This window comes from Xiphophorus hellerii, chromosome 4 (assembly GCF_003331165.1).
Source record: "Xiphophorus hellerii strain 12219 chromosome 4, Xiphophorus_hellerii-4.1, whole genome shotgun sequence".
Taxonomy (NCBI): Eukaryota; Metazoa; Chordata; class Actinopteri; order Cyprinodontiformes; family Poeciliidae; genus Xiphophorus; species Xiphophorus hellerii.
The window spans coordinates 13,969,740-14,113,918 of record NC_045675.1 but is presented as its reverse complement, the minus strand read 5'-3'; the positions used below and the strand labels follow the sequence as shown (position 1 = coordinate 14,113,918).

Genomic DNA, 144,179 nt, shown 5'->3' with positions numbered 1-144,179 from the left:
AAAGTAAAGTGTAAACTTAAATCTAAAACAATATAAAAGTAAAAACTAACATTTTTGCATACACTAATAAATACAGTAAAAACTAAATATGGAGGAAGAAAAAAAGATGTTCACAGGCTACATTAAAATCAAATGCGTGCAAAATTCATGCCATGTTTCATCAATATAAAAAGAAAATCATCAAAGCACTTTAGCTAAACAAAAACCCGTTACTAATTAATACAAGTGTAATTAGACTGCAAACAAACATTTTCAGTAAAAAATCCTATTCCTCCCCAACTTTCATTATCGAAGTCATCTGATAAATATCTAAAAAAAAAACATAGTAAATGCTCTAAGTTGAGGTTTCACATTATCATTTCTATCACAAACTGTTCATACAACTGATGTCTACAAACACTTTTAGAAATCTCAGAGGCAGCACAGCCTGATGCTGCCTGGCTGGAAGGCACTGATCAAAACAAAGAGCAAGACCCCTCTGGTTTCGTTCCTGAATGTCAGGAACAAAACTATCTGCAGGAGGACTAAAACACCGATCACAAAATCTTGGTAGGTCCATCTTCTATCCATCTCCTATGTGAGAGGCATTACTGTAAGGCCCATCCTGATTTCTGTTTTTTTAGGACACATATAATCAGACATCAGAGCTCATCGTGGTTCCTGGTGAGGTCTTCACCATAATTCGTGGCCTGACTTCCAACAAACATGTTCCAGTTGTCAAGAATTTCCTGTTTGGTCAGTTTCTGATCCTGATGACACAGAAAAGAGAAGATTAATAAACTGGATACATTTTAAAGCTTATTGCGGCAGCTGAAGCAGCATACCTTGTCCTGGTCGGACTCGTACACAAGATGTCTGGCCTCGGCCTGGGCATGGTCATAGTCCTGTGGCATGATCCATTGCCGGATTTCATCCAGATCCATCTTTCCGTCTTTGTTCAGGTCTCGGAAGTCGGAGAACTGCTCTCGCTCAGTCCTGACCCAGTCAGGTTCAGGACCCCCGTCCTCGTGAGCAAACATGTCGGCTTCAGACAGAGAAACACTTAAGTTGTTGTTTGGAGATGTTTTTTCCTCTTAAGTCACTTTTTAAAACCAAAAACACAACAATGCTCAAGCTATGAGCATAAATAAATATAGAAGCACAAGCTTTTATTTTGAAATTTGTAGCAAAGGAAGTTATAATCCTGAGCATGAGTTCAGGGTTCAGAAACAAAACTGTTTGCAAAAATGAAAGACAAAAAACAACAACCAAACCTCAAGACTTGTTTCAAATTTGAATTCTGCTTCAAAGAAATTGAAAACTTCAGACATGAATAAGAATTAAAAGACGAAACTCCTCCCCTTGCCTTTACGTTCCTCATATTTTAACAGTTTCCTTTCAGTTCACAGAGTACACTGCCCAGCTGGCAGATGCCTTCAGTGCCGATTTCTCCAAAACTATTTTTTAAACCTAATTTGATTTAATATGATTTTATTTCTCCAAACTCACCAATGTACTCGTCTTCATCCACATGTCCATCGCCGTTGTTGTCGATGTCCTCCAGCGTTTCCTGCATTCAGAACGAGTTAACAGCGTCATTAAAAGGAGACATGAGGGTCAAGTGTAGTGGGACTTCCACTGAGAGTAGTTAAGAGGGAGACATGTTGCCTCTGGCCGTGCAAGTGAATAAGTGTGTGAGGGTCGACTTATAGCCGAGCTGGCAGACTGACATGCCAATTACAGCGCTGCTGATGAGAACTGAAGCCTCTTAATTAAAAGACAAATAACATTTTTCAGCAACAATTAGTAAAACTTAACATTTTAAACTTATTCTGAATAGCTCTCCCAATTTCATCCCAGAATTAATGGATAAAAGTTGAAGATTTAACCTTGAAAGATTTTCTGTAATAAATACATACACTTAGTTATTGATATAGCTGAAGATTTTTGGACCTCTGATAATAAACAGGCTGTTTTGCACCTTTTATAAGCAGGACATAACAGTCATTTTGTGATGGGGTCACCTGCATCATAAAGCACTTTTACTGGAAGATTCAATATAAAAAGTAATTAATATCTCCAATATTATCTAGGTTTATTTTCTAAAATGCTTGCCATAAAATGACGGTTATAATTTCAGACTATAGAATGTCTTAATTAACACTTATATGTTCATTTTACTTGTAGGCAAGACAAAAAAAAAAAAAAAAAAAGCACCACAAAACAGCAAACAAAACACAGACAGCTAAAGCGTATTATGTTCTTACAATATACAATAGCATTGTGTACAATAAAATAAGTGTTTAGTCAGTCTGTTTTGTTTTTGTAAACTTATAGTAGTTAAACAGCAGCAAATGGAAAAATAAAGTGGGGAAAACATCAGCTATTTCAGTGCAACATAACCAATTTAAGTTGATTTAAACAATAAAAGACCCTTCTCCATTACTTCACACTTATCAAAGATAGTTCAGAAGGTTTCAAAATTTTTGCACAGGTATCTTGGAAATCCTCTAAATGCTACTGTTTGGAAAATAGTGTGGGCTTAAAATAAGAAACTAGAAAGACGCAGCTCTGGCCTTTGCTCGTCAACACCCATTTTTCTTGAACCCAAGCTTGATTTTCTGATTTGATTTATTTATTTCAAACAGGTTTGTAAAAACAAGAAAAGCAATCAGTAGGACAGAGAAAAACATGTGCATACATAACCAAGAACAAAATAATTAGCTTACAGCTACTTTTCTGTTTCTGTTCCACTGCTTATGACTTCAATCTATTTTTTTTGTATGGACAATCAAACATAAATGATGCTTTTATAGACCAAAAGCAGGGGAAGTTCTTTGCTTTGTTGCATTCAAGCAACAAGAAAACAAAACTCAACAATCACTGATCAGAACAGACGAAGGGAAAAATTATCCAACTGATAACTTCTAAATTCAACGGATTTGAGAGAGACATAATATCAAAATGTAAATGTATAGTTAAAATATTTTGTATTTTTATTGCCTTTTCTGAATAGATGTCCAACTAACTATGTGTAACTAAGCAGTTTGTATCCAAATATCTGGAGAAGCCACAACACCTAAAAACTTACAGTCAAAACACAGCTTTATACTTTTGTGCAATAAATGTTCTATAAAAGTTATAAAAATGGATTTAATGTCAATAAAAATATATATATATTTTGCATTAATCTGTCTTCATTATTCTGTCCCTAATTTGCAGATTTCCTGTTCACAGCCTGAATTTACATGGAGATTACAATTTTAATGTTTTGAATAATTTTGCTCAATGTGACATATTTAAAAAGAGAAATGCATCATCTTGTGGGACAGACAAATTTACATCATCATACTCAACAATAAAACCTCAAGAATGTGAGGTGGAAATTTCATTACAGTGAAAATAAAATCATCTGCTTTGGATCATTTCAAACAAACAGATCAAGTCCAGTCCTTTTCCGAATAATTACATGATTCTGGTATGCAATTTAAAGCTGTTCCTTGTCTAACTGAGACAACAGGGAGCCGCAGCGCCTCCACCTGTTTACCCCAGGGATCATCTTTGTCCAACTGGCCCGTCTTAGTCAATTCAAGCAAACAGTTATCCATCTATCTATCTACCTGCTTTGCTCCAGATATTAATCCTTACTAAAGAAGAATCTTGAACATTTTGTCCAGTGAATGTTCGGCAGCCACTCCTCTCTACAAATCTGGCCTCTGAGAGCAGAATTACAGGCAACAATGAGATCTCAGCAGGTAGAAATGTGAAGCCGGACCTTTTAACAGAGAGTTCTGTTATGTGAAGGAGAGTGTGTGTGTGCATCGTTGGCTTTCACTGGGAACAGTTTATGCTCTTGCCTGAACCTGCACAACAACCTCCATTAGTTTTCTGTCCCATTACCCTACAGCCATGTTCTTCCTAAGCCACAAAGTGCCTCCTTCTTATGTTTCACCCTGTAACAACGTGCGCCATCAAAGCCTCCTTTCTGCAATTCTGTGTGAAAGACCTGAATAACTTGTTGGGGAAAAAAAACCCACAATACATCTGTGCATCAGTTTTAGGGACTCCAATCTTTGACAATTGTGTTTACTACAGTAAAGAGCCGTAAAAGCACCGCTGCCTGAGCCGTTTCTTGGTTAACATTCAGCGACATCGGAAAAATGAGGGATTAATTATTAACTCTGTCAAATGGGTGGTACAAGTTTTATGAACACGGCAGCACAGTGCATCGCTGCTAACATTTGCCACGCCAATGTTCCACAAACCCAGATTTATATTTAAAGATCGGGGCCTAAATGGGACTGTCTGTTGGTTCCCATCGGGTCTGTTCCAAAAAGAATCTACAGATGCAATGATTTCCAGAACTTGTTCAAATTTCATTAGGGAGTCATACAAAGGTGGCAAAAACAATGTTGCCACAGATTAAACCCAGCTATATTTCCAAAATTAAACAGGGGTTTCTAACTAAAATAATGCGTCATGTAATTAACTTTTTTTTTTAAATTTTGCTTCTTTATCCAACTATAACATTGGCTTCAGGTCACTGTCTTTGAAATCCAGATAAGAAAATTGATGGCGTGGTCTTATGAGTTAATCATATGTAATTACTGTGTGTTTTTAGGGGAGGGAGAGGTGGGGGAGGGGAAGGGCTGGGCTTACCAGAACCACAATATTCTTCATGTGCTCAAACTCCTCAGGATGGAGGAAAGATGTGAACTCTTCCCGGTCTGCTGCCAGGTCGCCGTTCAGATCTGCTGCTTTAAATCTCCTCTCATCTCGAGGGAGCATCTTCTTAAAGCTGAACTTGTCTGTGGCATCCTCAAATTCCTCAGGGTTAGCTGAAAGCATGCATTTAAAGTAGGTTATTATCTGGCATTGAAATAGCTCTTTAACATAGTGTTACCAAAAAGAAAAAAAAATGAAACAATAAAGTGGATCGGAACTGGCCAATCTTCACTTGATTGCCTTTGATCAGTAATCAGCAGGTTAAAGACAGATTTTTCTTTTAAATTACTACTTATAAAGTACACCAAGATTAAAAACTCCCATCATTCTCGGTCTATAAACAAATAGCACGTACTTTCATGCACCTTGTTTTAGGTTAAAAATTATAAGCGCTTGGGGTTATTTGCTTTGACGCTTAATTCAGTTTTTGTTGTTGTTTTCAAATCTGAAATCTCAATTAAGGAAGATTCATCGTAAGTTTTTATTTCTCCATGCGTTACAGTCCTCAGACAAACAAAAAAGGGAACTAATCAAAATTGGTATCAGAAAGCAAAAGCCTAATCGGGACATCTTTGAATAACAGCATGTCTACTACCAGAGGAGCCATACCGAGATAGTATCCGTAAGTGGCCTGCTTGTACTCATCCCATGAGATCTTGTTGTCTTTGTTCAGATCATAATCCGTCCACACCTTTGCTACGTTCTCGTACACGTAGCGCTTTTGGACACGCTTTATCCAGGCGTTCAGCTCGTCTGTCGTGATGTACCCATCTGCGTCCCCATCTATACGGTCCACGATTTTGCTGAGGGGGGGGGAAAATAGATGATATTATTGATACAGGTTCTTTTTTTTTTTAAATGTAGACATTTCAACTCTGATTAATGACATTGTAAAAACATGCACTTGCTTCTAAGAGGTTCAATTAGAAAGGCAGAATACTCGGGATAAAAACAATTCATTTAACTGGATCAAAACTTAAAATGTCACATGTTTTTTGTTCTACAAAAGAAAAAAAATAAATCCACCAACATGATGTTTAATTGGCGTGTTTGTGTGTTACAGGCCTTCAAGAGCAGAATCTGCATTTCAGACCTCAAAGGCAAAAGTCGGTATCAGCTGGGAAAAAGCCTAATTGGTGCATCTCAAAGTATTTTAGTAGAAGGGACACACCTTCAGTGAGAATACTCCAGTGGGTGGAGCGGAGTGAACCCAATTTTAGAAAGAAAAAAAAAACATGCACTGTGGGCTGTAGTATATTCTTAGACATATATGTTGCCACGTTGAGACGTCCCAACAGGGGTCCACCCCCTTTCAGCTCCACACCTCATACGTATGTGGGACATAATGCCAACTTGTCAAAGTGAAGCTGAAAACACCTTCCACAGCACATTCACTCCAACAACTGTCTGCAACAATCCAGTTATAACTTGTAAGGCTGTCCTGTTGGCATAAAGGAAAAATATACAGGCGAGATCATCTTAAAGAACATGTGTTCCTGTTCATTTTTCATGTCACCAATCTGTACTGCTGCAGACTCCAGCCTGAGACTGAGTGGATTATATTAAGAGAAAAATCAGAGCTTATCACTGTCAGGGGGATCCTTCTCACCTCAGTCTGTCTCTACTCTCCTCGGGGGTGAGCTGGTCAAACGTCTTGGCCTCGTCCTTGCCCAGAAAGGCCTCATGGTCGTACTGATAGCTCTTATTGTCTTCGTGGGCTTGTCTGCTGAGCTCTGGGTCACGGAGAACCCTCTCTTTCCTCAGCATGGGCTTCGCGCTCACTAGGAAGGCGCCCAGGAGCACAGCGCACACCAAGCTAAAGCTAAAGCTAAATCCAGCCATCAGTCTCTGGGGCTGATGCTGACTTTAATCAGCAGCCCCCCCTTACACACCACAAACAGGCCTGGAAAAGCTACAATCAGTTGGCAAAGCGTCAGCAGCAAAGCAGCTACTTCCACTTCCCACTGCAAACGGAGCTCTTTCTTCTTCTTTCGTTGGAAGCCGAGCCTGTAAAAACATCAGCGCCAGCCACCAGCTCCACTAAAAACACTTCCAGTTCCTCACTTGCACAGTTTGAAAGCAGTCCCGTCCTCTTTTCTTGTGGTAAGGATGCAACCAAGCCGGGACTTCCTGCCGCTTTACGTACGACCAATCACAGCATCCGTTTTACAGTGCCCCTCCCTCTCCGTCCAATCACACGATCCCTACAATGTACAGATGGGCTTTTCATAACATTACAGGAGTTAAGGCGCCACGTTGCAAGCCGACAAGTGATAAGGAGAAAGTACAATGAGAAGTTGTAAAGGAACGGCCAGCTCAAAGTAGTGTATTACTATGAAGTGACATCAATAGCACGAAATTAAAAAAAATCGGTGGCACGTATTTGTATTCATATTCTTCTCATAGATACTTTGTAGAATCAAATTTTGTTTCCAGGGTGGCCTATGTCAATACCAGCGTCACACATCCAGAGACTAAAGTTTTTTCCATATTCTGTACGGCAAAATACCTCATGCTCAGTCAGCTTCAATAAATAGGGTGATGTTGTTGACAGGTTTGAGATGCATTTAGCTTCATCCATCCTCCCATCAACAATGACCAGCTTCTCTGCTCCTTCTGAAGAACATGATGATGATGCCACCACCATGTAATTATATTGGAAGGTGTGTTCAGGGGGATCTGCAGTCTTAGTTTTCTACCTCTCAGCAGTTCACATGCAAGTCAAAAAAGTTACATTTTGGTCTTATCTAACCAGAACAGAACACTATTTTCCATGTTTGCTGTGTCTCTAGCTTGTTTAAAGCTGCAAATTGGAATTAGTTGTTTTTTTTCTTTTGACACTTCCATGAAGGTATATGGAGCTTATGATGGATGGTTGTCCTGTCTACAGATTCTCTGGCCTGAGATGTGGATCGGCAGAACTCCTGCAGAGTTACCGTTAATTAACGACATTTGCTTAGAAAAATCTGGAAAACACTGAGGTATGTTTTTTTAGATAACTTGATCTTTAATGATAAGAAGAACTGTAGATTTTAATATTTTATGGTCTTATCTCATTTCATCAGAATAATGTTTGTGTTCATGTATTTATTTCTATTGGAAATTAATTGATTTATTTGTTCATGTGTTTTTGAACTTAAGCCTTTTTAGTATTTTTTTTTTTTTAGTTTCCGTGTTAATGAAGCCGGAGGCATTTTCTTTTTTTCTCTCCTGTTTTTTTTTTTACATGCAAATATTGTTCAATGAGTTTTTTTTCTTTTTTCAGAAAAAGAATTGCCTAGTCTTTCAATTGAACTGATTTGCTGCAGAAACTGAACTCTTTTTAATGGATGACATCTACAATAATCCTACAGCGACTTAAAAGTTTTAAGACGCTTCAGACCAGTGTATCAGTAATTAATAGAAGTTTTCAAATGTAAGTTTTTTGTGATATGTAGGACATTTAATCGGTTTTGCCAAAGCTACTAGCACAGTTCCAACTTTAGTTTTTGTCTTATATTTACAAATAAATAATGACTTCTTCCATTTGATCTACTCAAATTATATTTTGTCATTATATTTTAATGACAGTATCATGTTTTGGACAAACTAAAACAATTTAAGCAAAATCCTGAAACCTGGAAAACACATAACAGTTTAATAATTTCTACTCTCTCCCTAAATCTCAGCCTAGTAAGCAATGATTAACATTAAAATTCAACATGGAATTTGTTCCATTATTTTACTATTTCTTAACTGCATTGACTTCAGTAAGAATCATCATTCTTAAAAAATAATTTTATATTCTGTCAAAGTTGAGGGGTTTCTGTGTCAAGCTTTGCTCTAAACAAATATACAGTAGTTGTCTGTAAATCAATGAAACGTAAAACTATTACATAAAACAATGCATCTGCTACTGCTATTGTCTCTGGGAACTTACAACAGCCACTGCAACAAGTTATAATCTTTGTTACAGTTTCATGACATTGTAAAAATTGAATTTATTGAACTCCTGATTGTACAGATTTTGCCCACAGTTTATAAATGATCAACACGTTTTTACTGCTGGACAGGCAGACACTGACATATATAATCATTTTCAAAACTTTTCCTTTTTATTTGTGGCAAGCTACTGGATAGCAACCACAGCTACCCTGTTGCACACTGACAGGCAGGTCTGCCATGCACCCAGGCTCTCTGACTGCCACCTGCAGGCAAAGCAGGTGAAGTGCCTTGCCCGAGGACACAACGACAGAGTGCGAATCAAACCATCAACCCATTGATTTCAGGACAAACTCCTACCACCATCACCATCAATGGGAGGATTTATATTGTGATTTATCCAATGGGGAGGTGGAAGTGAGGAGAAATGCTATCTGGGGTCAATATCTCAAAGACCTAACAAAACGTTATCGTACCCAAGGGTTTAGAAGAGTTCTGTGCGGATTTTCATCTGCCTGTAATTTAGTGGCAAACGATTGCTTTGGTCAAAACTTTAATTCACAACACTAAAAATTGTAGTAATACACCTTTAACTAGAAAATGTCAGTTGTACTTAACAATCCAGGAGTTAGCTTTTGTCGTCTGGGTGTCTTGCTGACAAACAATGGTGTAGTGAACAGTAGATACAGTTGGCAGATACAGTTGGGGTCTCATTTCTCCAACTACAGGCTTTATTTTTGATGACTGTTGGAGTGAAGAAACAAACAGACCAACAAGCAGAGCTCAGTTTATCAATGTATCTACCTACCCTCCAGGCGTGGCCTTATCTATGATTTTAAGTAATAGATTGGGTGTGCATTTTGTGCTACTGTCTTGTTCCTCTGGCTAATGAGACCTAATAAATGGTGCATATTGTCTTCCAAAGAGCAGTTTTTTTATTATATGTTTAAACCAGTGTTAGAAATTAGCCTTGAATTTTCAGTTTTTGTAGGTCCACAGTTTTTCTTTCCCCCCCGCAAATTTTAAATGTTTTCACCAACAGAAAATGGCTCAAACAAAAGAAGGTTATCTGGATGGATGAAATATAGTTGTGTTGAGTTCTAATTTGTAACATAATGTTTGTTTTTTTTAACAGGAAAGGATGAGCAACAGCTGAGGAGGGGGCTGTGATCACATCCAGGCTTCCTGATGAGTACAGGAAGAATCACATTACACAGCTGCATCTCAAGATGCTGCAATATGGAGGAACACACTCTATGCACTGGAAGCAACTTGCTGATGCTGCCATGCCTAATCCTCTTTTGTGAGCAGGAGAAACATGTATTTTGCCATTCACTATTAGCATAATAAGCCAGCACATGGCACTTTGCTGTTTTGCATAAGTAGTACACCCCAGTTTATGATTATAAAGGGGCCTTGGGGCTAACTAGCCTCTTTATTCAATTAATGAATAGTTCATGTATTCAAATTAGTCCCGCCTAGTCAATCTGAATCAATGTTTTGGGATAACAGTATGCAACACAAATATGTATTTTAGAGTCAGATGCAGCTCCAAATTATATAAAGAACATATACTAGAAGCTTCATTGTGCTGTAAAATGCTATAAATAAACTTCAACACACTTCAATTTAACAGTCATGAAGATGTTTAAATTCAGCTCGGCCCCTTACTTCACTAAAATGAAGATTTCAACACTTCTGTTACCCTAATATCAAAGAATAGTGGCATGTTTTGAAGAGGTTACTCCCAAACAACGATGGCATGGTTGAGCAACTACGGGCAAGAACATGTTGGAGGAAGAGAGTCGATGGGAAGAGTGGCTTTCAACATGAATATTTCACTGTGGGACGAGGATGGGAGGTGTGTGTGTATGGGGGGTGGTGGGGGAGGAAAGCTACGGGGGTGTTCAGTTAACCATGAGATTGCACACACAGCAGAGAGCATTTGGTTAATGTAATTAAAAAAACCCTATGGTGGGAGACACGGGGCATTAGTGTCCAGGATGGGCTCCTGTTTTGTTGTGGCCTCTTGCTGCCCCATGAGAACTGTCACTTCCATATTTATGTCTTCCTCAGATAATTCTGTCTTTATGCAGCAAAGTCTTTCCAGTTTGTTGAAGCATGGACAATTTATGGATAACCAGGCATTCTTAAAAAAAACTAACCCTATGCTTGTTTAAGGTTAAATTTGCAGCTAACAAAATCATATTATGTTTTTATTGTGCCTATGTGCTCCAAGGTTTGTTCCCATGCAGTTGTCTTACATGTAATTCAGCATAGGCATAGATTTTTCTCCTTGAAGATTTTTTTTAGCATGTATGTTGCTGCTTTGGATGAAAGTAAAAACCCATCATGTTGTATCTGCAGATTGGATTTTGCTGGTTAATAAAACCCTTCCTGTGCGTATTTCACTTTCAGATTCAAAAGTACTTTATTGATCCCAAAGACAAATTGAATGCTATTTTAACTCATAATTTTCTTTAAAAAGTTGTGGTAGATGCGGATGACTGTGGGCAGGAAGGATCTCCTGTTTCAGTCAGTATTACAGCAACTCTGAAGAAGCCTCCAACTTAAGACACTAAGTTTTCTGATTTTATGAAGAACCCATTATAAAATCAAGATTCTTCACACCATCATTGCAAAAGGTTTCATAGGAGTCTCCAAAACGTAGTCAGCCTTTTTACCAGGATGTTTAGCCTTTATAAGTCTTGGGTTTTGATGGATGATCTATTGGATGCTGCTAATCCAACAGATGATGGCAGAGGTGCAGCACCACAGACTTTCTTGATTTTGTTCTACTGCTAATTTTTATTTTTACTTCAGGGCCACATAAGCAACAGATGAAAGATAGCCTCATTTGAGGAATTAAAATTTTAAGTCAATCATCTATCCAATTTACAGAAGATGTCAAATATAGCAAAATAAAAATATTGGGTACATTGTTTACTGCATGCACAATAGAAAGGAATTTTGGAAAAATTAAATATTAGTTGATTAAATTTTTCTCGTTTTAATAAAGTAGATTGGTATGTAAATATGCTTTTAGGAAAACCTGCCAAACTGTAAGGGGTTGGTAGCACTGTTGTCTTGCAGCAAGAAGGTCCTGGGTTCGATTCCCGGCCCCGGGTCATAATGCACAGAGTTTGCATGTTCTCCCTGTGCATGTGTGGGTTCTCACTGGGTGCTCCGGCTTCCTCCCACAGTCCAAAAACATGACTGTCAGGTTAATTGGTTTCTCTAAATTCTCCTTAGGTGTGAGTGTGTGTGTGCATGGTTGTGTGTCCTGTCTGTCTCTGTGTTGCCCTGCGATGGACTGGCGACCTGGGTGAACCCCGCCTCTCGCCCGAAACGTTCGCTGGAGATAGGCTCGTACACCCCTGCTGACCCCACTAGGGACAAGGGTGTTAGAAAATGGATGGATGGATGGATGGATGGATGGATGGATGGATGGATGGATGATAACTGTATCATAATAAACAGCAAAATTAGAATAAGAACAAGATGAGTCTGAGTTGGCTAACTATCACAAGTTTTTTTCTTCTGACAGTTTTTGTGTGGAGTATTTCATTTTAGCAGACATTTTTGCTTTTAGTTAATTGTTGTATTGGAGATTTAATTAAGACATTTTAAACCTATAATCACTGCTGAATAAATGTGGGTTCACACTTGAACCTGTGATAGTGAACATCGAATATCAAATGAATCCTGAACTATTAGGATGGTTATCCTTCATAATCCCTTCTTTTATCCTACTTAGTGAGCACTCTAGCTTCCAGACAAAGAGAACAATAAAGCAACAATAAGGTCTGCATCAGTAAAATATTCCACAGAAAGAGCTCTTCTCACCTTGTTTTGACCAAAATAAAGTATTTCTGTTCTACTTTGATTTGATTCTAATTTTAGATTTCAATTCCCTATAAGGTGATGCTTCTTACATTTCCCTCAGTTTTCATCATCACTTTCATTTTTCTGTAATTGTTGTGGCTTTCAGAAAGGTTTAAAACTGGAACTCAAGCACGATACGGATCTAACTGAACAACACCTCAGAGTGAAGCATCACATTGCTAAATTACTCCACACAATTTCCCTCCTCTCTTGTGAAATTCTGCTGTTCTAATAACCCACAGTGCGCTCTATTCTGGAGACATTAATAAACTTCTCATCGCTGCCACACAAGAGAAAAGAAACCTTTGCTCTGTTTAATGACAACTGTAAAGTGGAAGCAATCATGGGATGCCTGCCATGACATTTTCCCGTTCCCTGTCCGCTCCACTTATCTCAGACAAATGGCCGTGCCGGGCCACTATCGAGATGAAGCGTTTTCCCCGAGTCATTACGTCTGTCACCGGGGCCATTTCCATATTGAAAAATCTGAAACAATAAACGACGCCCGAGCTTTTAATAACCGCGAAGGAATCATATTTGGAAAATTGCATCGAAGCAATAACCTTTTCTCCCTGTAATTAGATGACAGAGAGGTCCTGGTTTTAATTAAGTCAGCAATTTATAGTCGCCCAGCCATACCTCAGCGCGCTGATTAGTATAGGAGGGATCATAGAACAACGTTGCTTCAGTTTGAACAGATTTGATCTAGTAATTACTGTGTTATATGGCAAAGGCCGCAGCAAGTCTTAGTCTCCAGGCTGGGCTGCTGCGGTGCTCTGTGAAGCATGGCCCCCTTTTCCTTTACCATCGCCAGTGGAGCTGAAAATATGTGGCAAGCAAGTGTCTGTCTGAATGGGTTTTCTGAGGTGGTCATCAACAGAGGGCATAATGTTTGAGGAGACACATTAAGGTGGAGCTGTGAATGCCAGCACTCCTCTGTGAGTGTGTGTGTATGTGTGCGTGTGTCTGTATGGAGTGTGATTTCACACTGCATTGTAATTGATCCTCTTGGTCACTATTAAATGTTAACATTCACACAAGGCAGGGGGGAGCAGGAAAAGGGGAGTTAAAAGATGCTGCTTTGGCTCCGTCTTAATAAACATGGCAATTTACCCTCAATTTATGTCCTGACAGGTCGTAATGAAGACTATGAAAAGAAGATTAGCTGGAGCTGTTATGGTAGCCTGTCTGGGGACCGTCATCATGAGACTGTGGGGACAGGCGCTCGTTGTGTGTGAGCTGGCAGCCTCCGGCCTGCTGCAGCCATCCACATGATTGACAGTAATGGTCTGGTTTCAGGAGAGGAGAAGTGGATCGGTGTTCTCATTCGTCACATTATATACAGACATGCATCTATAGGCGATCAGGACAATAGCACATGGCAGCCCCCCCTTGACATATCATTAGTGACATCAAACAGATGCTTGTGATCTGTGCCACTAAATCCATTAGCTTCTGGGACTAACCACTAAGGTGTCTTATGTTGTTAAGATGCTCCTTCGATAAAAACAGAGAAAGAATTGATCACAGACACAATAATAATGTGATGCACAGAAAAGAGTTATGAGGAAAACTAATAAGCTGTAGCTCAGGGTGCAGCATGCTGTTTGTCAGCAGTAACTTTGTTTAAAATGGACTGAAAAGTTCAGAACACTTAATGAGTGTTGCAGATTTTGTTTGCTTGTTGTCCAACCATAGAAAGCACCCGCAACCCCTTTTATTAGTTTGTTTTTATACAAAGACATTGCAAGTTTAATGCAAAGTTTTAGTATTGCTATTATAAAACGGTGTGAACAGTGGACAAAATAACCCAATGGTTTTCTCAGTTTAAATATTTTCAATGGGACCGTCAACATAAAATTCACATTTGGGGCAACAGTCTAGGTAACCAACACAAGCAAATAAATCAGAGCAAATTAGTCTACTAATGAAGTTATGGGTAAACAATTTGACAAAGGGAATAGCTATTGAAATCTGTCAGTATTTCGAAAACGGCATCAGATGGCTCAGTTAACTGATGCACACAGGCTGGCATTAACTGACAAAATCAAGATCATCGCATAAAACAATCTTAGTGCTGCCAAACACACTAATGGCAATGGTTACAACTACATTTAGAAACATCTGAATGGTCCAGTGGGCTCACTTGGGGTGATAATCTTGTAGTGAAAATGAAAAGAACATAATTTCACCATAAACCAGAGAGTCGATGGGAAAAGTGTTGTATCTTTCAAGATAAAAATGACAAATTGCTTGAACAAATTGAGAATAAAAATATAGCACAAAATTAACGGAAAGCTGATTTAAAAAGATAAGTTTTTAACTGAAATTTAAAATAAACCATGAACCTGCTGACCTCAGAGACAGAGGAAGGGAATATCAGAGTCTTGGGGCCACATGAGAGAAGACTCTGTCTCCCTTTAGTTTCCAGTCTTGTATCAGAGACTGTCAGCAGGTCTTGATCACAGGACCTCATGACTCTGATGGTGGTGTGCAGATGTTGAAAGAAGATGTTGAAGCTTGTTTAAAGCTTGCAACAGAAGATTTGGTTGAGCCAAATCTTGGAGGATATTGTCTAGCAACATGAGAGCAAAGCTGACTTTCAGATGTTCTGTGGCACACCAGGTGTAGATGAAGAATGGATCTGCTTTCTCCACCAAAACATTACACCAAAACTAAATTTTGCAGGGGGAACCTTCATTGCATGGTGTGGGTAGCCATACACTATTTGGTCCTGGTGGATGTCACTAGGAGTGAAGGAGGGTGAATGAAAAATTTACAGATATGTTTCTGGAAAGAAGCTGAAAATGTGGATTTTTGGGTAGATTTTCAAGCAAGAAGAAAGTCCCAATTTAATTAAAGCTTGTGTGAAAGAACAGAACAAAATCCCACTACTTCAATACACATCTTGAATATGAATCTAGATTTTGGGCTTTGTATACTCCCCAGGACATACCTGAAAGATGTCTGTTGAATGCTGAATGGAGATTCCTGCTAAACTAAACTCCCAATCTTATAACAATCCCAGAGGCCTAATGGAAGAATGGGGTTAATTAATCCCAGAGGACTTCTCAGACAGGGTAGAGGGGCTCCTCAACTCCCCCATTCCCTCTTGCACTTCCCGCCATAAAGGTCACACTTCACAATAGAGAAACAATGCTTGTGTTGCCCCTCTGAGGACTCATCTCTTCCCCCCAAAACATCTAATTTGATCTCTTTCCTTCAATCAGCACAACTATATACGGCCTCAGAGCAAACCCTGGAACACATTGGGACATTAAGTGCCAACACTAAATGCTGTCCTCAGGCTCTGAATCATCCACAGATCTGTGACAAAGCACCCTCTGAGGCTATGAAGTCTGGTACTAAACGTCCACCGGCGGCTAAACATCATTTGCACACTGACGTTAGATGCTAAAGAGAGTCTCCAGGCCTTGGCAATGCAATTGCAGCCTCTGATTTTTGGGTCATTATTTGGGTGACATTTTCCTCTGGTCCGGCATTCTAGTCAAATGGCTTTAGAATACTTTTTAGCACCTTATCTATTCTTTTTTTTCAAAGAAACCCATTGATTAAGTGTGTTGACAAATTAAGAAAAATATATTTTTGATTAAGTTTAATTCCTACAACAGTTGGCTTGGATATTACTGCAAAGACATCCTGGTTTGAGTTGGTGTTTCTGTATCTATCATTTGTGATTCCTCTCGATGCATTTCATTAAGAGATCACTGGCACTTTACATAAAACATTAATGAAAAAGATCAATTTTGCACTCTTTAGGTACATTAGTACCAGCTTACTCTATTTGATTTGCCTCAACACCTTCTCATTCAGCAGACAGGGTAGCGGAGGGTTTTGGCTGCAGAAGGAGTGTCTCCCCTGGGCTGCCGAGGAGCCCTGTCCCCCTTCTCTTCCTGCAGCTGGAGCTACCAAAGCCAGATGCTTCGCAGCTCCACCACCCTCTGTCCCCCCTCTCTCTCTTCCAGGAGAATGGTGCCCAGAGAGGAGGATGACAAACGCCTCTGCCTCCGCTTACTGACGGATTTGGACGACCTGACTCCAGCCCCGCACTGTTCCAACCGCCAGCACAAGATGTTGACTTAATGGAAGGGGGTTGGCTGTGGATGGGCCCATATGTGTTTGTATTGAGAAAATATGGCAGAGTGGCGTGTCCGTGTAGCTGTGTGTTCAGTGGGACAGCTTTTGGGTGTGTGTGTGTCGCTTCCACCTAGCCCAGACTGCCTACATCCATCATGCCATGACGCTCTGGCAAAGAGTGGGACTCAGACAGCTTCACTAACACACGGTCAGTTAAATTGCCTGTTAAATTGTCCTAGGCTGCAGCTATCTTAGGTGTATATAAAAACACTGCACTTAAAGTGTGCACTTAAAGGCAGAAATTGTCAAGTAAATGCCAGCCTCCTTCCACACATTGGAAAAGAAAAAGAGTAAAGAAGAGAGAGACAAAGATCCTATGAGGGAAGCAACACCGCAGCATCCTATGTGTGCCTGCAGAAAATGCTGCAACTATGTTTTCAACTGCAATATCACCAATCTTCTTTGTATTTGCATAAAATACACGACAATTTGCTGTAATACCAATATTGTAAAGTTTAAAGGCACTTTAGAATATTAAAGTGCTTTAACATTTTGCTCTTTTGAATATTAACATAAGTGTTAAAGAATCCTCTTCCAACTGGCTGTGTGAGCCTGATGCCCATCTGATCAATAGGCTAAATTATGCATGAGCAGCAAAACCCTAATCCTTCCTTATCAACCTTAACCGTGATCCCTTAATGATTAAAACCGCGGTCTCAATCCAATACGTTTGACATTTCTCTCCATGCAACCAGATGGAAAATTAAGTCTCATTCTTTTTGCATTACTGAGATATTAAGGGTAATTGCATGCTTCTCTCACACAAACTTGGGAGACACAGACGCGCAAAAAAAAAAAAAAGCTTTGCAGAGCTGCTCTATTGTAACAAGGGGTGGCAATGAAAAAAAAAGAGTTAGTTATGGACACTGGTCAGTGTTTATGAGAAGAGATTAAACAAATAATAAAGAAACTCACAAAGGAAGGGTAAAATCTACTCATTTTCACATTAGCTCAGACATAAACTTTCCAACTTGTGTGAATACAAGGTCATTTTTTTAAATTAATTTTTTGACTCATTTTTGTAAAAAATTACAAGATTGAATGGCTTGATATGCTCCTAAAACTAATATCTGATCCCTCTGTGTGCATTGATTACTTTTAAATATTAATGGTCATTCATAATTTACACTGTTTATATAATGGATTATTTTGTATGTATTTTTATTGTGTAAAATTGACAGAAGATGAATGTTATGATATTATTCTAATTTTTATTAGTAGATGCATGCATGCAGCCAGCAACTATAAACAGTGAACCTGTCAAACAGGTATTTTTTTATTGACACAACAGAGGCTTCATACATGCATTAGATGCTTCAGTTGGCAATGTGTGACAGTGACTGCAGAACACATCAATATATGTCAGTAGCTGTTGGTATAAAGCCATGAAAATTGTTAAACTGCTCAAAGGTGTAGCAGGGGGAACAATATTTCCTAAATGTCAAAGAATAAATGTAACCCCAATAAGGTGACTGCGTTTATAAGGACTTGGGTTAAATTGGGTATTTTGTGGTCATTCGTCGGACAATGACAAAAACGTCTGTGGTGTACTGACAAATACAAATGAAGTTAATTTAAAACAAAATACACGATTTTCCATGAATGAGATATTTCTAACTGAAAAAATGGTACTTTAAAAAGGAGAATTTCAATTGTTTTCTTGCTTACTTGCCAGTTCCTGGGGGCATAAAAGTTTCAACTTCTCCTCACTACAACAGCTGCAGATTTCTCACTCGCCACTAGGAGTCAGAAAAGCTCCACAAGAGGCGAGTAAGGAAGGTGCGCTGGGAGCCTGGGAGCTGCTGAAGCGCTCAGGGCAACTTTTCAAACAGTTCGCTGTTGTCTGAAGATGTTTCGGTTAAATTTAGACTCTGGGTCGCTGGACGTTTTCTTTAATGAAGCTGGTTTAGTTTTGAGTAAATAACACTTCATTTGAACAATTACATCGAATTGACCCAGTTTAAATAAAATTTCAGAGATAGATAACCCTAAGAGCAGTGGAGTAAAGATCTACTCCTGTAAATTGTGTGCTTAGTGGAGCAGGACAAGTGCTAGGCTCATCATCGGGGTCTCTAACCTTTGGCCCTCATGTTGGACTTCATTTGTAGAGGAAGGTGTGACCATAAGCCAGAGAGCAGTCTTCTTTTAATCTGCGTTTTTCCTCTTGTTCTGCTCTAGCAGACATGGTACTTTGCGGGGGATTTTGGCCAAACTTCTGCCCATCTGCTTGCCCATCTGAAGAGGGCCAAACCTTAACTTTCGCAGCGCAAAACCATAGAGGAAGGAGCAGTTACTGGGGGATGGGGATGGGGATGGAGGGGGGGCATTAGGGAATCAGTGACAGTTTTATTGCTCTGTGACGTGATGTGATTTGGCACACTTTTACACACAAAGTAGGCTAAATAGACACAGGAAAACCCAAAGCAGTTGCATCCTGAAAGACCGCTCTCTTACATCCCAATATCAAAATGACCCCAGCAAAGATTTTCAATAATAAAAATGAGCTAAACGTCTACTTCTGATGGAGTTCCTGTTCAGGGCGGAACCTGCCTGGTTAATGCGCACACATCACTCTAATGCATGTTGATCGGAGAGTCTTTCCCGCGACAAAACCCTACAGCTGTCTTCAAATCATTACATGTCAAAGCGATATGAAAATAAGCCCATGCAAATCCAAGTCAGGTGAGTCATACTGCATATAGCAACATATAGAGGAAAATAATACCCATCCAAGTTGCGTTATTTAGTCTGACATTCCCACCAAGGTTTGATTTAAACCTGGTACAAGTTCGAAAATTGCTTCTTCTTCTTTTTTTTCTTGGCTGAGTTTATTGAGTTGTCTTGGTGTATTAAAAATGAGCTGCAACCTTTAATCACAGTTCATCCGTCATTATTTACTGAATATTAAGCAGCAGCGACCCTGCAGTGCGCCTAGATTTGTGTGCTCTCTTCTCTCTCTCTTTTTTTTTGCGTCAACGCAGGAGGAGGGTTGCATCTGTTAGGGTCCAATGTTAGTCTTAATTACTGGCCTTCATGTTCTCCATGGCCCTCAACCGTCTTTAATTAAAACCTTGATTAGGGGGGAGGAGGTCTCGGGCAAGACTATTACCAGATGGGTTTCCAGCAATAATAATAAAGACTTTATCCTGCGCCACGGCTGCCGCCTGTGAGCCATAAAGCGCAGAGAGCGCCGGCCGAGCATATCAAAGCACAGCGAGCAGAAAGAGGCTGTTAATTACGCCGGTAATTACTTGTCTAATTACGGTTCGTTTGTGATTACATTTAGAAACGTTTCACGGAGTACACAGAGGCCCTCCGTGGCCAGAATGCGGGCTTAACACTGCATAGACTGAAATGTAGTGTGTATCCACAGCGGGGTGCTGCTGAATAACCGGCCTGCAAGGGATGGACTGAATAAGATCAATAGTGAAGCACTGACCCGAAAATCATCTTTATTTCTCCTCGGAGAAGTCTTCAATAATCTGTACGTTCAAGGAGTAACAAAGTGAATCCAGAATACGTCGCAAACATGTCACCAAAACACAAAATTCTCTGTTTTCCATTTGTCGCTTTACACTTGTCTAAGATTCCTTGTTTTGTTGCCTCTTTCTCCAGATGAATGAAAGGCTTTAGAGTTTTTAGTGAGCTCTACTGAGCTTTGGAGCTTTTTTTGTGAACTTTATGAGTCTCGGTGTAATAATTCACAATTTTTTAGTGAAAATAATCTTTGCGATTTGCAGGAAAAGGATGGAGAGTCCAAATCAGTAATGCATCCTGACATGCTCCGCAGAACTGCGCATTAACGATTCAGGAGTTGCCCCTTTATGAATATATCTTGCCAATGGTCTGAAAGTCATTAGGAGTGCGCACAGGCATGCCGCCGCTTTTATATTCAAGACGGAGAAACTTGCAAATAACAATCAGTTCAATTATCCTCAAAATATTTACTCCGGGACAGGCTTTGTCATCCGGACACGGAGAAGGAGGGAGGGGAGGAAGAAGTGATTTCTTGCCACACTATGTGCGTCCATTTTCCAGACGGTTTGCCGTCGTTATTGCCTGATTTGCTGTGTGTTGTTTTACATAGGCCTGTTATCTGTGTGGATTTGCGAAGCCTGCGATGCGCCGCTGCATCCATTTATACGTATCACAAAGATTTGCGCTGAGTTTGTCACATTCGGTGCTTTAATGTTCTGTCTCCTCTGTTGCTTGGAGCCATGATGGGCATTCCAACGTGTCTAAAGAGCCTTAAATCCACCACCTTGCCAGATATTTAATTAAACACTTTAGATTTTTCTCAAATTTTGGCCTGATGTTAGACTAAAACAATCCCCAAGTGAAAGTATGGTAGTGGAGTGTCTGTCTGTCTGTCTGTCTGTCTGTCTGTCTATCTATCTATCTATCTATCTATCTATCTATCTATCTATCTATCTATCTATCTATCTATCTATCTATCTATCTATCTATCTATCTATCTATCTATCTATCTATCTATCTATCTATCTATCTATCTATCTGTCTATCTGTCTATCTGTCTGTCTGTCTGTCTGTCTGTCTGTCTGTCTGTCTGTCTGTCTGTCTGTCTGCAGGTGCCGGTGGTGTAATTACCTCTCTGCAGCAGGTGCTCTGGCCTCTCTGACCCTGCGCAGTAAAGCGCCACAGGCCAGGTGATGGCATTAGCGAACTAATGTCTATTTTTACATCCCGCCTCCTCCACCAGGAGAGAAAAGAGCGGGGCTGAATTACAAGCTCACAAATGTCATTCCGTCACACGTCACTCATCGTGCCTGCTGAATCTAGCGAGAGGGTCTTCTAATACTCAGCTGATTTGGAACGCTGCGTTTTTGAAGGCAGATTTGATATTTGTCTTGATATATACATATTTAGCCAGGGGTTAAAATGTGCAGCTTCTCCTTTCCATGCAAGATTTTTATTTTATTTTATCTAAATCTAGTTGAGACATTCACACGCCTTATTGGAATAATCGAGTTACAAATTGACAACTAAACCGATAAACAAGTTCAAACTTGCGTTGAGATCTTATGTCATGATCACAAATGCCAAGCGGTGTGTTGGCTAAAACGCACACCCCGTATTTCACAGAAAAATGCATAACCTTGAAGCACAGAATATTTTTGTTCTTGCAGCTCATTCGATATCAGTTAGAGGCCGGATTGTGGGGATGAAAGTGACTGAGTGAAGAGGATAAAGCGCGCTTTCCATTTAAACTCTCCTAAACAAATAAAGGTTCACCTCAACAGATAACTTAAAATCGTTGTCATGGTGGCTCTATAACATACAGTACATTCCAACAGTATTTCACACAACACAAATCACAGAGTTGTCTCTTTTTTTTTCCTCAATTAGCTGTTGAAAGTCGGAGGTCCAATTGCTATATTAGATCACATTTGTTATGAAGGTAGTGTTCCTTGATGGTGCTGAATCCAAGCCAACACCCTTTAGTTGATGCGTAATTTGCTGCACCGTGCGTAATTAACTGAGTCGCCATCAGAGCCCTGTATTTGCAGCACTTTATTTTTGAACGGTGCAATACGTTTCCATTAAATGTTATTAAAGCGCGGGGAGTGACGAGCTCTCATTTGTCTTGTCAGGACATCTGACAACCTCGTTAGCTCCCATTTTCCCCTGTCAGCTCACAGCGCGACACGGACACTGACTTTAGCCACTCCTGGCAAGTGAGTGATAAACGCGCCTGTTCAGCCCTGCGCAAAGCAGGAGCATTATTGTTGCGAGCACAAAGCATCAGAATCAATCAGGGCGAAGCCTGGATGGCAGGTGTCAGTCTTGGGTATGTTTTTTTCCCCTTAATCCACGAAACTGTCAATCTTTAATTTAATTTAAGGGTCATAGATTTGGGGCATACTATCCCTTCATTCTCACTTTTCTACACACTCTGACTCTGACGTGTGCAGTTCCACATATTTCACTGCTCACAAAGGCCTCTCACATGGATCAAATGTTTAGCAAGTAGACCTGTTTTGGATATTTGTCAGCAAAATAAATAAATAAATAAAAATAAAATAAAATAAAATAAAATAAAAGAGAGGGTTGGGGGCAGTGATCATGTTGTTTCCAAAGGAAGAAAAGCCAGAAGAACACTTAATGGCACGGGATCTTTCCGCTCTCTGCGCTTTCAGATGAAATTCTAGATCGAAGTTCGGCTTGTCACGTTGAGCGAAAGTGAACTCCTAACATCCAGGGCGTGCCTGTCTGCTCCGGACAAATTGCATCCAATCACCCCGGGGGAATTCGGCTAATGTCTCGATCCGAAGCCGGAGAGCGCGGAGAGAAAACAAATCAAGCTCTGCGCACACAGAGCGCGCACAACTTCTTAAAACATTCCGCGCAGGAATGAGAGAAACAATAAAGTGCGTCTTTACGCTCGTGTAATGAGAGGTGGGAATTCGGTTTGATTACTTTATCATGATCTATAGCAAACTGACATGATCGGTGGAGCCTCCTGAACACTTCTGACGCTTTGAGGCAGAATCACACTATCATGTCATCCATCAGGTATCCAGGGGCCAAACAACTGTTGCCCCTTTGATTCATCGTTCATTGCGCACACAACAATAGGCATTTTGCAGCTAAACGTTGTGATTTAAGGCATTGAATGAGGTCCTCTGTAAAATAAACTCCAAGTTCAGAAACTCACCTTCTTGTCTTGGATTTCCTCTATTTGAGAGCTGCATCATCTCTGCGTGCACCCAAAGTGCTTGGTTCTCCTGGACATTTTTTTTCTGTCTGCAGTAAACAATAAGCTCATGAAGCGTAGGGCTATGGTAGCATAATGTTCTGCATGGCTAGAGAGGGGAGGTCGATCATTGCATGATTTGTTTGAATTTTTTTCAGGCGCCCAGGAGATTGACATCTCAGTGCAGAAAAAGGGGGGGGAAAAGACGAAAGTGCAGCACCTGTAGTTTGCTCCAAGTTTGTTTTTTTTGTTCACATATAGGCCAGAGTGTGTCTAACTTATATTTACAAGTTAAATCTGATGTTTAACTTAGACTGGAATATCTTGGTTAATATGCAATGGGAATAGATAATAGAATCACATGCAAATACGGGCTGATATCATGAATATTTGAGTTGCAGAGTTTCCATACATCTATAAAACGCAGAAACAACTGTCAGTGTGTTTCAGTGTGCAAATGGCTGCGCGAGCGCGCGCGCGCGCGTGTGCCTGCGTGTGTGTGCGTGGGAGAGAGACACAGAAAAGCGGGCAGGGAGGGAAGGAGAGGGAGGTGGCGTTGTGCAGCAGCAGCGTGGTGACGGCAGAGGGAAAACCGGCTGGACAGATTTGCCTTCACGCCTGATCTGCTTCTGGAGAGCGGGGCTGTGTGGGAAGGGAAAGGGAGCACCTGGCCCGACCGCTGCATCCCATCTCGTTTTATTGACAGCCTGATAAGCAGGGACCAAGCCGTGTGGTTTCCAGCGCCCATGTTGAGCACCCTGCTGCGTTGCACAGTATCGAGGCCTCTTAATGGCAGCGCATCCAAATAATGACCCGAACGCAGCCAGTCCTGGCTGGCCCGTACCTGCCTCCCCCTCTCTCCCCCTCCTCCTCCCCTCACCGTCTCTTCCTGAGAGACGAGCGGCGGCGCGGTTGCCCATTAACTCACCGTCTTGTTCAAATTGACACAAACGTCAGTGGTTGTGGAAAAAAAAAAAAAAAAAAAGGTTTGAAGCTTTCAGCCTGCCTCGGTAAAAGCCAAGCAGAAGCCCAGTTATGAGTCACTGATGACAATTTTATAGGGCCAGAGAAATAAAAGACAAAAACAGTGGAGACGTCTGGTTACCTCTGCTTTATGGCGGAGAAAACGTTTTATTCCTCCCGTATGCGTGAGTTTCTGTGTGAGCGTTGAAAACATACCCACATCCACCCAGAGTGGTAGGGGAGGTCTGAGAGAGTTGCTTCCACGTGGTCTGTCCGCACCTGTTGCACTGAGCATGCTCAGGCAGGAAAACACCCCCAAATAACGCTTTTAATATCCTAACACCTCAGCAACTAATTCAAATATTCTTTGTCACGATTTCAACCAGCACAATTTATCTTAACACAGAACATCACAGAAAAAAAAATTATATATATATATATATATATATATATATATATATATATATATATATATATATATATATATATATATATATATATATATAATTTTTTATATAAAATTTTTTATATGTGTAAAATTTTATATATATATATATATATATTATGAACGCTGCTAGACAAAATAGACTAATAAAATGCACACAATGTAGTTTCAAGACCATTGAAATTACAGTCTTGAAATTTCAATGGGAATCTCAGCTTCGGAGCAGAATTTAATGTAATTTATTGCATATGTTGTTGCTGTGGTAGAATTTATTTATGTGGTAGACATAAGTAAATAAATAAATAAAACTATTTACCTATTAACCAAAAATGATCTGTCTTAACATGTTAAATATTTTTAAGAGTGTAAATTTACATGGGTGCCAGATGCCCCCTGTAGGTCTCCCCTGGGTGGGTCCCTGGCCTGCGGCACGCTCGGCGTGTACTTAGAGAAACTTGAGAGCAGAGCGGACAATTAAATTAAAATACACACCATTAAAATAAAACAATAGCCTTTAAAATGCAGCAGAGTCTCTGCGGAGTCGGTGGCTATAGCTGTTAGCCCCCGCACGCAGGCCGGTGAGCTCCACATGGAGGCCACCTTGCGCACTTCCCAGTCCTGCGCTCCACCGCGTCCTGTCCAAGGTGTGACGTCGAGCCGTCGCTCCAGCCAATCACTGCCAACTTCAGGCTGATGCTGAAGGGGAAAGTTGCTGGCAAGTGCTGCATATTTTCTCAACCCTCTCACTCTCATTGACATTTCAACTCCACGACGGATCCGAAGGTAGACAGATTTTTATATATTTTTTTTTTTGATTCGGGAGCTACACGTTTCTGAGGAGAAATCCGGCGGAGGGACGAGGCGAACTTATATACGCACACGGATAGGATACACGGTTACACACCGCTGCTGCCTTCAATCCGGTGAGTTTCGCTGAATCACATTTAAAAAAAAAAAAAAAAGCTTTCCATACATATATTTTAATCAGTTCTGATGTTGAACCACCTAAACGCTGCTGGAGAATATGCGTATATTTTCCTTTTATAGGACGAGAACGTTTTACAACCTTGACGCAACCTAAAGAAAAATAATTTTAAAAAAAAGAAATTAAAAGTGCTCAGCATGTTGCTCCATAATCAACGACACAAGCTGATCAGAGTGAGCGGATTTCCTTTTTGTTGTCACTAATGCAGCTTTTATTTAATCCTCACTTTAAGCGCTTTTAACGTATTTCCATAAAAACCTCTGGTGAGTTGAAAACCGCTCAGACTCCATTGATCAGTTCGGTGGACATGTCGCTGTCCGGCAGCGGAATCTCTCACCTGCGGGTCTTGGGTCGATGCTTCCTCAGCTTGTTTAAGTTTTTGGATATTTTGGCGGCGCTAAGTAGTGCATGCGAACCTAATGAAGTTAGACCGGTTCAGTGAATGTCGTGTGAGGGCAACACGAGCTGTGATGAAGAAAATGAATGAGTTGTGCGATTTGTAAGTTAAGTTATATTTTTGCCTTTGGAAAATGAAAATGGTCTACACCTTCGTATTAAATGTGCATCTATAATATTTGTACACACCTCGCCTGCTAGCAGCATCAGGTCCAGGCTTTCCTGTGTCTCTTCCTGTCTCGCATGTTGCTCGGTGACTCCATCAGTCCCGGAGTTTCTCCCAGCTTTCAGCCTTGTGCTTTTTCAGACTGCTCACCTCAAGCGCCTTGCAGCAATGAACCGAAACATCCTGTGCAGAAACATGAACATACTGAACTGAATTCAATTTAATATTGAGAGAATATAGTATAAATGTAAGGAGCACAACGCAGTATAAACCATTAAAAAAAAAAAATACTTAGGCTATACGATAATTTCTACAAAAGACGCAATGAAGAGGAGACGAGCAACGTTTAAACAACGGGAAAACATTTTTTATGCTATATTTCCTTATAACTCAGTATGTTAAAATCGCGCGCAGTTAAAGGAGCTTCCTCTGTTTCTGGTCGCGCTCCACGTGCGCCGCCAATCAGGGAGGAAAAAAAAAACCTGGCTGATGTGGACTGATGAAATCTTAGAGCAGAAGTTCAATTTATTCGTATAAAGCCCGAATCCTACTTATCCAACGCGTCAATGACATATGCAAATAAAACAACCGTGGCGTCCTCGTGCGTCTTGTTGAAGTGAGTGAACGTGTCAGTCAGAGGCTGTTTGATGAATCAAAGTGACAGGAAGAACAGCCGAAGTTCTGCAAATATTTATTAAGCATATTTATACATGCATATAAGAGACTTGTTTTACAAGGACTGCAACTGCTATAATAATAATAATAATAATAATAATAATAATAATAATAATAATAATAATAATAATAATAGTAAATGTCCTGAATATTCTGTAATACTCATAACGCTGTGTTGAAAATGGTATTTTGATTCAAAAGTTCTAGATAATACAAAAACATATATATATATATATATATATATATATATATACAGTACAGACCAAAAGTTTGGACACACCTTTTAATTCAATGAGTTTCCTTTATTTTCATGACTATTGACCTTGTAGATTCACACTGAAGGCATCAAAACTATGAATAACACATGTGGAAATATGCACTAAACAAAAAAGTGTAAAACAACTGAAAATACCCCTTATATTCTAGTTTCTTCAAAGTAGCAACCTTTTGCTGTGATTACTGCTTTGCACACACTCTGCATTTTCTTGATGAGCTTCAAGAGGTAGTCACCTGAAATGGTTTTCACTTCATAGGTGTGCCCTGTCAGGTTAATAAGTGGGATTTCTTGCCTTATAAATAGTCATGAAAATAAAGAAAACCCATTGAATTAGAAAGGTGTGTCCAAACTTTTGGTCTGTACTGTATATGCAGTATATATATATATATATATTTACCGTACTTGGATATATATATATACAAATAGATATATATATATATATATATATATATATATATATATATATATATATATATATATATATATATATATATATATATATATATATATATATATATATATATATATATATATATATATATATACTGTATATACTGTATATATACAGTACAGACCAAAAGTTTGGACACACCTTTTAATTCAATGAGTTTCCTTTATTTTCATGACTATTGACATTGTAGATTCACACTGAAGGCATCAAAACTATGAATAACACATGTGGAAATATGCACTAAACAAAAAAATGTAAAACAACTGAAAATACCCCTTATATTCTAGTTTCTTCAAAGGAGCAACCTTTTGCTGTGATTACTGCTTTGCACACACTCTGCATTTTCTTGATGAGCTTCAAGAGGTAGTCACCTGAAATGGTTTTCACTTCATAGGTGTGCGCTGTCAGGTTAATAAGTGGGATTTCTTGCCTTATAAATAGTCATGAAAATAAAGAAAACCCATTGAATTAGAAAGGTGTGTCCAAACTTTTGGTCTGTACTGTATATATATATATATATATAGATATATATATATATATAGTATTTAAAATATGAAGATAATGTGGGTTTTTTTTCTAATTCTGCAATCATTGTTTTTAATTAACTCTTCGTTTTCTCAGCTGATAGACTTCTTTAAATGGCAGACGTAGCAATGTATTAATTTGATTAAAGTCTTAATTGATATATATATATATATATATATATATATGAAAATTGCACTTTTTCTGACAGATTTCCCCTGACAGACTGTGACCTCCAAAAGGAGAGTTTCATAAAAGCCAAACAATTCTAATAAAACAGCAAAGATATTTAAAAAGTTTATCCAGTAATCTGCATTCTCTTAAATTTGAACTAATTTACCTCTGAAACCTTCACCAGTGAGGTTCAGCTGGAAAACTCCCATATTAGTCAGCATGGTTACTTGACTCTCCAACAGATCTGCTTTCCCCTCAGCGAAAATAAATGTTTTCACTTCAGATCTCTCTTTTTTTTTTACATTTATTCTTTCTTTCCACTTTTTTGTATTTAAAAGTTTCTAGAGGAACACAAACACTGCGTTGCCTCAGGGGGAAATAGCGAGCAGCTTAGACTTTCCTTTCAAGGCCTGTGACATTAGTTGCTGCTAATCCGAATTGGGCTAATTGCTTTCCTAACATCACCCCCACCCTCTTCTTCAATTATTTGTTCATTTTATACAGTATTTAATTTACAGCAATTAAATGAACTTTATCAGCTACAAAGCTTGAAATAAAACAAAAAAAGAAGCTGATATGATCTAAAATATATTTTAAAAATGCTTTATTCCCACTAGGCTTGACACAGATTGATGTATCTGGGAAGATTTAGAGAAAAAAAGAGAAGAAAAGATTACAGAAACCTCTTGAGAGTGGAGAGACAACGAATTAGCTCTTAGGGCGGATTTGCAGCTTAACCAAAAAAGAAACCAATAACCTACTGGAGGCATTGTTTCCAAAGAAAACTACTTGACACTCTCACCGGGGAATCTGTCTGTCAGGCGAAGGCAGCCAGGTTAGTGGCGTGCATTTTGTTTTGTTTTGTTTTGTTTTGTTTTGTTTGACAGCTGCAGATTGTGACGAGTGAGTGGCACCAAAGTTAGCACAACAAAAGTGTGCATTTGTCGAGTTTTGCAGAAAAAAAAAAAAACCCATACATTTCTGCGACCCTCTGAGCAGTCAAATTGGAGAATTTAAAACGGTTCCTACATGGGGGAGGGGGGGGGGGGGGGGGGGGGGGGGGGGGGGGGAAAGAAAAAAAAGAAACTTTCCAACCGTCCTCAGTTCTCCTGGAGCTCTCTTTCAAAAACAACACTGCGGATATAGAAAACTTTCTTTGGCCCTTTTTAGCATGTCTTACTTTAATACATCCAAACTCTTGGAAACTGTAAATTATTCAAAGCAATGTAGCTGAGTGAATCTTTGGCTCCTCCTACAGTTTAATTTGGTACCAAGTCGAGGTCCCCCCAATGGCACAAACTCCCGACTAGGAGGAGGAAGAGGTGAGGGAGAAACGGTGGTGTGTATGGGTGTGTGTGTGTGTGTGATACAAAGTGTGTGAGGGGGTGTTTTTGGTCTAATGCATGTCTAATAGGAGGGGTCACTGACGTAAAAATGTTAGGGAACCCCCCCCCCCCCACACACACACACACACTTCCCCTCCACAGCCCCCCCACCTCCTCTTTAGATGATATAAGCTGCGAGCATTCACGGCGGGCCCATCGGCTGAACCACCAGTCTGAGTAAGTAGAAACAAAGCAGCAAGGAGAAACAGATGAATGTGCTCGTTTAGTTTACGGGTTGTTTGATGAGGGAGCACTGGCCAGAGTGTTGTTCCTCACCACGGGACCCTCGATGACAGTTTGAGCCGGTCTTCTCAGCTCATTATCTCGCCGGCCCACTGAGGGCCCCATTCAAGCCGAGCAGACCCTCAACCCCCCCACCCCACCACCCCCCCACCACCCCCGCCCTCTCTCTCTCTCTCTCTCTCTCTGGCAGAGTCGTTTGTCTACTCATTGAACCCGCAGTCCGGAATGCAATGGTTGTTAGGGAGCCCTCTTTCACCTCCAAAGTGTTTTATTGATGAGCTTTGACTTCTCCTACTTTTTCACATGTCAAAGAAAGTCAAGTGTAGGCCCCCATGACTTCATTTCGTGGCCCCCATCCCTACTAAAAAAAAAAAAAACAGTAGAGAAAAATTTCCTCCCCCTCCCCCTGTTTATGCTCTTCCCCTCTCTCGTCATTTGGCCCTCTCTGAGGCACCCTCAGTTTTTTTTTTACTTTAGTTTTGACCTCAGCATGCACACAAACCTCACTTCTCTCTCTCCCCGCCCCCCTCTTTTTTTTTTTTTTCTGGGGTGCCTTCCTTCCTCCCAGAGGCTCAGAGTTTATGCTCGGACACATGGCGCAGAGGGGTTGCTTTTGGGTGCGCTGAGGTGTGCGGTAATGGTCCAGTCATTCAGCCGGTGCAGTTACGGGGAGCGTGTGGCCATGGCTACGCAGTCATTTGCTTTACTTTATTTACGCGCGTGCTCTTCGCTGTCAGGAAGCGGGAGTGACGTCGCAAATGCACCCCTACCCCCAGCCCCTCTCCCTTCAACACCACCACCCCACCTCCCCATAAAATGCAGCCGAGCTTGCCTAAAGGGCCGCGCTCTTTACGCATGGCGCTCCTTGTTGACAGGAGGGGTATGGCTGTTCGGGAGGGGAGACGGTGATGCTCAAAAAGAATAAACAAAAGCACGTGGTGGGGATTTTTTTTTTTTTTTCCCAGAGTGAAGGCTGTGAGTTTTTATTTTACAATAGTTCGATTTAAGATGAGAAACTTTTGCCAATGAGTGACGCTTCTAAAACTTTGGAATAATTAAGTTTTATTTTATTCTAGAAGGAGCAGGTGCAGGATTTTATTACAGAGCACCAGACAGAGGGAAGTGTGAGAAAACTAAACTAGTTGTTGCGGCTTATGAGCAACATCTGCAAAGGCGGAAAAAAAACAATACGTATGTATCTCCGTAACGTAAATCGCATCGACTCTTTTAGGAAAGGCACGCTGCTGCTCTTTGTGGTTTTAATTCGGTGCTACGAGTTCCAACATTCACGTGTGCGCTGCTCCGCTGCCGTGGGTTCCGCCAGTTCCTCCCCCATTTGTCCACTTCTTCCCCTCCCATCTCTTTGCACCACCGTCAAGCCTCAGGTTGGAGCCGAGCATGCCTTAGATTCCCTGGAAGAGGAATAGACGGGTTTTTTTCTTTTCTTTTCTTTTTTTTCCTTTTTTTTTTGTCTTTGCAGCTGCTTATTTGCAGCAAGTGTGCACCGGGTGCATTTGCGACCGTGGGCTGCAGAAATTAGTGGGTTGGGAAAGACTCGAGACTTTCTCTCTGCCCCCTTTTGCTTTTCTTCTTCTTCTCCTCCTTCTTCTTCTTCTTCTACTCCGTCGCTGTGGCTCAGTCCTGTTTCCCGCTTTGGCTGTGGTGCAGGGGGGAAAGTGTTTATATGGGGGATGATGACAGAGGTCGGGTCGCGCTAATGGGCCAGTGAAGAGCGGCGGAGGGAGGCGAGGAGAGGAGAGGCGAAGCGCACACAGCCGACCAGGAACACATAACATTAATACACTTGTTCCATCACCAATCAGCATAGGTGTGTTCACTCTCTTTACCCCCACCTCCTTTCCACCATCGCTCTCTCTCCCTCTCTCTATCCCCCCCTCCACTCCTCCTCCCCTTCCACCCTCCCTGGTCTCTCTCTTCCCCACTCTCCCTCATCCCGACTCTCTCATTCGCTCTCTCACACGCCAGCGCACATCCAGCGCCAAACTCCGTGCGTTCTGACATCTGAGTTCACTGTCAATCTCTGTCTCCTTCGCAGGGATATCCCCTCCGTCTCCGCCGAAGACCACTGGAAACTAATTTTTCCTCTTCAAAAGTTCCGGGGGAGAGCGAGACATTCAAATCCTGGTCGGCTTTTTGGCTTTTTGCTCTTTTCCCCCCCCTCCTATTATTTTGGTGTGGAGAGCGGGGCTCTACAGCCTATAGTTTAAAAAGGACGGAGGATGCCCCAAAAAGGTGAGATAAGATTCTATTATTATTATTATTATTATTATTATTATTATTATTATTATTATTATTATTATTATTATTATTAATAAAGTAGTATATCTTCAGCTTTAGCTTGAGGATTAGTGGTAAACTTGTGGCTGTGGACCGCGCTGTCTTCTGTTTGGACTATTTCAAAAAGTCCAAGTCGCCTTCAGCGCTTCTGTCGTATTTTATACGCTCCGCATTCTTTCCGTCATTCTGTTGTTGTGTTTAAGTCCATGGATAGCTTAGCGCTTATTTATGACAGCACACGAGACGGGAGAAGAAAATAAATAAAATAAAATAAAAATAGTAATTAAATAATAATAATAATAATAATAACAATAATAAAATTTTAAAAAAGCCACGATGAGCCAGGACAGTCAGTGATCATCTTGGGGAATGGAGCGCAATGACCCGTTGAGGAAATGTGTCAGATTGATTCATGCAGGCGAGTGATAGAAGCGCCTTCTTTAAAATGTACAATAAATTAAAGAAAGAAAAGAAAATAAAGTATTAAAAACATCACATACTCAGGAAGATGGTTGGTTTGTTTGTGTTCCACATGAAAAACTTCCAAAAAAACAAAAAAAACAAAAAAAACTTCCCATCCTTACGTGCTCTTCCTGTAAGCAATTGGAACTTTCTATACTTATTTAAAATATTGTTATGTGGTTTTCATTATTTTAGGAGTCAGGATACATAAAGTGTCTCTTATAAAAGCTCACAAAATAATCACCATTAAATAAATCCTTAAAATATAATTTTAGGCATTTAAAATAGAAAATGTGGAACTGCTGCTGCTTTCAAGCGAGTTTCTTAAAACATAAGAATTGATTTAATCTATTAATACATTTGTGATTAGGAAATAAATTAAGCCATGAAATAAAACCTGAAACATATAGTTAAATAATAATAATTAAATATATATATATATGAAACCTAACATTTGACTATTTCTCTAATTAATGCATTAGTTGCAGCAGATATAATTATTTTAACAACAACAAAATGCTACATTTTCTTCTGCATGTTCGGCCTGAGTTTTGGGCCTTACGTGGACCGGTTGTATATGAGAGTGTTGTGAGCGCAGCGTCCAGCCGCCAGAATAACGCATGTTGAATTAAGACATTGTTGTTCCGGATTACGACAGGGAAAGAAATGCAGATTAGGTCCTAGTTAACCCCCAGGAACAACAACGTTTGAGCTTTCGACCCTAAATAAATGATTAACCACTCGGGCCTTTATAGGGAGCCTGAAAGCTACAGACTAACAGCCAGCGCATTTATAGGGCGATAAAAAAAAAATCTCAATGAAAACATTTTATTTATGCTGTCTAGACGCAAAGCACTAAGTTTAAATGAGTACATCTTGAATTGTTAATTGCGTGATGTATATATATATATTTTTAAGATTTAGCTGCTGACTGATGAGTAACGTGGGTCAGTGTGAAGGAATTTGAATTTGATTAATGACCGAGCGGCTTATTTGTTAAAACACGTTATAATCTAAAAGTAATGGTGGCCCCTGCTTGCGTCTTCCCAATCTAGTCTCGGCCTATACACGCATGTCTCTGAGAGACAAGGACCGTGGAGCCTCCTTTTTTCCCCCTTTTCCTCCTTTCTCTTTGCACACAACACAGCTCCACATGGAGGGAGAAAATGAAAACTTCAGACTTCTCCCTGCCCTGGCCCCCTTTTTTTTTATCTGTTTCCCCCCTCTCTCTTTTTCAATAGCTTCTTTACGGCATTTGTCTTTTCCAATTGAGCGCCCCACTGCGCTGTTGTGTCGTTAAAAAACCGCTTTACAACCCGCACCAGCAGCACCGAACAACCACCAAATATTTATAACAAGAAATTACTTATTGAAAAAAAAAAAAACATTTATATCTCCCCACCCTCATCTATGAGAGCAGGGCAAACAAAACCAGCATTGACGCACCAGCGGCAGCGGGGTCACGGCCGTGTGTGTGTGTGTGTGTGTGTGTGTGTGTGATAGAGAGAGAGCGAGAGAGAGAGAGAGACAGACAGACAGAAGAGAGAGAGGGAGAGGAGTGTGTGTGAATGCTCCCGGAGGGGGTGGATTCATGCCTCCGGCTCTTTGTATTAATCTGAACTTGTTGGTGTGTTTTAGTTGCGTGTTTCTAGTCGCGAAGGCCGAGTTTTCACCCCGGAGTTGGAAGTATATGCAGAGAGGAGGGGACGCAGCATTGTTGGGGTAGACCAGCAGGCTTTGTACACCAGCTCTGTACCCCCTCCTGCTCTGTACTTTTGCAAAGCAATGAGGCGAGGTAGACAACGTGTGCCACTGTACAGTTCCTACATCAAGTCTTTTTTTTTTTTTTTCTTTAAGGGAGGTAGGGATGTGGGGGGGGGGGGATGTTTAAAGGCCTCTTGCTGGGACGATGAGAACTGATTTCTTTGTTTAAAGCCCCACAAAATAAAAGCACTGAAAAGAAAAGTGCTGTAAAAAGAGTTATAGGCCCACTGGTGGTTAGTCTGAGTTTATTTTGACAGGTGCTGACATGTATGTTGTCTCACGTCAATTATAAGTCATTTGCTTGGCAACCGGATTTAGATTAATTGTAAATAAAGTTGGGGAGGGGGGAGAGAGGGGGAATGTAGACTGTTAGGTTTGAGCAGATCAGTGTAGCTGCTGCTGTGCTAATGTGTTGTTCTGCTCTGTCCTATAGGGAGACATTAAGTAGTGAAAGCGGCAGATGATTGACTAAATTGTTATAGAGTGGACAGTCAACTCTGTTTCCAGGCAAGTTTAATTAAAATCCACATATATGAATATATAAATATAAACATGCACTCAGGATGTAAAATAAATATACATTACTTTTGCATCTGTATTTGTAAAAAAAGAAAAAAAAAGAAAAACAGATAAAAGAGAACAAGAAAAGGCAGCTGCCAAATTCAAATCGAAAAAAAAAATGGGAACAATTTTTAAAAATCCTTAAAAAAAAAAAAATCTAGAACGTATAAAAGCAAGTGAAATGAACATTTTTATAGGAAATTCCTAAATTTGATGCTAACCAGCTTTGTTGTCTCCTTGTGATGCTTAGAATACCACAACCAAGCCACGTGGGAGTCTGGCGTAGCCTCAATGATGCAGAACAGTAAGTTGTTTTCATACATCTCCATTTTATTGTGAAAGTCCTCATTACAGCCGCAGCTTCTTAACGTGGTTGCATGGAAGCAACAACCGCTGACATGTTTGCACTCTCAAAATAAAAAAAATAAAAAAATAAATAATATGTGTGCTTGCAGAAATTTGCATGAGGGAAGAAATGTTTGCTATGTGATGCTCGTTTCATTGCAGTTAGTTTATTATTTTGTTATTTTGCAATGATATGTATAGGTAAAGTTATTATTGAACAAGTTAATCACACGCCATGCCTCTCTAGAGAGAGAGAGAGAGAGATGAGGAGAGAATAGAAGGGGGTGGGTCGAGAGGGAGATTTTTTTTTTTTTTTTTTTTGTTTCTGCTTGAGTTGGTATTAAATAATTGCACAGCCGTCTGCATTAGCGTTAGAGCTGGCTGCCAGGGCTGCATACGAGATGAGCTTCGTAGGGGAAAAGAGCCCCGCATGAAACACGGGGAATGGCAATAATGTCTTATGTAGATTAGTCCATATATTTCTGCAGCACAGACAGCATGAACTAGAAAAAGAAGAAGAAGAAGAAAAAGTAGAAAGGTTCATATTCTAACCGGTGTAGGCTCAGAGAGGGGATAAATAATAAATAAGAATATTGTCATGGGTAGAGGGGGGGAAGCAAAAGATGAAGCTGTTTAAAGTTTTATTCTTGGTGTGTGTGAGTATGTGTGTGTTGAAACATAAGAAGGATAAACATGAAACATTTTCTCTCTTGCTGCTGGACAAGAGGTGTATGACATCTGTGATGAAGGTGTGTGGAATAATTTTATTACATTATTCTCCATATACCTCGATGTCTGTGCTGTAATCTGTGCGCATTTTAATCCAAACATATTGAATAGCCGAAGTGGTGGGATTTAAAAAAATATATATATATATTATTATTATTATGATTTATTATTTTTCTATTTTTATTTTTATTTTCCTGCTTGTCACTTACAAGAGATGATGGGGGGGCCTTATCAAAGCTGTGTACAAACACCCCTGCGCTCCTGCTTTGCTGCGGATTGATGTTAATGGGATGCTCCCCTGGCTTGGTGTGTGATGTCTGCTGCGAATTGCCGAGGAGATATCACTCGGCCCGGCCCTTTGGGTTGTCTAAAGGTCGCGGCGGCCTCGCCGGCTTTTGTGCTAATAACTCCTGGGTGTATATGGTGGGGAGCGTCCAAATTGACACCATATGTTTTCCTATTAGTCGACTTGCAATAGAATACAAGGGCGCGTAATCAGCGCCAGCGGGCGAGATCGACTGCGGCCACTTGAGGGAATTGCCGCCATGATTAAGACTTAACCTCAGAAGCACACAGAGAGTTTGATTTTTATGCGACGTCCTTATCTGACGGTTTTATTGATCCGGAGGATTTATATGATAGGCATAAATCAGAGGTGATGGAGCGGCGGAGGAGAAGCAGCGCAGCTTAATGTTGGAATGGGCCAATTTCATCGTAAGAAGTCTATTAATTCCACTTAATCCTGGAATTACCAAAAGAGCAAGAGGGATGATAATGGATTTACCATCAATCAGATCCACCCTGGGAGATTATTACACGTTGCGGCCAAAAGGGATATGTTGCTCAGTTAAACAGGTTTGCATCCAGTCAAGTATGAAAGGGATATGTTTTGTTTTTTTTCTCATAGCAAAAATAAAGTCTGCACTCATTGTCGAGTGGATGTTGCACAGCGCAGAGTAAAGACACCCACCGACTGCACACAACAGGACTGCAGAGGCTGTGAGCATTTGTTGTCAAATACAAACAAGGGGGAGGAAAAAAAACTGCATGTCACTTTTAATATGTTAAGAATCCAGGCGCGCCCTCGTTTGTGTGACCGCGCGTAGCCCCTGGCCACCTTAAAACGAAGTCTCCCTCGGAGGGTAAACGAGTAGCGTCCAATTTTGTCTGAGTGATATCCAAATGCAGACAGAAAGGGTCGTTTTATCATGCTACTATTTGTCGTGACGATGCGATTTTCAAAAGCGGAGCGGTGTCATAAAGTGACATGCCTGCCACAAGTGCTCCAACTGATCTTTTCAATTAGCCTCCCATGCATGATCCGAGGCGACTTCCGCCCATTTCCAGAAATTAAGCTCAAACTTGACGTGCAGCTAGCTTTATTTTAAAGACAAATGTCAGGCAGGCTCATCATATTTTCCCCCTCTTCTATATTTGGAGCTTATTTATTGCTAAGGAGCCTCTGCTCCCGGAGTCAATGCACCGGGCGGCAGCGCAGGGGAAGGGAGCGGAGAATCAGAGCGCAGCGCAGGCACTCCGGGGAGTCGGCTTTCCCATTTGGCTTCAGGTTTGCGGGTTTATTCTTTGCTTTACAGCAGTGCAATAAAATAAGTTTAAGGAAAAAAATATTTTTTTCTTTTTGAAAATAAGCTATTCGTTTTTAAGACATTACAACAACAAAAATGTTATTTTGAAGTTTGCATTTAAATGCTTATCACGTTATTTGCGCGTCTTTTCACAGCAAAGCTTTCGGATTTATCGCCTCTCGTTTTAAAATAAGTGCTGCGTTTTTAGCTGAATTCAACCATTCCGACATTTTTAAACGACATTGTGAGGGATGTCGATTATCATTTAGAAGCTTGATAAATACGAAGTGGGTGAAGTGCTGGTCTTTGTGGCAGGATGGAGAAGTTTGCCGGTTTGATAAAAGGTTGGTTACATTTACTGCAGGCAGCTGATCGTGCAAATTTGATTTCTGTCCCCCAATTAAGATGTTTTGGTTTGGTTTGTGTGACGCTGCTGTCCTCTGACTCCTGTTCTGCATGTGTCAGCCGCTGTATAACTGTGCTCTGTTTGCTATCAGAGGAGAGCAGCTCTGGAACACCTCTTGTGGGGAAAGGTTTTCTTTCAGTTTGACCGTATGCTGCCTTTATGTTGCATCTTTACCTCGGTTATCCTGTACGCTTTAAGCCACCCTGCTCACCATTACATGAAAATCACTGTGCTTTATCACACAGTTTTATTTTTTGGTTTTTTTTTTTTTTTTTTTACCTGCTTCTGTTGCCACGCTGCGCTGTGATGTGATGACTCCGACGCTTTTGTCTCCATGTAGGTCACAGTGGCGTAAACCAGCTTGGTGGTGTGTTTGTTAATGGCAGACCGCTGCCGGATTCCACCAGGCAGAAAATAGTTGAACTTGCTCATAGTGGCGCTCGACCCTGCGACATCTCCAGGATACTGCAGGTGAGATTTTAGTTTTTCTTGCTGATTTTTTTATTTTTTTTAATTTTTATTTTTTAAAGTTTGTAAGTAAAAATGTATCAAATCTTTATGCAGACTGTGTCCGCAGTCTGAAAATGATCTCTTGGAGCAGAATGGAAATGACGCGACTCCTTAAAGATCATTTAAAACGCGATTTTCTGTCCCTTTCAAGGCAATAAAATTATATAATTTGCTCACTGCAAATGTAATTAGACCGCGAACAACGACGACAACAACAACAACAACAACAACAAAAAGAAAAGTACTCTGCCTGCTATTATATAGAAAAATGCCTAATGTACAATTGAAGGCATATTTTCTGTGTTTGTAGACCCATGATGAAGTCCAAGTGCTGGACAGTGAAAAGGTGAAAATTATTTGAGCCATCATAGACATTCCATTAATAGTCATAAATAATGTATGTGAATTGTGTCTTTTGTTCCCCGCCCAGGTGTCCAACGGCTGCGTGAGCAAGATCCTGGGCAGATATTATGAAACTGGCTCCATAAGACCGAGAGCGATAGGCGGCAGCAAGCCCCGTGTCGCCACTCCGGAGGTGGTCGCCAAAATCGCGCAGTACAAGCGGGAGTGTCCGTCGATCTTTGCCTGGGAGATCCGCGACCGGCTGCTGTCGGAGGGGATCTGCACCAACGACAACATACCCAGCGTAAGTGCATCGACTGGAAGTTGTGTGCATGATTTAATTTGCCACATGAAGTGACTTTTTTTCCCATGCAGTGGAGGAAAAACAGATGGGCATCCAACCATTCAGTCTTATTAAATACACCGCGTTTCAAAGTGGAGGGGCAGTACAGTATGAAATCCCCCCTGACATGCGCCAACCGAGCAGGAACCATTTGTGCGCATTTTAAAACTCCCCAAATTTTAAGATTATAAATCTTTCACGCTCTCATGTTGTGAACACAGTGAACATCTTTTTATTTTATTTATTTATTTATTTTTTGCAGTTCCTCCTCTGACTCGGATCCTCAGTTTGATCATATGTAATTTGTCATTCAGGTGTCATCAATAAACAGAGTCCTCCGCAACCTGGCGAGTGAAAAGCAACAGATGGGCGCAGATGGCATGTATGACAAGCTGAGAATGCTCAACGGTCAGACAGGAACTTGGGGGACCCGGCCAGGCTGGTACCCCGGAACATCAGTGCCAGGGCAGCCCAACCAAGGTGAGCCTCATTATCACGCAGTGGCGATAGAGACACCTTGACGCACGCGACTTCCAGTCTCCCTCTGATATCTACAATGATAAAGCCGGGCACTCCAGCTCTTATTGATGTGGTCAGTCGCTAATATATTTGATGTGCAGCTTAAATTTTAAAAGAGCTGCCATGCCACTCTGTCTGCAGGCAGGTACTGTAAGCCTGCACCCTCCCTCACAAGTCCATCAATTAAGGGTTTTCTATTGGAGGAAGCTGAAGGCCATACATGCAGACTGAATGCCTCCACTGTCCCAGACATGGATGTGCGTGACAACGGCTTGTCCTTTCAGCAGAGGTGTCCATCCAACAGCCCTGCACTTTCTCCTCTTTTCCACTGATGAAGAGGCGGAGGCAGAGCCGCGGAGCGGTGTGCGCGGATATCAGTACAAAGGAATGTTTTCCTTCACACGCAATGATTGGTTATGGGAACGGCCCGCACTATGTGTAATTGCTCATTAGAGGGGGGCTTTGTGTCTCATTATGGCAACAGGCAGGAGCGTGGAGATGGATGGTGGGGCTGCTGTGGAAACGTTCCACTTCAGAGGGCTTCGGTGCTGTTGGGCCTGCGCATTACAGGCCTAACTTTGTGCAGGAAAGAGCAGACGTAGCAGATTATGTCTGTAAAAAAAAAACCCAAACGAACAAATTAAACCAGGAAGTATTTTATTTGTGTTTGATTTACACGCACCACAAGGCGGAAATGCAAGTGTGGATTTGAGAAAATGCAGAGGAAATGAGAATTTATGTAATGACAATTTCAATATGTGGGGCTGTCACCACGCAGTAAAACAATTTATTAAACATTATTATGATTATGATAATAATCATAATCATAATAATAATAATAATAATTATTATTATTATTATTATTTAGTAGTAGTATAAATAATTGTATTTATTATATTATTATATCATAGTGAAAATGGCTATTTATACCAAATGTACGCATACAAATATATATTATGTAACTTATAAATTGCATATTATCACAGAATTACGAGCATTATATGCCAAGCAATGTAATAATAATAATAATAATAATAATAATAATAATAATAATAATAATAATAATAATAAAAGTCTTATTGTTGTTTTCGATATAAAATATGACAGTATCATAATTAACCTCAATAATAATAATAATAATAATAATAATAATAATAATAATAATAATAATCTATGCTGTTAATATTATCACCGACCCTTCATGTTTTTGTCTCAGGGGATCTAAAATATGTTTTCCATCAGTCAAGCGGACTGAACACATAGAAAGGTTACATTGAGAGTGACAGGGGCCCCAAACAGAAGACAGCTCTATATCCCAAAGACTGACGAATAAAAACCTCGGTGCCGGTCGCCCTCTTTCATCCCTTTCTCCTTCTCCTTCGCTGCCTATATGGCTCCAAATCCCGTCTATAGGATTTAGTCTCTCACTTTCTCTTTCAGTTTTAAGCGGTTTCTCAAGAGTGTTTTGATCCAGCCTCAGCAGCTGAAAGGTGCCGCAATTGGTTCGGTATCTCCCTTTTTTTTTATTCTTCTTCTGCTGCTGCTGCTTTTCCGCCTGACTGGTTGAGACACCGCGATACTAAAGAACGAGTTTATTTCCCAGCGCTTTTATAAAGAAAACAAAATCCCATCCGAGCGTCAGTGGGTCTGGCAGACGGATAATAGCTGCACATTCGCTCTTTTTTGTGGATTATCCGGAGCGAAGAAACAAATAGCGCGGACACAAACTGTTGGTCTATAGATGAATACCTTGTCCATTATGCAGCAGGGGAAATTGTCAAGTAACATCAGATGTCCTCCACTGACTCACATGTTGAAACATTTGCTATATATTTCGGCCCAAGTGAACACGTCAATATTTGCTTACAGATCATTTCAAATTTATCATCAAATAGACACATTTTATTTGATGTGGCTGGTGGCGCGCAGGGATGGATCCACGCTTGTTCCTACGTCAGTGAAAGAAAAAAAAAAAGGAAGAAAAAAAAGACGCGGGTCTTGACGCCAGGGACGCGCATCGTTGAGATATTACATAAACCTCCCTCCAATGGCTCACCCGCTGCTTAATTTCGCATTAACTTCTCGGTGTGATAATGATGTCCAACAACAAGACAGACATTAGTCGATAAGCCTCGCCCTGCATCTGAAGGGGCCTTCGGGCCCACCGCGGACAAGCAGGGGCAGTGAATAGATTGGCCCTATTTCGGGTTGTTCAGGGGGTTGCATGCTCTCTCCTCACTCATTTGTTTCCAATTGAAGACAGAAATCCTGACTGGCGTGTAGCTGGCCGGGGGACGTGATTAATGATGGTAGTGGATAAGGGTTAACACACTGGACTCAAAGCTCTGTTGACTAGGATCCTCGTACGCACAATGCCGGAGCACTATAGCCTGCGCGCCTCCACAGAGAGAGGATCCTTTTGTCATCTCCCCCCCATCCTCCTCCCATATATTACACCCACCGAGGGCTCGCTGGTCGTCCCTGGCTGTGTCCATAGTTTAATGGTTCCCCTTACTCCTGGAGGCATTGTATCATTCTGAAAAGCGTCTTCTCCTATTCAAAAGTTGGTGGTCACCTCAATGGCTCTACCAACGCCCATATGGGAGCGACCATTGAAGCGCTGCTCTGTCCTAGAAAACAGAGGGGATGGGTTGGGGAGGGGGGCCGCAGAGTTTTGGGGTTTTAATACATTTCATAGGCTCTGAAAAGAGGCTCGCCACTTCTTGACACATTTCTCTTAACCTTTTGAGAACACAAACCATTGTTGGGAGACGATAAGTGCGCAGGGCCATCCTGTTTTTCCCACAATATTTTATAAACACATTAAAAACAGTTGTTTTTTTTTTACACTACCCTCTTTCACGTAGGCACTCGTCTGTAATCTGGCAACACTAGGAAGAAATCGCAATAATTCCTCCAATTTTGAATTAAATTAACCATGATGGAGGGAAAGGGGGGCTTAATTAATGATGTAGCACAGCGCTCTGTACAATTAGCTGTAGGCTCATGCAACAAGATAATTAATTATTCAATTAGATTAAATGAATGTATATTTCCATTAACGATTTCCCCCCCCCCGCCCCCCTTCTTCCCTCCTCTGCTCTCAGATGGCTGCCAACAGCAGGACGGCGCAGGAGAAAACACGAACTCCATCAGCTCGAACGGCGAAGACTCGGAGGAGACGCAGATGCGCCTGCAGCTCAAGAGAAAACTGCAGAGGAACCGCACGTCTTTTACGCAGGAGCAAATCGAGGCGCTGGAAAAAGGTCCAAAAATCAGCAAACTATTTAGTCAAACTCCTATCATATGAAATAATAGCAGCCAATATGTTCCTGGTGACCATATGAATTTATTCTGAGGTGAAAGACAAATAACCTAGCCTTTAAAGGCCATAATAGCGTTTTATGAACTAATATCCACGCACCTTTGTAGTTATTTACTCATGATTTTGTTTGATTGATTTGTTCTATTACAGAATTTGAGAGAACGCATTATCCAGATGTTTTCGCACGGGAAAGACTAGCGGCGAAAATCGACCTGCCCGAAGCAAGAATACAAGTACGGCTTACAACAACTTGTTTTTGTTCACTTGTGAAAGCTTGCAGATAAGATTCTTCTTTGGGGTTTCTGTCTTTTGGGAAGAAGAAAAAAATATATAGTAATTTATTTATTTACTTTTTATTTTATTTTATCGAAGGTATGGTTCTCAAACAGAAGAGCAAAGTGGAGGCGAGAGGAGAAGCTGCGGAACCAGCGTCGACAGGCCAATAACTCCTCCAGTCACATTCCCATCAGCAGCAGCTTCAGCACCAGCGTCTACCAAGCCATCCCTCAGCCCACCACACCGGGTAGGCCCACCACACACAACTTCAAACTCTTCAATTTTATAAATATTTTAATATTTCCCAGGTGGAGTCTTTTTTTTTTTTAATTTAATTAATTTTTTTACTTATTCCTTGTATTTTGCGCTGTGGTTAAAATTCTGGGATCAACTTACCACAAAAAATGTTCCTGAAGATCCACTTTTTAAAATTGCAACAAAAAAAGTCTATCGGGCCTGAAGGAAACTATAATTATAATTTACATTTATAATTACATATGGTAGCTGTTTCCGCATGCAAAATTGCACCATGAAGCTAGTTTTTGATTAAAAGTAGACTATAAAAGTTGAGAACAAGGACTGTTGCATACATGTCTAAACTGGCTGACATACAGTAGACTAACTGTCTCTTTAAGCTAAAGTGAAATTATAGTTTTCCAAGAAGTTCATGTAGAACTGACAAGATCACTCCAAAATGTTGGGGCTACTTCCAAAACACATACACACTTATCAAATAAATGTCAAAACGTATACGGTGACACATTCTATCACTTACTAGTACAAACCAGACAAGATCTGCCTGAAATATCACTAAACAGTAAAAGAGTCACAGTCTGAGTGGACTGATAGAGTAAAGGGGGGCTGTACACTTGAAGAAAAGCTGTGCTTCTCTTTTAATGGATGACTGAGTAAAAATTCACAGCTGACTGTCCGTGTAATTGCAGAATCAGGCAGGAGAGCACACCAGCAGAGCTGAAGCTCATGCTCAAAAGTCAGTCACCTGAGAAGTATTGTACAGTGTCTCTCTGGGCCCATCAGCATGTTGAACGAGACACGGATGAGATGAGCTCTGTTGACCAAAGGACTGCATGTGTATAAATGAGCACAGTTTCTGTTGTTTTTGACTTTTTTTTTCTCTCCATCTCCTTACAGTGTCTTTCACCTCGGGGTCAATGCTTGGCAGGCCTGATTCTGCACTAACAAACACCTACAGTGCGCTGCCCCCCATGCCCAGCTTCACCATGGCCAACAATCTACCTATGCAAGTAAGTGCATAGGAACCTTCTGTTCAGGTTTTGGGATGATGCAGGTTTATTGCAAGTTATGAAAACAAACACGCCTGAAGTAAGTCCAAACAGACACCCTAAAAGTCTTCCTAAGAAAAATTTAAAATAAAAACAAGAGCAAGAAAGAATGGCTTTTATGACAGGGGAATATAACAAACTGCAGCATAAAAGCTATTACAGACTGCTGAGCTGAAAATATGGTTGGCTAAGCTAATGAATAATTTTCTCCTCATTTTATAGCCCAGCCAGACCTCCTCTTACTCCTGCATGCTGCCTACCAGTCCGCCTGTGAACGGGCGGAGCTACGAAACATACACGCCCCCTCATATGCAGGCACATATGAACAGCCAATCAATGACCACTTCTGGTACCACCTCAACAGGTAGGCAGAAAGTTTATTGTTTACCAACAACATCCGTATGGGAGCTAATCGCAGCACTGTGAAATATCTGCCACCTCTCCTGTAATTAGGGGGTACTTCATAGCCATCTCTGATTCATGATCTGTCGCTGCAGCTTTACCTTCCCATCCCGTCTGTTTGAGAGACTTCCATCCTTTAAACGTCCCGGGGTCAATATCAAATCATTTTCTCTCCTGCAGCAGTGTGAGCCCTGTTCATTTCATTGCCACTCTAGGCCATCATGTCAGCCCCACGACTCCGGCACATAGTTTAGTTCCACCCCATTAGGGTGCTGTTTCAGAGGGCCATACATACTGGTTATAGTCATGAAGAGTTAATCATGCATAACCACATTTCCTCTGTGCTAAATTGCTAATTAATTTGATTCATTTGCTGTTGTACTCTCTCTGTTTAAATGCCATCGCCACGGCCTCAATTTATCGAGCTTGCGAGCGTTTCAGAGAGCGGCCGTGTGCAGAGCATTGTGACTCACCGCAGCCCCCCCACCCGCCCCAAAGCTTGTCCGCTTATTTTTACAAGCTTTTAAAGTACAACACTGTCCCGGTGTCACCTCTGACTGCACATAGTGCATCCACTCAGCTACTTACGACCTTTAAAGATACTTCACCTCTTTGCTGATGGATTTCTGTATTATGTTTTTTCATTTCTTTTTTTTTTTTTATTATTTTGTCTCTGCAGGACTCATCTCTCCTGGAGTGTCTGTCCCTGTCCAAGTCCCAGGGAGCGAGCCTGACATGTCTCAGTACTGGTCAAGACTACAGTAGAGAGAAGAGCTACTTCACCCTGTAAGCACCCACTCCACCATCGCCCTCCGGCAGTGCTCCTCACAAATACATGGCACAGGAAAGAAAGGGGGGAAAAAAAAGGCGCGAGAGGGTTGAGGAAGAGGCAACAGACAGGAGAGGAAAGAACGAGAGGGACTCTGGGAGAGCCTTGGGACCTCTGGGCTTTGTTTCCCCCCGCTGGGACAGTGTGCTGTTGTGTAGCTCTAGGCACATTCAAACGAGGACTTGGAAGAGAGAGACCAACAGTGGAGAGAGGCAGAAAAAAAATATGGACCTCTGTAAAGTGCCCGGTGTTAAATTTTTATGGAACAAAAACTTATCCGTTCTTTTTCTATTTCCAACTTCAGTCATTGTTTCCCTTTTTTTTTCTCTGATGTGTTTGTAAATGGCCATTTGTATGTTAATATGAAAAAAAGAAAAAACAAGATCAAGTACTGATAGACGGACTGCTAGAAAACCATCTTGGTTTTTCTTTCTTTTTTTTTTTTGCTAAAGGAGAAGCTGAGAGAATCTGCCATGACTATCTTTTAATCTGCTTATATCGAGACTTTCTACCAGCCTTTTGCATGGTCTCTGGACGCATATCATTAAAGACGAAAAAAGCTGGAGGGAAGATTCTTACTGTGACAGAAAAAAAAGAGAAAACTATTTATTGGTCCTATTTGTTGCAAATGGATATTCGGTGGAGGAAAACTCCAAGTCGATCCACCCACTGAGGCCGCGGCGGTCTCGGCCTCTGATACAAGGCCTTGCATTTATTAGATTGGGAATCCTATCAACAGCTCCAAGCGTGCAAAGACGGCACAGCTTGCAACACAAGTTGGACCTCCTGCTTCCGTGGTTGGATTGATTCTTTAGATTACCACCGAGAACATTACGCGTGGAAAACAGGTGCAGCAAGACCCCCCTCTGCCCCCTCCACGCCTCCCTTCCCCCCCAAACACCTGTATTCTGTAAATGGTTGACTGCGTCTTCGATATAATCCAGTTTGTTAATGTCCAAATGTAAAGTATTTGTCTTCCCTTTTTTTCGGAAATCTTCCAGAAAGATTTCTCCAATAAAAGTCAATTTCAGTTTTACATTCCCAAGAATATTCTATAAATGTTCCATGCATCATGAAATACATTTTTTTAGGGTCAGGTACAATTTGTCTCTTAGGTATAGTTGTAATATAGTGTCCTATGGTCATAAAAAAATGTGCAACTAGAAATATTTAATTCCTATAATTATGATTAAACATTGCTTGACAGAGTTTTAAACTTAAGTGTTTGGCAGTTGTTTACAAGTACATATCAGATCTAATCATTGTTGATTGTAAAACAGACCAAAGCCTTTGTATTTCATCTAGAACACAATGTTTCTTTCATTCTGTTTTTTTTTAAGATATTAGTTTTGTGTTGCAAAATTTTGTAAGCACATTTTGTTCAACTACATTGGCTTCGAAGACTGCAGTCGAACAGTCCTTATTTATAATTAAAGACCATGGGATGGGTTTTATTTTTTGTTTTCTTTTCTAGCATCATCTGTCACCATGCTCTTTTTTGAGTTTTGCATTTTTGTTTCAGTGTGTACGTAGAACATGGACACATACCGGGGTTTACGTCTGAGCTTTGCTTTTGAGATAAAACACGCTGTCTCTTAAATATTTCAATTTAATTTTATTTAAAATGGAGCTTTCTAAATGTATTTTGTGAAAACTATAAAACATTTTGTACAGTAAAAAAAAAAGTGTCTTAAAGAAAGCCTTTTTTTTAAAACATTTTCTTGCGTGCATTTTGAAGCATGAATCATTCCTGCATTTATAAATAATTCCTAGCGAGGCAGCTTGTTATACACATCACAACATTTCAAACTCTCACCAAAACAAAGGTGTCCAAAATAACAAGCCTCTCCTGATGTATGGGGCTGAGCCGAGTTGACACAGACCACACAACAAAACACCACCACACAATGAGAAAGGTCAAGCAATTCACCATCGCTGGCTCTTGTTTTAGTGGAGTTACGGTGGTATGGAAAAAATACAGAGAAGGAGGCAGAGAGGAGAGAAAGAGAGAGAGAGAGAGAGAGAGGGGGGAGGGAAAAAAGTTGGGAAATAAAGCAGTCAGAGCCTAGAGCGAGGAAGAGGAGCGATTGTGTGGCAGAGTGAGTTATTTTGCTTCACTTGCTGCCTCAGCAGGGGGGGTTATGTGTGTGTATGCGGGTTTAAACGGGTGTGTGGAGAGTCCATCTCTATAAGGCAAAGATACTCAGGAGAGGAGCGGGGTCAGGTAACACACAGCAATCTGGAGCGCCAAATGTCCCACTAAAGTGATTCACTGAATTTACACGTCTCACCCAGTATTTAATAGTCCAATCAGATGTTGGAGGATTGGAGGTTAATCAGATTTCTTAGATGTTCCCTCCCCCACCCCACCCTCAGAATGCTATTTCTTTATTCATTATATCCACTTTATCTCAAAAATGGAGGAGCAGTTTGTTCAAGGTGAAGAGAGTGAGAGAGAAGAGAAGGGAGAGCAGAATAGCAGGAACATTAATAATTACAGAGAAAGAAATGGAAGATGGATTCAAAATGCAAGGTCTGCAATTAGTGGAAATCTAAATAATACACATCTTTGGGATGAAATGGTTTTAATGTAATTCTCACTCATTGTGAAGTCAGTGAGTTTCTTTAAAAAAAAGTTCTTGGGCTCTTTGTGCTTTCAGATCCATTCTTTATTGAGGTGGGTTCATTTCGAGAGATCTTAACGTGAGTTCAAACCGCAGAGAACAGAAGGCGGCACTTAAATTCTCCGCGGTCTGTGGGAGCGAGCACAACAGACAGAGTCTATGTAATAGCGTGTTCTTGTTAAATAATACAAGTACATAGGTTGTAGCAAAAACCTGGACCAATACATGTGGTGCATCAAAGCAAAGTTTTCAAAAAAATTTTGTTTGGTTTAGAAATGTTGGACTTTCAAACGGAACTGCGGCGTAGTGCGCCTTGACCCAAAGGAAAGTGAGCTCTAACATAAAGCAACTTCTGGAAAACAGATTTGTTAGGAGTCAAAAGGACATGAACAGCTGCTGTAAGGACACATTCATACACTTAGTCCCATATTACCTATTTGAAACTTTTGTTGCAGTTGCATTTCAAAAGGTATCTTCTTATAGAAGTGAACAATTCTACAACTCAAATGTAATTTGTGTAATTACTTTTCTTCACAAAACTTAAAGCACAATTACAGCTGAGCCCAAGATGAATCATACTTCAAGAAGATTTAGTTTCTAAATTGCTTTCACTCACTCAACCAGGAAGTTTGTTGTTGAATAGAAATCAGACAAGATTCAAGTCAAAAGAAAAATGTCTATAAAATGATAAGATTACTTAGTTGTATAACTAGACCTAAAATACTTTGTGGTTATTGATAACAGAAAATATGTGTTACAAACAAAAGGCTACTTGTGGTGATCTTGTTCAACCCACTGCTGAGCCCTGGAAGAACCAATCAGGAAAACCTTGAAGCTTTACCCGAAAAAATTGAAATCAACTTTACCCTTTATCATGAATAGTGTGGCCATAAATCCAACACCGCATAATTGAAACCATGACTTCATTTAAAAACACATTTAGACTGTGAATGTGGAAACAAGCAAACTCAATCTGAGAGGAACGTACACAAACTGAATGCCACATTTATTCATTGCAGGGTGAATTACACTTTGAATAGCTGGTTGAAAATTGAGGCAATGTTGCTGTGAAACTGGAGTGTAAACTGCCATAAACTAATTCATAAAAAGTTCAAATTAGCCAATGGCTCGCTTAAGGTTGGGGGAAGATGCAAAAGAAAAAAATAAACAAGACACATGAAACATTATGACGACTTTGTCAGTGAAGTTGAGTTGCAGCCACTTAAACGTGATGCCAAATCTTCATCATATGAGATGGTTTATATTTTTGTTCTATTCATGGATAAAAACCAAATGATGTTTGTTGATAATCTGAAAATTAAAGAACAGCAAACCAGCACAGAATGTTTACAGGTCAAACAGTGGAGCACAAAGAAGCAAACATAAAAACATTACAAAACTATTAATTAATTAATCTATTCTCCTGCAATTCACTTTTAATGTTAATCCATTATATGTTCATCCATCCATTCATTATCTCACATGCTTATCCCTGGTGGGGTCGCCAGGGTTCAACAGGCGAGAGGTGGGGTACGTTCTGGACAGGTCGCCAGTCCATCCCAGTCCTTCATATGTCATTACCAAAATATTAAACAGAAGTTCCAATAAAAGTGAGCTTTTGTGTGTCTCACAACCTGCTCTGAACACATGTTGCAAACTGTCACCCATCCTACCAAGTTTCAACAGGCAAAAAGATTCAAAGTGGTATCAGCTTCCAACAAAAGAAAGCAAACATAAAACATTTAATTTTTCATGTTAGTTTAATTTTTTTTTAAATTTTGTATGTAACTGTTTGACCTAATTTGATCTTTAAAGCAGCTCATCCATCAAACACAGCACATGAGGTGTGAAGCCTGCACCCCCTCTGCCCACATTCCTATTGTTTCAGCTCTGGCGAGTGGATGTAGATGCCGCTCACCAGCAATGTCTCTGTGGATTAGACTGGAGCATTTCTATATAAACCTGAAACCAGTCAGGCAGACCAGAGCGCTGCCATTCAGGACGCTCCTCAGAGTTGAACCAAGATTCAACAGAGAGACCGTGTTGGGTTTTGCACACTTGTTCTCTTCTTTAATTAATTTCACAAGAGCACATTGCACTGTTCCAGAACATAGATTGTATTTGCAGAATGATTTAAATGGTGGAGCAGCACAGCAGATGCCTCTTGTTTGTAAAGAAAGCCAAGAACAAAGCTAAATTATTCAATGTTTCCCAAGATGGAGAATCTGTAAAGGCTGTAAAATATTTCATGATTACACTGGCGGCAGAGGCAAGCTTTCGTGGTTAACAAAAGTAAAAAGAAACAAACTTTGTCTTGTAATGGAACTTTTTATGACATTCTAGATGATTACCATTTAACGTGCGGACAAAATCATGACAACTTAATATATTTGCATAAAAATATTAAATGCAAACAATAAATGTGTTTGCTATGAGCAGAGGTGTTGTGGATGTTTAGATCTTCACCTCTGGCTGGCCTGGTTGGCAGGTGGTAACGGTTGGCTGCTTCATCGCAGTTGACATCACCTGAACGAGGCAACACCCCGCTTGCCGCAGCAAAGAGGGCAACGGCCACAGTTATTCAGTCTTTGGTTTCCTGTCAGAAATCCAGGTTTTTGGTGCCGGAAGCGCTGGAGCCACAGGCAGACGCCACTACGACAGGCTCCCCCCTGCTGACACGACTCACCGTCTCGGACAAGTCCGGAGGCAAATGCAGTCGCTAGGAGAGAGGCACAGAGAGAAACGGCGCGTTAGAGCAAAAACAGTAGCAGTACAGTAGATCAGCATACAGTAGGTGGTACACTCCAGTGGTGCTTATTCACAGAGAGCCATGTTGGGTTGAAATTGCATTAGATGCTTCAGCACTCCCTTTAACACTGGCAGCATCGAGGAAATCTGCTACCTTGCTGCTAAATGCTTCAGAGAGCTTTAGGTCTGTTACACCTCACAGCCATAAAACTGGATGTGTGCCAGTGTGTCAGATTTTATAGAACAAAAAAAGATAAATAATAAAAAACAGGAGAGAGGGGAGAAAGTGTGTAATCTGGCATTAAAGGGTAATAAGAACCCAGATGACTTTTCTGTGCTGGTAATATTTGCTTTGTCTTTAAAACGGATAATTCTATTGAGTTCATGCCAAAGTTACAATCAGGTGCTTTAGCCATTTTGCAGCAAAGCTTTTCTTTACTGAACGCACAATAACATTAAGAGGTTGAGGAGGCACACTTATTTAAAGCATACAGTGGAAGGGCCACACTTCCAAGCTCTCACCAGAATGAAGTAGAAAGGCCATCAACGGACCACAGCGAACAGAGTCCTGAAGGGCCCTCGAATGCCTGAAAGGAGCTGAAGTATCTTCCAAGTCAAGTGTGCCTCTCTACCAACCCCCCCTCCCCCGACAATGGTGTTGAGTAGCACGTTGCTCGAGTGTCTGTCAAGGAAGTTAAATCAGAACGCTGCCATTCTTTGGGACAAGAGAGGTTAAACCCTGTAATTTGCCCTGAAAGAATCTGCTATGACATCTGAAACCCTCTGGTCAAAGCCTGCGCTCTCTCCCACCCAATCCCAACCAGCTAAAGCTTCCCTGCCCGCCATATCCGCATCCCCTCCAGACATCCAGCTTTACAGGAGAGCCCTTCCACTCCCAAAGATACTTATCTTTATTCTAAATGACTAGGTGTTTGGGTACGGGGTGTAGAAGAGTTTTACTAAGAGATAAATCACAACCATGTAATGTTCTTCACCCCTTTAGGGTATGCAACTTCCACCCACTATTCAGATTTGTTTTTGGAAACACCTGAGTTTGTTGTACTATCACTGATGCTATTGTCTGATATGAAGGCTTGAGTTCCTAGTGATGACATTAAACAATTTAGAGATGCTCATATAATGCTTTTCTTAAACTACAGCATGTTTTGGAAAAAAGGACAAGCTGTCATCTCTGTGTGATTCGGTGTGAACTTAGCTGAGTTGTCCAGAAAGGTAGTTGGACTCCTAAAAGGTAATTTTATATAAAGGGTAACAATCCTTGCAGCTTGAGGATCTGATAAAACTATGACAGACGAATGGAGAAAAACACACTGGGCAATGGGCAGCTTGGATTAAAGTATACAAAGGCCAAACAAATCTTTGGAGCTCAGCCATGTGTAATTCCTTGAGTACCGGGCTCCGACACATCGCTTCCATACTCAAATTTCTAGACATTTTTCTTTAGCTTTTATAACTTTTCTGGAGATTTGATTACAATATAATTATCATGGTTTTGTTTGCATCTTATTATTACCACTAATAATTATAAAATGCTGAAATTAGCCTTACTTATTTTAAGTGTGGGGTTATTTAACTGCTTTTGTGGCATCAGGGACAAATTTGGATCAGGTCTCCATGAAAAACCTCGAACTCTTGAAACTAAAATTGAGTTTCTTAGAATAAATGCGGATTCTTCAAGACACAGTTTGGAAAATTTGGTATGTTTACATTATAAAAAATTCCTAAAAATATTAACTTTTCTGTTTAATAATGAAAGTTCATTTGGACTTGAAATTGAAACTCTCTAGAGATCAGCGCACTGCATTGAAACCCCACTGAAAACCTCCTGGTTATTCCACCAAGTATTGATTTCTGAACTCTTCCTGAGTTGAAACATTAGCATTGTTGTCTGTAAATGAATATGAATTTGTTTTCTTTGCATTATTTGAGGTCTGAAAGCATTGCATTTTTTTGTTATTTTGACAATTTCTCGTTTTCTGCACATAAATAAAAAAATTTTGCTTTGGATTTTGGAGACATGTTGTCATTAGTTCATAAAATAAAAGAACAATGTTCATTTCACTCAAACATATACTTATAAAAAGTAAAATCAGAGAAACTGATCTTATTTTTTTCCCAGAGCTGTATATGCAAAGAGAGGGATATATTTAGGGTTTTGTTTTTTGAGAAACGTTTTGTGTGGTTAGCAGATGGAGTAAGATAATGTATATTTTTGCCAAAGTAGCTTAGAGATTTGGGGAGAACCTGTAATTTATCTCAAGAAAAAGGCAACAAGTGTAAGGCAAAAAATATGAAGATCTTAGAAAGACAAAGTTTGTCTACGATCTTCCCACCAACTTCATTCCAAATGCACACAAACGTCTATGGAGTCATCTGGAAGCCCTGCTTTGCTTCTATCCCTGCCAACCCTCACCTGGGTAACCTTTCGTGTCTTCAGCTCACTCGAGTGTGATTGAAAAAGAAAAACAATGCATTGATCAAGCCTGGACTCAGTCCTGCTTAGTGCACTGCAGCAGAAACATGGCACAGAGAGGAATGGGGGAGAAAAAAAATCAATCACATATACATCACCCTCACTGGGTGAGTTAAAAAATAAATAAAGAAAAAACACTGCTGTCTCTCTGCCACGGGCCTGCCTCTCTTTGGCTCTGGGCTTTGAGAACCCACTGAGCATGTGCAGAGCGAAGGTCAAAGCAATCCAGAAGTGAAGCTCCGCTCCTCTAACCTTTGAGTTCAGGGGCAGAGGGGAACAATCAATGGCAACATCAAAGTTGGAGGGAGGAGCAGACAAAACCAATCGATCGGTTTGGCACACTGAGGGAACAGGGAGCCTTGCAACAGTCAAAAACCATCACATACATCACTGGCAGCCGATGTTGTTATTATCAGAGATATGAAAACTTATTTTACACTACCTTCCAATCCAGGTGCATGAATTTCAACACGACGGAAAATGAGCAAATTAGCATGATTGTGTTAAGATGTTAATACCAAAACCAGGAAGCATTTTTAACAAAACTACACGTTCCCATAGATATAGATCCAATAGATATAGATGAATGGGGTTTAGCAAAAGGCTCAGAAAGACTTTGGTTAGGGGGTCTGAGTCGGCTTTCCTGTGACTTGCACACTCCATGATGTAAACAAGGACATCCGGAAAACCCTCAGAGGCATAGCGGGGTGGATGTTTGTGTGAGATCTTTTCTCTGCTGCCTGGCAACCTTAGTGAGGGTGGAGAAAGAAGGGAGAGAAAAAAATGAGTTGGGGGTGGTGGCGGGGCGATGGTGGGTGTCAGATGGGAGTGGACGGCGGGAAAAAGGACCACTGGTTGTGCTGCATTGATTAAAAGCATGGGTGGGGTGGGGGAAGAGAATGTGAAAATGGATGTGTGCCACAGTCTTAGTGCGATTGTGTATGTAATGTCACTGCTGCCTCACCGGTGGTGGTCAGGGGTATTTCAGCTCTGCTCCCGGCCAGAGGGGTTCGAGCCATGCTGGCAACAGGGCGAGGGGCGACAAAGCTCCAAACGAGCGCTAAGCACTTCATATGAGCCTCGAGGGCCGACCCACAGACTAGCTTAGCCTAAGAGGGTTACTGATATCTACAACAGGCAATACTTTAAGAGCATCAAGAATAATGATTTGTTGCATACAACAAATCATTATGCTACTGGTTTCTAACATAGCTTTGTTTGTAACTATGCATGACTTATGGGGCAGCGAAGGTATAATATTCAGCTATTTTTCCAACATGGACCTACAAAGGAGAATAAAACTCAACACCATCAAAGGCATTCCTCTGATGCTAAGGGGTTGCTAATGAATGGAGTATTAGGTGCTAATTTAACGAGTCATTTCTTCCATAGAGTTTTGGCCACACTTTCAAATGGCCTGTGTCACTGTACAGCTCAGAAGTATGGGAAACCCAACACCTTGTTGGACCACATGACCACCGCCGTGGCTGTTCCAATCAGATTAGCCGTGGGTGGAACATGCACATGGAAGTGACACATTTACCTTCAATGCCACTACAACACAATCCCTGCTGAGATGCAGTCACTATTTTCATAAGCTCCACTGAGTTAGTGACATAAAAGTTGGTAGATTTACACTAGAAATTGTGAGTAAGCAGTTTGGCTCTACAGTGTGATAAATAAAAAGAGAAATGCCTGATGCTGTCCTGATGTAGAGCAACACAAAGTACAGAATCCTAAGCAGCTTGATTTTGCCATTTCTGCTTCCCTGAGCGGCACAGCTGCAGCGCAGCTACTGTAAACTAATATGTCTGACCCTGACATTGGGTCAGCGTCCTCTATTTCAAGCCCCATTTCTACAACCAGCTAAGGGTCAAAACAGCAGCAGAACGTTTCATGGCTAAAAACTGGGTAGATATTTCCCAGACTTGCCTCCCCGTTCATCCGCTAAACCAGCTAAATCACCTCCACAGAACCATAATCTCCTCACACCTCTAAAGTTACACCGCATTGTGTGGGAAATCATTTGCTAAATCTATAGAGACACACATTAGCGTCTCACCCACTATGTCACACAACATAATGAGGTAACGTGATTGTTTATTTAAGACACAAACCATCATTAAATTTACGCTGGCAATTTCAGAAGATACTTCCGCTGCCCTGCCTGAAAAAAAAAACAAAACTTGGGACAAATCCCATCACTTCTCTGTAGTAATTCTAACCCACCTGCACTGAACAAAGACTCAGAAAACCTCTTTGTGGCAACAAAGAGTGAAACACGACCCTCAGCGGCAGCCAGAGAAAAACCTGTTTATAAGAAAGGTCTTTCTAAATCACACTTCAGTTTAAACGTTCTTTCTGCCATTCATCTCTTATCATTTATTAAAGTTTTTTTCATTAAGTTATTTCTAACATTTGCCCAGGAGCAGTTTGTTCCCTACCCCTAATAATACGTTAAATTGCCCGCTTTGTAAAACAACAACCAGAGAATACTTTGAGTCCATACTTTGGATCGATCATGATTTCTATAAAAGAAAAGTGCAAACAGACCCAACATGCCAAGTCTAGTATTATGTTAGACAACAGTATCTATGTCCTGTTGGTGCAGGCAGGTGCGACACACTGAGGAGGTACGTCTCAGCCATCAACTTGCTCCAAAATTGAGCCATGATGGACTAAGGGAAAAATAAGCATCAGCTTTGGCCAACAGAAAAAAACTCAGATATTCTGTTTTATAGAATTCAGTTCCCAAAATCTGGACTGTTAATGCAAAAGATGCAAAGAGTACAGTGACCATACAAATACATGCATTACCAGTGATTTTGACAGAGAAAACTTTGTTTTCTTCAAATTCAGTGAAGTCACAATATTATTAGATTTTTAATTGACTTATTCAAGTTCTGCATGCTCTTTCATTGCTTAGTTTTAGTCAAAATAAAATGGATTTAAATCCATCTACTCCAGTATTTGCACCTACGGAACAACTCCATCTCATCATCAAACTTTGGCAAATGTCATATCTGTCCTACTATGATTTTTATCCTATTCATTGGTTAATTTTTCTTACTTTTTGCAAAATCAATGCACTTACTGTTCCACTAAAATCATAATTGCATTTTACCATACAATGTATAAGGCTCTATATAGTGAAATCAGGGTTTTTAACACCCAATTATCCTCACAAAAATTATGGTTTAAACTTGCATATTACTATATTTTCACCTCCACAATTTGATGTTGACAAGCCTACTGCACACACATACAGTAGAAGCACTTTAAATGTTTTGCTGTTTGAGTTGAAGGAAGAATTGCACAAAACTGCGCTGCAGCTCTTCTAATATTTCTCTTCGGTAATGTGGTGATAGTCACCTGCCCACCAGGTCACCTGCAGCCTGATCCAGGATAATCTGAGAGGCAGGGCACACAGACAGTCAGGCGGACTGACAGATAGACAGATACAGACACAGGCTCCTCATCTCTTCCGCTTCATGGCCTAATGAATCTGACAGAGTAGGCAGCAGGCAGGCAGAGGGATGAGTAAGCATTTTGGGTGTAATTATATTCCCAAACAGAGAACGAAGGGGAAGGGACTAATAAGTGGCTGAATTTCATTAGAAGTGAGCATGTCCAAACAGGAAATTGATTAGCTGACAATATTTCAAAGTTTTTTTTTTAATACCTAATGGAATGTCTGTTCGTGTTGCCTTTATTAGGTAGCTCCTCACTTACCCTTCACGCTCCACAGGCTGATAAAATGCAGCATTTGATATTATCTGTCACGTTACTAAACATGACACGCATGGGAATAGGCAAGCTCTGGGTTGTTTCTGAATAACAAATGGACAAACGAGGGCCAAAGTGTAACTGCACTGTAATACAACAACTTGACTTGTTATCTCAGCCATCAGTGTCTTCAACTAAACACTCCTCTGGGGTCCTCGGCTTGGTCCTGTCAAGCGCCTTGACAGGAAAATGCAGCGTGGGGCCATTTTGTCTCTTTTCAGTTCTGTTTTGTTTCTTTTTGCAGGGCGGTGTTGGTACAGACCGTGGGCGTTGAAGGGTGGGGGGCACGCTGACCCTCATAGCAAAGGATAGTAATAGGAGGGCGGTTAGTTGGCATTTTGGATGTGGGCACAGCCATGGAGTGCTGGTTTGTCCCCCTGGGGTGACATGGCGCCTGGGGAGAAAAGGGAGTGGGGTAGAGGGCGTAGAGTACAAACATATCTAAGTGCTGCCTTCACTAGAGATAGGCCCATAGCAAAGAGCACGGCCGCACGGGTTATGACAGCATGTCTGGGGGACCTTTTGTGCCCTCCACCCCTCAAACACATTTCGCCCCTCAGACCATGACTCTGTTACAAACGTCCTCAGGTTAAGGCACAGCTGACACTTTGTAAAAGGTTTTTTACAGTTTTGCTGATGCTGTGGTACAAAAATCACACTTATAGCTAATCTACAGCTTAAGGGTTATTTGTAAAATAAATAAACTGATTTGCTGCTTTGCAGGGTTAATTGAAATTTTGCTTGGTTTCAATTTAAACCTGGAGTTCCTAGCTTAGGTTTTGGGTGATATCTCACTTTGCCAATTTGTAACGCCATTTTATTGCCAGGCATTGCCATTTGGTTCATCCTTTGGTCCATTCTGTAGCCTTAACAAACTGTCTTGCACCAATGTACCTAACAATTACATGTTTTCGTCTTTTCATATAAAAGCATTTAATAAAAAATCTTAAATTTCATACACATAATCTATTTGGGTTTTTTTTTTTAAAGTTTTCAATATAGCCTATTTCCATTTCTTGTTATTCTTATTCTCATACAGATGAGATTATTCAAGCAAAATATGACAAATTATGACCTCTGATTGTACCACAACTACAGAGTAGCCTGCAGACAGATATGTATCTTTATTTAGTGTATTTCTCTATATAGATTGTAGAAAACATCTTCAAATCATGGGTTGTTAATAAATGTCTCCCAAGTGACTATGAAACTGCTGCCTTCTCAGTGTGAAGGATTACCTGGAAGACAGCCCTCTTTCAAACCTAAAAAGATGGGTACGACATGGCAAAAATAATTATTTTTCTAATAAGTAATGCACATTCTACACAAAAAGCATAGTAATACATGCTGCGGTTTCATAGTGCATTATTTTCAGAACTGTTACCCTAAAAGTTAAAATATTCCTTTGAGATACCTTCTGCTGACGTGTTTTGCCACTACTACAGTCACAAAAAAGCAAGAACATTACCAAGAATACCTTTTTCATGCATTATTCAACTTTTCTTCTGTATTCAGTCTACAGTGCACACACTCTTGTCGAAAAAAAAAAAACAGACGCACACTCATTGCCACTCTCCTATGTGTGTGTCATACAGAGAGGTATTTACAACATGAGTGCACAAAGCCTTCTTGTACATTGAGGATTTCCTAAACCCAGCCTTAGCTCCAGTAGAAAGTCCCATTTTTCACCCATCATTTGTGCTGTGATAGAGTTCACACAGTTTACAGGCATAACATTTGGCAAAGCGAAAGGTCGTCTGGAGGTTATTGTGTCGGGCTGGGTAAGTGGCTGACCGCTTGGGAAGGGTGGGAGGATGGAGCGACTCTCACAGAGGAAGTCTGTTGTGCTAGTAGGAGACCAGCACTGAATGAGATGAGGCAGGAATAAGACGGCAGTACAACGTGCGCCGTGTAAAAGGCGTCCAGTGTCCTCAATGACAATTTTAAAACCGTCACCACTAATACGTTTCAAATAATACCTTTTTTAACTTCCATCTTGCACAGCGTAGTACTGCACTGCAAGTAACAAGAAAAACATGACTGCATTCCAGATTGTTCCCATGCCGAAAATGAAAACCAATGTTCTTTTTTATATGTCTGACAACATGAAATGTAGATTAAGATGAGAAAAGTAATTATTTACATGAGTTAGGACTGCATCGGTATTGGCTCAAATGTAGTCTTGTAAAAGCTTTATACAAAAGAGACGGCATAAAATAAAATAAAAAAATATATATAGAAGAAATTAGGTACATTTCTAAGCAGATATCCAAATTTACATAAAGTGGCAATAAAATATTTCAAGGTAGGTGAGGTTATAAATTCATAATACTTGCATCTTCCTCGCTAAAATTTAACTGATGTCGCAATAGTTTTGCTGTCACAGAAGGTGTGCGTCTACTTTTGTGCATCAGTGTCTCTAAGTCTGCAAGGATGAATAAAGGGGGTTGGGAATAATCCATCACTAGTTGATAGTCCTCACAAAAAAAGAAGCCCTTTTGCTAAAAGGAAGGCCCTTGTGCGGACAAAGACCACCATACTTGGGACTTCATAGGACCCAGCTGAAAAGGTGTTGCCCAGAGTAACCTCATTCACATTAACAGGCATGCTGGCCAAAGCCAGTCATTACTGCTGACTTGGACCAGCCGGGCCACACATAGACCAGCGTAAAGCCTCAAAGGCCATTCACTTCTCATCAGCACACAGGCAAACGGCCTGAACTCTGCCACTGAGGAGCATCAGGAATTGTTACTGACCTATACGGGTGTCTGTCTGAGAGACATGCATCTTAGAGAATTCAATATGTGCAGTCCTCATGGGAATATACATATATATCATGTTTAAATAGTTACATTTTCCACGACAGTATATATGGAAGGACAGATGGGTGGACTTCTCTGCCATCCCTCCACGTCTCTGGTGCACACTGACTCAGCTGACAAAAGTCTCAGAGCAGAGCCCCGTGTTCACCATTTCAAAGAACCAATGACAAGAATATGATACTGGAATGTTGGACTCAAGGTCTGAGACCTGAACTCATTCTTAAAAGTGAACACAAGAATCCATCCATTTTCAAAATCTTAGAGCTTTAACTTTGCAGGAAAATGTCTGAATTCAAACAGCATCTACATTTGATAAATTATAAATCTTTTATTAGATTAAAAACAATGATTTAGATTTAATCTAATCTAACCTAAATGTATTTTCAAGACTAGCTTTTGTTCTTGTCTTCATACCTCCGTATTTTCCTTGGTTCTTGGACACATAAAAACACTCAACTGACTGGATTATGTTTCATAGTTCTGTACAAAATGTTTTCCACCTTTTATTTCATAATTTTCTTCCAGTTTTCAGAAAGTCGTTTCTATTTACTTTTTTTCTATTTTGTTTTCTTTCTATTGAATTCTTGTCTTGCACAACCAAACACTTCAACTATTTTTAATTGAACCTGGTTTTGTTTTTCCATTGCAACTGAAGTCATTTTTGTTGTTTTATCTAAAATTAAGATGCAATATAATGCCTTATGTAGGTTTTTCATAAACTAGATGAAATAGACTTTAATTTTAAAAATACCTTAAATAAGCACATTTAAGCGAAAACATCATGGTGATCCTTAAATTAACCAGACAGTTTTTTACGTTGATTTTTATTTGACCTTCAAAATAAATTCAATAGGTCATTTTTTATGACTTTTTGAACAGAGGTTTAGATTGAATATTGTCAAGATACAAACATAATAACTTTGTGTGTTAAACAAAAAAAATGGCAAATTAATAAAAATAATAACACCAAATAACTAAAAAGCATAGTGGAATTCAAAAAGTATAAAGTTTTAGGTTCCGTGATAAACTTAAGGTGTATTTGGTAATTACATTAGAATACCAGAAAACATGGCAAAAATGATGAGTCTGTGTTTAGTTTCCAAGAACAGACAAGAGTCAGTTACAGAAGAAAAAAAGATATTAAATACTGAAACTTTCAGTCACTAATCTATTTCTATCCTGGTTAAGAACCAGTGTTGTATCTCTGTTACAGCAAATGGTCTGAAAAGGTATTGCCAAAGAAAGCGGAACCAGGTGCAGTGTAGAACAAATTGACAGAGCGATCTTTGAGGCAGGCGCTGAGGGATCACTTCCTAAACTTGAGACTTTTGCAGCATGTGTAAATATTTGCAAATGTTGAATGGAGAGGTACTTTTGACTCAAATATAGTATTAATGCAAGCATGTGTGTGTCTACGTTTGTGTATGCAAGCACAGAAAACATGAGAAACCTTTCAAAATCAGATTCAACATTTTAACATTGCAAAGTAACATTTGAAAAGGTATTTTAAAAATTAGCATTACAAGAAAAATAAATGGCACATTATGATGCAAATGCATGTGATTATGGAGGAAATGTGCAAACAGAAACAAAACAGCATTGTAAAGCAAAAATAAGCCAATACGCGCTAAACTTTTCCTGCAAAAGTCGAGCACTAGTTTTGTATTCTGTACACAAATAGCAAAGAGCATTCAAAGTCACCGTGTAAATATATTTCTCTCTCGCCACCACGTTTACCCTCCCTCCCCTCTCCACCACCTCCACCTCTGTGTTGCTCTCCAGTACAATCCCTGTGGGCAGGTGGTTGTGTAAATTTAACCACAGCTAGGTGAGGTGCTTCCTGGGCAGACTGTTGGCAAAGCCACCTTTAGGGTGTTCAACATGTCAGAGGGAATGAGACATCACCTCGGCTGCCCTGTCAAAAAATTCACCACCTTCCATTTCCTGCATAACCCCTAGGTCCTCGGAGCAATCGGGGGTGATAGGGGAATTCTTGTTTTGTGTTTTCTAATTTAGCCTGAAACACACCAGCCATTACCTAACCCAGAGCGCTGGCTGAGTGTTAATTGTGAAGCATTACGAAAGCTATTAAAACAGTGAGCCAGGCCCTGGGGAGAATGCACGCTAAAGTCAAAAATCAGAGAGCCAGCACTAAATGCATAGTGTACCTTGATTGTGACCCCTTTAAGAGGTAAAACAGTGACGAATGTTTAAATGAACTGGAATCACACAAACATAGTAATAATTCACCTTTAAATAGTACAAGCCTATTGTGAATAGCAAAGAGGTATCCCATAACAATAAGTTTTTATTTTCAAATGTGAAAAAAAAATTAATAAAAAAGTTTAAACATTCAATCTATCTACAAATGTATAAAAATCAAGAATCAGTAAGACGTTTTTTATGATTTTCACAGTCCATGTGTTTTAAACTGGCTTCTACGTATCTCACCAATGTTGGGTGAGACATTGTAAACTGATTTGATCCACACAAAAGTTTTTGTAATTTTAGTATAAAGACTGTAGATTCTGAATTAGAGATATTTTATATTAAAAATCTCCTAGAGGTGGCAAAAGTTTTTTTTGTGAAAACAATGTTAATTGAAGAAATTATAAAAAGTAATCCCTCGTCACTGCTTTATTTTGTTGCAGAGATTTATCAAATATTCATATTTGTAATGCAATTTGCAACATGTTTTCAATGTGTAGAGTTAATTAAAAATGCAATATATTAAATAAACAGATGATTAAATGAATGAGAAAAACTAAAACGTACGACATACAGTAGCTTTTTTTCTATATTTAGTGCTTAACTGTAAAGTGGAGGAGTAAAAGAAAGTGTAAGAACAGAGATGGATACAGAACATTGATGATATGTACAGAATAACAAAACTAGAAAGCAGTTCAAATGTTACCATCAGCTTCTTCCTTCAAGTTGGGCATTTTGCTGGGAAATGGGCGGCCTGCCAGATTGGGGCCAAGTCAGAGTTGTCAGGGGATTACAGTTCTGCCTTGCTCACTGCAGGGGGTTCGGAGTGGGCCTCAATTACCCTGCAGCGGCGTGTTTGATTTGGCCTGGCACATTTGGGGACAGACCAAAAGCTGAATAATGCACCATTAGCAACTCCAAATCCTGGCCCAAAATGAGTCCACTTATGCATCACATACAGTAATTGTGTGTCTATCAAAGGCTGGCAGGTCCACACCAATTACCCCTGATAATAACAACAAGACAATGTACGCGTCATATTATCTACAGAACACCTGTAGGCAACACACACACAAGTCTTCCTGTTTAAAACTTTTAAGCTTCATTCAAAGTCTGGCATAAAGAAGTGGCAACTGAGTGTTCAAAGAACCAAAATGACACAGTCTGAAAATATGAGAAATGAAGAAGTGAGGGAGAAAGAGCACGTGGAGAGACAGAGCCATGGAGTTCCCCCTTCTTTGGCTACAGCAGAGCTGTGCAATTGAATTTCACAGGGTATAAGGCAGCAAATGGCATGTGAAGGCTGAAGCATCAGACGGTTCCTGCCACACACACACGCAGACGGATAAGGGAGGTGTAAGTGACATCATTAGGTAACACTGCAGGATATCGGGGGCAGTCTAGGGCTGGCAGGAGGCTATGGGAACCAAAGGTCCTCCTTGAGCTCCTTTGAACAGCCACTGGGTCTGATATACATGCACTCACAAACACGCAGGGAGAATCACTTCTGCAAACACTGGCTGCAAGACAAACAAGGATTCGAGGTAGAGACAAGAAAACGACTGAGCACTGTTTTCACTCCCCGCCCACAAACACAAGCACATCAGCACACGCAGACGTGCACGCATGTACACAGCACTTCAAACTGCAGACGCCTCATTGAGGTATCAGCCCCAGCGATTGTGTTTGTCCACCTGAGTATGAAAGAGCCATTCTGGCTGGCATTGAGGAGGCAGTAGTGTGGTACCTCTCAAGCCGGAGCCCAGCAAGGCTACGTCTGTCTCAGGCCTCTCAGGGAAGGGAGCAGCCAAGTGTGGATGCACCTCATTACCTCACTCATCCACACACCAATTACCCCTAAATAAATACACCCAGCCCACAGGCAGCAACAATGACATCTAGCCTGAAAGGGAAGAAAGGATGCTGTTCAGAAAGCATTTGCACGCACAGAAAAGTGCTGCTGGATAACGATGAAGAAAAGAAGTAGAGAGAAAAGAAGCAAAAGGAAGAACATGCAGGGGGGCTCTGAGTCTTTTGAAGAGCTCAAAGACGAAAAGGAGAAGGAGAAAGAATGAAACAAACACAGAGCAAGCAGAGTGAAGTGATTCAGAAAATGATAATTTCTTGCTAAATTTCACCCAACACATCCGCAAATTATTGCTGTAGCGGGGGAGGAGCAAAGTTGAATTGTTTTAATGCACACAGCCATGAGATAGCTCTGCTGCAGACTAAAATGGTGATCGCTCTTAGAGCATATTTACACATATTTACATGCAAGACGGACCGCTTGGGGTAATGGAAAGTGTGATTTGTCCGAATAACCCAGGTTAAAAAGAGTGCAAATTCTTTCGGCCTCCTAAACGAAGGCTATTTAGGAGGCCATGGCAGGTGCTATGAAACAAAAATGCAAACAGTTGCACACTAAATAAGAAAACTTTATGTTGCAAATGGGAAGCAATTTCTAGTGCTAGAGTGCAAAGGTGATGTTTCTGTAAAGGTTTGTGGCAGAGAAAGGAAGACAGATGTGTTTTCTAGGAAGGGAGGTACAAATGAGGAGAGGAAGCCAAGAGATCCTTCATAGCCCCTACACCTCCCTCCATGTGGGTTCCTTCTGCATGAGTGACTCAGTCATACCTGGGGGACAAAATGGTCTCTCTCTCTTTCTCTGCTTGTCTCCATCTTTGCCCCAGTTCTACCCTTCCTCTCCCCCATCAGTGCTGTGACTTTTGTAAGCTAAGCCTGGTTTTTATGTCTGCCGCCATGTGGAAAACAATCCAGAGACAAGACTTTAAGATGTTCTCTGTACCAACTTCTTTAAAAATATACAATAATAAAACAGCTGCCACAAAGTTGAGCTTGTTCGCCGTATTTACTGGACTCCACCAAAGCTGCACTTCCTGGGTGCCTTCCTTTCTCAGGGGATATCTGGGTTTCCCTGTAGGAGCTGTTACCAATAGACCTGACTGCTTAATATGCATAAGAGGATAGAAGAATGGATGGATAGATGAATGGATGGATGGAGGGGTATCTGGTAAAGATATGAAAAACTTCTTCTTAAAACACCTGAAAAATCAGGTGATGGGTAGGACTGTATGACTCTGGTGTGGTGTGTTGGGTGCGTGCCTTGATATGCACTTCCTGATAGGCTGATTTCCCCTCAGCAGAGCGCTAGAGCACATCCTCAACTTCAACATAACCCACATGACCAAAGTAGGACTGGTTTACCAGACCAGAGGCAGATTCCTGATTAACTGAAACAACGGCTGGGAACGTGTCAGTTTTCCACCCTGTTGATTCGATGTGATGAACAGAACTTGATGGATTGAATGGAAGTGAAGGGAGCAGGTTTATTAGGATTCCTTCCTGTTGGAAGGCTAATTGATAGAGAACTCTGCACAGGTCGGGTGCCACAGGTGGGTGGAGTAGCACTGACATGCCGTGGCAGCATAGTCAGGATTCCTCAGCCCTTCACTGGAAGCAAACTGTATGGGAAACTTAGGTTCTGTCACACACAACAAAACAGGTAAAGCCTGTGAAGACTTTCTACTAATTACTTTGTCTTTTGTATATATATATATATTTTTTTTTCTGTTCCTGGGATTACTACATCGTAGGTCCTGTATTTTTCAGTTTGCTGAACCATACAACACCACACCCTAAACCATGCAACAAATATTTTCTAAGGGGATTTTGTATTCTGCTATTGTTTGTGTACTTTAATATGTGATTTTTTTTTTGTTGCTAATTTTCAGGTGATTCCCTTATTAAAACTCAAAGATAAAGCTTGCGTGACTTGGTAGATTTCACACACTTTGCCTGAGGAATGCAACAACACATCTACTAATACTTCCCAATCTGTACCAATGAAAAACAATGCTAAAAAATGTGAAAAATGCTAAAAAAATGTGAAACAATGAAAAAATAATGCTACATAAGGCATCATCTAGCTTTTGTTTGTAATTGCTAAAACATGCTAAGTGTGCAGGATTTAAAACTCCAGGTAATATCTTCCTATAACTGTATGGGAAGAAATCATGGAAACTCTCCAACTCCTGCCCTCCTTGTCCAATCGTGTCATAGTTCTTGATGTTTTAAATGTATAAATCTTTGCTCAGGCTGGAGATATGGGCACGTTTGGGCAGATGGATTCTTTCCTACATTTCTTGACTCATATTAATGTTAACATATGCTACCTGAATTGTATAATTAGAAAACTACAATGCTTATTACAAAACTTGCTTTGTTGAGAGGACAATATACAAAAGCGGCAAAAGTTTTAAACAATCAGTTTTTTAATTTTTTGCTTGCAAGAAGCCAGACTGGTTAATTTCATTAACATTCCGCAAAGGTCTACCAAACATTTTTTGCCTGCTCTATTTAAACACATTTTTGAATATTTTGAACAGTGTTACATATTAAAACGACATCACATAATAGCACAATCTTCAATAAGCAACACTAAGAATTACATATTCCATTTTATATTGGCAGCATCCATTGGCTAACTCACTTACTTCATCGGCCAAATCCCTAAATTAACACCTTTTTCAGTAAGAAGGCTCAATTTGGAACACATCACACCAATACCACAGCTGGCATTCAAGGGTAAAATTAATTACTTCAGATACATGTGCTTCCTCTCAAAGTGGCAGACTTATTTGCATTGAGGAACATTCAGCAGAAGTAATCGATGCACACACAAAATACGGCCACCCAAATGACCCCGGCCCCATCTCAAAGTCTCCTCCCCATCCCCAAAGCCCTGACGGCTCAGCCATGCGTGCAGGAACAAACACAGGTAGCGCGAGCAAGTCTGACTGCAACAAAACACAAAAACATGAATGGGAAGCACTACAATGACAGGCTGGATGCAGGACAATGGGCCCAGCATTAAACAAACGGCAAATCCCACGACAGGCTGCGGGAGTATGATACAGATTACAGGCACCTAGTCCCCGATGGGGAGCAAGGGAGAGCAAGAAAAAAGGAAACAATATTGCAATCTGACAGCTGACGTCTTCATATAAATGTATGAATTTACATTCCAATTAGAGGAAATTTACATCTTAATCACAGCGAGCAGTGTGTTGGTCCCCCGGTTAGTGTGCTGCTACGGTAATGAGGTGGGATGCTGCTGTGCTCTCTCATCCAGACAGCGATCTGTCAGCAGACGACACCTCCCTGTTATGAGGAAGCTGTACTCTTAAATGCAAGCGCCACCGCAATACGGTAATATTCATTGAAATCTGTCTTAAATACCAACAAGGTGTGGGACGCCACCCGAGGATAATGTGCCAAATATGGAGTTTGAAAAACATCAAACATATCTTAAATACAGCGCACTGAACCAGGAGTGTCTTTAACTGTCACTCAAGTGACAAGCTTTCAGTATTCTACGGTATTACATTTCTCATTTCCATACTAATAATGGGTATATTATCTTTAATGGCTTGACTTTGTTTTATGGCATTTGAAATGGATCATGAAGGAGTGTGCAGAATAACTTAAACATATCATGTAACAAGATCAGATGATGCTAGCAAAGACAATCTGAATGTGTGATGTAGTGCAGTCAAACACCTTAGATTTGACTTGCCACCTAATTTCAATGTTTGTTTGTTTTTTTCTAGGTACCTCTAAAGTGTCCATACCAGACCTTTAGCTAAAATAACCTGTGAAATAAGATGCTGATGGTTTAGAGCCAGAAGTGATTACATGGTAAAATTTGATCGCACTAAATGTTTTTATTTGCTATTATTTGTTATTATCACACACTTTGCTATATTTGTCTACTTTTGTGTAAAGTTCCTGCAAGATTTTATTTTGTTTTTCATTCACACTATACACTTGTGCTCAGGATCACTTCGTAATATCCTTTAACAGTGTCACCTGGTTTCGTCTCCAGATAGAGGAGTTTTTCAAGCATCCAAAAAGTCAGTGTCACATGAAACCAGGATAACCTGCCTGTGTCAGAGTGACTCATGGAAGACAGAGCTCTTGTTGGAGTTTAAGCAGACTATTTCTCCAGCTGAGAAAGAAAATTAAGTGACTTAGCTGCCTGAACAGAAATGCAAAAATTTTTTTAGCATTACATTAGCCTGATTTCAGACTAAAGTAATGCATTCTTACCAGTTTGTCTTCCTGCTCAAAGATGACTGAAATACATAAAAAAACTCTTTGCTTCTTATATTGCTAACAACAAACTGCTAAGCAGCTATTTAAAATAAGTTATTCTTCAGATTGATCCTGAAGTAATGTGACTGGTCGTTATTGGATTGGTTGTTAAATCTATTGGTTTCTGAAACAGCATTTAATGAAGTTTAATAATTCTACAGTGAGATGACTGGATTGAGCATGTGACAGTATCAACAATGCACAGTTTTCAATAACACAAATCCTAAAGCCCAACTCTAAAAGGAAAAACTCAGTGACTCAATATACAGCATGTGTGAACTTGTGGGGAAACAAGTAAAGTAGGCCTGCAGGAACGGTTGAAAACAAAGAGTAAAACCTGCTGATAGAAGTTCTCAGTTAAGGTCTTAAAGTCTGTTTGTTGACACTTGTGGTTTTTTTACTCAATTAGCAGACAAGAGAGGCTGGTTTGAGGTTTTGAAATCAAAACCATACAAACAAGCCTAAGGCCGAGGAAGATAATCTATTTTAAACACTCGCAAGAGAAAGAAAAAAAAAAAAATAATAATAATAATAAAAAAAATCTTGTACACTGACTGTAATTGCAACAAGCCACAAAGAGAGCCCCTTAAATTTTAACGCTAGTTTTCAAACTTGCTTGAAATAACTTCAATCGAGTGAAATCAGTTACTCAAATGGAAGCGCTGATTGCTGACAATGCAATCAGGAAGAGCAGATTAGCTGCAAACCAAACAGAAGAGCGCATAAATCATTTTAACACAGTCCTTCGCCATCTTCATGCTTCGCTTTAATACAGAGATATGTGAACAAAAAAATTGGAGGGAAATGAGGCATGGCTTCTTTATCAGCTACCTCAAAGCCAATCAGACCCCTCTTGCCAGAGACACTGCTCTAATGGCCGATATCTACGGGAGCAGCCTATTACTGGATACTGCCTGTAATTAAGACAAGTCAGATTACACCAGGGCAAAGCATCTTCTCTGATATATAGGCAGCCATTAAGTCCTGAAGAGGTAAAACATTTCAATGCTGCAGTGAGAAAGAAAAAAAAAAAGAAAAAAAAACATTTCATGTGCAGGGTAAACAGTGAATGTGTCCCCAAACATTCCATGGGGTCATTTGCAGGGTGGGGCTCAGATTCCACTTTCGGCCGCAAGGTTTTTCAGAAAGTATGTCAGAAAGCTAAACACAGTCCCTCTGGCCCTCGTCTTGCATATTCCGACATTTCAGATTAATTTCCAAAGCATCTATCTTGCACTTCCATCTGAACATCCAAACAGGCTGCCCGCCTTTTTGTTTGAGCACAGCACAGGGTGTGTGTGCAGCTCTAATGTTCACCACGATTACAAGTTCTTAAAACAGGGAGCAGCCTATAAGGTGCCAGGGTGAATTTGCGTCTGCAAGCAAATGAGGGAGAAGTAGAGGAGCACATTTTAGTTGAGTTCCTGAATGTTGAAAGAGCAGTGCTTCTAAAAAGATAAATGCAATTAAAAAGAGGAATGGAGGGAAGAAAGCAACAGTGAGTGAAAGAAAGACAGATAAGAAAACCTTAAGATTAATCAATCACTTACTGAAAAAAATAAATCCTTCCTTTAATTTAGTTTGATTTATTAAGTGGCAAAATATTATTAGAAACAGAAATAATCAATACATGTGTTGTACAACAATAGCTTGTCTAGTTTTGGTTATGAATAACTATAAATACTTGCTTAGGACAATTATTGATAAAATTAGTAACTTAGAGTAAAACTAGCCGGGACACTACTTGATTATCAAGAAAATAACAAAATAGTTAACTCTCAATTATTGTTTATGAATGCATACATGCTTCAGTTTTAAAATAATAGATGATGACTTACATCCAGCATTGCCATTATTTGAACAGCAAGATGCTACACAAGTATAAGATGAACACAAAGAATCCAGTGTTTTGCTGTTTAAACAAAAAATATTGTTTACAAGCATCAGCGGTTCACTGCGACTGACAACACCAGCATGAACTAGTTGTGTTAGAAGTACTTCAGCATTTATGTAACTTAAATGCATGAAAGAGAAAGAAAATACCAATTAAAAAGATAAACTCAACCTTACTAGACTTTTGGTGTTAAAACCTCATTTTCCCTGAAATGAGACTTCAACAGTCCAAAAGCTATAATTAGCTTTAGCTGCAGCGTGCATGGCCTGCTTTGTTTGGGTGACTTCTAAGTTCTAAGGCATCAAGTAAAGCAAATGTATGATAATACTCTCTGTTTCAAAATGGCTACAAAGAAAAAGCAAAAGCATTTCTTTCTAACACACAGAAAGGGAAGTGAAAAAGAAATCTCCAAAGCTAAGGGTGGATTTTTGTGATTTGCAACCACAGCATATTGGCTAGTTGTCTGAAATGGATATGAGAAAAAAGCTTTTTCTACAAATACAGAGCTGTAGTTCGGTACACACTACCGAGACTTTAACTGGCACTGGAAGCTTTGGTCAAATGGGACTAACGTTTTCAGCAGCAAATACGCTAGTAGGGTCTGGAGTAAAGCACACTGTGATAAGCACATCTCTATCATTAAGTATGGTAGAGGTGTGGTTATGCTATGGGTTTTTTCTATTTTCCAAAGGCCATGGGGCCCTCATTAGAGTGCCTGGCATCATAAATCAATTGAAATACCAGCACATTTTAAATAAAATCTGAGGATTCTACCAAAAATACTAAACTGGTCCCAGAGTTGGTTTTCATCGGGAAATAATCCAAAAACACTGTCAAATAAACACAGCAATGCTTCACCAAACACAAAATCCTTCCTCTGTCCCCAGGCCTAAGCCTTTTAGAAAAGAAATCAGCTGAAGGGAAGAACCTAAATATTTCAGTATGAAATTAGGCAACTTCATTAAAACATGAATCTATTTTGATGGTGTTTGCATGACTTTTCTAGAAGAGCCAGAAACTGTAAAAGCAGCTGCAGAAACAAAACTGCCAGGTATAAAACCACCATGTATGTATGAGTTTAATTTGAGGATATCGATATCCTAAATGCAAGTACAGGAGCATACAAAAGCAGGCGCCCTGATGCACATTCACAGAGACCGATGAAGCAGGCATACATGACATCCCCATTCAAACAGTCTGTGTAAGTGAGCGTACAGCATCAGGCTATCAGATCACTTCCCTCTCCAAACACGAAGCCTTTAATAGATGTGAAACTGCAGGCCCTGAATCTTTTCACACCAGTGGGTCACAACCCACACAGATAAACAGGAAGCAAATGGTGACAGTGCAAAAAAAAAGACAATAAAATGAATTCAACAGAAAGAGTAAATGTATTTATAATGATGAAGAAGATATACATTATATTTTGATTTTGTTTCATTCAGACAATCCCTTCAGAGTTGACAGAGACTACAGTCATCTGAATTTAAAAAGAATAAATAAAATAAAACAGACTCATAAGAATCCTCAGACTAACATATGGAGTAACCTTTGTGGCCTTCCGGGACTTGGGGGTGGTTCGACAATTTTGAGGGGGGAGTCTAACGCTCCAAGGACAGTAGGCACGCTAGGGAGAGGTGAGCTGTCACCCCCCATTACGATCACTGCCAGACTTCAGAAAAGGGGGAAGGGATAGAAGAGCTGGTTACAAAAAAAATTCCAAATAAAAATAGAAAAATACTGGTTCCTGACTAACTGCCATCTAGATCCATCTCCAGGCCACAAAACCCTCTACGACTGCCCCCTGGGAAACACTTGAATGCAACCCCTAGTCCCTGGTTAGCAGTGGGACATATGTGTGAAGGGGTAGAAGGAGGGTGTTGTGCCTTAACTTTGGGTGTGTGAGCATTATGTATGGGTTTGGGCAACAAAGGGAGAACGGCACATGCTCTCCTCGATTCAGTATTAGCCAGAAAACTGATATTTAAGCAGCAATTCAAAAGCAATTCAGACAAATCAATATTTAAGGCAGCTTTTTTATTTAACCAGGTGAAACCCCACTGAGATCCAGATCTCATTTGCAAAAAACACAGCTGCTGTTATTAAGGTTCTAAATTGGGGGGAAAAAAATGGCAAAGAGAGTTTTCAGGGTACAGGTAGAGGTGTTTTTAGACAATAAATTATTAATAAAAAAATATATACCATCATGATACCCTTACCCCAAAGACAAACAAAATATTGTAGTATATTATGTGACATGTTTCAGAGTGAAATAGAGTTTGCTGGTGGATAAGAAGCCTGCCTCAGATTTGACCTTTTGCTGGCTTTTGTGTAAGTCTGGGTGAGCACTGCTTAGGCACATTCTGTTCAGCAGATCCCACCGCTAACACCCCTGTCACTCATCATCACTCATCATTGTTAGGGACAAAAGCAAAGTTTGGTTAAGCTACACAGTGAAGAATTCTCCCACCCTGGTCACCCCCATGGCCACTACCCTCTACCTTCACACATTTCCGTATGGACAGTGCAGACACGCATTATAAAACCCGTTCCATCTTTGCCGCATAAACACAAACCGATGAGTCAGACATGCTCCTTGACTCAGAGATGGGGTCGCAAACTTTGCATCACCTTGCCCTCTAACTTTCTTTTTGAAGTGCAAGCTTGGCCTTTGAATGGCCCTTTGGCTCATCAACTGTGTGTAATTAAAGCCTATTCAGAGCTCTATATGTGTCCTCGCTATCCTCCATCATCATCTGGCCGGGCCTTTCAATAGCCACCTGTGAACTGTGAAGGGAAGGGACACATGCCCCCCTACCCCTGTAAAATTCATGACCACCAAATCATTCAGTTGCCGGCTAACTTCCTTCAATGGCCAACTCCGCTTTAAACAACTGTGTGTTAACAGTTGGGTGAATCCTTAAATGCAGCCATGTAGACTGATGTCAGGTTTCAATAGCTTAACTAATTACATGGAACAAGTGTCTCTATGTTGTGAGAGGAATGAAAGAGACAATCTGCATTCCTTGCTGAGAGAAAGGAGGAATGAAAAGTTTTTGCAAAAGATGGATAGATGATAAAAAAAGACCCCCACATCCAATAAATATAAAAAGGAGCAGGGAATAAAGTATGGAAATAAAAAATAATAACACTGCGCCTTGGATTTTTATGCAATACTTATCCAAAACTGGAAAATACCTAAATCAATACTTGTGAAGGAACCCTACTTGAAGATGTTGATGTTCAAATGTTAATATTTACAGACAGATGAATGAGGAGCCATCTTTCTGCTTTTACGATTCTCACGTTTTAGAGAGTCCAGTCAATGACAGGCTGCAGTGACTTTATTCAGGAACACTGCTCTTTATGAAGCATACAGATGAAAGATGGAGCAACGTTGTTGAGTCTTTGAACAAGCAGCTGAGGTAACGCGATCAAATCACTGAGTATGCAAGAGAGGGCTGAATGTCACAATGAGAATCTGAGAAAAAAAAAAAATAATTTTCCCTCAATAAAAGAAGCAATTATCTAAAGATTACTTTTGCAATGGGAATCTAAACCTCAGGTAAATTAACTAAATCTTTGCAGCTGGAATGAAAATTTATATTCACAACAATAATACAACATATTGGAACAATGAAAAACAAGACAAAAAATACAAACACATACTCCTCTTCCTGACCCCCCCTTAGGACACTGAGCAGAGAGAGTGTGGGAAAGTTATTTTTAGGAACCATGCAGATAGCCTTCCCGAGTTGGATGCTCCTGTTCGGGATCAACATTCCACCTTTGAACCGCTCTGACCACGGAGCTGTTTGTGCCTAGGATGGCAATTTTTACTTTTGTTGTTTATCAACAGCAATGACAAAACTGTTACACCGTTGACATTTATTGTAGATAAGAGTTGAACATTTAAAATTTTGAAGAATCAATAAAATGTCAAACACAACAAAACATATTTACACAAATTGTTCTTTAAAATTTATAATTGTGGTGATTTTCTAAGACAATATTTCACAGGGTTTTTCACAATCGCTTGCTGGAATCTTTGCCCATTCCTCCTAACATAGCTTACATAGTGTGTAGGTGCACATCTTTTAGCTCTGCTAATAGTTTTTTAATGCACTAAAATCATGGCCTCCCTAAATTTATTGGAGTATATTATATTCACATTTAAAAATATGAATATAAAACATTCAGGAATCTGGAAATTGTACCCAAGGATGAAGAAGCCAGGTAGTGGACATCCATGAATCTCTGATTTCCCATGATGTCACACAGTGACTACAGTGTTTAATGTGTGCTGTAACATCCACATGTGTGAATCATCACCCAGGTTTTTGCAAATTGTTTAAAGGCACAGTTATCTTAGTGCATGTAAACTTTTGACTCTACAAAAAGTAGAGTCAAAAGTCAAATGACTTTCTCTTACAAGTTGAGTCTTCTGGTATTCCTGACTGCATAAAAAACAAGACATGCTTAAAGTGGTTCTGTCTATGTATACTGTGTATGTAAATATCTGTTTTCAATTGTATATTTCAACCTCTAAGCAAAAGAAGTTCTGCCCAAGGTTTACAGTGTCACTCACAGTTTGTAACACATGAACAGAGACTGCATAAACCTAAGGCAAAATTATACACAACTTTTACAAAAATCTAGCAAATATCAAGAGAAATACATCTGAGGCACAATTTATAAGTACCAGGGGACCTATGGTTCTCCAGTCACTATCAATATGCTAATAGACGCCTTATCTGAGCAGAATTACACGTACCCTTTAGTGCCACAAGACCCCACAGATGTAGGATGGCTTGCACGTTATAGCCTCTTTTCTTTTCCCTAATGGGAGCTGAAGACAACTGGGGCTACTTTAATCAGGTCTGAGTCCAATGTGGCCAGTCTAGTCTGATGGGAGCTGAGTGGTGCATGGACTGTGTTAAGGGTTCACTGCTCACTGATGAAACAGTTTCACTTTCAGGGTGAGTTCAGGCAAACCACGCTCTTACACAGTCTGGCAGGAGGAGCAAATATGCCCTGTTTTGTTTAGCTTTAGGACTGTCTGCTTGAAACAAACGTTTGGGCGTTTTGTTCATATAGCGCGGACGGAAGTGCATTTGGTTGCCACAAATATTCTTTTGCCCAACTTTGACTCAACTACCACAAACAAAACCACAACTGCTTTTCCATCCAGAATATTAGTAAGTAAATGGACATTCTTAAAACTGTGGTCAAAGTTTACATCGATTTTTAAAAACTGACGTCATTATTTGGTGAACATTAGCTTGAACCAGCCAACATTGAGCTTAAATTAGTGACTTGTGCCATTATGGAGGGTTACAGTTGCATCTTCTGTTCTGAATATCTTAGACTGTATCTGCTTTTGGAAGATTAAGAAGAATTTAAAACATGCATTTCTGCTTTTGACCTGAATCACTTAAGGATCTTGCAAGTACCCCAGCAGATGCAAACATCCTCCAACATGTTCAGGAGTCAGCACCAAAGCATGCACGCTCGTCTTAAAAAATACACATGCACATTTCCAGAGTAGATAAAATGCATGTTCAATAATGGATGCAAACCTGATATATGTAGAGAATTGTTTAGCTGAAGAGTTTGATAGCGTGCAATGGACTGGCCTGAACAGAGCTCTCTCTCTCTTTCTCTTTTGCCATGCACACACAAACCATATGCACACCTGAACACCAACTGCAACCGAGGTTGATGTGCACCAAGGGAGGAAGCATGAATTATTTAATTAGAATATTATGCCAAAAGGTCCATTCCCAACTGATTGTGACTTTCTTGGCAAAGTATAAATCAAAGTTAGGTTTCGTAAAAGGCTAAATGACTTCCTCGATTCAGGACAGTCAAACGAAGGCATAATCTTAAATGTATTTCATTTCCCAGAAAATAGTTGCCATTATCTCTAAATGAATTCATATAGTCAGCAACTTTCTTCAAATGAGTTCTTTTCAGCATTGGCCTCTCCCTGATCTTCTGTGCCAAACATTATTGGATGCAGAGAGAAAGAGAGAGAAACAGGCATGTAAAGCAAACAAACATTAAAACAAATGCAAAAAAACAAGCCCTTAGGAGTTGGTCCCTGTCTGACTCGTTCTGCATTTTACAACTCCTCCTTCCTCCCCTTTTCATTTCTCTCTCAATAAGACGGTTTGGTGCCTCTGAGGAGAAGCCCTCATTTTAATTAGACCTGACCTGAGAATCACTTAACTGCTCCTCTCCGCTTATTCCTCCCCCTCCCTCCTCTCCAAGCCTCTCGCTCTGTTCCTCACATAGGTCCATTAACACCCTTCCCTTGGCACCCACAGGCTTCAACAGGGGGCAGACACAGGCGTTGTCTTAAAGACGTTTTGAGGACATGCCAAGAAACATTAAACTACTCTATACACCTCCTTCGGACTCTTTCAGTTAGTTTCCTCTTTCTCTTGAGTCCTCTTCTCCTCAGCATCTCCATCTGTATTTGTGTTTCATATTTGTTTCACCTTTACTCACCTTGGTACAAAACTACTCAACTATTAGAGTCATGTAGAAGTGAGAGGAACAACTTGAGATGTTTGCAGGAGTGAAAATCTGGTTGTGGGATCTGAAACACCAACATGTTCTTGATTACAGGTGCATTTTCTTTAAAATCACACTTCCACACACATTAGAATGAGCCTGTTTAAGAACCATTTATAGGTGATCACCCAGACCAAAGACACTGCACTGAAACGCTCAGCCATTGTTCTGTTTCAAAAATTCTGCTTAATGTACCAAATCCTCAAATTTAAGAGTATATTAAAACTTCAATACCTAACTCTGCACATATGGCCTTGACATTGGATCAAATGTTTACATTTCTTCACAATCATTCCAGATAATCTTCAGAGTAAGCATTACACAATTAGAAACCAGTTTAATATAAAGTTCGACTACTAGAGCAAGATTCAGATGACACATTTTGCTGCATGCATGTTTTGCACATGACTGAAGATAATGTTTGTTGTAGTTTCAAATAAACTTTCGTATAGCAAGCATTGGTACACCATTAGGGTATGGACTTGTCATCAGTATCAGTATGGTTGCCCCTACCCCATTTGTTGCTGCACACTGTTAGTCAGCTAAACACTAAGGGAGAGCCAGACATCACTTCAGATGACACATCTGAATATCATTTATATTAAGGTAGCACTTTTTTATGAGACAGTACAGTTTCCAAGCTGAGAGAAGCATGTTTATTAAACATCCAACTGTAGGCCGACTAATCAAACCAACAACCACACAAATTAACCAGCTAATATCATCTTGTTATAATTGTGTAGTTTTATTTAAGGTAGAATGCCAAAATAGGGAGAATAATCTGTGAAAGAAGAATTTAATTTATTGTCTACTATATGACTACACTGGGTGTTTATTTAACGTTATTGCTCGTGCATGTTATGTATCGAAATACAAATGACTAAGTATACTAAGTATGTTAGTTTCTCAGCTGATATTGGGTTAAAATTTAAGATTGTGATATAAGTATTTATTGTACTGTATTTAAAGTTAAGATTATCTTACATGAAAATCTCAAGGCTCAAGTCCATACCTTATTTTTGTCTTATGCAGGATTTCCTCCAGTATATTATAAGCCTGGCAGGCCACCAGGCTTTACTTGTGCCCCCACCAGGCTGAACATTACTTATTTATTGAAGCTTTTTTTTTAAATGTTTGCATTTTTTAAGACTTTATAGTTGGTGTTCAGGTATTAATTTTCCAATATTTCAATAACACATAGTTATCAAGTGATATTTAAAATTTCCTGTAAAATTGAAACATATTTTAACTCAAAAACATGACGGCCACTGGATGAATGACTGTACTAGCACCCAACCACCGGGCTTAGCAAGTTTTCTGGGGGAAACCTTGCTCATGCAGGTTTTAGAATAGAATAGAAGAATAGAAATAACCTTTAATGTTCGTCAGCGGGGAAATTTTGGTGTTCAGCAGCGAAGTGACAGGCAAGTCAAAGCAAGTGATTCTTTCAGATATAAAGATATGAAAGCAGCAAAAATAACACACTGTTAAGTATAGGCAAATTTGTTTCATAAGAAAAAAAATGCCATTCAGTAACAAAAATAGCTTTAGGGGATTCCAGAAATATGCATCTGAGCAGGGAAATTTTTTAAAATGTACAAATTGTGCAAAACAATAACAACAGACAATTTACCACAAGTGAAAATAAAACTGTGCAAATAACAGGGATGTGATAATACCAGAAGGACTAATGATAATTCTCCTTTGTGCACTTGGTGCAGCAGTCTGACAGTGGAGGAGCTCTCCGGTTCAGTAAGACTGGGAATAAAACAAGCAAATATTGGCTGGATAATTTGTCAGACTTTTGGTTTGGTCTGCAGCTGGAAATTTTGTCATTGTTGTTGGCAAAAGTCAAGAGTATGGGACTTCTTTCAGCCAGCTGAATATTGTGTGCAGGTCTCTAGCACTTTCATCAGCATCTCAATAAAAGGACATGAATGAATTGTAAAAGTTTTGAAACCATAAAAATTAAAAACTTGGTATACCTTGACACTGGGACCAGCTTATATCTACAGGGAGTTGAACAATTCCTATTTGCAGCATACAGTTTCAGTGACATGTCCTACATGTGCAACTAAAAACACCTCCAAATAGGTTCTCTATTAGAGGACTAATTTGACACAAATCCCTTTCTTACACTGTAGTTGGCCTTTTGACCTGCTTCTGGCACCCCGGTACCCCAAAGGCACATTGCCTGTCAGTTTAAAGGGTCAAGCAAAGGTAAGGAGAATGTAATTGCGTACCATCTGCATTCTTCAGAGCTTCATCCTCAAGCATCTTGCTTTGTGAAATGTATGACAAGAGCTTGGGCGGCGCAAAATGAGTGACTAGAACAACTCTCACGCACAGAGCGAGTTACACAGAATTGTTTTCACGTAAGCAATTTGGATGTGTTGTCGCATCAATGTCAATACATCAATGTGTGGGAGCAAGAAATGTTTGCATATATGAATGAGTGTGTGTTAATCCTGTCCAAACACCTAACACTCCCCTACCTGCTCAGACAGGGCCATGGGTTAATTCTGGCCTCAGGCGCCATGGCTAATAACTGCTCATCAACCGTAGCTTGAACTCTCAGTAAGTCAAGTGTTGCTGGGGCAACCTCAACACCAAGAAAGTAAAGCATTCATGAGCCAAGTGTGGGATTGGAGCAAGTCCTAATAACTTTTTAAAAAAATAGATAGGATTTATTTGATTTAAATAAAACTATGTTCTGTCTCTTCATTCCTGAAGTGCTTGACAATCGAAGGATGAGTCAAGCAGCAGTTAAGATATTAGTTACTAGCACAAATCCACACGTAGCTGGGATGGCATGCAGCTGCCTGAACCAGCTGGTGAGAAGCTGTTATTGTCAATCAGCTGTCATTCAGCACCACCACCACCCACATATTATTCCTCACAGAACAAATGTTGAGAGCTCTCTGATTTGCTGATATTAAAACAGGAAATATCTACTAAAAGTTGAACCTACATCCATCTCAGCAGGACATGAAGCACAAATGGAGGGAATGCTGTTTCTTGCGGCTTCAGGGGAAACGAGTCTTATAGCCTGAGTAAATGAGATGATGACCACTGCAGTGACTTGTCAAACAAATTCAACTGTCATCTCATATGTCAATCAGCTGTCCACAGTCAGATGACCAGCAATACGGCTGTTAACCCAACGGCAGTCCAGCCTGTGATCTAGCAGTCACATATGTCTCTGTAACCTTTTTAATGTTTATTTCCCAGTTGATGCACAAATCAATAACAACAACCAACACGGAAGAACATGATAGGGAATCACAATGATAAACCTATGTTATGGCTAATTTGATGCGTGACTACGGATACAATACTCTGTGGGAAATTCCCAGACAGGTAAGAATGTGTCATAGCCAGGGATTATGATTGACAGGTTTGATTAAGTGCAGCGTGCAGAGTCAACAATGGCAACTATTTTTGGGTTGTCGTCTCATGTTGGTGGAACTAATTTTCTTTGTCAAAGCAGAGCCAGAATATGATTCTCACTTAGTCAATAAACATATCCTTAAAGAATGAGCAAATATTTTTGTTAGTAATGGTCTCAATGCTGAGATGTATGACATCATATCCAGATATTACCATTTAAACGGTAGTCGGGATTTAGACACTCTAGGTAAAAATTACTACATCTGTACAAGCGGATGGAAACAATATGAATTGAAGTTTAAGTGCTGGTGGATATTGGAGTTTACAGGCTCCAGTATTGACTTGAGAAATCAATATCACAGAAATATAAAAAAATCCAATACACGTGAAATATATTGTACGTTATGAACAATTAGGCATGCTGCCATAAAGCTCTAATGCTAAGGCCCTCAAACAGCATTTTATTCATTTACTCTTCTTTTTGTGATCGTAGTTTTAACATATTTTCAAGACTCGTGCTTTGTAAGATTTTTGTGGCTACTGATAATCAATAACACAATCACATTTTTTAGTCTTAAACCAATATCACTTTTGTTAGCTGAAAATGTATTTTTATTTTCCATGTGTAGCCTTATTTTCCCCATAGATTTTTCATTTATTTTTGTTTTCCTACTTTTTCAATCTTATGTATATGACTTTGTGTTATCAAGGGGGCTTTATGTTTAAAGATTAATGAACCAACTGATTGATTCATTGGTAAGAATATGATCTTTACATTAGACTTACCATACTTGTTACAATATAAATATCATATTTCAATATCAATGTAATTCTACTTCCTGATAGAAAAAGGAAAACTCAAAAACTTTATTATCATTACCAATCTTAATAATCCAACTCTGAGCCTTGAATAATTTGTCTTGAGAAATGTTGAGAAAGGGAATGGAAAGGAAAGTCCAATCGTTCAGTATTGGATAAAATATTGCTTAAACATACAGTACAGACCAAAAGTTTGGACACAACTGTGTGTCCAAACTTTTGCTCCGTATTCAGTACAGACCAAAAGTTTGGACACACTTTCTCATTGAATTCAATGAGAAGGTGTGTCCAAACTTTTGGTCTGTACTGTATATACTGGTAATTGGCTTTCTAAACGCTGTCTCCATAATGTCCTTAAAGCTAACAATATTTAAATTTATCCAGCCATTTAAAATTCCACCATTCATGTATATTAAAACGTTATTATACTGATTTTATATTTTGGATTATTCATTGCACCGAGGACAGTCAATGAATTGTTCCTTAAAAATTCCGCTGTGTAATAATAGGAATTCACAAAGCATTCAGCAAAGATTTTCATGCAACATGCAGATTTCTGCCTACTCCGAGAATGTTGTTCCTTGTTTCTTTCAAGCATACCCCTCAATAACTCTGTCTCATCAAAAATACACAAAGCTACTAAAAATTGCAACATTTGGTGAAGAGAAGATCCAAGATTGCACTGATCTTGACATTTGTCTTGAAAGATTAGCTCTGGTCTAAAAATAAAGAAATAAACAAAATCATTGACTTTTACAGACCTCATAATCTGTGCAATAAAAGCACATTAGGGGATTCAATGAAATGAAGAGAGAGGGTTAATTAAGATGGAAGAAAGGATTAGAAATATCATCAAAGGTGGCACAAAATGAGAAGACAGTGACCGTGGAAATTTGGGGGTAGGGATGGCATTCCGCTCCTCCCCTTCAAATCCTGGCTGAGACAATAGGACTCACTAAAGAGCCGAGGAGCAGAGGGTGTGATAAGGTAATGATAATGTAATGAGGACCGATCATGAGCCTGAGCTAAGTGCAGAGCCTCCTAATTTGTCTCCAGAGTAGCAGTTGAGAGTCAGATTTGTATCTTTTGGAGAGAAGAATAGTGTGAATATGGATGAGAAATCAAAAATCTAAATGTATGCTGAAAAGGTGAGTAAAAAATAGGCATCCGAAGTGCACATCTTTCATAAGTAAAAAAACATATTTGAATTTTAAAAATAACTTTTCAAAAAATATGGAAAATGCTAAGCTTATAAGAAGGATGATGTTTACTGACTTTTTTGTTTCCATATGTCACTCCTCTGTGTCTGGCAATGAAACTGGATTTCCACTGGTAAATGCTTACAGTGCACAGTTTAAGGTGAAGCCACACTAACATTACATTACTTACTTCCCTCACAGCTGGTTTTTTGTTGTGCCACTTCACAGTCCAAGTGACTAAACATTTGAAAAGTAGCAACACGGAAGAATATATAAGGGCACCTGCAGACTTGATAAGAATTACATGCATCAAAATGTGAGACATACCACTTACCAGAACTTCTATCTGTATTTCAACTGTCATATTTATGGAAATAGATATTTTTCTCACTCTGTTGCCTCTTGACTTTACACTGACGAAACTGTGCCAGCAAGTGTGCATAATCAATAGTTTCACCTTCCTTCAGTCACCCAATAGCAAAGAACAGTAAACAGAGCTTGGTGGAGTTTTGCTCATGGGTGAAGCATCTCTTTACTTACCGTTTCAATACAGGAAAACAAATGCCACCATAAAAAATATTGATAAAAAACAATACATTTGCACATAAAGTGCATTAAAAAAAAAAAATCTTATCTTCTGGGAATTTTCAGGTTTTAACACATTACTGCCAGAAACTTAAGTTCATAATGGTCAACAGGACGAAAATTTATTTTATTTATTTTTTTAAATAAAAATTGGAAAATTATCTGATGAAAAGTCACCTTTACTCCAATAACCCTAAATTTCATCCAGTGGCAATGGTCGGTCGGGAGGAGCTGCAGAGCTTCACATCTTAAAGTTTGCCACAGGATGTGCAGGGGATGCTGGAATCGTTTGGGAGTTCTGGTGACATCAAATCAAAACTGAACTTTCAGGCTTTCATGCAAATGCATGTGTATCAGGAAACCAACATTTTCCTTGGAAAGCTTTGGGGATAATCATGTGTTAGAATGGTTTAGTCAAAATCCAGACCTAAATCAAATTAATATTTTGTGGCAAGACGTTTCATCTAGACTGAGCTTGACCTGTTTTGAAAAGTCAGTGGGCCAAACAACAGACCCTAACCCCAAGAGTTTCAGCTGCAATTTTAACAAAAGGTGCATCTACAAAAATATTAAGTGAAGGTGCCTGAAAAGATATGGATGGTAAGATTTCCAGATTTTTGGTGGTAAAATGACAAGATACACATATATTTCTTCCTTCCACTTGACTATTCTGCTTTACTTTTTGTTGAAATCCCAATATAATCCACTGAAGTTTGTAGCTTTAACATGCCAGGCTACGAAAATCTTCAAGAGGTATGGATACTTCGAAAATACAGTCAGGTTAAAGCTAAGTTATAAAGAACGAACAAATGTCACCTGATAGATATTATTAATAAAATAAATAAGAGAGCCAAAGATTAAAGCGGAAAACATACCTCAATAGTAAACTGTTTTCTCTTGAGCTTAAAGGCCAGATCCTTGTGGTCAGGGAGTTGCCTCGCCAGACAGTTCAGGTGAGGTACCTGGCGCACATACAGCAGGCCTATGAAGGACAGGAGAACCAGATTAAATGTGACAAAAAGTCAATAGAAATTAATAAATAATCAAAAACACACTCCTCAACAAAAATTACATTTATTTGTGTTTCATTGTTGTACACCTGTTAGAAAGTGTAAAGTAAACCAATGCCTAAATTGTTTTTACTATGTATTCCTGATAAAAACAAACAAAAAAAGTTTGCCATCATTTATCTAAATCACTGAAAATTAAGCAGCGACCATGCTGCAGATTGAGCCCTTTCCACTACATTAGATGTGAACTCAACTTTGTGAAACAGGCTAATACAAATAAATAACAAACAAAGTTTAAAGAAGTTGCTCCTGGCATATGTGTAAAATAACAAAGCTGCAATAAACAATTTTGCTCCACTTTGATTATTAAAATCTGAACTTGTTTTACACAAATACACTGAATATCCAAAATTCACTTTAAATTAACATGTAACAAAATTGGTCTTTTAGAGGAACATTGATGATGATTTTCAGTGAACATTAAGTGAAACTAAAAGAGTTTTTTTTTTTTTTTGGTTTTATTTTAATGTTGTATAAAGTGGATTGGCAATTCCATAAACAAAACGAGGACTTTTACACAAATGCACAAAGCATTGTAGAAACATGAAATTAACAGAACTTGCTCACACGTGATTGTGATGAACAAGAAAATTTACTTTTGAAATAAGTCATTCACATCTAATTGTTCCCATTGCTTTTCTCCCCTTGTTTCTTTAAAACTGAACAGTTGGTATTTTCTCCAACGATTACTGTAGTAATTTAAAGATAGGCTCATGTAATAACATGAGGAAGAGGTGTGGGATTTTTTATACTTTGAACTCCCCTTTTTATTGCATTCCAGGACAGTGACATTTCCATAAAACTGTACAGCACTGTAGAAGTGGGGTGGTACAAACAAGCGTGACACAGAAAAGCAAAAGATCGAGGGAGTAATGGAGAAAGGAAGGCAGACAGAGAAAGTGGGGGATGGTGGGTTCTCTCCTCTGTGCACTTGGGTGATTTCCCTCTGCCTGATTTGCAGTGACAGGCTTCCCAGCATGCTTTGAGCAGCCCTGAACTGCTGCCGCAAATACGCATACACACACATGCACGCAACAGCTACACGCACTCTCCTAGTCGCACCAGATGCGTTGGCACTCATCAACGCACATCAAAACAATCATACACATAAATGTGTTTCAGAAGCCCGCACCTGAATTAGTTAAGTAGGAAAAGTATGGGATTTTAAAGGGATTTCAAACAATATCAACTCCAATGGACACTTTCGCAATTCAAAGGCAGTTAAGAAAGTGATGCAGTGCAAAAGTCACATAAGTTCTAGATTTCTAGAACTTGTTTACCGCCGCACAATGCATTTAAAAATTGCTGTGAAGGATCTAGGAAATGTTCTGAAGGAGGATGCAAAATCTAAAACTGAATGTTTTTATGTGTCACAATCTAAAGGGTTGAGGGATGGTGGCCAAGTGCAAGGAAAAGCAAAAGAGTGAGTGGGAGAGTTTGGGAGGAACTGCTAAAAATACCGGCCTCACTTATACTGACCTTTATGTGTGGAGAGTGATAGAAAAGAGAAAAGCGAGGAGGAGAAGGAGAGAAATGATAAAACTGTGCTGAAAAAAAAAGTGATGGTGAGGACCGGGAGAGCAGAAACAAACTCTGCTCTGCACTCCCCTCCCCTGCCTTGGTTTCTTTCTCTCCACACGTCTCCTTACCGGTGTCCTGTCTCTCCACTGAAAGCTTTGCCCTCCATTTATTAGCAGAGCATGCTGGCCACGGAGACATTGAGCGAGGGATGGAGAGATGCAGGCAGAGAGGAAGAGAGAGTGATGGTGAGAATATCGATTCCCCAGTGTTGGTCTGTGCTGCTCCAGAGCCTCAGGGGTATGGGACCAGGGATGGAGAATGGGCGAGGCGAGAGGGAGAGAGCCTCTGCTGGAGGTGGAGGGGGGAAAGAGGGAGGCGGTGAGGCAGGAATGGAGGGAGGTGAGGGTGCGAGAGAGAGAGAGGGGGTACGGCGTGGCAGCTGAATCCCCCCCGGCCTGTCTACTGAGGAGCACGTCTGATTGAGCAGCAGCACGCTAACGCACACTGACAGCCTGGCCTGCAAGGGGGCTGCCCTGCCTCCATCCACAGCCTAACTCTGGCTTTAATGCACTGCCTCTGTACATGTGTGTGTATCCGATAGAAAAGAGACTGAAAGATAAGCGAGTGTGTGTGTGTGTTTGTACCGTGGTAGTCTTTGTAGAGAGGGTTGGTCTCTCTCTCAGAGCCTTTGAATGATTCCAGGGCGATGGCATTGTCACACAGCCGGGTTATGTTGCCCATTAGAGCTCTGTCCTGTAGGATGGAGAGGGATCCAGAGTGAAGAACAACCCAAGTAGGTAATTAAAAGCCTCCTGACGGGATGTCACCGAGTTGCAATTAAATTAGGTCGTCATTTTCTGCCTGTGACCAGGTCCTCTCTGACCATGACTTATCTCAGTGCAATGAGCTGGAGAGGGTAAAAGTGTTGATTGGAGTCACACAGTTGATCTGAGGGCAGGCACCTTATATCAGTCATCTATCCACATGTACAAAATGGGTTGTAATTCAAACAAGCAACAATTTGTCACTCTTTCAATTCATAAAATATGCTTGAGAAACAAGGTAATGGCTGCTGCATAAACCAAAACCTGTGAAAAGCAGGACAGGATAGAAAGAAAATAGTTAGGCAGGTTTGATGAGGAGAGCTCCCCCTACTGGTTAGGTTAGTGACAGATAAGAGGTGAAGACAGAAGATGGTAAAGGGAATGCGGGGAAAAAAATATCCAGAAGGTTAGATGGAGAAAGGGAAGGGAGGAGAGAAAGAGAGGGACATTGGGACACAGGGAGAGGGGGAGTCCTGCATTATTAATCCCTTTCCCTCCTGAATCATTCACATCCTTCTCTCTGTGTTGGCTGCCACCGCCTAATGCAGTTTTCATGCCTTCATGTCTTTTTCCCCGCTCTTTCTTCCTCCTTTTCGTTTTTGTCCTACTTTTAAAGTATGCATATCCTACCAGTCGGTGCCACGGCTGCACAAATAAAAGTACCTTAGTTGGCTTTATGTGCAGTAGTGGTTGGGATCTTAACAGTCTGGGTGAAACCAATTGTTCTAAAATTTAAAAGATACAGAGCAACCAACAATGGCAGATAAAATACTGTCTATTCTTTCCCTGGAAACCCAATATAAGTAATTAAAAGGGAGCAACTTAACCTGATTTTAAATATTTTAAAGTCAGAGTAATGAAAGTGTTCACTGGGAGCAGCTCAGTACAGTCGCAACAGGGCAGAATGAGGTCACTAAGAAGGGAGGGAAGTCAACAGCTCTTGGTTTTTATAAAGGCGGTCAAGTCATCTCAATTGCAGATCAATTTTTAAACCTTATTCAAATACAACAAATAGTTCCAACAATGATTTATATGGCTCTTCATCACTATTTATAATTGCTGAATAAACTTATATACAAGTTATGCTATAAAAAAAAAATGTATTTCACATGATGTATAACTACCATCAAGTAACATAATTAGAAAAAGTAAAAAATGAAAAAAAAAGTTGTGGAAAGTGCAGGAAAGAGAAAGATGTGAATGAATATCTATTTCTAGGGAATCGCCCATAAATATTTGTCTAGAGCCAAGAGTCTAATAAAACTCTGTGGAACATTTTTATAAGCTAAAATAAACATGTCAGTGTAAAACCAAGTCAAAATGTATGCATATTTTGACACACCACCAAGTTTTAGCTATTGCTGGTTTTATTTTGTATTGTTTTTTTTTTCAATAAGATTAAAAAAATTATTAAGATGAATATTGACTTTTTTTTAAAACCCCAAAGCAATTACGTTCCTAACCATCTTGCCTTTATTTCAATAGCAGAGATGTCAAACTATTAAGATGTCTTGCACCCGGTGACAGAATATATAATATCAAAAGATTCAACATTGTCAAATGGAGAAATGTGTTTATCAAGCAAACAGGGAAAGCGATTAGGACACAGAAAAAATGGGAACAGAGAAATATAGAGCGACGCCGAGAAAAGTTGTCTTCCCAACACAGAAAATGTTTATTGGGAAGTCCTGCAGTATAGATCTGATAATTAAATAGACCTCTGGAAAGATCTGAAGACAGCTGTGGATTGACATTCCTTGTTTAATCCTATTCAACTATTTCTTGTTGTGCACAACATAAACTTTAAGGATTGTAATTATTGAATTTAAAAAAGCATATCTGTGTGTCTTAAACACAAATATTCTGTCCTCTGTAATTATTTGTAAGTATGGATTCTTAAATAATTTGGACTTAAGAGGATTTTAAACAAAAAACAAATATATATATATATATATATATATATATACAGTGGGGAGAACAAGTATTTGATACACTGTTGATTTTTCAGGTTTTCCCACTTGCAAAGCATGTAGAAGACTGTAATTTTTATCATAGCTACTCTTCAACTGTGAGTGATGGTATCTAAAACAAAAATCCAGAAAAATACAATGTATGATTTTTAAATAATTAATTTCCATTTTATTGTGTGAAATAAGTATTTGATCATCTATCAACCAGTAAGAATGTTGGCTCTCACAGACATGTTAGTTCTTCTTTAAGAAGCCCTCCTGTTCTCCACTCATTACCTGTATTAATTGCACCTGTTTGAACTTGTTACCTGTATAAAAGACACCTGTCCACACACTCAATCAATCAGACTCCAGCATCTCCACAATGCCCAAGACCAGAGAGCTGTGTAAGGACATCAGGGATAAAATTGTAGACCTGCACAAGGCTGGGATGGGCTACAGGACAATAGGCAAGCAGCTTGGTGAGAAGGCAACAACAGTTGGTGCAATTATTAGAAAATGGAAGAAATACAAAATAACGGAAAATCTCCCTCGGTCTGGGGCGCCATGCAAGATCTCACCTCGTGGAGCATCATTGATCTTGAGGAAGGTGAGGAATGAGCCCAGAACTACACGGCAGGACCTGGTCAATGACCTGAATAGAGCTGGGACCACAGTCTCAAAGAAAACAATCAGTAACACTCTACGCCGTCAAGGATTAAAATCCTGCAGTGCACGCAAGGTGCCCTTCCTCAAGCCAGCGCATGTCAAAGCCCGTCTGATGTTTGCAAATGACCATCTGAATGATCCAGAGGAGGAATGGGAGAAGGTCATGTGGTCTGATGAGACAAAAATAGAACTTTTTGGTTTAAACTCCACTCGTCATGTTTGGAGGAAGAAGAATGATGAGTACAACCCCAAGAACACCATCCCAACCGTGAAGCATGGCGGTGGAAGCATCATTCTTTGGGGATGCTTTTCTGCAAAGGGGACAGGACGACTGCACCATATTGTGGGAAGGATGGATGGGGCCATGTATCGTGAGATTTTGGCCAACAACCTCCTTCCCTCAGTAAGAGCACTGAAGATGGGTCGTGGCTGGGTCTTCCAGCATGATAACGACCCAAAACACACAGCCAGGGCAACTAAAGAGTGGCTCCGTAGGAAACATCTTAAGGTCCTGGAGTGGCCTAGCCAGTCTCCAGACCTGAATCCAATAGAAAATCTTTGGAGGGAGCTTAAAGTCCGTGTGGCCCAGCGACAGCCCCGAAACCTGAAGGCTCTGGAGGAGATCTGTATGGAGGAGTGGGCCAAAATCCCTGCTGCAGTGTGTGCAAACCTGGTCAAGAACTACAGGAAACGTCTGATCTCTGTAATTGCAAACAAAGGTTTCTGTACCAAATATTAAGTTTCGTTTTTCTGGTGTATCAAATACTTATTTCACACAATAAAATGGAAATTAATTATTTAAAAATCATACATTGTATTTTTCTGGATTTTTGTTTTAGATTCCATCACTCACAGTTGAAGAGTAGCTATGATAAAAATTACAGTCTTCTACATGCTTTGCAAGTGGGAAAACCTGAAAAATCAACAGTGTATCAAATACTTGTTCTCCCCACTGTATATATATATATATATATATATATATATATATATTTTTTTTTAAGCACTAAAATTCTTTCAATTTGCAATGTACACAGGCATTTTTGGGGACCTATATTTTGTATGTGTGAGGACTGGGTGTGGTTTCAGGATATTGTATGATGGAGGGGAGTCTAATTAATGTTTCAGATGGACTGTCGCACGCGGCTGCTGTGGGGAGGCTTTCAGTGAGTTCCTCAGCTTCCTAAGCTGCTCAATAATAGATTAAATATTGTAGACTAGTAGCAGTAGGCTAACTGTCTGAGACCACAATGTTTCAGTCAGTAAAACCATTGATGTTAGTCTAGACAGTCTTTGAAAGGCCGTGCTCTCTCATCTAAACTATCCATCTACGCAACGGCAGAAATAATGTCTATTAACTGTTTCAATGAGAACAGTCTTCGCACTTTGGTGACACTTATTTTATTAAGACAACAGCGCAAAGTGAGATTTGAAATGGTAAGTTAATCACATGGTCATAACATAACAGCCGCTAATTACCTCCATGTTGGCTTCGTCACCAAACACCTGATTCAGTCCAAAATTTCCCCCTCTCTCCTCTTTTCCAACTCATTCACTTCTCTCCCCAGGGTGGAGAAGGGGGAGGGCACAGATTAAGGGTTGCGAAGCCTGGCCAGTGTGGGACAGGAGGACCGCTCCCACCACAGCTGACATCTGCTAGTTAGCCACTCTACCTTTTTTTGACTAGGCCAAGCCGCCTTGCACAGTGCGTACAGGCCTGAAGCCAGAGCGTGTTGTGACAACACAGCTGTTCTCTGAGCTAGGCACTGACCTATATCTTTGAATAAGGAGATCACAAACAACACAGAGTCAGTGCTCTTCAGGATGAGTCTCTTCAAGAGAGATTCAAGAGTGGTCAGGCTAGTTTGGTATATAGACGGCTTTGGAGGCAAGTGTCCGTCTATGGTTAATAGTCTAGGGAAGGGTGGTGGTTTGCCATATGCCTCAGCAGATGACTCCACCTTCACACTGAGAGGCCAGACTGGACACAGACTCATAGCCCACCATGCAGCCCCCACCCCACCAATATACAACTTTAACGACCATTGCATATAAGGCCATGAAGAGGTTTAAACTCTTTGTGCAACTTTAAGTTGAATTTGTTTGTACGATTGGATTGAACAGAGAATACATTTATCTACAAATATTTGATGTTATTGACTTTAAAGTAAGTTGAATTTTATAATGCTAAATCGAAAAGTTTGAAGACTGAATGAATTCTGAACCACAGTCAGTTGACAACAGACTGATATAAATAGAGAGAGGACCCTAGTGAACCTGGACAGTAGAAATGATCATATGAACACTGCAGTGGGTGATCCCATCCTTTTATTGTCTGGTGCACAATGCACAATACTAGCCTAATAAGAATTAAACCAGAAGTTTTAACAATATTTTAAAGAAATGCAAGAACACCATGTTTTCAAACAATTCATAAATTCAAACAGTAGTTTAAGTAATCATTGAAAAATCTCAGTTTTTGGGTTTGTCTCAATTAAAGATTGCCAAAAATTGGCCCAAAACTATCTTCTTGATTTCGTAAACAAAGTACAGGTTTAAAAATCCCTGTATCCCTGTTAAAATAATCTTTTTTCAACTTAGAATTATTAAGTTAATGATTGGCCAAGCTAGACTTTTAAGATTTTGAACTACAGGAATCTGAAATACAACTTTGAAACTGAAACCAACTTTGTTAACATATATATATAAATAAAAAAACTTCATCAGTGAGAGATGGTATGCAGTCATTTTTCTTACTCCATCCCTATTAACAATCTAAGACAGCGATCAGAAACTCAAGTCTTTGAGGGTCACTGTCATATATATCCCTGTTTAAAGTACCTGAATCAAATAATCAAGTCATTAGCAGGACTCTGTAGAAACTTGACTGCAGGCTGAGAGAGCAATCCAGCCATTTGATTCAGGTGTGATGGACCTCTCATACATCAAAAAGTTGCAGGACACAGGAATTTGAGGCTCCTTTACTAAGAGAATAAACAGGTTTGGAGCAAAGCAGGCAAATAACTTTGGTTTTTCATTGCTTTTGCCACGCCTGATAGAATAATCCTATCCCCTCCATATATGAGCAGTACGGAGGGTAGCCATATTGCTCATATAAAAAAACCTTCACTGCGCCTGAGTCAATCATAACCAATAAAAAAGATGCACATTGGTTAAACTTCAATATTAACCCTAACATGTTAATCTGCATTCAGTGTTCTGGCTGAAATCCCAAATGGTTTAAGACACCAACACTGAGTGAAAGTTCAGAAGCATGTAACACAAACAAGACAGTATGTGTCAAACACCATATTACCTGGATGAGATGTGAAGGCAAGGTTACTACAGCAACCGAAAGCGATGACCTCAACAACGCACGGAGTCCATACAGAAAGGTAGTCAGGGCGTGGCTGTGTCTAGGTTTGTCATGGCAACACAGGTCGTCCCCCCACAGAGCTGAACCCAAAGAGTGAAGCCCCACACGCAGGATGTTACGTGTCTTTGACTGTGAGAAATGCAAAGAGGGTGAGGAGTGCAGTTATGTAAACATTAAAAAAAACATGAAAACGTATCAAATGTTGCAGAAGAAAATGTAAACTACAGAAAGTCAGTGGAGGGCACGAATCTCAGTTTAATCTGAAAACTTGGGTGCTGCTGTTGTGGGCCATGCTTCTAAATGTTGGGTGAGAGCAACTGGACAGACTGCTCAGCGGCACAGACGATTGGAACACGGAGCCCAAACGTGACTGGACACAACCACCCAATCACAGAAGCCATCTGACACATGCACAATGGACCTGTCAGACAGGCTTCCAATATGGCCGCCACCCAGGAAACCCCAGCACATTCTTGGCACAGCGGTGATGCTCTGCAGCCAAGGGGGGCCTGGGTAAGGGTGGAGTGCCTTGCCTTAAACCCCCACACCTCCCACCCTCCCGACTCCATCCCATCCCAGCCCACCCCAAGGGATCAACTGAAACCAACTTTGTTCAAAAAAAAGTGGGCCAAACTCTGATAGGATATACGGTATATCACTGCACCACAGAAAATGGAGAAACCTGTCCAAACTGTGAGGGAGTTTTACTCTTACATACAACTGCCTTTCATTTGGCCTTTCTTATAGGATGGTTCAGGATTATTGGGGTGAGAGCCAACATAAATAAACAAAGGCCTGCTTTAAAATCTTCTCACTCTTTATTCAATCTTTTTCATAATTTAAACGTCCTCCAACTCTTCTAAGATCTCCTCAGCCCAATTTCTCATAACTTTCTCACCCAACTGCATGACCTAAACTTTTTTACAGATCAGGATCAGCATTGAACAGATCTAAGAAAAATAAACGCCATTGTCTAACATGGTTTTTCAAAGCTGCCTCATAGTTTCCAATAAGACTCTTTTCTCTCCACAGCATACTCTCAGTCTGTATCTCAGCCTGCTGTAGTATTAGCATTCTGCACGTGTGGCGTAGTCACAATAAGACATGCCCTTCCTTTGTTTAGTGATGTTTTCCTACACAGGTTTTGAGAGCAACAGAATCAGAAATCTGTTTCTGTGTCTGACGCCCCACAGGAGGTCACTGCGGTAATACGACCGTTGCTGTGGCAACATCAGGATGCAACAACAAACTTAACTCCTATAGCTTAGCCTATAGAAAAATCAGGGAACATTGCCAGTAGGGTCCAGCCAAAGACCAGAGGCCAGCCATATAGACTACAACTAGTCTGGGATCAAAACCCAACCAGAAAGGAGTCTAATGAGACTCAGAAAGACTCCAGTCTCATTCTTCTGAAAAATCTTTCCAATTATTAGTCACTTCAGCAGAGTTCACTTTAAATCTTGAAATACTTGACAATGTCTGAGAAAACAAGAAGAAGCAAATCATCCAATCCACACTGTTGTCCATACTGGGCATATTTTGTGCCAGCGCCCATGTCGCTCTGTGCCGGTTTGCATTCCTGGACTGTGCCAACAGTGTGTCAGGTGGTCCTGCTGCTTTAATGATGTCAGCAGTTAATCTGGTGTTTGAATGACAGCTCTGGGGGGAGAAAATCCCATGTGTGAGTGACAGGAGGAGAGGTGGCTCCAGGTGACGGGCACAGGGTTCACAGAAAGTAGGTGAACAAGGCATAGATACTGTTTATGTAGAGCACCACTAAAAAAACATGTATTTTACAGTCTTCTATGTGTCAAATCATTATGCAAAAACTGTATTTTGTATTTGCATTGTGATGGCTAGTCTCAAAATCTAGACATATGCCAGTTTTGAGATTTGAAAACAGTCATGTAAACTCTGTTTTTGTAAATATATGGAAAGATGATCAAATTTAGCTTAAGAAACTGATAACCTTCCATTTCATTTTATATTTTCTTTGACATATGACTGGCATTTCAGTGTTTTTGAAAAACTAAGATTGATAAAAGAATAAAAGTTTTTATGCAATCTTGATCATCAACATTGATGCATCTGCAATGGCAAATTATTTAATGTGCTGGACAGAACAACCTCTTATTATCAGTTTAAATATTAGCAACTTGCTAGTAGGCCCATTACTGCTCTATTCTCCTACAGTTATGAATCAATGCAAGGTCAGAGATGACTCTAAGGGGAAGAACAAGACCAAAATTAGTAAGGCACAGGATAATGAAGAGATAAGTGACAAGACTCCCAATTCCTCACTATATATGTATCATACATTTTAATAAAAATCTAGTGCCTCTTTTTTATTTATTGAGCTTTTTAAGTATCAGAATAAAATGGGAAATATTAATGCTAGACAACCTAACTGAGGACAATAATGTGTAAAAGAAAAGAAAATTCTGCATGTTTTTTAGTAGCAATAGTAAGTTTAAATCCAAAGTGAAATAGAATGTACCCTTAACCCCTATTTGAACTCAAGATAGTGCATTAAAGCACTGTTGACTGATGTGTTTATAGACTGGAAATTGCAGATGTTCTTTGCATTGATGTATTTGATGATAAAAAGTATTTTGCATGATTTGATTCATCAATAACCAGAAAATCACCTGATTCCAAACTCCGCCTCACTAATTTTTGCTGTTAAGCAACAGATGTATGTCTATGTGAATAAGAAATAAGATTATTGTGCTCCTAGCTCTAGAGTGACTTATAATGCTTTCTAACAAGATGTTAAATTGGTTTGTGGTGAATAACATTTTTGAGAAAAAAAATGTGTTATAATTTGAAGGAGAATGAAAGAAAAACTAGAACAGTTGTTTGGTTCTTACCATGGGGGTCGCCAAATCAAAGCCTTCTCTGTGTATGACCTCTTGCAGTGACTTCAGTAAGGCAGAGTAGGACTCAACCCTGGCATTGGAGAAAGAATGAGACACATTTGACACAGTACAGCAGAGAACTTGCATCAGAACACAAAAGGGGATACCTAAAATGTGCAATCCATCGCCAATAGTATCTTGATAAATCTGGGCCAGGCTGATCACTGCAGTAGCCTAATCCTCAATGACTGCAGTCTGCTACTCCTGACTGTGCTTTTCTGGAGCCACCGAAGCAGACAGATGATCCATATCAAGAGATCCAATTAATTTATTTGGTTGATTAAATTACAACATGACTGGTTCACTGTCAGCTCCCCGAGGATCTGATTGTGCCGAGACAGACAGACAGATGAGGTGCACATATGCACAAACGTGCGCACAACGGAGAAGAGATGAGGGATTAATGGGCTGATGGCTAAAACTAACAGAGAACAGCATTTTGGTGTTTAATCAAGGGTAAGATGTGCACTGCTGACAGGGGCCATGCAGTACCATCGAGCAACATTTAGCAACAGTCAAGGGATGGATCACTGCTGAGCCTTTTATGAGTTTATGGGCTCACCAATAATAATGTTAACCCCATCTTTTAACACAGGACCCTCCACTTAGAAACACCTCACTATTGTAATGACCACTCTGTGGCAGCTCACAGTGGGCTGCTACGTCAGCTGTCAGTTCAACCTGAGAGCCACAAAAGCTGATACACATAGGTTGGTCACACGCCAAACCCCCACATAAAGAAGAGAAGCACACACTTGTGTTGATTACACTTGGCCAAGTATATCAATGAACTCTATTTCAGTTATTCATCTCAACAATGGTGCCTCCTGACCCTGCTGTGGCTAATGATAGAGCTGCACTGGTGAAAGAGGGACACCTACCCTCCATGGCCTCTCTGCCCATGCCTCAGCTCTGAGGTGGTGGGGGGCTGGGACGGTCTGACGTTCAGTTGCATTCAGGAGGTTGCCACTGGTTGGCAGCCATTGTGGAGACCAGCATTGTGCTTTAGCTACCCCTACTGAGCACGGCTCATTCAGGTACCCAAAGAGGTCTAGGTGCGTAGCTACAGGGGCTAGCACGTCAGCTAATTAGGATCATGCAACAGGAAGCGTCTTTATCTCAGCGTTCCTCTTTCAGCAAGGGAAGAAAGAGTGAGGGAAGGGGGATGCTTGGTCTTAAACAACAGGATCTGTATCACCTAGAGAGCAATTTGTGCCAATTATGCCTTCAAGTGAAACGGAGCAATTTAACAGCTAGGGTATCAACATGGGGCAGCGGACACGTGCAAGGGGGTGTAGCTTGCTTTCGAGTTTGTGTGTTACATGAGCGTGCAAGATATGCACCGGGTGTGTGTGCCTCTATTCTTGTCAGTACTTGGGCGGGCCTTGGGGCACAATGGTGCTGTGCAGGTGTAGCTTCCAGCTGTCAAAATGCCTGTAAGATCTATAACCCATTCACACTCTACAACAGCACCACTATGTCACCTTCACTCAAAACTGCACAAACCAGGGAGAATTTTCCTCCTACATTCTTCACATTAATCATCATTACGTTGTGAAATGATATCTAACCATACTCTTTCTACCTCGAGCACCATACTCGTGAAAAATGTACATTTTAACCTGAATACCTGCAACATTTAATGTGTTTGTACGGGCAGCATGTTTACCGTCTCTGTTTGCTGATAGAAAGAATGAGGGATTCTCTACAGCCTCCTCCAGCATCCACTGCACTCCAGATTGCTGTATTTACCCAGTTCAAACGAGTGTGTCTTCGTGTGCCCGTGTGTGTTCAGCAGCACTCTCTGGGTAAAGAGCCTGTGCGACCTCTGAACCCTAAGTACACTCAACGCAGGAGAAATCAAACAGACGCTGAGCAAACAAGACCCTTATTTGAATAGACATATGCAACCTTTTTCCAAGAGGCTGAATGACCCGGCCAGTGGCAAACAACGCAAAACAGGAGGCGAAGCAGGCTGATATTTAGCTGATTTGTATGAGTTGCAAAAATAGTGATTATAGCGTTGTTCTTGATTGTAATTATTATTTATTCATAAATGGAGCATTTTTGAATAAGTGTTTTATTTGAACTCAATAAAAAACTGTAATTAATTAACTGTTTAAAGAAAATGAATAGAAGAAAAAAAGAATTAATGATGCGTGATCATGCAAATTATTATGAGATTAATTCCTACTTTGAATCAACTAAGTGAATGTTGTTATGATTGAACAAAGTCAGTTATGTTGCTTTGTTTTCTGAAGTCAAAGAAAAAAACATTTTATTGGAGCTGAAACAATTGTTTGATTAGTTTGATGATTTCCAAAATAATGATTAGTGGCATAAATGTAACTGATGCATTTAATTTCAGGCAAAACAAATATCAACTTATTCAAGCATCTATAATTTTAGCATCTATTCAATACCCATGTCTCAGACACAATTCAAATGGATTTTAGCTTTTGTTCAATTTTGAAACATTTCCCCATCATAACGTGAACAAGGAACTTGAACTAATTCAACTAGAATAAAACAATCTCATCTAATGAAGCCTAGTCTTCTCAGCCTGGTCATGTTGTTTACTAGGATTATTTATACAAGATGTGCTCCTTAAGTTCTGCAGCTGTCTCGCTGCATTATTGGTTCACCTGTTCCTCCACGAACATTGCCATGTTTACTCACATGCGTTCTGCGGAGGAAGTCGTATTTGTACGGCCCTGTTATGTGGATGATGTCGTGTTTATGCGCCTGTGTTCGTTGGGTCGTGTCTCATTGGTTTTGCCTGCATTTTGAGGACGATGTCTTGCTGTTCTACCTGTGTGCTGCTGATGACGGGGTGATGTGATCCGGAAGGTAGAAGCGGTGGCACTTGGCTGCTTGGCGAATCTCTACCTCCATCGTCTTTGAGACATCATAGTAGTGTCCGAATCGAGAGGAAGATGCCAAAGCACTCTGTAATGCACAAGGATAAGAATTGTAATTTTTTATAACATTACTGCTTGCTCAAATTCTTTTAAACAGCATGTATGACTTTAATATTGAAAACTAACAATACATAACCTTATTTGTTTTTCCAAAAATGCAATACTATGGCAATGCAATTGCATTGTTTATGGGTCATTCCTCAACTTTTCTACAGCGAAGAAGTTAAATAAGCACTATGACCAGCCTCTTAATCATTTCTTCACATAAATGTCCACTTCTGGCTGTGAAAGCGAACATGTCAGGGAAGTAGGGGAAGGCGGATGTTTTCCTGCAGCTGAAAGAGAGAGTTTTAGCTCTTCTTTCTCAGTAAAACCATGGACTCCATTGTGAGAGGGGCCCTTAATCTACTCCTAATCTGGATTAGGGCCCCCGGTGTGTCCCTCTCCCGTCAGAACGAGGGGGTCAGAAGGGCCAGTGGGGGGGGTCAGGGGCTCATCTTCTCTTTGTGAACCAGGCAACCCGCTTAGCGTTCCATCCCCGCCCTGACGGCCTCACCTTTGATCTGATGTCTTCATCAAGAGAACGACACAGTGGGCCGTGCCAGGAGAGGTGTGTGTAAGGGGAAAGTAAGCGTTGACTCTAGGGGTGAATTTGGGATGCAAATCCTCTGGCGGGGCTTACTAGCGGTTTGTAAAGACAATTTTACAGGGGAAGGAGGGAGAGGTGAGGAAAGGACACAGATATAAAGAAGTTTCCAGGGAGAGAGAAAGAGGGAGAGGATCCCTAGGGACACACTGTGTTCTGCTAATCCACATAGCGATATGGATTATAGACCGACGGGGGTGGACTGCAGAGAAGAAGAAGAAGGGGAGGGTCTCCTCTCCTTAAAGCGGAAGAAAGAGTGTAGAGCTGCCGACCCTAGCAGGGGGAAAGGCAGGGATTTGGGGGAAGACGGAGGCGCAGGTCTGGGTCGTAGGGTTGAGCGAGCAGACATGTCAATGCACTGCCTGCATAGTACTCTTGTTTCCCAGGCTAAGCAGGGGTGCAAGCGTGTGTGTATGTGTGTGTATATGTTAGCTGGGGGAACAGTGAAAAGCCTACCTATTGCCAGCTAAGTGTGAGTAATCTGCTGCGGCTCTGAAAAGAGAGGCCGAGGCCTCATTCACTCCATAAAGGAGTTTAGAGGTGGATGGATTTAGTGGTCGAGACCATTGTCAAAGAACTAAAAGCAGCGATTCAGTACCGGGCATTCTCATCCTATCATTAAAAGAGACACATGTTGAACTTTCACTAAATAAAGATTTAAAAATTGCCTCTGATCGACTGTATAAGGAAAAAATAGTTGTATTAAAGAGGACACACTGATCGATCACCTGTACTTTAGGCAGATTCTGATAGCGCCAGGCAATCTTCATGGCATCCAAACTGTCCTGGGGTTCACCAGTCAGTCTAGGCTGCTCCACAGGTTTAGGAACAGCAACATCATCCAATATAGGGGCTGGAAGCTCCTAAACGAAGAAAGAATACAACATTGGCAAACATAAAACAGCTTGAATGTTTAATTTAAACTTTTTAAACGACAGACAAACCCAAAAAACAAACTATTTTGACAGTCGCATGATAAAGACAGCAACTCTAGGTCAAAAAAACATTTTGCTATTTAATTTTCTCCATCTAATTTTTTTAGTCTTACTATTTTTTTTTAGAATTTTGATGACAGAGGTGAAAAGTTATTTTGTATTAAAAGAAGGGTAGAAATGGCTTTGAAACAATAATGAAACATGAAATATACACTTGTACAACCCTGAATTTATATATTACCCGAGCGCAGAGACACATTCCAATGGATAGCTCAGTAAGTAGAGAACTAGATTAGATTGAATGGTTCAATTATAATTCTAATCAGATCTACAATCTAGTCAAAGAAAAGAAATTCCATTTTTAAACCATATTTCTAAAAGATTAAGCCTAGATTTCCACTTCAACTATAAAATGTGTACTGTTGTACTGAAGGACGTGAAAAATGCACACAAAGTGGATCAAATATTTCTAATCCAAAACAAGTTGAATTTGTGAGGAATTATCTATACATTTACTTCTCTAAAAGAAGTACACATTTACTTCTTTAAAGTAAATGTATACTTTTTACTTCTTTAAAGTAATTAGTGTGTATGTTTCTTTTCTCCTAAAACTTTACTTAACAAAAATCTGTGGAGAGGATGAGTAAAAAATGTTTTCCTTGTCTGTATGATAAACAAAATAAAGTGGAAAACATAAAAGCTCTTAAGAAATTTACAGGAAATCTGGTCTTTGAGCAAATGTCACATGGAACTGCCACAGTGCTTTTCTTTCTGCAACTTTACATCCTTAGGAGTTGTGGACATGCATCTTTGTTCATGCTAATGTAATACATAGTGCAAGTTTAGCATCTGGAGATTACCATGCTGCAAATAAACAAGTGCAAAATACTAAATAATTTGATACGTCCCCAGTGGGACTACCCCTCTCTTAATAAGTCTTTGATATACAAAGAGAGGGTGAGCCGATGAACCCTCCCACTATCAATCAGAGGGAGAGAAGCACCCCTCCTCTTTGCTGTTTGGCAGGCAGCTTCTGCGAACTGTGGTCCTGTTCATGGATTGATATGCCGGGAAACATTTCAACAATGCCAGAACCATACCACTCTCGACCTCTCAGATACCCCTGTTGACCCTGACACATGTTGGAAAGAGCCACAGCTCTGAAAGAAAATACTCAAGAAGTAGTTTCCAAGATCTTTACTTGAGTAAAAGTTAAACAATGTAGATTTTGCCAGTTGTACTATACTAAAAAAAACAGCTACTCTTGTATCTTATGGAAAAACTTTGCAGGGTCAGAAACTTCCTCATTTAAAAAGCAGAGTGTCTCATCTCCTACCTGTAGGATTTCATCAGGGTTATCTTGAGCTGTTGCCACAAAGAGTTCATGCCGACACACCACTCCCTCTGCCAGAAAGTACTTCAAGATCATGCGGGAATAGCTGTCAAATCGGTCCTCCTCTGACAGAGAAACAAAGACGAGAACCATCAGATTATCACATGAGAATGACAAAGTAAACGAGGTCAAAGAAAAACATAAATAGCTTAATCGGGTCACATAGTCTTCCTCTTTATTATTTTGAACACCTCAACCTAAGTCCAGCAGTTCATGCCCACATCACCGCTCCTAACTGTAATCGATGTAAGGACACCTTCTACCTGCCTTCTGCAGGCAACACATGACGTAGCAATCAACATGGCACATGGGTGTAGTTTTTACACTGAGATTTGACTGTCAATGTAAAAATTCACATCTTCACCCCTTATGCCAACATATTACAGTATTCCTGTCCACTTTCACCAATCATGTCCCAAACTGGTAGCACAGGAGTAAAGGCAAGTGGGAGACACCTGCCTTAAGCATTTACCTGGCTCTTCCCACACAACAGAAAGATACCTTGGTGGTCAGGACAACTGCCAAGAGGAGAAAGAGTGTGAGGAAGATGGTAGTTGTCATCAAAACAGTTCCTGACACCTGGTTGCTTTGAATCTCTCCATTTTTGGTTGGATTCTAATGGCAGTGGCATCCTTTTCACCTCTGTACTATGAGGGGCATTCGCATAAACTCTTTTTGAACTTCAGAGAAAGTTATATTTTTAGAAGGAAAATCCCAGAAGAAATCACATGACAACATGAAAGAAGTGTGTCTGAGCCATTAAAAGGAGAGGTAAAATCCTCTAAATGTAAAAATTGCCCACACAAAGGTAGTCTTTGTATATTGCAGGCTTTCAACATGACAACCCCACTACCCCCTCATCAGCATCATCATTATTATAGTCAACAGAGGAGGGCACATAGCTCTACCCAGTATGCCACTGCTGTTTCCTGTCACCGTCACTAGTTTAAGATTCCATAGGCCTTTCCTCACAATGGCAAACAGTGGGCACACGGACAAAGACAGCAGTGACAGCTGAGGTAATGGGCATACAGCTGACAGCTTGGGAATGACATCCTGATGTGTCATCCTCGGACATTTGGAGAATTTCCCCAACCTCCCTCCCACGTTCCCCGATCCGCATCCTCACCTACGGACTTCGGATGGCCCAGGAAATTCCACGGCTCTTCAATTTGTTGTCGGCGGGGCTCCCTGTTCTCTTATTGATGGGTTTTTAGGTCAGCAGGCCTTTGTGGCTTTCAGCAGGCCCCACAAAGACTCCCAGATGGGCCCTCTCAAGATGGGGCCTATTGTGGTTGTGTTTCTATGGGAGCCTTACAAATGAAACCTCCAGGAGTCATTAGGCTGTTGAGGCAGGGGGTATGAGGAGGGGGCTGGAGGTGGTGGGGTATAGGAGCAACAGGGGGTGGGGGGTGGTTGTGTCTTTGAGGTAGATCGGTCACTCTGGACAGTCATAGGATGATTCCCTTCACTTTTTTTGCTTCTTTTTTTGCTCTTTTCTGACTAAGGTTGCATAAAAGCAGGATGTCTGTGCTTCATTTGCCTTCAGTCAAGGAAGTGGGAGTGCAAGTCTCATGAATCATATCTGCTAGAGCTGCAGGGCAAAGAGACAAAAGATCTAGGTCAGATGTTTTCCTCTTATATGTCTTAGGTCCTTGAAATGTTATCTTTAAATTACAGTATAAAAAAATGAAGTGAATAAAAAACAATTAGAAATAAATTTTACAACATGTTCCAACTATAAAGTCTGCTAATTCAGTTTCAATTCAGTAATGTTTATTGTTTAATGTTTACAGACTTAACTCTCAACAAAAGTCACCTAGATGGTTCAGTTTAGTACAATATACAAACCATCTCAATACAAATGAGGGATTTCATAAAGTGGATGTCAATTATTCAAATTGGACCTCCCAATACTTAATAACAGCAGCTTGCTATGGACTACTCTTCTGTCGAGCAAAAAAAAGATGTTTTGAGATGAACCAATATTTCATAAGCTGACTGCAATTCTGAACAGTTCCTTTAGTTACTACACACTCCACCTGCGCTCACTGTCACATCCTTGTAAAATTATGTTGTTTTCATACTGAGTAATCAATCGTAATTATAGCCTTAAACAAAGATTTGACAAAGATTCCCACGATCAGATGTGTTTGGAAATCAGCAGGTTACAGAAAACTGAATTTCTATTTTTCTTTTCAAATAAATGCATCAAAACATAAAATCACAAAGGCATCAAAAAAGTGCATCAAAAGTACAAAAGAGTCATTTTGATGCACTTTGTATATTAAGTCAAATATTTGGGAAATATGCTTTGGTGCATATGTGCATCTAATGCTATAATTCCTTCATTTATTGAGAGGTTCAAAACTACTGGTTCTACCAAATATTCTGAATTTCTTCCATTTTTATGCATTTTAACCCTTAGGAAAAAATAGCAATATGTCTAAATCAGAATTGGAAAATTAGATTAGAAAAAACCTGATTGGTGAATTTCTAATTAAAACTAACACTTAAATTATTTAAAAAAAAACAATTGCAAATCCTTTTGTTTATGTTCGTACACTGCTAAACAATCTGTAAGCCATCTCTGTGTTGCTCGTAGAACTGAAATAAAATAATGTAAAACAGCTTGAAGTCACTGAATAAGGTGGCATTTAAATCAAAGAAGCATTAATCTAACAAAGGAACAAAACCATAAATGGTCAACATAATACAGACTAAGCAGCTTTGTTTCTCTGCTTGCAGAAACACAAGAGATCCTTAGACAGTAGCCATACTGAAGAGATCCCCCCTCTGGGTGACAAATCAGGACAGACAGCTCAAGACACTTCAAAGGCAGACAATGACCAGTCTGATAATTTTATGTCTGTGTCTCACAAACAGGCCGTCACGGCTAAAGGGGCAGACTGTAGCAGACGACACAACACAAACAAACACACACTCCAAACTCCCCACACTCCACCCCACCCCACCCAGGAAAAAACACACACATCGTGCACATATGCCACTCTTTCAGAGACAAACACAAGAGAGTGCTCAACACACACACGCATTTCACCTTTACTGTGTCTCTCATTACCAGATGAAACCAACCGTACATTGATTCACAAAATGGAAGGGAAGAACGCATTAGTGTGTAATCACTGACTCCTGCATCGATTGGGGGGATGAATTAAAGGGCAAAGCAATATCATCAGTTGGTATAGGCCTTGGCTACACACAAATTACAGCTTCAAGGGGAAACATGACTACCTTAACCTCACTGTCCACCAGTGCATATAGCCTAGCCTACAATGAATGATAATAATAATAATAACACAGTGGAAGACATTTAAGCCCCTAGAAAACCCACTTGTGATTTATGTTATTCTGAAAACTCCTATAAAACATCTGCAGAGGAGCATATTAATGAAGAAGCAACCGAAAAGTGTGAACACCTGGGATTCTAACAGGAGACCTTCAGCTTATTAGTCCATTTTCTCAGTCTGCTTGAGAGTAACACACTTACCGCAGAGCCTGTGGATGATTCCTAAATAGTTGCCAATTTAGGTTGTAGGAATTTAGCTAATGTGTTGCTGAGGTTTTAAAGACTTTTATGAAAATGAATCTTTATCAAAGTATCATCAAAAAGAAAGCTATAAGGGACTACAAACAGGAGAGTAGAAAGCAATTCAAACAATATGAAAAAAGTAATTGCCCCCTACGTCTGATAACAGGTTGTGCCACTCTTGGATCAACATCTACCATCAAGCATTTGCAATAACTGGTGGATATTTTTTGGCCCCTGTTTTTTGCTATTGTCGATGATAATGGAGGGTTTTGGGCCTGAACATTCTGTTTAAGAGGATCCAACAGCATCTTCATGAGATTTTTGACTAAATCATTCCAAAACCTACTTTTTATCCTATTATCTTTTTTTGAGAAACAAAGAGGTGGACTTGCTGGTGTGCTTCTGATCACTGGTATGCCAAATGAACTAAGGGGCCAAAGTTTAAGATCACTACCGTAAGTTGTCAAACACTCTTCTTCACAATATTAAGAATTTATGGTTTTGTTGATTATGTAAAGCCAGGCAGGTCCAGCAGTAGCAAAGCATGCTCCAACTATGACACTACCGTTACCACCATGCTTTTCAGTAAGTCTGATGTTCTTTTTCTAAAAGCTGTCTTAGTTTTATGCCAAATGTAATGGAACACACAACTTCCAAAATGTTCTACTTTTGCAGTATCGGTGTACAGAATATTTTCCCAAAAGTCTTGGGAAAATATTCTGTCTTGGGGATCATCAAGATGGATTTGATGGCAAATGTTACAGGAGTCTCTTTTTATTGTTATTTTTTGGCTCTGGTGGCCTTTATTTGATAATGAAGTGACAGGAAGGCGGGTCGTGAGAGAGGGGGAACACAAGTAGCAAAGGTCATCAGGCCAGGACTTGAACCTGTGATGGTTGCGTCAAGGACTGAGGTCTCTGTACATGAGTCACATGTAACTTGAAGGAATCTTTAAGTTATTTGGTAAGCAATGGTTTTGCCTTGAAATTCTCTAATTGGATACTATTTTGCTCAGTCACAGCTTCACCACTGTTCCGTTTTTCTTTACTTTTTGTTTAATACCGCTCACTGTGGTTTAATGGAGTCTGAAAGTCTTAAAAATTACTTTGTAACCCTGTTCAAACTAACAAATTTCAATGCTTTTCCTATTCATTCTTGGATTTCTTATCAAGAATGGATAAGAAATCCATTCTTACACATTTGCTGAATTATGAAATATTCAAATAAAGGATACTACTATTTCTACTTAGTTCATTTTTGGATTTGTTTTTTTGTTGTGGTATAAAAAATCTATACAAATTATTGCAAACACTTAAAAGTCAAAAGACAAACACATTTATAGCACATGTTTATTTGAAGTGCTAAGTGAAGGTTTTTTTCTCCTTTTAAATGCCTTAAATAAAGCTAAGAATTTATTTATTTTTTTAAAATCTACAACAGGTTAAAAAATACACATTGTTTTCAGGTTTGATCCTACAAAAAAGGAACAAGAAACACAATGGTAGATTGTAGACAACAAATTGTCTACTTGAAAAATGTAAAGAGAGACTCACCAATGAGAAGCACTGTACCAACTGCTAATCCACCACCTGTAGGGAGTAAAATATATTATAACATTATTAATATCTTTCTACACACACACACACACACACACACATATATATATATATATATATATATATATATATATATATATATATATATATATATATATATATATGCACACATAATCAGAAAAATCACATTTCAATTCTGATTTGTACGAATATTATTGTGGCTAATAAAAAAAGTCATATTTAAACAAAAGTAAGGAACTGGACGGCGTCTTGATTATATTATTCAACAGTATACAGACTTAAAGGATATTTCTTGACACTAGTATGGCGAGAGAAATACTTCAATGAAACCTTTTTTTATAAAAAAAAAGAAAGAAAAAAAAGATCTGCAATAAATAATGATAATGCAATACGAGCACTTTTGGTTCTGACAAAGATCCATCTTACTGCTTTTAACTCGTGATGTGTTGAAAATGTGAAGGTGTGGGTTTGTTTGCAGCTGAGTATATTCACTCTGTCCAACGTTGCATTAAAATGGCTCTTAGCCTGTGCAGCAGCGGGACACTGACCGAGCAGGTAGTCCAGCGACGTGACACCGGTTGAAACTAAGAGCTGTCCGTTTTGGACCGAAGGTCTCGTCCCGGGTATAGAGATCAATTTACTCCTTGTTTTCTTCTGAAAGCTCGTACAATTAACCTGTAAACGGTCAGCTGAGGTTTTACCCACACTGTTCACGGGAGCTGCCATATTGCTACTGATGACGTCAATGTTGTGGAGCATGTTATCCAATCAAAGAAAAGTCCGGGGCAGGTCGACCAATGACAATCTTGTTTGTTACTTTGCTGTTTCAGGAAGCTGTCAGGAGGAGGCTGGAATTGTTATTGTGAGTGCATGGTCACACTTAGCGTTGAGCTGTAATCAGAAAAGATCCACAGATATATGTAAGTTAACAGCTGCTGCTGTAAGTTTATCAATATTTGCTTTAAATAATGTTGAGTTTATGTGTTCGTCGCAATTCCTGGAATCTAATCAAGGCTTAAAAGCGGCTTCTCACTTCAGGTTTTGCACAGAAAATAGTCATTTTCGTTTAGTCCTTAAAAGATTTCGGTAATCTGTGTTTATTTTATAATAGGTAAAAGAAACATAAAATTGAAAAATGTTTTAGAGGATTTCAGAACAATTCGATTTAAGAAAAAACCGTTTTGATTTGGGATATTCGCCCAGAAAATGGTTTATTATTGTTGTTTGTAGTAAATTATTTTTAATGAAGTAGCTAAGTAGGCACTGAAAAAAAGAATAAATATTGATGCCAAATACCTTGCTTTTAAACTAAAATATGCCTATTTTGAAACAGGAGTTTTAGGGAAAAAAAGAAAATACAAAATATGGGGAGATTCACAGGTAGACTTTATTGTGTGCTTTGGATCACTAGGAGTAGCCCAAGTTTCTCTGAGCTTAAGGTCAGGTCATGTCCAGACATTGTTGTCCATAATAGACTTGTAAAGAACATAATGTACGAGTCATCAGCTAAGGCATGTCACTCAGGTCCTAAAGTAACCTCCAACACACTTAACACCTCCATGTTTTACAGTCAAAATGATGTTCTTTTTCTGAAATGTTGTTAGTTGTACCCCAAATGTACTGCGACACACGTCTTCCATAAAATCTGCACCCCTCTCTCACATCAATGGACAAAAAAATTTATTTTAGTCTCCTGTGGATCACAGCTGGTACTGTGCTTTGCTAGCATGCAAGGGGTTTGTCAATTATTGTTTCTCATTTGCTCTTTAATTTGTTTGGAAAAGAGCAGTATCAAAATCTTTTGGATCTGTTAGTCTATTTAATGTTGTTGAACAGTTTTTAAAGAGATTTTTTGTTTCCACAGATCTGACAGTCAACTGGCTTAACTTAAGTCCTCAAAAACATAATTGATCACATTCAATTTATGTTTTACACAAGTGACAGTCAAGTTTTATATTTACACTTGATTTCCTGTTTGATAGGAAATTTAGTTTGAGGAGCTGAAACATTTAAGTATAACAAGCAAAAACAGAAGAAATCTCTTAGGACTAAACTACTGAGCAACTGAGCTGATAATGAGGTATGCAGCAATACATTTATGTTAAACATCAAAACTTCATTCATCAACCTCTTGGTGAAATATATTAGAACACTTCTAATATTCCACTTGTGTTTTTGGTTTTCTTAGACAGATTCCAAGGACATAGTTTTGGAGAGGAGGGCCTCAGGTTTTGGAACTTCAGGGTCTCATCTTTGATTTTGGCAGATGATGTGGTTCTGTTGGCATGTTTAGATCATGACTGTCTTTACTGTTCTCTGGAGTAGTTTGCAGCCGAGTGCAAAGCGCCTGAGATGAGAGTATCTTGGTGTCTTATCCTTGAGTGATGGTAGAATGGAGAAGGAAATAAGAAAATGGGAAGACAGACTTGAGACCTCGTCTGCGGTAAGGTGGGTGCTGTTCCAGTCTGCTGAGCCACATGCAAAGCAACCAATTTACTGGTTCATCTCTGTCCTTGACCTCACAGATGGTAAAATGGATCTTGAGAAAGAGAACAAAGTCCCGGATACAAGCAGCTGAAATAAGCTTTCTCCGTCTGGTGGCTGGGCTCACCCTTAGAGATGGGGTGAGCAGCTCCATCTTTTGGGAGAGAGCTTGGAATAGAGCTGCTGTTCTTTTGCATCAAAAGGAGTCAGCAGAGGTTGTTCAGGCATCCAGTCAAGATGTCTCTTGGGTGCTTCACTTTGGAGGTTTTTTCAGGCACCTGAGCTAAAAATTGGCAGACACAGACCTCACTGGAGAGACTTCATATCTCTTCTGGCCTGGACATGCTCAAGCTGAGATGGAGAGTATTTAACTGCATGTTGGACCTGTTACCATCATGATCCGATCACGAGTGAGCTAAAGATAATGGCTTAATGGATTGAAATTCAATGAAGGTATTACTTAGTGTAAGACAATGAACAGATCTTGGATGTATTTCTACAATAGTACCCAAAAACAAAAAGCCACAAAGATTATTATGCATAAAATTACTTTTATTTATTCTTAGACCTTCAAAATATACTATTTAGGACAATCACAATTGAATTTGAATATTACATAGTCCACTAACATTTCTTTTGGAGTCAAGACTGATCAGTGACATCCTTAAGACAGCTGTAAAAAGCTTTGTGTAGCAGAGAGGCCAGAGGCCATGTAGGATCCCAGGATGCTGTGATTCTCCCGAGGAAGCAATCGCCCAACTGCTCACTTTACAAACGCTCTCAGCAGAGGCAGTCCTGCTGTTTTGACAGCACTGTTGAGACTTATGCATGTTGACAGGAGGCCAAGGGAATATATCATGACTGACAACGCAGGGCATTGTGGAGAGACTATACGAGCCAAATAAGATGCTCTAACCGACTTGTATTTTTGAAAAGGAGATTTGGCTTCAGCAGAACAATAAGTGCAGGGATTTCTGCTAATCTGCATAGTATTGCGATTGATTAACAAATCTCTGCTGTACTTTTACTGTGCAGAAATATTTTTAGTGTCTCCACAACAGGCTTGAGTAATTGTACAAAAATAACACACCTTTTCAAATCAGGAGCTAGTGGGGAGGTGTGTTTTCTACTCTTATTATGTCAGCTGCTGTATCTGATTGAGCTAAATAATAGCAGCAGTCATAACATGTCAGACCTTTTCCTGGTCTGACTGTTTTGCTTTCTGCAATGTTCCTCTGCCATCAGTGTGGAATTGCTATAAGGAGTCCTAACTTTTTGTGTCCAGAGGATGCCAGATTATTATCAGCATGCACCAAATTTGTTTTGTTAACACTGAAAGAAAAGCAATAGTCTAACAGGGCTGGCACAATAAGCACAGGGCAGGTTTTGTTTGCAGTTAATTTTATCAAAGGATTTTCCCCCATTTTTCATTTATTCTGTGTCCCATAGTTTGAATTGCTTCATTGTGGTTTTCTCAGATGTTTTTGTTTGAGTCATATGATGTTTTGACATATTCAGACACATTCAGAAACAATCAAAATGCAAAACATGTTCTCTTGTAGAATTGAAAAAAAATTGCAGTCTAAAAATTGGGGGTGAGCTAAGATGTCTTTCACTAGTCAGTATTAAAAAATAGCAGCTAGTGTTGAGCTCGGGGCCATGGATAACCCAAACGCCTTTGTAAATCTGATGCAAGCACAGATAAGATCTCTGAATTCTTTCAACACAGAGCCAGCACCACACAATCTCTTGTGGTCAATACAATAAGGCTTAGTGACTGACTTTCCACTGAATGTAATTGGCTGGGGACTGTGTCAGCCCGCACTTCCTTTCACTTCGCAGCAGTTGTATTCATATCACTTGGCTATTATTTGCTCTGACTGACCCTTTGATTGTAGGTATAAACCCTGAGCTCCTCAAATAGCAACCTCGCTCAGCTGTTTCACGGCTGCGTTGCTGTTAGCAACAATACAAAGAGCAATATGGAGATCAGTCTTTTCAATAAAACCTTTGATAGAAGGCAGGATCTGGAGGGACCAGGATTTTGTACAAACATCGTCCTGGGACTTTTACATCTGTCATTCCCCATCCAGCCAGGTGTCTGTGTTTAAATCTTCAGGATTAACTGTGATTGCACTGATAGTTGAATCAACTCCCCCTCACCCTCCACACACCCCTTGTTGCCAAAGCTCCTCCTTTTTATACCTCACATTAAGATGAAATCAAGCCATGCGCAACAGGACTCACTCCCCACCCTCCTCTGCCTTCTGCTGTCCAGAGAAAGACATCAGAGGTGGGATTCGTCCCCACTCTGGTGTGGCTGCTTCTCCAGACTCCCTTCCATCTGTGATCCTCAGGGAGAAGAAGAATATCTGACAAGGGGCTCATAAGCCTCTTAGCCCCCCTGTTGCCCAGTTCTCTCTCAGCCCATGTTTTCCTAATTTAGTTGTGTAAGAAGTCCACTGCAAGGCCCGTGTGTGCTGTTTGGATTGAAATTCACTTTGTGGTCCTAATAGACTGGTCATGTATATCAATTAACACTACTCACTCATGGCAGGGTCAAACCTCTTGAGACCAGTAGAGGTAATTCCTTTCTGACTATTTCCTTATGGCATCAATGATGTGTGTTTAATTAGGTATCACTTTTGGTGGGTTACTGACTATGTTTCATTTTAAGTCCCTGCAGTAGTTTTTGTTTTAGCTTTACAAAGAATTGCACTGGAAAATACAGTTGACTCCAATCAGTTGGCCTGTCGATTTTCCATTCATCATCTCTGGTGTTTGATTGGCTAATCCATTAGTGAAAATTCAGGTTTTGCTGCCTGTTCATCAATTAATCAAAGCTAATAACTAATTATTGTTTTCATTTGTTTCAATCATCCTATTTAAATGCCAAGTTTTTGTTATGTAAAAAATTTGACCAAAAATATTTCAAAACATTTTCAACATGTAATGTGACATTTATCCTGTACAATTCAGCTGAAGAAATATATATCTGTTTGGGACAAAAAAGTAAAACACCAAAAAAAAAAGAAAATACAGTAACATGATTGCACAGGTGTGTGCACAACCATAGATTAGTACTTTTTTGGAACAACTTCTGATTCAATTTCAACATCTAGACATTTTCGGTTCCCACCTCCCATCAGTTATATTAAATCTGATGAACCTCAAACAAAGTTCAGGAAACCTACCTGAGGCATTCATTATGCAAGAGAACGAGTAAACCTTAGACAGGTTGCTAGTCTAGAATTATTTAATTTGACCGTCATTATTTTTCATCCGATTTTATTCCACTGGATGTAAAACTATTAACTCCATCAGGTGAACTCCAGTGCATGTTTTTGATTTGTAGTTAATGTTGGTTAGATAAAATCTCAACAATCTCAACAACAGGCATTTCAAACCTCAAAGAAAACCACCAATTGATAAATGAGTAAAATTGTTAAGACTTACTTGTGTGGATCTAATATTCACCAATCCAGGTCATAATATAAAGTCATTTTCCTTATAAATTTTATATAACTGGACTCTCATATATTGATATCAAACGTTTCCAGTTAACTCACAATTTAAGCTTAGCGGCAGCAACTCCCAAACTGCTCAATTGTTTCATCTCCCTGTATTTCTATATCTCTTAATTCACCTTAACCCAAATTACAGAAAAAAACACCAAACTATTATTTTCTATCCTCAAATGTTTTTAACCCATCTTAATGGAGCAAATTATTTACCTGCATTTTTGCAAAATGAGCATGTAACATTGGGCATTAAAAACATTCTGATGATTCGTCTAGTTTTGATTGCTTGAATGAATGAATTTGGGTTCCCTCAATAAGAGGATCACAAAGTTAAACACACAATGATATAATTCCATCTGCAACTATTCATTTGAAATGGCCCTCTTATCCTGACTGTAGTGCTGCGAGGTGACAGCAGGAGGCCAGCGGTCACAGATGGTTCTGCAGGGAAGGCTCCTTTGACTTTTTTCTCCTGTTGTTGTTTTCTCATGAACATGTTTGCCCTGTAATCCAGGATTAGCAGAGAGATTTTGTGTTAGTTTACAGCTGTAATACAACATGCGATTAATACCCTTTGCCCACCCAACACCACACACACACACATAAAGGGGGTATTCGAGCTGAAAGATAGTATTGGTTGTTTGATTCTTTGCCTGAGGGAAATTAGATCTAATAGATATTTAATTAGAAGTCTCTGTGTATGTCCAGCTCATTCTGAGTCCCAAGAGTAACTTCAGCTCATATGTTACTCTTTCTATGTAACGTACAGGTGATGCTTTTGTCCGTGCATATGAACACACACACACAAACACACACTATCAGTGACAGAGGGGGACTCAGAAAACCAGGCGGCTGCATATGGACTCTTGATATCAGTCAGTGGCCGTGTGATCTGGTTATGCAAAGTCTCCTAATCCCTACCTATGATGAATGCATGCTGGAATGGAGGGGAGGGGATGTGATGAAGTAGAGATATGAGGGCAGCTGTATGGGAGGCTGTCCACTGTGCTCTGTGAATGAGTGCTAACAAAGATTCCTGATCCCTGGTCTAGCAGAAGGAGGTGAACACTGGAGATCATGTCTAAGAGTGCATTACAGTACCATGGAGATGGAAATTCAGGTGAAGCAAGCTGAGAGTAAGAGGAAGAGGCATGAACATGCTGCCTTATAGCGCAGAACAGAGATTCACATTAACCTTCAGTCCACTTTCTTGCCAACAGAGGAATTAGAGGGCCAGAGGTGTTATTGTACCAGCTGGGGAAGTACTGAGTTTGCAGAAGAAATAGGAGTATGCTGGAACCGCAAAGGCGGCTTTCTTTTGGGTTCCATGCAGGGTATATACTGTATATATTCCTCTTCACCTGCTTGAGCCCTGCTACTCACAGTGTTTTCTGGAAAGCGCAGGGTTGTCAGGGGTGACTGTGGAACAGAGGGAAGAAGTTGTGGGGAAGTGAGAGGATGGAGTCTATCTTTTTGGGATCAAAAAGGATGGCGAATAGGCCAAAGAAACACATGAAAGAAAAGATGGAGAGTTTAATAGTTGAAATGCAGTTGGAATGAATGAGAGGGACCTGCGAGTATAACAGAGAGAGAGAGAGAAGAGTGGCGGGGGTAATGGGATTAGGGGTAACACCTTTGGCAGGACTCACTGAGCCACCTGACACCCGGTCTGTTGGGAACCTGGGGAGAAACGGGGGGTGGAGGTGGTGGGGTAAGGGAGAAATTGGGGGTCCTAATCCTTGTCCATCTTTGGGAAGTCATTCCCAGAGCTCTGAGGATTTGGGACTTTGGTTTCCGCTCTGCTTGCTTTGGTTAATAATACCCTGGGAGGGAAAGGAGACATGGCGAGAGAAAGAAGGAAAGAGACAGAAGGAATAGAAGAGATGAAGGAAAAGATTTCTTTACCCTGTGGAGGGCTAGCAGGACAGCAGCCTGAGAAAAAAGAAAGTGACTGAAGCAAGTACTAACATCTAACTCCAGCCGTATACAGTTGCTGTTTGTGTATGTGCAGGTGTGCGAGAGCTTTTCTACATATAGAACCTGCTGGACAGTGTGTAAATACTGGCTTGCTTTCTTCAGTTCATCCCGCAGGTTGAGTAAAAGTCAATAACCCAAAAGTGGTTGTGATGTTTGCTCAGAAGACCTATTCCTTGTGTGTTTAAATGACAGTGTTTACAGGGCTGTTGTAAGTGTGCCCGGGTGTTTTTGTGTTTCTATGGTGCCGACAGGAGCTGATAACAGCTCTAATGATCATGGCAGCACAGTCAGGGATGTAGCTGTAGACGGGGCAAGGCTGCCTGGCTGGATGTGTCACAGTTTCTGTGTTTGTCCATCACCTGAGCTTAAGGTGTTGATAGGTCCATCGTCCACAGGGTCAAAGTGCGGGACAGTTTTCTGGTGTGAACTGGGCACTCAGCCCCTGAGAATGAAACACTAAAGAATGTGCCATCTTAGCGGTAGGCCAACTGTGACAACCTTCTCCACACCTCCAGAAATGAAACTCCTCACAGCTTTAGTATTTTTTATTTTTTTTAAGAAATTTTGTAACTTTTGGCTGTTCTATTCCTTAGGTGGAGATGTTCCGTCATATGCTGGGGAAAACCCTGGGCCTCTTGGGTTACACCATCCAGTATGGTTGCATTGCACACTGTGCCTTTGAATACATTGGCGAATTTGTGGTGGTTCGTATTTACAAGATTACATCACTGATGCCCCTTTTTCACACGTTTTTCTACGCAAAATAATAACCTTTTTTTGTTGTCTTCATTCAGTGTTCTGGTCCTTCTATGGAGCCCACAATTGTAAACCATGATGTTGTGTTCTCTGAACGTATGAGTCGTCATCTTTTTAAAATAGAAAAGTAAGTAGGATTCTGTTTGCTGCACTGAAAGGTTTGGGTCTTGTTTCTAGCTTGCTCAAACCTTTTGACTCTGACCTCCCATCTCTAAAGACTCTTTGCTCTTGTGCCTGTTTCAGCTAACCAGTGGAATTTTGTGATCTAACTAAAATAACAACTTCTTTATTAAAAAATATACATGTTTCTCAAAAGAATGTGTTTTATGTACCTGGATATTGTAATGTTACCATTGTTTATATGAAGGCTATCTACCACTGTATTTGACTCTTAGATTTCTCTAAGGGAAAGACATGAGATGGCAGAATCATAAAGCTTGAGAAGAAGTGGTTAAAAAAGTAAATAAACTCCTAAATAGACATTACCTTAACTGTTCTTGGACAGCAATGTTGATATTTCCCTTCAACTAGTCCACTTCCACTATATGGGTTTTGTATCTCCATCTTGCTGTGTCAGATAAACATTTGAGGAATGTTTATCTGACACAGGGAGGAAATAGGTACATTTGTACGGTTCTTCAGTAAAGATTGTTAAATGGATAAAAACTCTGTATGGAAATTTCTCCGTCGTTGTCTACAGAGGCTGTGACTGTTTGTGGGAACCCCAGAGGGCTGAAGGGTGACGTATATTGAAGCGGTAGAGGCGTCCTCAAAGTGTCCCTTGTCATTGTGTGAAATTTGTGTACAAAACCAAACAGTCCACAACCATGTGACTGTGCGTCGACTGGTTGGCTTCGGGTTGAGTATGTGGGAGCGTTTAAATTTCCAAATTAGACCTTCAATAAGATTTTCCTCTTTACATTTGGAAATTAAACATATAATTGATAAGTGTGAGGGTTTTAATTCACTTTATTTTATAAGAAACAAGCTCCTGGTCCATTAAACCTTTAGTCAACAAATAGTGTAACTTACAGTTAATTCTTTGTCTTGTTTATTTGCTTTGTTTATTAGTTAATTACACTTAATTAATCTTGCTTTATCTTTCCTTAGCCTATTAATAAGTACAGACTGTTGGATTAATATTAACTGTGACTTCTTCTGATCGGTTAGATATTCCATGCTTGCTCTTTCATATTTATTATAAAATTATAAGAAATTACCTCTTCTTTGTCTATGAGTGCAGTTTCTAACACCATGGATGGCTCAATAATTGATTTTCAGATGAGTCAACTTTATTGATAAGCTATTTTGCTTATTTGATTTTGATAACTAGTGAGATTGGTTTGTTTCTGGTTTGTTTCATTGAAATTTGCACATATCTGCTACAGTTGGTTTTGCGAATATAACTGATAATATTCGAGTCACTGCATCATGTATTGTGTGTCATTACATGAATATTTGTATTTATTTGTTTTCAGGGGTGACATAGTAATTGCAAAAAGTCCATTCGACCCACAAATGAACATTTGTAAAAGGGTTATTGGATTGGAGGGTGATAAGATCTGCACCAGTTCTCCCTCAGATTTGTTCAAGACCCACACATATGTGAGTATCTTTATTCATGTTTTAGACACTGTCTTACCGCAAACAGCCACAGTTCAGTGTTTCCCAAAAATGAGGAAAAGGTACAGTTAAATAGAGAGTGAATGAAAAATGTGTTTAGTACAAAACACTTGATAGCTTCTCTCAACCTAAAATGAATGCTTATGCATAATGCAAAACTGTGTCTGAGTTGTTCTTTGTGTGACTATCGCAGTCTATAGGCTTTCAGAGTTGTTTACATTTTAGACCATGCACATCCATTTTATGTCAGTGGTCAAAATATCAGCTTTTGACAACACCTATATTTCCTAAGAATGGTGATAAAACCAGAGAATGAACAGGGTTTCTGCTGCCAAAACCACTGTCATTGCTTTTCTATTACTGCTCCCCCCCCCCAACACCCATAGCTCGGGCCCGCAATCTCTCTGAAGCCTGTTAGAGTTAGTGCCAGCCGAATGGACAGACTGATGGGTGGGAGGAGGGTTATCTGAGTGTGTGTGTGTGTGTGTGTGTGAATGAGTATATGACAGTCCACAAACCAAAGGTTGTGTTTATGTTGCATCTCTTTGAATTTACTTTGTATTTTATAGACTATGGGCAAACGCCTGAATAAGTTCAGAAAAATATAGCGCAAGGGCAGGCCTGCAAGTGACATTCATCAAATGACAAAGTAAATGCCTACTTCTACTATCTTTACCTCCACATAGAAACGATTGAAAAAGTGTATCATAATGCAGTGAAAAATGTTCCACTTTAAGTCATTTTAAAACTTTAAACTAATTTATTTGGGTTCCGGTAAATTTTTTTGAATTCACTCTGATACTGATTTCATGCATTCTATTCAGTCTTTAAGTGATAGACCAGTTTCAAACAGAAACAGGACTCTGATGTATTCATCAGAAACTTATATGTAGCTGAAAACTAGATGAGTCCCCTTGAACTACCACAATGAAATTGATCTGCACGTGTACCACATAAATAGCTAATTATTCATTTAAGGACTGTCTGTAAGTATGAATAAAACAAACATCTGTAAGCTGTAGTTGTTGGTGAAGCAAATTTTGTCTGTGGGTAATAATGGGTAAAATTAACCTAACATCCTCAACATATTATTCAACACACTCACTTTTATAACCCTAATTTTTTTCACATTCCAAAAACTTTTTTGTGGTGGCTTAAAGCTGCTACTTTTCTAACTTTCTTCAGATTCTAGCTGTGCTGGAGGGAAAGCTACCACAAAAGTGTTAGTTTTAGCTGATATTTTTTAATCCTGTCATTTTATATAGCACAATCAGCTAACATTGTTAAGTGTATAATCTTATAATTGTGTGAAAGTACGGATGAGTTAAACTGCTGGGTCATTCAGCAAATGCAGGAGCCTCTGTTCACACAATAGCTCCAGAAGGTATCCTCCCTCTGATTTGTGAAGGCTGCCATGAGCTTCTCTCTCATTAACTTTCAGTTTTATAACACTATAACAGAGCATTGTAAAAAAATTAAAAACATAAATTAGCTTAAAAATAATTTTAAAAATACATCCCCTGGCAAACAATATGGAATCACTGCTTTGCAAGAATGCTTAGTGAATTGTTTCACTAAATGAATAAATTCAAATCAAATATGATAAATGAAAAATGTTCCTTTGCTGTATATATTTAATATATATAATATATAATATTAATATAGCTTGTACATAATTCATTATGTACAAGCTATATATTTCTTGGTGAAATTTCCTATTGATCATACCTTCTTCCTCCATTGTGGATTAATGGGCTGAAACCATACTCTGAACTTGAAAATACTTAAATTTATCAGGGATATGACTGGTGTGTCTTCTGTCAGCTGTGTATGCGATTGTACAATTTACAAGACTATGTTTGTGTTTTGAGGTTCAAGTCTGTGTTGATGGTCTCTGATTTCAAAAGGATGTAAGCTCAGCTCACTATGGAGACAAAAAACAAGTTAAAGCATGCCGTAGTTCACTGCTTTTTTACATGTATTATGCATCTTAGTAATAGAATAATAGATACTTAAAGCATGTTAACGTCATCTATCATCAAATATGTGGTGTCCTGAATTATGTATTTTAACTCCTAAGAATATATTAATATTGTTTACCAGCATCTAGTCTGAGAAAATACCTCTTCATATAAATGTCCCCTAATGTAGTTTTTTCCTCTAGTGCAGAGAATAAATGTCCCTGTGTGTGGTTATTATGATGGTGTGAAACATAATATGTAGGCCTGTAAAGATGATTTTTGTAAGACGGTGTTAGACCCTGTCATCACCTCTTTTCTTGTTCAGACAGATAGACAGACGTGTCTCCTCCACCCCCAGAGATCCAGCAATGTACTAATTGCTCTCTCACCTTTTCAGAATCATTTCTATTGTGTCAAAACAATACCGGTTGATCTCTAATGTTACACCAGGGGACAGAGAAAGACATGCGAGACGAAACGTCAGCCATACTTTCTGTTCTCTGCTGTAAAGTTAGACAGAGAGATATGGTTGGAGATGAGCTGAATATTCATACACACTGTATTAATGGAAAGTAATTCCTCACCCCAATTATGTTAAAATAATGAACAGTGTAATGGCAAGGTTGTTAAACAGCCGTCCTCCACAGTGATGAGAGCTCTGGCTTCAGCTCTACTCGACCCATCTCTGACAAGCACACAATGCCTGGCATGGACCCAACCTGCTACCACAAGACTGCTCCTGTCTTTCCCATCCATTCTGCCCGGCAGTCCGCCGGCGGATTAAAGGAACTCCATGTATAAATACTTTAAGCCTGCGTTGAACTTGATATTTAAAAATGCTTGTCGAAATCTGTTCTAAGTCAAAAACAGACATTGATGTTCATTGAAGATAGATGACAAAGTACTTACTAATCTCATCTGTCTTCAGATAAACTCCCTAATAATAGGGTTTTGTGTATCAATTTCTGAAAGAGAATACAAAAATAAGTATCTGGGTACAACTGTGTTTTTAATGCTGAAGTTTTCCTCTGACATTTTTTTTTTCTCTTTTTGTGACTTACGGGAAGATGGTTTCTAGCTTTAGTTTTAATTTGCCATGATTTGAAAGGCCAAGTTTCAAAGATTTCTGTTTAATCACTTTTTAAATTACTGCCTGGTTTGTCTTCCAAGTATGCTTGTTTATACATTTTTGCTTAGATGGGAAAGTGTTGCCAATTAATAGTTTAATAGATGAGATCCTTTGTTTAGATCATTCTAACTGGCTGAAATATAAATCGAGAGAAATTACAATAATTGATCGTAATTATCTAGACTAAAGAGAAAACCACCTGGAATACAATTATTCACACCGCTTTACCTTTTCCATATTTTGTTACACTACAACCTTATTCAAAATTGAATTAAATTAATCTCTTTCCTCATACCAAATATTACAATATGGAGAGTGCAAAAAGACCCCTGATGGACTCTCAGATCATGAGAAACAAAAAAACCCTGGCATATCTTATCATTAGGCCTATGCCATCCCTGCAGTGAGGCATGATGGTGGCAGCATCATGTTAAGGGGATGTTTTGCAGCAGTAGGACTAGTGAGGTTAGAAAAAGATGAATACAGCAATGTGCAGAGATATCCTGGATAAAAACCTTCTCCGGAGCACTCTTGACCCCAGACAGAGGTGACTGTTCATTTTACATCAACACAAGGACCCAAAGCACACTGCCAAGATGTCAAAAAAAGTGACTTGAGCACCAGTCTGGGAGTCCAGATTTGAATATCATTGAACATTTCTCGAGATATTTGAAAATGGCCAAAAATCATCCAACCTGAAGAAACTTGAGAAGAACTGCAAAAAAGAATGGGCAAAACTGTCTAAAGATGGACAAATTAAGCTTGTGACATTATATTCAAGAAAAACCTGAGGCTGTGACACGTTGATTGCTGTGACATGAGCAATCAACGCAATCAAGGTATCTATCTTTGCTGATTTGGATACCTACAGAAGTACCAGTGAATACTTGTGTATTCACAACCTTACATAAGGTTATGAATACTTAAAAAAAAAGACAACTACACAGTAAAAAGAAAATTTAAAATGCGATAACACAATAGACCATTTAAATAAAATGTCTGTCTTCATCAAATACCTGTGCTGGTACACCATATGTGTATTGCTCTTGATGTGAGGTTGAGGCTGAAAATGGTCACACTTTGGTCACTACTGTTAAAGATGTTTTTGTATCTGATTTTGGAAACAAACCTTGAGAACTCACAAATTCACCTCACACATTGTTGTGCAAACACTTTGTCGATACAAACAAGCCTTTATTTTTAACATAAATGCACTGAATAATTTAAAAAAGAAGTGCCCTCCTTGACATTTGTTGACCAAAAAGCTATGTTTTTATAGATGAACAGAATCAAGAGAGGGTTTTCTAAAATAAATAAATAAAAAAGCCAAGTTATGATTTGGCAGATGATGGTTTGGCAGATGACAAACAGTAGCGTTTCTTTTTCCTGTGCTTGGGAGCCAGCATATGTTACCATGTTAATGAGGTGTAATGGTGAGAATCCAGCATGTTGACATATGGTTCTCAGATGACTCCTTTAATGATATTCATTTGTGTCGTTGTTAGTCAGCGAGTTGTTTACCTCATGTTAGGTCAACGTGTCACTGGCTTGTGATTATGTCACATCATCTGTCTCAATTATCAAATATGAAATGAAATGCAGCGTCCTGCATTATGACTGGGGAGCAATCAGAGACCGGAGTGATAGGAGGAAGGAGCTTGAGAACAGGAAAAGGCATGACATCACTCCACTGCTAGTTTCCCGTTTCCTTATTCACGTTGTTCCCTTTCTTCCAGAGGACTTTTGCCGTTAAAAAAGTTGGGCAACACAAAAATAGACTCGTGGATTGTGATGCCCATTATGACAATATAATGTGTTGTTGATCCTGTCTGCACATATAGGGGGACAGCACACTTAATTAGGGCCTTGACAAGCCTACTCTCCTAAAGTGATGAGATTAATCATAATTGGTGTCACTGTGAATTAGAGCCTGCTTGGATGACTGCCCCACTGGCAGGTCGGACCGCGGTGGAGACCCTTGGACGCTGCTGCTAGCCGCAGCTTAGTTTGCTCCCTCTTTCTCCCTCTGTCCAGCTATCTCAGGCCTCTCTCTGGCTTTGCCCTCCCTGGGTACGAGGGGCGCAGATCTCAGCCAACAGCCTAATGACCCTGTTTGAAGTTCTCCTAAGTCTCCATCTCCCAACCCGGTTTGTTACCCATGACCCCTCTCCTACGACAGTGCGGTGATAAAGAGGGATCGGCAAGTTGACGTTAAGATACGTGAGGAGGGAGGGATAGCTGAGGGGACTAAGTGGTGAACGGGGTGAGGTTTACACAGAGTTGCACTACATTGTGAGAATAATTTACTTTTATGCAGTCTTGAAGGCAGGTGGGGGGGGAATTTAAATCATATTTTACTTTAGACAAGTGTACATGTTAATCATTTTGTCAATATTGTGTGTGTAACAATGATTTTAGGTTCCAATGGGCCATGTATGGCTGGAAGGGGATAACCTTAGGAATTCCACTGACTCAAGGAACTATGGCCCAATTCCATATGCCCTGATTCGAGGTCGTGTTTGCTGGAAGGTAACACACAAATTCAACTTTAAAATTATCTTGGTTTGCAAAACATGCAGAAAGCCTTGGTGTTCCATTTTCTTATCTCAGATTGAAAATGAGCAAAGTGTTTGGAGTTGAGTCACTTTGCACTTATTGTTCTCCAATAAATCCCTCCATTATGGCCAAGTACTAATCAGAGATTATAGTCAGTTGGAAGTTTGAAACAAGTGTGTCTGATTGGCCGAAGCTTGGACAGCATATTGTCTAGCTTTCCATTCTGCTATGTTGTCATGTCACCGGATGTCATCGCAACCATGACCCTGGAAATAGGTCAGGCAACCTTCTGTCCATCTGATTGGATGGCAGCACTCCACTGGAGGCCCTGCTACGACAGCTGATGAAATAACAGGATTTTTAATGAGGTCAAATACATCATTAAAAGCTGTATTAGGGCGTGTGTCCAAGATGTGAAATAAAGTGTTTTTTTTTCCCTATAATGGCTTTATTTTTGTATTAATCAAATCTTATTTCTCCTTTAACTCCTTGTTATTCTGCTTTTTTTCCCCTTCACAGCTCTGGCCGCTGCATAGTTTTGGCACTATGAGTGAAACCCCGATGAAACGCATCATTAAAGCTCAGAGGGACTCAGACTCAGATTGACACACTCAATTGTTTATTTTTCTGTACTTAGTTTAAAACTTCTTTTTAATAAAATGGCTACATGGTCAATTTTCTTGTTGTGATTTTTGTTTTATTATGGTCAGACACATTTTAAATTCAGGTTTTCTTTTCTTTTTGGCAAAATCACTTAGTGTTCATACATACTTGATTAATGGTACTGCTTTAGAAGTACTAGAGCCCTTTGTCATCTGGGGCTTACAGTGTACTTATGAGAGTGTGAGCAATGTGTATAACTGAGTTCCTGTGGAACAACACATGCAAGAATTTACACAGGTAAACCTGAGTCACGCAATCAATATGCCTCACAAATAGAAAACTACAACACAAATCTAAAGGTTTCAGATCTCATTCCACTTAGTGTTGTGCAGATTTCTTTACATTTAATTTCAACGTGAAATGCACCCAGTATACCAAGACTACATAATTATGTAGAAAAGCTGTGCTCACTTTTCTACAAAACAATATCTGTCAAAAAATTAATGTCATGCTATCATGCTTACCCTGTCTTGGCATTATGATGAAACACACAAAGTCCCTGGCTACTTAATATTTCATTAAGGCAGAAAAAGCTGTTGGAAAATTTAACTATGCAATATTAATATGTACTTAGTAAATCCTGTCTTGCTATTGGATAAATTTTGTGTTGAACTTAGTAAAATATCTCCAGACCTTCTTTATATGTCTGGAGATATGTAGCTTTATAGATGTAATTCCTCGTTGCCTATTTGTTGAAGGCATAGCCAAGACAAAGTCACTTTTGAAATTGTTCATATTTATGGCATTTGTTACTGAATATGCAGGCCATAGATTTAAAAAGGCATAATCATATCTTCATTAAGGGATAATGATTTGCTGAAAACATTAATATGAAGCATTTTTGTAAATATGTTTATCCCTTAAAATCTTAAAGTGACCACCATTAAATTATATGCTTTTTTATATCCTAAAACATTAAATATCCATTTTGAAAACTATCCTGGTTGAGAGAGAGAAAAAAATCACTTCACTACTGCACATTTACAAGTCTTGCTTCGCCTGCTCAGACCTTCCTGGGCATGGGGACACAGAGCTTTCACATACTGAGCTCAGCTGGTCATCCTCCGAGGCAGAGAGGGGACTCTTCTCTTTGAGCTCCCCGAGGGAAGTGAGTTCTGGGCAGCCGTGGGTCCCTGTCCAGCTGCTTCATCTGTCTGGAGGGGACCAGAGGGTCACAGACAAGGCTCTCTGTGACACTGAATTATCTGCCTGAGTGTGATTGTGCCTGCTGGGAGAGACACTCAAGATAATATGAGTGTGTGCTTATAAAAAACATTTTTTCAGGGATTTGCTTCCAGCACATCTTCGTTCTCAAGGTTTTACATTCATCTGTTGCGTGTCAACACTGTTCTGCTGTTTAGCTGAAATGCTGACACAAGCAATCTCAGCATGTGCCCCTTAAATATACTTCCCTAAAGAGGGAGCCATGGCTGTTTACTGTTGTAACTCCTAGTGGAGATCAAGGAAAGATAAGGTTGGGGATTCAGACGACCATTGGTCTAATAGGATATGTTTGTCATTCTTTCCCCTGGGACAGAGCCTTACGCTGGGGAGAGTTTGACTGTATTAGAGTAAAGAATAAGAATGTAAACTGTTAAGTTGTAATTAAAGCCACATGTAGTTTGTGTTATAACTCTTCACAATACTATGAGTTGAACCAAAGTTCCAAGGAAATGACAGAGGTGTAGATCACTCTGATGCTGAGTGGGCACAAAGCCGGGAGTGAGGCTGGAGGAGGTAGACATCGGAAGAACCAGACAACAGACAGCTGTGCTGAGCTATGCAGCACTGCACAGTCAGGCTATGGGCTGTCAGTGAGGCTGAGGTGTGTCTGCTCCCTACACAGGAGACAACAGGGACAGAAGAAAGGTGTACCAATCCCATGTCATTTCATATTATGGATATGCCCTGTAAATACAAGCAAAGGTACTTTACAATTTCTGCTACAGTAAAAATAAAAATAAAAGATTAAAAGGACATTTCTCTATATCATACATGATGGTAGTATTCAATTTTAATTTTTATAGTCTTTTTGCTTTCTTTTACCTAACAAGTATATCCACAGAAAATAAAGACTACAGTACATAATCATTTAATCATTAAAATTGCAAGATAGTAAGATCACACCAGTTACCACTCATTAATTAAGATCTATTGCCTTCCAAACAATAGTGTACGGATTTTTATTTTAGATGTGGTTATCTTTCTTTGTTCCTATTTTGACAGTGGTGGTCAGGAATGTTTGATGAGGCCCGGGTTGATCGGCAGTGGGCCCAGTGTGTTTTAATGTCCCTGTGCATGTTTGGTTGTGGATTTTTGGCATTCACTTACTTGCTGTAGCCAACTTCAAACAAACCAGTAGCCCTGTTTTTTTTTGTTTGTTTTTCTTTGGCTCAAAAATGTTGACTGTTTCATCCTTTTTATAAACTGTGCAAATTATGTTTAGTTTTGTTTTGTTTTTATTTGTCCAACGTTCCATAACTCATTTTTGGAGTGATCAGCAAAAGGAAAACATCATGCTGATTTGTTGCTATACAACGATACAGACTAGTAAATTAAATTCTGTTACAAATTCGTAGTTTTCTTATGACAGTACTCAATTAGAAGGTGAGTTAGGTCATTTAAAAGTGGAAGTGGTGCATTTCTACATCCTGTGGGCATGTTATGGTGATGGCACAACAATACAAGAGCTCTAAACAATGACTGCAGTAGTTTCATTCAAAACATACTGCTTGGTTTTGTTTGATCAAGTCCCAGGATAAGAACTTGTTGCATCTGATCTGTCAACTTCATCTGGTAGGGCCTTAATTTAAATATGATCAGGGGGTATTTAAAAAAGTAAACAAGAGCCTGAAGTTCACTAATAAACTTTTTAGGTTTATTGCCTAAAAAACTTAAATATATTTGTAATGCTAACAGATTACAAATATTAATCTGTTTGTAATGCAAACAGATTAATATAAAAAAAACTGACTCGGTGCTACAATGTTTGATGAATTGCATGCTTGCACTTTACAAAGCTACAAACTCAAACAGCAAGGTCTTGTCCTCTGTTATGTTTAAGAAGTTTTTCATCCATCCATTTTCTTACATCCTTGTCCGTAATGGGGTCGGGAGGTGCTGGTGCCTATCTCCAGCTATCGTTCCGGGCGAGAGGCGGGGTACACCCTGGACAAGTTGCCAGTCTGTCGCAGTAGAAGTTTTTCCTTTAGCTTTAAATCTCCCCTTTCTGCAAATAGGTGCTCCATTTTACAATACATAAACACACCCTGGACAAGTAGCCAGCCCATTATGGGGCAACACAGAAAAACTCAGATTTAGGGACAATTTCATAGAGACCAACTCTTTGCATCAACTGTTTGCAGTATAACAAAGATTTGCTGCTGAAGGAAATTTTTTTTTTCAGGACAAGAATCAGTGCCTTTGTGAGTGAAAGCTGATTAGAAATGGTTCTAAATTGTTATCTGTTTAGCAATTTTAATATTTTTTAAAAATCCCAAATTTGGATTTTCAGCTTTTTTTTTTCTCAATTTTCACTGTTTAACATATTTTCATACTACAGGTCCAATAAAAGACATAGTAGTAAAGGTAGTACAAAGTGGGCAAACAGGACAAGAAATAAGGACTGTGAAGAATAGTGTGTAGAGAGGTAGACAGCATGTGTTCATTTCAGGTTAACTGGATGTTTTAATAGTGCAAAGACACATGAAAAAAAAAAAACAAGAACAGGAATTATGGGCAAAGAGGGCTGTCACTAGTAATAGGCAGGTTTGTTTGTTTTTATATCTATGTTGGAGAATGTGCCCCGAAAGCAAACTTAGGTCAGATGCAGCAGCATTGTTCTGACATCCTAATCTCTCTTGTGCTACCTCCAAATCAAAAATATCTCAAATCTAAATATATGCCTTCATATAGAGGGTACTAATGACAACCTGTTTCACTTTAATGGCAACAACTGCAACTTGTAAAATTATTTATTTAGGTAAAGTCATGTCACTCTTCCTTGGACTCTTTCCTTATTTCTGTTCTGTTGTTGTGCCCAGCTTTCTTCCATCACTTCATCTTTACAGGCTCTCCTCTCCCATCCACTTATGTTGCTTGTGGCCAATGGGGAATTGCTCCTTTCACTGATGGACCCTTTCATTCTCCCCTTTTAATCAAGCCTGTTAGTACTTCTTAATTAAGACATCACAGTCGTGTTTGATCACTCGCGCTCCTCTCTGAGAGGAGGGAGGGAGAAAGACAGTGAAAGAGATCATGAAAAGGAGCCCATATACCCTACCGGTCGCAGTTTTCTGTGTGTGAAGATGACTGAACAGCTTCAATTGTAACAGATACACCTCCTCCGACTCTTCTCTGCCAGCCCTTGAGGCTTGCGGTGTGTACTTTTCCCAAACCAACAGGCATCAACCTCCAGAGATCCATACCAGACAGATGGTATTGGAGGCTGGGTGGGATGGCTATCGAGCTCCCTACTGTCAGTTTGTTCTGATGATCACACACACCAGGCTGTCGATACTCACAGTCTACTAATCAAAGAGTTAAAAAAAAACAGAATGCAAAGACTCTTTAGAAACGTAAACTTTGCAGGTTTTCATTTAGGAAGTGAGACTCCAAACTTCAAAAGAGTAAAAGTTACACTGTTGTTTTTGCCTGCCTTATGCCGGACACTAAGTCTGTAAGTTCAACATTAGGCTGTCTTTAGCTTTGGTTTGTTACCTCTGTCCTCAATATTGAGCGGGATCTGAGTTAGTATGGTAAAGATGGCTACTCTGTGCTTACAGTACACTTATTGTGAGTTTAGAAGTAAAGCTTTGGGAACTCTGTCCTCAGGCGACAAACAATGTTGAAAGAGGGGGACACAAAAAGCACCATTAGTGATTGAATACTTTAGAAAATCTTTCTGACCTATTTTCCCTTTTTTCAATACAGACAGAGAAACAAACAACACTCATTTGTAGTTTGGGGAGCTCTTTGAGGATCAGAGTAAAACTTTAACTTGGTCTGGTAGGAAGTACCTCAGTCGAGCATATTAAGACTGAATCCTATTTCTAATGTCCCACACATAATTCATATAATGGATGAAATACCCCTCTGATAATGGGACATTTAAAGGAAGTGATACAACATCAGTTTTATTTTATTTCATGCATATTAACAAGCGTGGCATAAGTGACATTCAGTGTTGTATAGAAACCTACTAATCATATACTGTATAATACAGTGACATAATTTATTAGTAAAAAATCTAACATAAAACAAACATATGTACCAAAACGGTGGATTTAAGTGTACTGATATGCACCAGAATAAGGCATAGAGTAGAATAATACCCCAAAAATGTACTCAAGTAAGAGTAGCATCACTGAAATATATTTCTACTTAATTAGAAGTAAAAAGTAGTGTAAAAAGTATTTGGTAAAAATGTAGAGGTAGGGAAAATATCCTAGATAACTTTAGATCTAGATGGTACTATCTGTGATATTTCTAGAAACCTCATGTTCCCTGAAAGGTTCAATCTAAGTGGTTTTTTATTGGTTTTGCAGAAATCAGATTTCGGTGCCTGGAGAAGCTCAATCAAGAAATATGGTTAAATCATCATATTTAACCATTCATGACCTTTTGTCATACAAGCCTGGATATTTGCTTTTTGTTAATAAATTCATAGTTTATTTGTATGCACTGAGGTTATCCTTGTCTAATATTGAAATGTGCTGGATGATCTCAAATATTTAGTGGTTATGAAAAAGCAGAACTAGACAGAAATATTGTACATTTTTCCTTATGTAATTAGCTGCTTGTTTCTTATCTTTTATGTACAGAGTGGTAAAGTAGAAATATAGTTTTTTTCTTAATAAATAAAGACAATAATAATAAAATGCAAAAATCACAAAAACTAGAAATTGCAGCTGGGTGGACTCTTAAAAGCTGTCATTATCTCCACCTTCAATTCATCATTTCACATGAAGAAGTTGTTTAATGTTGTTTCTTGACAGGAAATAATCTTATAGCCTTCAGCTGTATCTATTGTTTCTGCAACAGATATCTTTCTACTGCTTACATTCTGCTGTCTCAGTTTAATATTAATAATATAGTAATGTAAAGATTGAACATATTTAAATAAAAAAAGAAGAAGTTGGTATGTGTGCGCTAACCTTAATTCTTAAAGCATCTCGCTGCTTCCTTCACCGCTGTCTGCTGGTCAGTCAATTAGCCTGTGAGTCAGTGTGCTACTGAGTCAGTGAGATTAAGGTACAGTGTGCGTGTTATTTTCACTGTGAGCTCTCCTGTCTGCATATGTGGCCCCCCTGGCATGTCCTGGATCCCCGTAGCGGGATGCGCAGCCATTTCTGCCTGGTTAGCTGATGGGGGCTGTTCTGCTTCCAGACAATTTAGCAAAGGAAACTCCTGCAACAAACATAAACAGACAGAGACTGATCCAGGCAATAACAGCCAGTACATACACAAAGAAATCCCATAAACACAAACAGGAGTGGTAAATGTGTGGAATGAAAAGCTTGTCTACTATTCCGGGGAGATTATTCCCAAGTTTTTTGTTTTGTTAAGTCTTCCTCCATGAAAGTTGCTCTTTGTGACTCTAGACATTTACCAGAGTCTGGAAACCATCTGCAAACAGAAGATTCCCGTGGCTGGATTAGGGCTTGCAGTCTCTTTCTCTCTGTTTCTGTGAGAAGAAGTCCATTTGCCCCAAAGGTAAAGGATAGAAGGGTCAAATAAAAGGAGGATAGAAGCGGAGAAAAAAAAGACAGCCAGAATGGATAACAACTTAGATCCTTGGAGCGAGGCATGGACCCGAGTGGAGATGGAGAACTGGCATGGGGAATCAGAGCATTGCGTGCGTGTGTGTTTGTGTTCCTCTTTGGTCAGTCTAGTTCAAAAGCTGAACTGCGTCCAAGCCGTGGTAATGATGCAGGCAGCCACATCAGACCACAATAACCAACAGTCTTTCGCTGGCCAATTACTGTCTGCCACAATTATATTTCCAATTCAGAGGTAACAAGGGAAAGTGGCCCAACTCAACTAATCATTTCAAGCAATTACTTTTAAAACTAATTAGAATGTCAGGTTTGGCTGTGCGTGCTGAGGCTTGGGGGGGAGCTTTTTGTTTGTGTTTTTGTTGCTGTTTTCACTTTGTCAAATGGATGGACTTGAAAGGAGAGACCAAAGGGGCAATATCAACGAAAGTGCAAGCCAAACATCGTTCACAGCCACAGTTTGAGCGACTTGGTCATTATGGAAGTTTTAGTTGGTTTGGGGAAATCTATTGTGCAAAAGAAAAATGCTGTGTTGGTTTTGTTGATGCCAGGCACTTTATAAAATGAGTTCTTGGTAGTGTCAGCTGAAGTGCTGTGAGAAAGCAAACTGACCACATTTCTCTTGGGCCCCTGAACTGATTAAAGAAGGATACAACAGAGACCGAACAAGAGGCAATTCAGAAGGGTTGCAGCTTCAGTAATTTACACTTTATATACAAAGAATTGCAATGTTGTTGGGCACATATTTCAGTTTGTTTAAAATATGTTTGGGGCTGCAAATAATTGTACAAAATTAATAGAATGCACAAATTTTATGATATTTAAAGCAACATAACCCATGAAGCTGTGGTGTAAGACCGTGATTCTTATTGTAATTATTTTTGAATTTCAAAAAGGCTGCCGAGTGTATTTGCATGCTTTGTAGATTCCTACTGTATGTGTAGAAGGTTGTAGTTCTCTCATTCAACAAGTATAAACTATAATACAGAAAGAGAAATAAGAGATTTTACAAACCATGAGAGAGATGTTACTTACTGTAGGTAGATGGACAAGCTGATGGTGTCTACCAGTGGTACGACATTTGAACAGTCTCGGGGCACATCGTAGGTCCAATATTTCATTATTAGTCAGTTGAGAAAGCAGTAACAAATTTAACCACTGTCTTGTGAAACTAATCCCTTTTAACACATACTCTGACATTTAATCTGTAAATACAACATTTCTGGTGTAATCCATGGCAGTGCTGGCCAGGTCATGCTGCAGCAAAGCAATGACAATTTCACTTTCTTGCATAACTTTTGGTAGATGGCCCCTTTTTCAGGAATTTACCCAAAAATATCCACTGTTCTGGTTTGTAACTAATTGCATTTTACACTCATCTCTCCAAAGAACACCATTCCAGAAATCCTGGCCTTTGTCTACAATTGTCTGGCAACATTTAGCCCGGCCTTGGTGTTTTTGTTAGAAATCAGAGTGAACACTGTTTTTATAGAGTTGATGGTTTGCCTTGGTGAAGAGATTTATTCAGTCATGCACTGAAATTATGGCAAAATTATCTATCTTTAAATATCGAGGAGCTCAGATGCTCATCCTGTGGGATGTATACAGATTTCTTGGGGTTTGCGTAAGCCATCACTTCATAATGCAGTAATTATTCTTTTCTACTTCTTGTCATTAATATTTCCATGTCCATCACAGCGATTGCACTTTAGGCTAAACAATTAAAACATATCTTATAAATTTGCATGTTTCAGAGTTGGCTTTGGGTCACAAGTACTCAGACACTCACTCACACACAAACACATAGGAAGATGGCACAGGAATAAACAAAAACACACTAAAATGCCTCTAGTAGTTGTCATAACCGACCGCCCCTGATGGAGTGATGCCTCATTAATAGACAGCTTGCAGCAACAGCATGGCGTTACCTCTCCCACTTTTACAGAGCAATTGTGACAGCTCTGATTTTATCAACAAACTCAGTGGACGTAAAATAAGTCAGTAAGTTTATGGAAAGAATCAGGACCTAAAATATACTAACATAGCATTTTTTAATTTTACCTAAATCTCTCTAAGTGAGTGCTTTTTTGCTCTTTTGGTGAAAAGCTTTAGTGATCTGTAAAATGCAAAAAAATATCAATTCAAGTATGGTGTTTTTTAATCCTTGTCTCTGAATCTGCTTAGTTAATATTCCTGCAAGCTTCAGGCTTATGTTGACAATCAACATTTGTTAAACTGCTCCAGAAATGAGAGCAATATCTACCTACTGGCCTGAAATAAGCATGTTTCTGATCTACTACCTAAATAAAAATAAATATTGATCTCTTATTTAATACAGTTCAGTCCATTTATATTGATCTAGTTACTTTCCACCAAGAAGAGAATCTATTTGGAACTGGACCTTAAAAACAGTCTACAAGATAGTAATAGAAATAGGGATATTAAAAGCCCTGAAACAACAGAATTCACCCTGTTAATAGATTGCTGTGAAGAGGTATTAGTCCACTTCCAGATTTCCTACGTTTTGATGTTGCAGATTATCAAGTAAATTTTAGGACCAAACTGAAATAACCTGACTAAATACAAAATCTAGTTTTCAGTTGATGATTTTATATATTAAAACACTTAAAAACACCTGACAACAATGATTACGTGCAAAAATAACAAAACAGCAATACATCATGCCTCAATCAAAAGCACATTAGAAGCACATAAGTAATTTCTAAGGTTTTAGGACTCCATGCTACAGTGAATTGTTCTAGGAATGGCCAGCCTTCCAAAATTATTCGAGTTTGTCAAAAGCTCGTACTAGAGGTCACAGGAGATCCCAGCAGAGCACCAAAAGCACTTCAGGCCTCACTTGTTTTACCACCAACCTGGTAAATTTTCTTTGCATTGACAAGACAAAAGTAGACATTTTAAAAGGTTTGCAACCTATTCCACTTGGCATTAAGCTAAAACAAAATTTCAAATTAAGAAAATCCTACTAACAATCAAACACTGTGATAATAGTCTGAGACTGCTTTGCTGCTTCAGGACCTGGAAGGCTAACTGTATACGATGAAACAATGAACTATGCTCTGCCAAAAAATCTTTACAGACAACATCCGGGCCTCAGTCTGTTCCATTACACTCAAGCATACTTGGATTATGCAGCAGGACATTGACCCAACTCACAATGATCCAATTTTTGTTCAACTCACATTAGCTAGCCCAACATTAAATGGCTCCAACAAACAAACAAAAAAAAAATTCAAGTTTTGAAGTGGCCTAGTCAATGTCCAGACCTAAATCCAACTGAGTCTGTAGCATGCCTCATCAGGCAAATGGGCAAATCATGTTTGAAAATGCTCCAGTGTGGGTGAGTTAGCACAATCAGTAATTATATTTTGATACATTGTGAGGTTCTTCTCAGTACCTTTTTTCAACTTGTTAAAAAAGCATTATTTGAAAACAGCTTTTTTGGTTATTCAAGTGCTTACAATGCAGATTTATTTCCTCCACACAGTTTTGTTTGTTGTTATATTTTTGCCATTTGCAGCTGAACAATGGGTACAAATTAAACAAACTGAAAAGGGAGAGATGCCCATAGCAATGTTTCATGCTATTCCACATTTGAGTAATTATCAGCATGCTAATTACTACTTAGGTAACTAAACGAGGATCAGCAATTGTTACTTTTTTCTGTCAAAAGAATTTCAAATTATTATTTAGGTTTATTCTTTGTTGTCTATACTGATTCACAGTAAGATCATCCTGTAAACACCCTCCTATTGTTCACCTCTCCACATCTTCAAGTGATGCTCGTCTTCGGTTTGTTTGACGAGCCCGTGCCAGAATATTGAGCCTATTATGTTCACTGTGAGGATCTCCACGCTGCTGATTTGGTCCAGAATTATTTTTCAGTGTGCACACTGTGACTGGGGGGAAAGAGTTGGAAGACAGGGAGAGAGAGGGCTACAGAGGAGGAATAGTGGTGACTAAAAAGTGAAAAAAAAGAAGAGAAGTACTGTGATTGACAGTTGTCTGGCCCCGTGCCTGCTGAGGTTGTTCCCCCCGTCGACTGCTATTATCAGCAAAAGGACTTCCCCATCGGCTTGGCAGCAACTGCGTCACCCCTCTCCCCTGGAGGATGCTATCCCATTTGGGAGGAGATGAATAGGGGTCCCCTCACCCTGTATGAGGTCTCCGTGGACAGAATCTTTACAGATGGGACACCAAGAAGTAAACAGACTTCATGTCAACACCTCTCTCTACCTTGGTCTTTCTCCCTCTCTCTGTACTTTCAGTCTAAATCATTTTGAGTGAAAGAGTGTTTGACTTTGCCTTAGCTTTACAGATTCACAGCCTTGCAGTGCAAACAATTTGAAACGGAGATTACATCAACTGTTTGTCACTGTGTGTTTTAGCTCATAAAATATGACATCCCATTGTTCTTCTTGGAATTAATTTGTGGAAGGTAAGGCGCTCTGCATTCATCTGCGCTGAATGATGAATCATTGAGGTATAAATTTTAAATGATTTTTAAAAGGCCTTGCATTAGTCATTTGCTCATGTTAATTGAAAACTAAGTGATTCTGGCATGTAAATGATGGAACAGCCCGTCATGACGTTTGTCCCCACTTTAGCATCCGGAAGCTGCAAGTCTGAGAGTATTTTTGGCGCATGGTTAATTGCCAAAGGAATGCAGACGACACACAGACACCTGCGCTGCGAGGTGATTGGCATGTTCAATGTGCTATGTGTAATACACGCAAATCCTTCACTTTGGCAGGTGTGGGAGACAGAGATAGAGAGAAAGCACTGTGAGATATTGAAGGAACGAAAGAAAGAACAGAAGCATGTGCAGGTGTCACGGCCAGGTTTATTAAATTGTGTTCTTTTGACAACATCCCTGCAGCTGTGGGTGTAGGGAGCCTCTTGACTTACCCTGTAAAATTGGCATGGGCTTTTTTATTCAGATCAGCTGTTCAGCAGGCCATCAGGAGAGAAAACACGAAGCAGGCAACATGACAGTGCAGACGGCTGCAGTTTGAAGTGTGTGCCTAATATTATCCCACATATGATTTTCCTCTATTAAAGAGCCATCTGGGTAAATGGTAATGCTTTTATCAGCAGGATTGTTGCCTAATGTGGGCAGTGAGTGTGATAAGTACAGAGGACGCTGTCCCCGGTGAGAATCTATAGAGATGTTTTGTTCGCCTTATGTACGCCATGACACCTGGACCTTCTCACCTACTTTGTCAACCAAACTGTCAGTTCATGCCAACCCTTTATCTGCCCACAGTGTGATGATCCAGAAACATCTCTACTGGACACATATAAGTGCATCTCAATAAATTAGAGTATCATTGAAAAGTTTGTTTATTTATATCATTGTTTCAGTTCAAAAAGCAAAACTCATATAGATTCATTCTAAACAGGGTGAGAAAGTTCAAGTGTGTCTGATTTTCTTTGAGAATGATGACTCACATCTAAAGAAAATCCAAAAGTATGTTTCCAACATAAAAATTATATAAGACCGATAAGAAGGATAAGAAAGGGAAATAATTTCATGTTATACCTCCATATTGTGCCTATACAACACTGGTTAAGATTGCTATCTTGACAGTTCTCGAGCAGCTTGACACTGACACAATGAGGATACGCCTCCAAGGTCATACCCAAATCAACTGGATGTTCTATTCAATAATCTATTCCGGCATATTAATAAAAAGTTAGGTGAAAGAAAAAACTATGTTGAAAAAATGTGCACAAGCAACATTTCTAACTGAGGCCCATCTAGCCTAAAGTCCATTTATCTGGCATAATGACTTTGGTAGAATGAGCATTTCAGTTTTACAGGAAATTTAACTCAAATCGTACCAGTAAAACAGACTTATGGCTCACACTGTTAAGGGCTGTGGACACTGGCACCTTCTACAAGGCGGAGAAGTTACAAAGGCTAAAGAAGCTGTCTGTTCGCATATTGCTTTCTCTATTCAAGCATTTTAATAGAAGATTGAGTGGAAGGAAAACATGTGGTAGATAGAGGTCAACAAATTTTAGAGCTTCTGACACTTTGGAAAACTTTATGGAGATACTTACAGTATATCATTGTTCTGCAGCACCTTACACTTATCTACACTGCCAAAGTTACAAATTTTACCTCATTGTTTAACTCCATCGGTCAGCAAATACAAAATGTTCACCCAAAGAGAATCTATGAAGTGTTGTCAAGAATTAGATGAAAGAGAGCAAAACTGCAGACAACCTGTAAGCCACTATTGAAGCAATCTGGCCTTCTTAGGCTGGTTGCATGCATGGAACATTGTATTGATTAATTCATGAAAAACAATCTTTAAAGTACTGCCTTTATTGTACAGAACATGGAATACTTTGCAATAGGCTGAAAATTATGTGTTACATGTTTTTAATTGGGTTTATACAATATTAAAGTTTTGGAAATAACTAAATTTTAGGCTATAAGGATCAAAAGGAGTACAAATAAATGGTTGAAAAACATTTCTTCTTGTGTTATGAATTTAGAATTTCAATATCATGGCTTAATTGAAACTGAAATGCAGCAATGACCCTGTAATGTTCTAAGTTTTTTAGATTCACCTGTACACTGATTCACCCTCTCACACACATAGGCAAACTTATACTTTCTTACTCTCAATTTAACCCTAGTGTGTGACGGGGCCCATGGTAAGCTTCCTTGTGGGTGTTAATAGCCAATGGAGCAGATTTTGTAATGAGCGTTCAATCTAGTTGCTTGCCGTCTCTGCAACACATTAGCCATTTATACAAATTCAGTCCACTCGCCCAAGCAGAAGATCTGGATGCATATTTAATGTTTATCTTCTACAGATCTGGTTTTAGCCAATCTGTTCCTGAAGCAGCGTCTTTTAGAAAGGTGACAAAACCCCTGCCTCTGAGAACCAAACAAGTATGCCATGCGTCTTTCCTCGTCACGACTGTGACATGATTATGTTTTTATGATTATTGTGATTTGATTAAATAATTGCACAATTAGCACTAAGTCTTGGATAAGGTGTCTTACATTAATTAAAGGACAATGAAATGGTCTCAGTAGATGAAAGAGTGCTGAAGCATATATTGTCAAGATGGAAAACGCAGCATCCCTGGGAGATCCAGAGAAGGAACGGTTGCTGAGAGTGTCTGCATTTAAGTACCTCAATCATGCACCTGTCACTCCGCTTCCTCACATAGACGTCAGTGTTTACTGAAATGAAGGCTGACAGAAGACACCAGTGCTGGTTTGTGTGCAAACAGCTTGTGTGGACAGCCTCGTGAAGCCAACCCCATCCTGCACACTCATGCATTTCTTCTAGTTCATGGGAGATAACGCTTCAGACAATCTGAGGCAGGAAAACTGTACACTTGTTAAGATGTAATTTTGTGTCACTTTGCTGACAGTACATGTGTAGGAGACACTGTGTGTGGAGCCCAATATTTGTGATCCTGCCCCTTACCATTCTATAGTGTCAGGCTAATTGTCATGATTATCTCAGGCCAGTGAAATGCAGTCAGAAAACACATTAAGCATCTCTGTGAGTTAAAATAACCTTGAATGCATTTGCAATGGATCCCCTATTTGGAAAAAGCTCAACAATTTCAGCATTGCGTATTCCAAGTCACCCGGACAAGATCTGAACGCAGGTTTCAGGCAAGGTTGGGTCCAAATCAACTGTGATAAATGGGTAGATAAGACAATCAGTGCACGCTGTGACATAGGGCAATGTTAGCTGTCAGAGCAGTGTTCTGCTGGGGAGTTCAGTTGCACCCACAATTCTGCAGAAAGGGGAGAGAACTACACAAGTAGGCAAGTAGGGGCACTGTAGCCTGTTTGCATGCATACTCTTAACTTTTACCTTTCGCCTGCTTATGTCTGCTATGTTATGCCGCTGCGTACCACAGAGGCCTGCAAACATAGGGATGACCTTTTCAGAGTTATAACATGACAGTCTGTTAAGGACTTGTGTCAACTGATGCAGGAAATCACACAATCCCCAAGCAGAATAAAGAAAATGCAGAGAGAGCTGAGGATCTTGTTCTATCTTCATCTACTGTCAGTTGTTCATTATTGCATTATTGTACTCTCCAGCCCACAGGCTTCAAGGCTTACAGAAGGATATACATACATTTAATTCTATTTCCAAACAGTGGCATATTAAAGCGCAGAGTGTCCCACACTCCACTTGACTCATTTCCAGGACAAAATAATAACCCTGATTGTTCGGTACTTGCTTGAGCAAAAACACAATGCTCTACACAAGCATCTTCCACAAATCCCTAACTTACAGCTTAACATAATGTTGTAAAACAATAAAAAGTGCTTCTTTACAATAAATGGAAGTGTTTTATAATGTTTTTTATTGCTCCAGCACAGCCATCCCTTTTTCCGTCACCTTCATACCACACCTGCATCTGATCATCAGATTTAATATGCTCAGTTTTTCCACTTTGGGTCGTGTTTAATGGTATGGTCAGCCTTAAGTTTCATTCAAACAATAACTGCAGCAAAGGAAAAGTGTTAATGTTCAATTTTATGTTAAACATTTATTTATTTTTTTTAAAACCCACAACAATATGACATTTGTGCAGGATCAAATGCTCCCAGAATAGGAATGAGCCAACTCCTGAGATGTGAAATATTTTTTGCAGATTTTAATATTAAGTCCAGAGTTGAGAGTGAGTAAGGTATATAATCACTTGTCTGCAGGATTGGTAGTATTTCTCTGTGAATAGGGAGAGTTTTTATTCAGAGATGTGAAGGTTGGGACAGAGAGTCCAGTTTAAGAAATGTTGATATGACAATACTGCCACCTAGAGGTATTAAAAGGAGCAAGACAAAATTACTGCTATCGCTGCTCGGTTACATTAAGATTAATGACAGTATTATATGAATTTCATTTAATCAATCAGTCAAGTTTATTTGTATAGCACATTTCAACAACAAGGCAGTTCAAAGTTCTTTTCATAGAAAACCATAAACAATTAAGAAAATCAGTAACACATGTTACATTTTGATAAGTGCCATCTCCTAAATCAATACATATCAAGTAAGTTGGTCAGTGTTTGATTTAAAGGTTCAAAAGCAACTCTAAACAAGTGGGTTTTTTAGTCTTGATTTAAATAAACTCAGTGTTTCAGTTGTTTTACAATTTTCTGGAAATTTGTGCCAGATTTGTGGCGCATAGAAGCTGGATCCTCTGAAGCCACTACATCACTGGAATACTAACACCAAGAATTTCTTTGCAAAAAACAACTTCAACACGTTTTACTTGCTTCAGAGCACCAGCATGCATTTTTATGTCATAACAAAAAAGAGAAATTCTGGCTACCTTCTAGTTACATCAGGTGGGTCAGCCTCTGAATCCCATCTGCCCTGCAGAAGTAGCCCCGGCAAACAGTGACCTGCTCTCATTTGCAATCAAACAGAGATGTGTGATGCTGCAATTTTTCTTAAATGAAGAGAAAGGGCTCACCTGTGAACCAGAAATGGCCTGTTCAGGTGGGACCTGTTTTGACCTGTTGCCTCAGGGACCTTAATGTACAAGGTTAGGGGGGAGTAGCCATCTGGTGTCTGTGACTGTTTGTGTGCGCCTTTGTTTATATGTCAAAAAGACAACAATGGGCCAAGGAATTTCTCAACAGCTGTCACTATGAGATCCTGACAATATATTGGGCAATTTAAAATGGTGCTTTGAAACATTTTATGTTGCAGTAGATAGTTTTCAACTTTTTAGCTCATTTCACAATATGCACGTATTGGATCTTTATACATCAAAATATCATTGAAAAATAAGTTTGGTAATTCAGTTTAAACTGATTTCTAATTGAATCTAGGATCACTAATGAAAAATATTGAAACTACATTAACTAAACTAGTGAAAAACCATATTTCAGTTTCTTGCAAAATTTAAATATTTCAAAACACCAATACCAAAAATTTAAAATGAAAAACGACAGCCTACTAAAAGGCATGTTCATGTATTGTGTAGCTTATATAGTAACTCAATATATGGTGAGGACTTTGTATGAATTACATCCCTGTTGAGAAGTATTACGGTGATCAGCCTGTGTGTCTTTAGGGGTGGAAAGGTAGACCAGATTGGTTTGAGGCTTCAGCTCCTCTGCATTGTTAGGTCTTGTGTCTTACAACTTGCCTAATTTTCTCCTTTGCTAAAAGCATACCTTTTAGCAATGGACACATGGAAGGTGCCAGTGACTGTCTGCTGCACAACTTATAATTATGGATGTGGAGGCCAAAACATTTTCCATCCATGACACTAATGTTTCACTCTGTGTGCAATGAACACAAATAATAAATGAGTTTCACCTTTCGAACTGAATTACTCGGATAAATTTTTTAGCATACTCTAATTTATTGAGCTCACATAAGTTTGAAATAAGAAGGACATTGTTTTAACACAAAACCACATATTTTGCTGCATGGCATAAGATAAGATATTGAAGTTGTTAAGTGTTTCACTGCAAGAGAATAAAAGAAAAAAAACGTAATATATTGTCTCAGCCTTTCCAGGTAAATGCAAACATTGGGACTTTGAACTATTGTTATAATTTCTTGCATGTGCAGCATCTGAAATGGCTATTTATACCTAAACGTAAAAATAATCCTCTGACAATGACTGTGATGTGATCTTCTATTTCTTATAGTCAAAGGTCAGTCATTTCTACAGTTGTAACACTGATAGTCAAAACAAAATCACACACAGTAACAGGAACAATAACATACACTGACTCAGACAGGGAATGACCTTTACTGTTTATGTGGAGGAACTGGTTGCCTGACGATCCACACTCTTGCACATGTGTATCTCGTGGGAGCATTTGGTTAAAAATCAAACTGGGATTCTAAATTGGTTTGAGGCCTAAGGGCCTTGTTTGAATCTGTGCCGTGTCTGTCTCTTGTTTCTGTCTTTCTAAGGTCATTTAGAAAGTGCTTGTTTAAGGATGAGTGATTAACAGGGATGTCCAGGGGCTTCAGACTCATCTGAGTCTTCCTGGAAAGGCAGGACAGACCTGCTGCTGAACAGTTAAGGCTGGGGGGCTTTGCCATCCAGGACAGTGGTAGATTTTTCTGCAGCCACAAATCAATTTGTATTCATTTGCATTATGCAAATTTACACCAGTGGTTTTTATTGGGGTAATTTTCTAAACTAATCTATTTCTACAGTGTTGCGTTCTCTGACCTGGACCCTTTAATATCAGGAGACAACATGTTATCACATTCAAATGACAGCACATCCATGCTCGCTAACAGACAAGCACTGGATGCAGCAAAGTCCTCTCCTGAACCTGACATCCAATTTAACAAACACCAGTTTAAAGTCCTGTTGACAAGAAGCAGGAAGCGAAAAGCGAAAGAGGATATGACATGAGAAGAAATCGGCTCCTTCTGTTTCTTGTCACTCCAGATTATTGAGGACCTACCCAACATGCACCTGGGGGAATCAGTGTCTGTCCACGCAAGTCTCTCTGTCTTATGTTGCTTTGCCTCTCTTTTCTATAAACATACACACACATATACACACATGCGTGCACATTTTCTTTCTTTGTCTTTTTCCCTTTACGGTCTTTATCCAAACAAGCCATCTGATCCTTTACCACCTCATTTAGATTTTTGTCCCTTTTTTTGAGGATGTTCTTTTAAATAGAATTTACATCTTTTGTGTTCTAAAATGTCCAGAGTGCGCATGTACGTCTTGCCTGTGTGTGCTTCTACATGTGTGTACATATGTGAGCAGATGTTTGCTTGAGGCGGCCTCGCATGTCGCTCCCTGATATCTCAATGGGAATGTGGGACAAACTTAGAATCACAAAAGAACTTTGCATGGAGATCTATTCAGCAAACACACACTGAATAAATAATAGAAGAGCCCAGATAAGCTCATCTCCATCACATCGAAACCTCCGCTTTTTGGGTCCTCTGTTCATTACGTGACAATTTATTATAATTTGCATTATTTCTACGTGTTCAAAGAGGGGGAAAAATACATCTGTTAATAGCGCGAATCCCTTGATAACGTCCCCGCAGAATAGGCTCCTGCTTCCCGTCCTGTATTAATAGGTCTCAGAAACACAGCTTTAGTTATTACAGTTATTTATACATTTTACCTCACAAAGCCAGCACACCTCAGTGAGCACTAAATATATTTTGTCAAACTCTTTAATGGTAATTTAATGAACCGTGACCTTAGGATGACAATTAATGCCAGATGTATTTCCACAATCTTCATTTATTACAGGGCTAATTTTACCTTGCCTGCGTTCTCTCCTGTGCAGATATTCATGGAAATCTTGTTTAAATGAAATTTTCCTCATTAGTTTGCCTCACCAGGATAAAGACTTCCCCCGTCTACTTTTTGGAGCTGCATTTAGAAATGCAGCTATCAGTTCTTAATGAATATGTTTATGAAAGCCACGGGTTGATATACCGGATGACCTTCTATTATCAGTTGTTTTGATAAGACTCAGGTAGTCCACAGGTTAAAGCTGAACCGACAGTGCTGTGAAAAACTGTTTCCCCTTAAAGATTTCTTCTGTTTTTTGTATGTGTGTGGGTGTGTGTGGGTGTGTGTGTGTGTGTGTGATGTGATTAAATTTACAGATTACCACAAAATAATTTATATTAAAGCTGAACTAATTAAAAACTGAAAAGTTGCAGATGATTCCTGCATTTAAAAATAGGCTACAACCTGGCCTTATTTGAATGTAAAAGATTTTAAGCTCTAAAACTTGTAACTGGATGCGCCACCATTATCTCCCATTGGATCAGTGATTCTTTTATTTTGCTGCAAAGGAATTTTTGCCCCCTCTCCTTTGCAGATTTGTTTTAGTTTAACCACAATTGGAAGGTTTCTGAGCATGAAGTCCTTGGTTAAGGCAAGTTCAATCAGACTGAACTCTGGTTTTTGAGTAAGGCATGTCAAGACCTTTCATTTGTTTCTTTTCAAATGTGGATATGCCTCAGTCTTTTGAAGTACTGCATGACCTTAGTCCTCCTTAGCATGAAGTTTATGAAACGATGGCCATTTATTAAGGAAAAGAATATTCCTTGTTTCATCAATTATGACAAGTCATGCAAGAAGTGAAATTGTCAAACAGCTTCATAACATATACTGAGTCTTGCGGTGTTTTAGATGTCCTTTTCAGTCCTTTGTGACCTGCTGGATTAATTGTCTATTAGCGTTTGGAGCGATTTTGGGAGGCTGGCCATGCCGGGAAAGGTTCATCCTGTTCTATGTTTTCTTTGGTGGACAATGGCTCTTGCTGTTGCTCACTGGACTAATCATTTTCAGAATGGTAAACGTTAGTGTTGTGAATTCAGATGTGCTGTTGAATGCCTTTTGTTCTAAGGCACGATGTGGTGTTTTTTGAGACTTTTTGTTTTTTGAGACTCAGACAACTTACTTCATGTTGTCTGAACCCAATCAACGGAGGGTTCTATTTAACCCATCAGAGTATCAATTTTAGAAACCACACAAAAAAAAAAACAATGTTAAGGTACATGCACACAGGGTCAATGCACCCCACTGGACCACGCACAGAGGAAAAGAACTTGGTGAGTCTAATGGACCCCATCTCTTCAGACGGCAGGGGAGTTAAGTAACTTGATTCTGTAATCATTCCTGGGTGTGATCGATCAAATGGAATCTAAAATTTGTCCGATCACATTTAGCTAATAAATGGGAGCAATAATTTTTCAGTATGGGGTTAAATCTTCATAAAAAAAAAATTGTTGCTTTTTTTATTTACTAGGGTGATCTGTATCTGATATTAAAATTAGTTTGATGATTTCAAACATTAAGATGAGTGAAAAAAGTAAAAACAGATGAAATCAGTAGGGGGAATAATTTTTTAAACATTATTTTTAAACATATTTCCATTGGGCACCTCTTGAGTCTCTCAAGTTTATAAGCCTTAAAAAAAGTCTGGAAATTATTTTCCCTTAATCAATTGAGAC

General features: G+C 39.6%; 4 protein-coding genes across 19 annotated transcripts in view; 2 read left to right on the top strand and 2 right to left on the bottom strand.

Moving 5' to 3' along the window:
* rcn1 (reticulocalbin 1, EF-hand calcium binding domain) overlaps positions 1-6,835 on the bottom strand; it is a 7,143-nt gene extending 308 nt beyond the window's left edge. Inside the window, exons 1-6 of the mRNA XM_032561369.1 lie at positions 6,314-6,835; positions 5,314-5,507; positions 4,639-4,817; positions 1,489-1,549; positions 825-1,024; positions 1-749 (exon numbers count right to left, since the gene is read on the bottom strand). The exon at positions 1-749 is cut by the window's left edge and continues 308 nt beyond it. Coding sequence (XP_032417260.1) covers positions 642-749; positions 825-1,024; positions 1,489-1,549; positions 4,639-4,817; positions 5,314-5,507; positions 6,314-6,546 — 975 coding nt within the window. The 5' untranslated portion in view covers positions 6,547-6,835 and the 3' untranslated portion in view covers positions 1-641. The remainder of the gene's footprint in view (positions 750-824; positions 1,025-1,488; positions 1,550-4,638; positions 4,818-5,313; positions 5,508-6,313) is intronic.
* Positions 6,836-25,535: 18,700 nt separating this feature from the next.
* Positions 25,536-47,516, top strand: pax6b (paired box 6b). 9 transcript variants are annotated; one of them, XM_032560188.1, is made up of 14 exons: positions 25,536-25,714; positions 32,122-32,318; positions 35,401-35,454; positions 36,221-36,244; positions 38,557-38,687; positions 39,037-39,072; positions 39,157-39,372; positions 39,726-39,891; positions 43,038-43,196; positions 43,406-43,488; positions 43,628-43,778; positions 44,684-44,796; positions 45,058-45,199; positions 45,917-47,516. In XM_032560188.1, the coding sequence occupies exons 2-14, from the start codon at positions 32,306-32,308 to the stop codon at positions 46,000-46,002; spliced, it is 1,374 nt and encodes a 457-aa protein (XP_032416079.1). In that variant the 5' UTR covers positions 25,536-25,714; positions 32,122-32,305; the 3' UTR covers positions 46,003-47,516. The 9 variants fall into 9 exon arrangements, with proteins under 9 accessions (XP_032416079.1, XP_032416078.1, XP_032416087.1 ...); XM_032560187.1 differs by lacking the exon at positions 25,536-25,714 and adding an exon at positions 31,302-31,893; XM_032560192.1 differs by lacking the exon at positions 25,536-25,714 and adding an exon at positions 35,023-35,096 and having other exon boundaries at positions 32,032-32,318.
* A 1,197-nt stretch (positions 47,517-48,713) lies between these two features.
* elp4 (elongator acetyltransferase complex subunit 4) lies at positions 48,714-107,463 on the bottom strand. Its single transcript, XM_032560197.1, has 10 exons — positions 107,286-107,463; positions 106,714-106,749; positions 101,551-101,672; positions 100,008-100,142; positions 98,525-98,661; positions 95,665-95,743; positions 92,735-92,923; positions 86,624-86,732; positions 84,264-84,370; positions 48,714-51,409 (listed from the first exon to the last, which is right to left on the bottom strand). The coding sequence occupies exons 1-10, from the start codon at positions 107,461-107,463 to the stop codon at positions 51,290-51,292; spliced, it is 1,212 nt and encodes a 403-aa protein (XP_032416088.1). The 3' UTR covers positions 48,714-51,289.
* Positions 107,464-107,563: 100 nt separating this feature from the next.
* immp1l (inner mitochondrial membrane peptidase subunit 1) lies at positions 107,564-123,422 on the top strand. Of its 8 annotated transcripts, none has more exons than XM_032560200.1 (9): positions 107,577-107,677; positions 108,602-108,817; positions 108,926-109,185; positions 109,263-109,361; positions 115,313-115,423; positions 115,514-115,602; positions 116,954-117,080; positions 122,607-122,717; positions 123,264-123,422. In XM_032560200.1, the coding sequence occupies exons 4-9, from the start codon at positions 109,263-109,265 to the stop codon at positions 123,348-123,350; spliced, it is 624 nt and encodes a 207-aa protein (XP_032416091.1). In that variant the 5' UTR covers positions 107,577-107,677; positions 108,602-108,817; positions 108,926-109,185; the 3' UTR covers positions 123,351-123,422. The 8 variants fall into 8 exon arrangements, with proteins under 8 accessions (XP_032416093.1, XP_032416096.1, XP_032416095.1 ...); XM_032560201.1 differs by having other exon boundaries at positions 107,605-107,657; XM_032560203.1 differs by lacking the exon at positions 109,263-109,361.
* Positions 123,423-144,179: the final 20,757 nt, after the last annotated feature.

What these genes read in the sequence shown, in the direction of transcription:
- immp1l (XM_032560198.1), top strand. Translation starts at nt 109,215, where the DNA reads ATGCAAAGCAACCAATTTACTGGTTCATCTCTGTCCTTGACCTCACAG. An exon ending in TGTTCAAGACCCACACATAT is followed by an intron (nt 117,081 to 122,606) that starts GTGAGTATCTTT and finishes CAATGATTTTAG; the next exon opens with GTTCCAATGGGCCATGTATG. An exon ending in GAGGTCGTGTTTGCTGGAAG is followed by an intron (nt 122,718 to 123,263) that starts GTAACACACAAA and finishes TCCCCTTCACAG; the next exon opens with CTCTGGCCGCTGCATAGTTT.
- pax6b (XM_032560188.1), top strand. An exon ending in CCCTCAGCCCACCACACCGG is followed by an intron (nt 43,779 to 44,683) that starts GTAGGCCCACCA and finishes ATCTCCTTACAG; the next exon opens with TGTCTTTCACCTCGGGGTCA. An exon ending in TTCTGGTACCACCTCAACAG is followed by an intron (nt 45,200 to 45,916) that starts GTAGGCAGAAAG and finishes TTGTCTCTGCAG; the next exon opens with GACTCATCTCTCCTGGAGTG.
- elp4 (XM_032560197.1), bottom strand. Translation starts at nt 107,463, where the DNA reads ATGGCAGCTCCCGTGAACAGTGTGGGTAAAACCTCAGCTGACCGTTTA. An exon ending in AGAATCTGCCTAAAGTACAG is followed by an intron (nt 98,662 to 100,007) that starts GTGATCGATCAG and finishes TGTGCATTACAG; the next exon opens with AGTGCTTTGGCATCTTCCTC. An exon ending in TGCCTTCACATCTCATCCAG is followed by an intron (nt 86,733 to 92,734) that starts GTAATATGGTGT and finishes TCCATCCTACAG; the next exon opens with GACAGAGCTCTAATGGGCAA.